The 125917-nt window shown below is 38.4% G+C and overlaps 7 protein-coding genes and 1 long non-coding RNA gene across 14 annotated transcripts; 4 read left to right on the top strand and 4 right to left on the bottom strand.

The window, feature by feature from the left end:
• Positions 1–24894: 24894 nt before the first annotated feature.
• LOC108683035 (hypoxia up-regulated protein 1) lies at positions 24895–31568 on the top strand. 4 transcript variants are annotated; one of them, XM_018172314.2, is made up of 8 exons: positions 24895–25007; positions 26339–26537; positions 27066–27163; positions 27404–27553; positions 27886–28060; positions 28622–28732; positions 28857–28937; positions 30873–31568. In XM_018172314.2, the coding sequence occupies exons 2-8, from the start codon at positions 26421–26423 to the stop codon at positions 31014–31016; spliced, it is 876 nt and encodes a 291-aa protein (XP_018027803.1). In that variant the 5' UTR covers positions 24895–25007; positions 26339–26420; the 3' UTR covers positions 31017–31568. The 4 variants fall into 4 exon arrangements, with proteins under 4 accessions (XP_018027803.1, XP_018027805.1, XP_047740594.1 ...); XM_018172316.2 differs by lacking the exon at positions 30873–31568 and adding an exon at positions 30793–30827; XM_047884638.1 differs by lacking the exon at positions 30873–31568 and having other exon boundaries at positions 28857–30763.
• Positions 31569–32923: 1355 nt separating this feature from the next.
• Positions 32924–43159, bottom strand: LOC108683032 (CAAX prenyl protease 2). The gene is made up of 6 exons (XM_018172309.2): positions 42894–43159; positions 42460–42565; positions 40859–41027; positions 38486–38554; positions 37143–37205; positions 32924–35505 (listed from the first exon to the last, which is right to left on the bottom strand). Exons 1-6 carry the CDS (start codon positions 43109–43111, stop codon positions 35297–35299), a joined length of 834 nt encoding a protein of 277 aa, XP_018027798.2. The 5' UTR covers positions 43112–43159; the 3' UTR covers positions 32924–35296.
• A 9184-nt stretch (positions 43160–52343) lies between these two features.
• Positions 52344–54407, bottom strand: LOC108683030. Its single transcript, XM_018172306.2, has 2 exons — positions 54321–54407; positions 52344–54059 (listed from the first exon to the last, which is right to left on the bottom strand). Exons 1-2 carry the CDS (start codon positions 54321–54323, stop codon positions 52704–52706), a joined length of 1359 nt encoding a protein of 452 aa, XP_018027795.1. The 5' UTR covers positions 54324–54407; the 3' UTR covers positions 52344–52703.
• A 9251-nt stretch (positions 54408–63658) lies between these two features.
• Positions 63659–78134, bottom strand: LOC108683039 (protein fem-1 homolog B). 2 transcript variants are annotated; one of them, XM_047884641.1, is made up of 12 exons: positions 77865–78134; positions 76947–77118; positions 75366–75950; positions 74549–74700; positions 72961–73104; positions 71938–72081; positions 71044–71148; positions 69065–69276; positions 67790–67894; positions 66602–66718; positions 65989–66173; positions 63659–65247 (listed from the first exon to the last, which is right to left on the bottom strand). In XM_047884641.1, the coding sequence occupies exons 1-12, from the start codon at positions 78024–78026 to the stop codon at positions 65141–65143; spliced, it is 2190 nt and encodes a 729-aa protein (XP_047740597.1). In that variant the 5' UTR covers positions 78027–78134; the 3' UTR covers positions 63659–65140. The 2 variants fall into 2 exon arrangements, with proteins under 2 accessions (XP_047740597.1, XP_018027806.1); XM_018172317.2 differs by lacking the exons at positions 67790–67894; positions 69065–69276 and adding an exon at positions 69308–69412 and having other exon boundaries at positions 70820–71148.
• Positions 78135–84011: 5877 nt separating this feature from the next.
• LOC108683033 lies at positions 84012–95431 on the bottom strand. Of its 3 annotated transcripts, none has more exons than XM_018172312.2 (10): positions 94271–95431; positions 90835–90950; positions 90037–90531; positions 89360–89452; positions 87886–88067; positions 87612–87732; positions 87015–87232; positions 85830–85925; positions 84917–85000; positions 84012–84775 (listed from the first exon to the last, which is right to left on the bottom strand). In XM_018172312.2, exons 3-10 carry the CDS (start codon positions 90524–90526, stop codon positions 84527–84529), a joined length of 1533 nt encoding a protein of 510 aa, XP_018027801.1. In that variant the 5' UTR covers positions 90527–90531; positions 90835–90950; positions 94271–95431; the 3' UTR covers positions 84012–84526. The 3 variants fall into 3 exon arrangements, with proteins under 3 accessions (XP_018027801.1, XP_047740596.1, XP_047740595.1); XM_047884640.1 differs by having other exon boundaries at positions 87618–87732; XM_047884639.1 differs by having other exon boundaries at positions 94432–95431.
• Positions 95432–100950: 5519 nt separating this feature from the next.
• LOC108683031 lies at positions 100951–108355 on the top strand. The gene is made up of 8 exons (XM_018172308.2): positions 100951–101007; positions 103982–104033; positions 104746–104792; positions 105293–105463; positions 106174–106306; positions 106790–106917; positions 108067–108119; positions 108341–108355. The coding sequence occupies exons 2-8, from the start codon at positions 103990–103992 to the stop codon at positions 108353–108355; spliced, it is 591 nt and encodes a 196-aa protein (XP_018027797.1). The 5' UTR covers positions 100951–101007; positions 103982–103989.
• A 1151-nt stretch (positions 108356–109506) lies between these two features.
• LOC108683040 (chymotrypsinogen B-like) lies at positions 109507–115633 on the top strand. Its single transcript, XM_018172318.2, has 6 exons — positions 109507–109577; positions 110215–110336; positions 111547–111659; positions 111916–112133; positions 113162–113382; positions 113930–115633. The coding sequence occupies exons 1-6, from the start codon at positions 109559–109561 to the stop codon at positions 114107–114109; spliced, it is 873 nt and encodes a 290-aa protein (XP_018027807.1). The 5' UTR covers positions 109507–109558; the 3' UTR covers positions 114110–115633.
• Positions 115634–122100: 6467 nt separating this feature from the next.
• LOC108683034 lies at positions 122101–125917 on the top strand. The gene is made up of 3 exons (XR_001931591.2): positions 122101–122271; positions 124277–124326; positions 125872–125917. It is a non-coding gene; the product is annotated as an uncharacterized LOC108683034 (long non-coding RNA).

The following is a 125917-nucleotide window of genomic DNA, read 5'->3' as shown; positions in this document are numbered from 1 at the left end:
CGCTTTCTTCCTTTTTCTTTATCGCTACGATTAAATTCGAGGAAGAAACAATCCAAAGATCAAATAGAGCTTTCAAATGTTCAAAGCAAACAGCCTAAAACTCCGAGCTCTAATTAGATTGTTTTCGTTCCTCAAACGAAAATGATATTTATTTAATAAAGAGCAAAAAACTGGCACAAAATTATTGAAGCTTGGAGATAGATTTCGGCCCCGCTCGAATGAGGTCGGTGTCGCACCCGTGCAGTCCGAAGATTCGAAAGCTGGGGGAATACTACAGAGATTTCACTTTTCGTTTCAGTTATGGGTTTAAAGTAATAGTTATAGTTATAGTTATTCAGTTATAGTTATAGTTATGGTTATTCAGTAATAGTTTACCGTTATAGTTATTCAGTAATAGTTATAGTTATCCAGTAATAGTTTTAGTTATAAGGTAACAGTTTACGAGTAGTAATGCGGATGGTAAGTACTTTTAGGATTTATTAGACAGCAGCACGCACCCCCCAATCATGTGCTCTAAACTGTGACAAATCACTCAGCTCACCTCCATGACATAGGGCGCACGCTAGTCCCAGGGCTGGTCCCGTGCAGGCGACAGACGTCAGGCAAGGCGACAGACGTCAGGCCGGAAACCGCTGACGCTTAGATCGCAGTAGCTCAAAGAATGCACGATTGAGTTTATGTGGCTAAGTTGGAACCAGGATGAAGATAAAAGTTTCCCTAATACGTGAACAGGTTGCAGCTGAAAATCAGGTGAGACTATGAAAATGTCACTCAAGCACATGATCAAGGTGCATAGTGCTGCTTCTAACAACTTAACCTAAAAATCACTCACTTATGACTATATATGCATATCAAATCATATAGTTGAATGTAGTCATATTCAGTAGACTTAAGGCTAAAGTTTGCGACCGGAACAGTGGCCGGTCGCACCCGAATCTTCGACACAAATGAGGTAGTTTCATGTGGCCGCCTGAAAACGGCTTTTGTCATGAACGGTCACGTTCTTCTAAACGTATTAGTATCGTTTTAGACACAACGCATTCCAGGAGTTTCGATAAAGTCGACAGGTTGGAGATGGGTCGATAAGATTTGGGATCTGATGCGTCGAGATCTTTTTTTTTCAATAGAGTCATAATGTAAGCTGATTTAACGTTCATCGTAACGACATCGTCAGTGAGGCAGCGATTAAAAAGTTCGACCAGAAAATGTGCTAGTGTTTTATTAAGGGTTCGCTTCGGTCTTGTCACCTCAGTTTAATGCACTCGTACCGTTCAGCGTCAAGAATGTGAGGCTTTGACTTTGGCTTTGACAATACGATTTAAGGTCCTTTACGGTCCTGTTCATCGGCCGACAACAATTTTTATCAGCACTGCGCACGTCGCAGTGTCTGTTCCAAGATGTTCGAAGCCTCATCACTCGTAGCATGAAGGGCTGTACAGGGCCGGGTTGCCCCTCCAGAAACTGTCAAACCTGCTCTTGTAGCTGTTTACAGATGGCGCTGTGACGACCGACTCTGGCAGAATATTCCATGAGTTAATTACTCGCTGTGAAAAAAGTTGCCACGTACGCTGAGTCGACATCTGCCTTTTGCGAGCTCCAGAGAGTGACCTCTAGTATCCCTGTTGCTCGATAATTCGAATTTGGGCTATAACACCCTGTACAGTCCATGTACGTACTTGTACGTATCGATAAGGTCACTCCGCAGGCGCCTTTGCTCGAGGCAGGGGAGACGCAACGCTTCTAGCCTCGCGGAGTATGGCTAATCTATGATCAAAGAGAGGAGCTTGGTGCCCCGTCTCTGAACGTCTTCAATGTCAACACACAGAGTCTTGTGAAACGGCTGCCAGGCAGAATGTCCATATTCAACTATGGGCCTCACAAGGCTCTTGTAAGGCTGAACAAACAAATCTTCGTCGAGGAAGTCGAAACTACGCCGTATCACCCCACCACCTGATTTGCCTTGGTCGTCACTCTTGCCACATGCTCCCCGAAATTCAGACTGCTGTCAACGAAGACCCCCAGGTCCCTTTCTATTTCGCTCTCCTGAAGCTGTACCGTGTATAACTTCCCATTCTTTGTTCCCTTCATGGTGTATTTTGCTTCTGATTTCTTACTTCCTAGTTTCAGAACGTGACATTTCCCCAGATGGAACTTGAGTAACCAATCATCTGACCACTCCTGCATTTTCTTTAGATGATTCTGCAGTGTTTGAACGTAGTCTCTTCTATCACTTCGGGCAAAGACCTTCGCGTCATCGGCGTAGATCTTGACCATGTTAGTGCAGCAACTCGGCAGGTCGTTAATGTAAATGACGAAAAGGAGGGGCCCAAAACTGATCCCCCGAGGAACTCCACTGTTGACTGGTGCCTGAGTTGATCTCTCTCCATTAACAACAACGCCCTGTGTTCTGTCAGATAGGAAGGCCTGGATCCAGCTCAATACTCTGCCTTGGATACCAAGTGATGAAACCTCGGACAGCAGTCTTCGGTGAGGCACAGAGTCAAAGGCTTTCATAAAGTCAGTATAAATCACATCAATTCTGCCTCCCGCGTCTAGGATCTCAGTCCATATGTCTATGACCTCCTAGAGCTGTGTGACACAAGATCTTCTGCTGACAAAGCCATGTTGATGTTGGCTGATCAGACCACTCGTCTCCAAGTGGTCCATGATCTTCCTTCTTACAATGGTCTCCATAACCTTGCACAGGATACAAGTCAAGCTCACAGGCCTGTAGTTCCCTGGTTGCATGCGACTCCTCTTCTTGAAAATTGGAGTCACCATTGCCATCTTCCATTCCCCCGGCACTTGGCCGGAAGCAAGCGAGATATTGAATAAGTGGGCCACCGAAGTTGCTAGAATATCTGCTGCGTGGGCCAGAATAAGCGGATTCAGCTCATCAGGGCCTGCCGCCTTGCTGGTATTAAGGTTTGCCAGGATTTTTTGACATCTTCCTGGTGATTTTAAAATCATCTAGGGCCTCATGGTAAGTATACTCTCGTGTGCCAGGCACAGGCCCATCATCTTCAACAGTGAATACCGTCTGGAATTATTTATTCAGCAGCTCTGCCTTTTCCTTTTAATTTTTTTGTACTGGAGCTATCTTCTCTCTTCAAGTCCGCTCGCCACGCCCAGTCTTGTTGCAGTCTTAAGGCCCGTTCACACTAGGGGCAACACGCGAGAATCAAGTGCCTCAAAGCGCATGCAGAGGCGCTTTGCAGCCTCTGCATNTAGCTATTAAAGAATTGATATCACTTGTGTGCTTAAATCGCAAATTAACTAAGAATTTAAATTAAATCAGGAATTGAAATCAAATCAAAAATCTAAATTAATTAATTAAAGAAATTCAATTCGTTCTGTGGTTTCAATGTATTAATTTGTGGACTTCTGATTTGTGATTCTATATTCAACGAACTGACGATGGAGCTGGTCTCCGAAACGTTTTTTATAAAGATAGGAATTTCTGTGGACTATTCTTTGCTTTTAAATTCTTAGTTAGTAGATAGCTGTCTGTGGTCTAGTAAGGTTGATTGTGTACGCTGGTCCGGCACACCAAGTGTCGACTAACACCACTCACGTTTGGAGTCACTCTCTAGTAGAGCGCCTGATTGATCTTTATAGAGAACACGAATGCCTATGAAGTGTTCGGTCAAAGGAGTAAAAAAATCGAAATGCAAATGATGTAAGTTATTATTACATGACGTGTTTAGTTTATGTGATTTTAGCAACACCTGACAATTTATGCATTACCGTTCAGCGATTTCAAAGGATGATATAATATCGGTACGAATATTGGAACTTTTTATTTAAGAATAGGCTATATTTTTTATAAACTGTATCTTTTTGAATTTGCTAGTTCTCTAATTATGATGCCTATGCTAAATTCTCGTTTACAACTGGCATAGCGCGAAGAATGACGGACCGCAGCACACCCGAGAACAATGGCCCACAGCTCAAATTCGGTTACATCCATCCTCATTGACATCTAGGTGGCAACTAGTGTTCAAAGCGCGCGGTCTCAAACTACCGAGTACAAAAGTAGTGTGAACGGTTGTGCGCGGTGAGGCACTGCAGCAAACGACTTAACGAGCATGTCGTTGCCACTAGTGTAAACGGGCCTTTAGATTTCACGTAAGACCAGAAGGCTCTGGGGGTTTTCTTTGAGCTCTCTGCGATTGACGTCTCTAGTCGTTTTCTTGCCCTGCGGCATTCGTTTGACGCTTTATTCCTGACCCTCAGATATGCAGTATAATCTTCACCTGCTCTGGTCTTAAGCCACCTTCTAAACAGTCTGTGCTCCTTCTAAAACTCTCTAAGGTACCACCATCCATTTACTTCTTACGTTGTGACCTCCTTGAGACTCCTTTTGGCAAAGCCTTATTTACAGCTACTTGTATTCTCTCCCTTAGCACCGTGCCACCGTCCAGCAACCCTCAACGTCCTTCCCCTCGAGTTCTTCTTCCCAGTTCGCTTGGCCTAATTCTTCCTTAAGGATGCCGGGATCGGTTTTAGAGTACCTTAAGCTTCTTCCTTGGGGACGCCTGTCGGTGACCACCACTGCCGTGCTTCGAATGGACTATCATGATCCCTCCCCTGAAGAACGTAGCCTACAACACATCTTGACTGTAACATTATCTGCCGCACGCCACCAGACAGATCACATCCATTGAATTAGATCAATCAGCCCACAGGAAAATAAGCCTGGCGTCGTATGGTCCAGCGTCGTCTGCCAACACGCGAAAAAATTTTACACCACCCGGACGGAGCGCGCCGGAGCCGTCCGTATCTGTCCCGTGTGTCGAATCAGCCCACGGTCGAACGGCCACGCGTCGTACGACGATAAATTTTGGAACAGAACTATGCTACCTGGAACCTAACCCCAGATGTTGTGAGCTAAAAGTTACGTAATTTAGCGAAGCTGCGGAAGTCACTCGCCGGCGAACGATAGAGTTTGGAACAGAACTATGCTTTCTGAAACCTAACCCCGGATGTTGAGGTAAAAATGACGGTCTGGTGGTGCACGGCAGGATGCATGCAGTTCCACTGGCGACCTGGGCCTATACTTTCAAAAAAGTTAAGAGATCGTAAGTTCATCAGCCAATCATTGACGGCCTTTCAAGCAATATCCACCAATCATAGACAAGAAAATAGAGCGTAAGTACTTACGTTCACTTAGCGAGTTTTGAAAGTATGGCCTCAGGGCTGGTTGGTCGCAGTCCGTTGTCCGCAAGTTACAGTTTGAGCTAAAGTTAGGGTATGAAGTGATGATTCGATGCAACGTTCAGTGGTGCATAACCATTACTCTTTGGGCTATTCGCTTCAGAATGTGGTGGCGTAAAGCTCCTAATATTTAAAGCAAGATGATGACACGGGCTGGTTACCGACGGATGACTTAATCCGCGACTGATTGGAGGTCATCCGGAAATATTCTAGGCGTTCCTTTCAAAGCTGATTGGTGCACAAATTTAGTGGTGCACGGCTGCGTACCCCTTCCTTGATAGGTTGGAGGTTCAGGCTAATGACCGGAGAAAAGTGGTCACTCTTCCCTAAGCCCGAGACTGTCTGTATGTCGTCCACCATATATTCTCTGTTTGAGAGCACCAGGTCAAGGAGATTGGCCTTTTGTCCTTGACGAAATCTTATGGGTTCTGTTTGGTGCTGTAGCAGGTATGAGTCCTTTACAGTCTCCAAGAATGCTGTAGGTGGGTGATCTGGCCCTGTGCTAGTTCTGCCCACTTTCCAGTCAATGTCCGGGTAATTAAAATCACCAAGTATAAGAAGATCCCTATCCTTTTGCTCACTGACCTCACGAAGAGTAGGGTTCAGTTCTTTGTCTGAGTGATGAGTTAGGTGTGTATAGTTTTGAGGCATATATGGTCAGGAAACGGTATCATTATAAAATTATGCTAGTTCTCTGATGGTTGGTTTTTTTTCGATTGGTTATTGCTGGTTTCAAAAATTGCTTTTAGAGGGGCCTCCTTCAGCATTGTGATAAGCATTTCGTTTTGATGGAGAGAAGAGTGCTGGGATGGCAGTTTTTTAAATGTCAATGTAGCTATGACACTGTCATGGCCTACAGCACTGTCAGGCATACCAGGCAGTCTCAACAGTAAGGCATTGTGTGGCGCCCTATAACCTTACTGTAGCTGTAGTTGAGGCGTGTAATCCTTAATCTGCACAGTGTCACCTACATCTGCTGTCGGGATCTCTGATACGATGAGCTCCAAGCTTATGCACAATCCTCAATTACTCTCAGTCCATTATCTCTCACGTTTAACCATTGATTGTGCCTTAATGGAAAAAATTAGCTTTGATGAAGGGGTAGTGGTCGAGGCATGAGACCTCCTCAATGTGAATTGCCACGTTCAACGAAGCAGCGCCCATCGCCGCCTCGTCCACCCTGCCCTTTCCCAACACTCCCAGCTATTGGGCAACCCAGCAGATGCTCACCGAATGGACTATCATGATCCCTTCCTTCAAAAACATAGCCTCCAACACTTACGGACTTTAATATTATCAGACGAAGGCCACCAGACAGATCACATTCATTGTTGTAAACCAATCAGCCCACAGGAAAACAGCCTGCAATAGTTTAGCCCAGAATCGCCTGCCAGTTCGCGAAAAATTCTGCACCTCTCGAACACAGAGCACCGGAGCCTTGCAGTAAATTTGAGGACCGCCAAAAAACCCGTCCGAATTCATCCATTGCATCGAATCAGCCCACGGTCGAACGGCACTCTTCGATCGATGGACGATAGATTTTGGAACAAAAAAAACTATGCTATCTGAATCTTAAACCCAGATGCTGTGAGCTAAAAGTTAGGTAATTTAACAAAACTCCGGAAGTCATGTTCGATCCGCGGTCTGGGGGTGCACGGCAGATTTTATGCAGTTCCCCTGACAAGCTAGGCGGGTTTTTGGCCTTCCATTGTACGCTGGTAACAGTTCGAGCTATAGCCAGGGTATGAAGAGATGTTTCGATGTGATGTTCAGCGGTGGATGAGCATTACACTCTAGGCTGTTCGCTCCCGTGTATGGTGTAAAGCCCATAATATTCAAAACAAGATGATGTCATGGGCTGGTTACTGATGGCAGGCTTAATCCGCGCTTGTTGGTGGTCTTACGGTAGTATGCTAGGCGTTCCATTCGGGGCTAATTGGTGCACATGCAAAAGTTGGTGGTCCGAGGCTGCGCTCTCATTTGACATTACTATTATTACGTGACTTGATCCCTCGTGAATCAAGTCACGAAATCAAGTCACGGAATCAAGTGACGAATCAAGTCGTGGGCCTATTTCTTCAGTGCCAACAATTCTATTCTATTCTATCCCGCATCCCGCGTCCCTAATTAGGTTAATTCGTTTGCAAATGAAGTACGTTCATTAAAACTGCTCTCTTTTTGACATTCTTTTGTCTTGAAAACAAACTTAATATAGAAGGAAACCTTTCCATATATTATCCTTATTTTCACTTGCCAAATAAATACCCTGCGACAATTTTTTCATTTACAACAATTATTTTCGCGTACCGGAAGGCTGTTAGATTTCATCATTAAAAATAAAATTCCAGTTCAGGTAATAAATGTTATCACGGGTTATTAGATTTTATTGTTACGTACGAGCTCAAGGGCGAAACAATGAAAGCAAAACAATTTACTAATATTTAACAGGTGTGTTTGCACGAAATTTCTAGAGAAATGTTGAAATTTTTAGATCAAATTTATTACCTCTAATGCGGGATGAAAAAAATGCTATTATTTTCATAATAATTAAATTATTATCTGACTGTTATGTAACTAATTTGGATAATTAATTATCTAGTTGGAATATCAGGAACTGAAACTTAGAAGTGGACCAACTAATAATTTGATTAGTTTACGCACAGGTATTTCATTTATTATAGCAAAAGTTTAAGGGGATAAATACAATAAATGGTTGGAATATTACCCCCCTACTAAGCATTGAAATTAGCATTATCATTCCCAGATTATTTCTACAATTTTAAAGCGTAATATTACTATAGACAGTAAGAAGTGATCTACACGTGACAACCTCCCATGGTTTTTTGGCATTCGTCTATGGGCGTCAAAAGTCCCACGAGATTTCGCGTTCTTCGGGGCATTATTTTTCCTAAACCTAGCTACGTACGGACCTAGCGATGTCGAATGCAGTTCTCAGTTATGGGGTTTAATTGTTATTTAGGCAGCATTACAAGCATTTATTTCCACCGTTTCTCGTTCTGATGCCTGAATGTCTCGTGTAAGCGACCTCCTTCGTTTCTCCGTCGAGAACGGTGCTTCAGCATGGCCTTGGATGGTGTCCAAAGCAAACTCTTGGGGGTTCAGGCATTGAGAAAGGGATTCATCATTCCTCGGCCCATTTTTAGAGATAGAAGTGTTATAATTTCTAAAAAGAACAGAACAAACAATTTATGTCCCTACAGTCAAATTTCTGGGCAAGACGTGAGACAGCAAGATATCACGGAATACCTATTTTCAGGTGTTCAAAGGCAGCTGCCTTTGGATGATGAACCTGAGGATAAAACTTCCCAGACAGACATGAGGATCCGGCCAGCAAACAGATGTATCTCGAAGATCCACTACGAATGCATTGCATATCAATATGCAGAAAATACATCTACTGGACCCTTCCAACACGCTGCCATAAGGATATGACAAAGCATCCCCACCACCAGCTTATATGCAGAGCGGTGCATCTCCACTATATGGACATTTCTGCAGGGCAAGGCTCACGCTTAATGCCTCGTTCTCACACTGCCGGTTAAAGGGCCGGAAGTCCCGGAAACGCCAAGCCGGTTGAAATGCCGGATTCGTAGCCGGTTAAAGAGCCGGAAGTCCCGGAAACGCCAAGCCGGTTGAAATGCCGGATTTATAGCCGGTATATGGGGCAGGGCTTAATATGCTAATGACCTCCAGGTAGCTGTCCCATAAGAGCCGGAAGGTTTCCCGGAAGAGCCGGATATCCGGGAGATCCGGCTTCAGCAGCCGGGAGATCCTGCAATACCGGCTGTCAACGTATTCCCGGTACTCACGGGAGCCTGCCGGAAGTCCCGTATGCCTCCCGGATTTCCAGGTAGATCACCGGAATTCCCGGAAAAAAGGCGGCAAAACAGCAGGTAGAGCCGTTTGAGCAGTAAGAACTGCCGTAAAACCAGGGTAGGCCCTGCTTTTTTCCCGGTATTCCAGGTAAGTTATGCAATTTTAGACCCGCCCCTTCCCCTGTTTCCTATTAAAGTCCACGTGTGTGGATGGTTTCATCATTTCAAGCAGCACAACAGATCGGGCAACATCATGGCAAGCCAGAGACAGAGGATAGCCATATTGACAGAGGCTGGTAAAATAATGGGAGAGTAATATAATCCAGAATTTATCCAGAAAAAATTGATTGCCTTAAATTATTTTCCTCCCTCTTATACACTGTTAACTTGAGGAATATAAAAAATATTAATAATCCATAATCCAGAATTTCCGGCTTTTTTGGATCGATTTCACCCCTCCCGGTATCCCAGGCTGGTCCACCGGCCGTGCCGGTTGAGTTCTCACATAGCATCGGAAGAGCAGGTTGGGTCCCGGATTTTTATGGTTCCTGGCGTACCGGCAAAATTATTAAACATGTTGAATAATTTTTTCGACCAAGGCGGATTATGGCCACACCCTCCAGGAACTCTAGGAACTCCCGGATCTCATTTCCCGGATCTCCAGTTTGATAACCGGTACCCAAGGAATCGATTCCGGGTGTCTTCCGGCCCTTTAACCGGCAGTGTGACAACGAGGCATTAGAGTTTAGACGATTGCCCGCCTCGCGTTATGCTAACCCGTCGCGTTATGCCGAACCTAATTACATGGAACATATCATCACCTAGAGATTGTAAAACACTTTTAGCAGCACAGGTCCATCAGATTACTAGATTATATCAATAACGTTTGGAATTTTGCCAACTGCTGAATCCCCAACCGCACATATCTTCTCGGATCAAAATTTCCCATTGAAGTCCGCATCACAGGCAATCGAGATGACAAACCTTTCATTAAACAATGCAACTACGAATCATGCAGACTTCGACCGACACAACATCATGAAGACGCGTGAACCTCAACTTTTCAATATTTAAACCTCGGAACTGTGAGTTTCTCCTCTGTATTTATCGACTGTGTAGTGTAAGGCAAGCCTTGGGAGTGTAAAAGCAAGCAGGCCATCATTGGAGAAATTTTAGCTGGACCGGTGCGGCGGTGAGCATCTGCTGGGTTGTCCAATAGCTGGGAGAGTGGGAGTGTTGGGAAAGGGCAAGGCGGACGAGCGGCGATGGCGCTGCTTCGTAGAACGGGGCAATTCGCATTGAGCAGGTCCAATGCCTCGACCAATACCCCTTCATCAAAGCTAGTTTTCTCCATTTTGCCACCATCAATGGTTGAAAGTGAGGGAAAATGTTCTGAGAGTAATTGAGGATTGTTCATAAGCTTGGAGCTCATCGTACCAGAGATACCGACAGCAGAATCGGTGGCACTATGAAGATTGAGGCTTACACGTCTCAACTACAGCTACCGTAAGGTTATAGGGCGCCACCCAATGCCTTATTGCTGTTGCGACTGCCTGGTATGCCTGACAGTGCTGCAGATCATGGCAAAGTGTCATAGCTACAGTGACATGTAAAAAACTGCTATCCCAGCACATCTTCTCTCCATCAAAACAAGATGCCTATCACAATGCTGGGTCGCTTGCCGAAGACCACCACTGCCCTGGATGTAATGGACCATCATGATTCCTGCCTTCCGGAACGTAGCCTTCAACACTTCAAGCCGTCCGTATCTAGGCCGTGGGTCGAACCAGCCCTCGGTCGAACGGCCACTTGTCGAAGGAGGATAAATTTTGGAACAGAACTATGCTATCTGAAACCTAACCTCAGATGCGGTGAACGTAAAATTACGTTATTTAACGATGCCCTGAAGTCAGATTCGATCCGCGGCCTGGTGGTGCACGGCAGGTTCTATGCCAGGCCGGAGAAAGACATAGCCGAGTGGTTCACGGCTGATTGGTGGATGTCCAGAGAGATCCATGACGCTCGATTCAGGGCTTATTGGTGCACAAAATTGGTGGTGCACGGCTGCGCTCCCACAATGCTGAAGGTGGCCCCTCTCAAAGCAACGTTTGATACCAATAACCAATCGAAAACAACCAACCATCGGGGAGCTAGCATAATTCCATAATGATACCGTTTCCGGACCATATGCCTCAAAACTATACACACATAACCCATCACTGAGACAAAGCCTCAGCCTCACATCCTTGACGCTGAACGGTACGAGTGCATTAAACTGAGGTGACAAACTTCAGCAAAACCTTACTGTAACCCTAGCATCTTTTCTGGTGAACTCTTCAATCGCTGCCTCACTGAAGATGTTGTTACGATGAACTTCAAATCAGCTTACATTACGCCTCTATTGCACAATTTTACATTGTGACGAGTACAAGATTTTCATAGTCAATTCAGTAAAGATTTCTTGTGGCCAATTATTTTCCCGTCTTCTCTAAATTTCCGTCTTGAGAAGAAAACTGCAAGGCCTGCTCGGTTCCCTTGGGAGCGCAGCCGTGCACCACCAATTTTGGGCACCAATAAGCCCTGATTCGAACGCCTTGGATCTCTCCGGACATCCACCAATCAGCCGTGAACCACTGGGCTTTGTTTTCCTCCGGCCTCGCATAGAACCTGCCGTGCACCACCAGGCCGCGGATCGAATCTGCCTTCCGGGCATCGTTAAATTACGTAATTTTACGTTCACCGCATCTGAGGTTAGGTTTCAGATAGCATAGTTATGTTCCAAAATTTATCGTCCTTCGACAAGTGGCCGTTCGACCGAGGGCTGGTTCGACCCACGGCCTAGATACGGACGGCTTGAAGTGTTAAAGGCTACGTTCCGGAAGGCAGGAATCATGATGGTCCATTGCATCCAGGGCAGTGGTGGTCTTCGGCAGGCGACCCGGTTCCCTTTAGTCTTCCTACAGGGGTGGATAGCTAGAGGTCAGCATAGCCCAAGTCCACAGTGCGATTCATATACCTTCCCGAGCGTAACGCAGCCGGGCATCTTCACGGCTTTTGACATAAAGCGCCCACCACAACAGCGCAGTTCAGCCGCAGGCCGCAGCGCATACAGGCCGGAGCACAACTGGCCGGAGCGCAGCAGGCCCTACCGCAACAGCTACTCCTAACGTAACTTAACCTAACCTAACCTGCGCCGCCTGTTCCGGTAGAGCCTGTTGCGCTCCGGCCAGTTGGGCTCCGGCGCTGTGAAGCAGTGGCTGTGTTGTGCACAGCGGATTTACTGTTGGCCGGAGTTACCCACAGCTCGTTGATCTGAGGCTATGTGTAGATATTGCATGCTGATGGTTGGCGTTAGGCCCAGGGCCTGTTTACGAGTCAATTTTGTTACCTACGGCTGCGCTCCCTTCCTACAGTAGACTATCTACTGACCTGGAGCCGGGTTATCAAAACTTCGTAACTTTTTGTACTTACGACAAAAAAGTTATGTGGTACGTAAGTACACCCTAATTTTGGCATTATCAAAACTTTCGTACGCAAGCCTTAGCTAATAGCGTAAATAAAGCGTAAATGTTTGTCCCGCGCAAAGGTTTCCCGCTCAAATGTTTTGATAATACCACCGCTAGTATTACGTTGTCACTTGTCATAGAAACGCAACTCGTAAGTCGATTTTGCGTACTTACGAAGTTTTGACAATACGGTCCCTGACCCTGAGCACACCTTACGCTGCCGCTCTACTCCACCTGCCACGCGCGCTTACCTGAGACGGTCGACGGTCACGGAGCATTTTACGTGGAGACGGTCCTGGAGTCGACTACTGGAGGCCTTCATTGTACTTCGATCCTACGAACTATTCGAGGTACGGGAAAGGGTTGGCCACTTGATTCCTGGCCTTCAGCCAATACTATTTTGGTGACTCTAAGGAACCTGATTCAGTAATCTCTTATCTAGACTTATTGGCCTCGCCATCCAGTAGTGTAATGAATATAATTGCTCAAATAATAATCTATGCTTTATGTTCCTTTAAATTTATTCAGTTTCTGTTTCTGCAATTTACAGGGAACCTGTGGGGGAGCGATGAGATCGGTCGACTGAGCTCTGGCGTGATTGATTTATTGGCATTCTCTCTCCGAATAATAAATATTGTTAGCCATTCTACTTTGCTTGCCCCACTTCATTCCTGGAAACAGCTGATAATTCACGACAGTTTAGAGGTTAAGATATAGATTCCTCGCGGCATTCCAGAGTTCATTTAGATTCCATATGGCTTTACAACCCATAAGACTTACTGGAATAGCTAGCGCGAAACAGCAACCTTTTTAATTTGATATGGTCCTTCGAACCGGATTTAGTTCTTTCCGTAATGCACTTTGCTCAGTCGGCCGTCTTCCATCTCACCGCTGCCTCAGGTGAGTAGCATTCAAGGTCAGTAGGAGTCTAGGTTAATTATTTTGTAAGAGTGAATTATTCTATTTTCTGTGTTGATATTTTAGATATTGATGATGTCGCTAGATTCAGATTTCATAGCTCGTTCCTCTGAACTTCAATTGACATTAGAGTCGCAAATTTCCAAAAGTAAAGATGCTCAATTAAAAGTCGAGGTCAAACAGAGAAGAGCCAGGCGGCAATCTCTAACTAAAACCATAGCCACCGTTTCGTCGTCTCCTTTAGAAGACGAATGTGAAATCTTGTTTCTAATTGACAAGTTAGAAACGTTGAAAGCATCTTTACTAGAGCTAGACACTGTCATAGATACTAATAAATCTGATATTTTCCATCAGTTCCTGAGCAGCGAGCACATGTCATTGCTGGCGGAATATCTGGAGGCGCTGCACGCGCGCAACTTGCACAGTCCGGACCACTCGTCGCTGCTGCTGAACTGCCACACGCGATACAAGCACGACGATCGCATACGCTCCTTCGCATGCGCATACGCATGCTGACGGGCGAGCAATGGAGTGCTGACGATCATGCTAAGCAGATTGATTTGTGCGATTCTTACGCTGAAAAACTTGGGGCCAATTTGTCTCGCTTGAAGCTCCTACTTAGAGATAAACAGGCTGTGACTTCTGTCTATTCTCATATTGCAACGCGTGTGCCTGGTCAGCTTTCCAGGCTTAAATTGCCCGAAATTGAATTCCCTAAATTTAGCGGTCAGCCTGAGCTTTTTTGAGAAATTTATTGTCTCTATTGAAGACATTCTTGGTAAATTTAATCTCGCTCAATTTGAGAAGTTCTCGTATCTGAAGCTAAGAGTATCTGGTCCGGCATTGCAAATTCTCAACTATGTGCCTATTACTTCTAATGTTTATGATGACGCCCGATAGTTGCTTAGCGATGCCTTTGCAAGCAAGATTAATCAGCAATTTTCCGTTACCGAACAGATGGTTCATTTAAAATTCGATGCCAAAAACCCATTTCAATGGGTGGCAGAGACTCGATCACTCGTTGATCAAGTAAATAGATTGGAAGTAAATTCAGACGTTTGTTGTCAGTACCATCTGTGGAAAAGTTTGCCAGAGGCCGTCAAGTGTTCCTACATCAATATCACTAACTGTTCCAAGCCGGCCCTAGACCAAATACTTAAGCATTCCTTTGAGGTTTTGGAACGTTCAAAGCACATCACCTCGTCCTTAATTGACCGAGCCGCGAGTCTCTCATCCATCTTTGCCGAACAAGGCGTCTATGGCGACCGATGTTCAATATGCCAAGTCCAGTAAAACCAGTCAAGGTAAAGTTTGCTGGCTTTGCGAAAGCGTTAAAGACCCTAGAGCTGCTGACCATAAAATTGCCAATTGTCCCGTATTTAATACACCGGAAACGCTTTTGTCAAAAATTCGTAGTTCAGGCGGTTGCGTGAAATGCAGCTAGCTTACTCATGACGCTTCTTCTTGTAAATTTAATTTCAGAAGCAAATGCCGCACGTGTAACACGAATCATGCCTACTTTTAGTGTACGAAGATTACAAAGCCTTCCTCAGGTGCTGCGGCGCATTCTGCCTCTCAATGCGCGTCGTATTTGGCACCGAAGCCAAAGTCTACGAATGTCGTGGAATTCAATGTTATGGAAACCCAAACTAATGAAAACATTTTCATTCCGACAGTTACTGCCTTATCTAACAAAACTTCCTTACGTTGCATGTACGATCCAGCTTTACTGACTACTTTTCTCACGGAGAAAGCGGCTACACGGCTTAAAGCTAGAGTGGTGAAAAGAAACGTTCGAATTGAAATTGCGGGATTTAATGAGACAAAAGTGCTCACCACTAAATTAGTCGAATTTCTTAAAAAGAAAGTGTCAGTGACAGCGGTAGTGGTACCAGAGATCCGTACTAGAGTAAATACTTGTGGTTTGGAGGAATTAATTACTAAAGCCAATGAGCTGTAAATTCCTCTCGCAGATAAGATGATGCGGCCGGACGACCCTGGTATCGTTGACATGCTGCTTGGCGTAGATTTAGCTCAAGTTTTGCCAGTGCATTCGTGTAGTTTTGGTAATTCCTCTCAGTTGTCGCTGGTGTATTATTGTTCACTGGGAATAATGCTGGCTGGAGACGTTGCCGTATTTAGGCGTAATTTACCACACCTGCACCTGGTGGAAACCTTCATGCGCAAAATTGATTCTATAGTTTGACTAGAGGAGCCCCAGGACATTAGCTCGTGTAGTTGTTATTCGGCTACAGAATTGGAGCAGGCTACGGGAGCGGTCCTGGAGCGTGCTTGCGCTGATTACCTAGATTACACCGATGAGCACAATAATTCTGATTGCAGTGAGCAAAACCGTAAAATTATAGAATATGTAATGAGGAACTATTCTCGGGATTCCGACGGGCGGATCATTGTGCCTGCTTTGTGGAACGATAGCGTCGAGCATTTGCTTCCCAATAATTTCGGACTCGTTGAAAAAACTGTTCGCTCGTTGTACAAAAAATTGAAGAAAGATCCTTCCAAACTTGAACAATATGATCAAATAATTAAAGGCCAGATCGACAGCGGGGTAATAGCACCAGCGGACTATATTGATGATCTACGAAACTCCTCTTCATGTTCCTTTCTAGCGCACAATGCGGTCTTCAGGCAGAACGCGGATTCGACCACGTGTCGTATCGTTTATCTGTCCAATTTGTGCGAAAACAAGGGAGGGAATTCATTATCGCACAATCAAATTTCTCTGCCTGGCCATCAGCTCAATCCTAAAATTACCACTGCGCTTACTTTGCTTCGATTCAATAAGTATCTCCTAATTTTTGATCTTGAAAAAGCCTTTCATCACTTACGATTGCGCGAAGAAGACGCCGAAAAGCTCCATTTTCTTTGGTTCAAATATATTTCCGCTGGAGACCTTTCTTTAGTAGCCTACAAATTTTTAAGAGTTCCATTTGGAATGCGATTTTCGCCCCTCTTGCTTATGATCTCTCTTTACATTATCCTCGTGCATGAAGCACCGAGAAGTCAGGCTGCTAAAAACATATAGGAAATTGTCTATAATCTGGCGTACATGGACAATCTGGCATATAGCTCTAATATTCGTGACGGTCATGCTGTAGCATACGACGCATGCCAACGCTTATTGTCTTGTTACGCTTGCAGCAATGTTATTCAAATGCCTGTGTCCTTGACTCCTCAACCGCAAGTCATGAACCTGTTGATAATAATTCTACTAAATTATTAGGTCTTATTTGGGAGAGAGAGCAGGATAATTTGTGTGCAAAAAATACGAAATTAGATGAAAAGGCGAATACCAATAGGAAAGTGCTTGCTACGCTCCATTCAGTTTACGATCCATTGGGTTTTACTGTCACTTCCTTGAATAGAGCTAGGTTTTTCCTGCACAAATTGCAATGTGACGCGAACCTGACTTGGGATAAAGTCCTCGATGATGATAGACGAAAGGAGATTAATCTTTAATCCCATAAAGACTGATGATATTCGCGTGTTTTCAGATTCAACGATTTCCCTAAATTGGCTGGCCTCTTAGTCGCAAAAATTCGATAAGATAGAGCAAAAAGGGGTTCTGATCAATAACAATTTAGATGAAATTATGAAGCTTTGCGATAACCATCCCATTTACTTTTCTCATGTACAAGGTGAATCAAATCCAGCAGACTTCGTAACGCGCTGTGTGTCACGCAACAGACTGGTTGGCACAAATTTCCTTGTGGGTCCTGAGACTCTTCCTGAGGAGGGTTTCATGGTGCCGTACGCTGTTGGTGATGTGCGCAGCAGTAGATGTTTTCATGTTAATGTTCATCTATCAGAGGCATCAGAGCCTCTAATTCCGTACGACCGATATTCAACTTTCGTTAAATACTGTAAAGTCATCCATCTTGTGCGACTTTTCGCCTACACGTGTATTGAGAGAGTGAAGTCTAGACGTAATGATTTATTCAAAAATTTCCCAGCTGAAAAATCCATGCAAGCGGCACGAAATTTTGTGATTAAAGCGGCTCAGCTCCGTTCCTATCCTAATCTGCTTGCCTATTTTAATGATCCTTCCCAGCAGCCCGAACCTCCGATAGTGTCACAGTTGAATCTTAATCGTGACAGAGAGGGCCTGGTGCGTGTGAGGTGTAAGTTCAGAAACTTGAATGCGCCATTCGATGTGAGGAACCCTGTCCTATTTTCCAAAGATTGTGAACTAAATAGAGGATTAATTTGGTATTTGCGTTTGAAATTAAGGCACGCAGGGGTGTATCGCATGTTAGCGGCGATGCGTAGGGATTTTTGGATGCCCTCTGCTCTCAGGGTAGTTAAAAAATGCATTAGTGCATGTCACGTCTGTAGGAAAGTTAGCGCACGTCCGCTTAAAATTAATCAGAATGATTCTAAGGATTACCGTATTAATCCAGTTGAAATTCCGTTTCGCGAGGTAGCAATGGATCACATTGGTTCCTTCACTATAAAGACACCTTCAGGAAGCGCGAAAATATATATCTTTATATTTACCTGTCTATGGTCACGTGCAATCAATCTGTTGGTATGTAAAAATATTGACACTGAATCATTTCTGCTTGCTTTCCAGTTGCTCATTTTTGATTTCGGCATTCCTCAACGCATTGTGAGCGACAACGGATCCCCAATCACTGCATCTTATAAATTTATAGCAGCTTCTCTAACAGATCCCGACGTGCAAATTTTCCTGGGGGAGCGTCAGATAAAGGTAACGCAATTCTGTCCTTATCCTCCCGGCGCCAGCTACCTGGGCGGTGTTGTGGAATCTTTGGTTAAACAGGTGAAACGTATAATGAATGCTGCTATCGGTAATATAAAATTAACTTACGATCACTTTTTGTGCCTAGTTCTGGAGTGCAAAATGCTCATAAACAAACGGCCCATAGCGTTCAAGTCAATTTTGGTGAACCATAACGTTGATAAATCATTTAACGTAATAACCCCGGAATTACTGGTGAGAGGTTGCGATATATGTCAATTCAGTAAAGATTTCTTGTGGCCAGTTATTTCCCGTCTTCTTTAAATTTTCGTCTTGAGAAGAAAACTGCAAGGCCTGCTCGGCTCCCTTTAGTCTTCCTCCAGTAGACTATCAACTGACCTGACCCTGAGCACACCTTACGCTGCCGCTCTACTCCACCTGCCACACGCGCTTACCTGAGACGGTCGACGGTCACGGAGCATTTTATGTGGAGACGGTCCTGGAGTCGACTACTGGAGGCCTTCATTGTACTTCGATCCTACGAACTATTCGAGGTACGGGAAAGGGTTGGCCACTTGATTCCTGGCCTTCAGCCAATACTATTTTGGTGACTCTAAGGAACCTGATTCAGTAATCTCTTGTCTAGACTTATTGGCCTCGCCATCCAGTAGTATAATGAATATAATTGCTCAAATAATAATCTATGCTTTATGTTCCTTTAAATTTATTCAGTTTCTGTTTCTGCAATTTACAGGGAACCTGTGGGGGAGCGATGAGATCGGTCGACGGTCGACTGAGCTCTGGCGTGGTTGATTTATTTGCCATTCTCTCTCCGGATAATAAATATTGTTAGCCATTCTACTTTGCTTGCCCCACTTCATTCCTGGAAACAGCTGATAATTCACGACAGTTTAGAGGTTAAGATATAGATTCCTCGCGGCATTCCAGAGTTTATTTAGATTCCATATGGCTTTACGACCCATAAGACTTACTGGAATAGCTAGCGCGAAACAGCAACCTTTTTAATTTGATATCTATTGAAAAAAACAAACCTTGACGCTTCCGATCCCAAATCTTATCGACCCCCAACAGCTGAACAACCATCTTCAGCACTCCGGTCTCATGCCTCGCCTCCAGTCCGCATACCGTCATCTCCAATCGACGGAAACAGCTGTGCTGAACCTGAAGGTGCTGTCACACATTATGCGAACAGGAGACCGCGGCGACATTGCGGCACTGGCTTTACTCGACCTGTCGGCCGCGTTTGACACGGTTGATCACGCCACTTTATTGCATCCACATGACGTATCATTCAGCCTGCGCAGCACAGTGCTGCGGTGGTTCGAATCTTATCTCAGCAATAAATTCAAATGCGTTCGATGCGGGAACTCTTCATCTTCGGCTTCATTTTCGTTGGTCACTTGCGGCGTACAGCAGGGATCAGTTCTTGCCCCGATCCTTTTCCTGTTATATACTGTCGATGCATTGCACATAATTGATTCTGTGATTCACAACGTTTGAATCTGCATAAGTTCGCGACGACCCCCAAATTTATGGCTTTTGTGCACCGGCTGATGCTGCCGCGTTGCAGGACCGGATGTGTCTGCTTGGACGCCATCGAAGACTGGATGCGCTCCAACTGGCTCCAGCGCAACTCATCAAAAATCGGTGTTATATGGTTTGCGACTGCTCGGTGCCAGCATCAGCTTTCGGCCAACGAGTTTGTCATGCCTATGTCTTCGGTTCGCAACCTCGGCATTCTTCTGGACTCGGAACTTTCTATGGAAAATCCCATAACCAAAGTCACCACATCTTGTTCATGTGCTCTGCGACGAAGACGTAGGTCAGCCGCTGTCTCTCGAGGCCGATCATCAAGGCCCTCGCGATAGCGCTCGTTCTGACCCGATTGGACTATGGTAATGCCACACTCTATAGACTTCCGACCTCGGCACTAAATAAACTGCAATCCGTAATAAACTCTGCGGCGCAACTCGTGTGCAATAAGCGGAAATTCGACCACGTGACGCCGATATTACGCGATCTTCACTGGCTGAGCATGCAGCAGCGCGCATTGTTCTCTGTTCTGACGTTCCGATGCCTTCACGGTCTGGCGGAACGGAATGTGTCCTTATCTCACGAGAACAGTGCGCGTGAGAACGTGTTTCATAAAGACCAATCTCACTCCTCTCATAACATAACATAGTGATGTCGGCGCTGAAGTGTAGGCCTGATGTGGCCTGTCGCCGATTCTTTTCCTTTTCATGCCTTGTTCATAGAAGATCTAAAATCGTGTCATTTGACCGGATCTTTTTATGAGTGACGATAGTTTGAAGTAGCTACTAGACTTACACCGGGTTCGATAAGGAGCTAGGCATTTCAAATCTGAACATATATTTTTCCATAGCTTTATCTAGTCTGCATCAGCAAATTATTAGAAGCATTAATCAACAAAAGGCTAGGATTCTTTCTTGAGCAGAATGACTCCCTTAGACCTTCCCAGGGATGTTTCAGACGTCGCCTTGCTGGAGTGGACCAGATAGCCAGACTCGAGGCTGCCATTCGCACTGCCCTGACGAATAGATCACCACTGGTTGCGGTATTTTGTGATCTGTCCAATACATTTGATAGGGTCTGGCACACTGGTTTATTATATAAATTGAGCCAATGTGGAGTGCATGGTGCTCTGCTGAGATGGCTGAGAGCTTACCTTGCTAATCGCTCTTTTGTGTGCAATTTGAGGGCCAAACGTCATCCTCAAGGAAAATTAAATCTGGGGTACCACAGGGAACAATACTCTCACCCCTCTTATTTAATGTAATGATGCGAGACCTCCCATCGGTGCTGGGGGTGCGCATACGGCAGACTATGCTGATGATGTTTCTTTCTTTCCTTACGGTCCAGACCTTGTCATTACTACTGATAAAATACAAACACAATTAAATAAATTATTTGAATGGACAAAGATGTGGGGACTATCCATAAATCACCTCAAGACAAAATGCATGTTACTTGCAAAGAAAAGTCACAGCTATTTCATTGTCCATCAATGGCTCTAATCTTGAATACGTGAAGCAACACCGCTACCTTGGGGTCATCATTGATGCTCCTTGTCTCCGATGGGAACCGCAAATTTCTTCACTTAAATTATTATGCATACCCATAAAAAACTTACTTCAATCAATATCTAGCAGACATTGGGGCGCTGATAGAGCACTGCTGCTGAAACTGTGCAGGGTGTTAATTCGCAGTCGTTTGGATTACGCCGCTGCCTTATATGCTTCTGCAGCCCCAACTAATCTACGCAAACTGAATGTAATACAAAATAATTGTCTGAGAATTGCTCTAGGCTGTAGAAGAACCACCCCGATACCTTCAATACCGTTGAAAGTTGAAGCTCACATTCCTCCTCTTTCAGTACACAGGAATGAATTGTTATGTAAATATTGCTTTTGCCTCGTACAATTGTCCCGTTGCCCAATAGTAACTGAATTGTTTCACCAAAATGTTCCTCCATGCCTACCTAACAGAGCACTATGCCAACCAATAAGTTTTATCTCTCATGCCCGAGCCATCATGTCCACCTTACAGATCCCTGTGCCGCATATGCTTGCATCTCCTCTGGTGTCCCCATTGCCTCCTTGGTTCGATGTAGACGAGTACTTTTTGGACCGATTTTCTTCAGCTACAGTGTCAGTTACCTCTTCTGAGGCCGCTGTACAAATTTTTTCTGATAAACTAACTCAAAATTTCTTACTCACACAGCCATCTACAGTTCTACACGGATGGGTCGCAGATCGAAACCCCCACACCCTCCACATCCGCGGCACTGTTCATTCCATCCAAAGGTTTTCTACTGAGCTGGAAGCTCCGTCCGGAGGGGGAGTGCTGCCGTGCACCACCAATTTTGTGCACCAATAAGCCCTGAATCGAATGCCTTGGATATCTCCGGACACCCACCAATCAGCCGTGAACCACTCGGCTTTGTCTTCCTCCGGCCTCGCATAGAACCTGCCGTACACCACCAGGCCGCGGATCGAATCTGACTTCCGGGCATCGTTAAATTACGTAATTTTACGTTCACCGCATCTGAGGTTATGTTTCAGATAGCATAGTTCGGTTCCAAAAATTTTCGTCCTTCGACAAGTGGCCGTTCGACTGAGGGTTGGTTCGACCCACGGCCTAGATACGGACGGCTTGTAGTGTTGAAGGCTTCGTTCCGGAAGGCAGGAATCATGATGGTCCATTACATCCAGGGCAGTGGTGGTCTTCGGCAGGTGACCCGTCCGGAGGTAGAGGTAATAGAGTCGGAGCTTTTTGCCATTCGAGAAGCCTTGCATTGGTCTCAGAATAATCTCACAACAGGAAAAATTGCTATATTCACCGATTCACAAGCATCCATTCATCTCGTAAATAATAGACAGCCCTCATGTTACCTTAGCCTAATCACCGTCATGTCCAGGGAAGAGCTGATAAGACTTGCCCATGATCGGGTCCAGACTAGCTGGAATCAATCCTAGTTAGATAATGTCAAAAACCAGGCAAATGCCACTTTCTTAGACTCATTAAAAACCAGGTAGGCTTCTGGCCCTGGGCCCATGATAATAAACGTACAGTTGAGACCGCCTTAGCCCGGCTACGTACCGGCCATGCAGGTGTTAGGGCCCATTTAGTTCGTTTTAAACTCTGTGATAGTCCTCTCTGCTCCTGTAGATCCCCTGAAACCATAGAACATTTGCTGTTGCACTGCCCTCAGCATGCCCCAGCGCGCTTCCAATTAACTAACACACTGACTCGACTCGATATCCCTGTCACACTGCAGAACTTGCTTGGAGGAGGCCCTTATCCCTGCCCCATCCAGAATCAAATAGATGATGTCCCTAGCCACATTTTTATCTGCTACTAAAACTCTTCATCTATTATAAGCACTGATACAAAATCTCTAGTTCGAACTTAACTAACCAACTAAAACGTGTGGGAAAACTAACTCCCATATCCCATTCAGTTCCATCCAACTTGCACTAAACTAAGTGCCAAATTTGATGTGAGCAGAATCACTCTCTGCAGTCGTTTTGGAAACAGTTCTTTATTTAGTCTTTTGTGTGCAGCTTATTGTGACTGCCTTTGTAAAGATTGTTACTGCTCACCTCAAAATTACTCCCAATGTTTGATCCTTCAGATACATGCCCACAGGAGTTTTGTTTGTTGTGAGGTAGCAACTCACTCTCCCATATTGATAGACCGTTTTGGTCGGAGGAAGCTCCAGGCTGTGCCGCCCAGGCTGTGCCGCCCAGGCTGGACCTTCGGTAGAACATACGATCTCCTGTGAGGCTGAGTGCAGGGCATGTCAGTGGACACTAACCCGGGATGAAATATGAACATATATTTGAACCTTATGCATATAAACCTAAACGCAGCATTTGCCCTTTCCAGTAGCAACATTCTCTTAGCAAGTCTGCACTTTGAAGTGTCTTATCTCTGACTTTTTGTCCACAGTTACGTAACCCCCGTAAATCACCGTCCTGTCGAGGGGCTACCTTGGACGCGTCTCCAGAGCTCCTTCAACCACAAACAGAAGAAGAAGACTGCGTTCGCCATCAACAGCGGTCCTCCATCTACATATCTGTCTACCGTCGGCGACAGAGCGTTCCCGGTCACCTGGAACAGTCTGCCGGCTTCCGTAACATCGGCTCCTTCGTTGTAGGTGTTTCGTAGACGCTTGAAGACTGAACTATTTCGTAGAACCTATGAATCAAATGCTTAGTCATTTATATCCATTCCCATTCTTTTTCTTGTCCATTTATTTTTTGCTTGCTATTAAACTTATGTGTGACGTGCCCTCAAAGTTCGTTTGAACCAGACGCCACGAAAAATGATTCGTAGAATTCTGATAATACTCAACACGAGAACAAAGAATTTGACACGAGCCTTAGCGCATAAGCGATCAAGTCAAAATGTTTTTTTAATAGATCAGACTGGAAGCTTGGGACCACCGTGCAGATGACGCGAAATTCTCTCTCGAAATACTCGAAATTAAAAAATATATAAAAGTTTCTTGGATATACTGAAACTTTCCATTTTTTACGAAAATCGTGTAGATGTGGTTCGGTGGTAAAAAATCTCGACTAAAGACAAATTGCTAACGTATCAATCTAAAATCCTGTCTTGGTATAAAAGTTCGCCAATAATTGTAGAGCTTTGGTAGATCGTTTCCGCTGATGATAAGCATAGTTCAGTAAGTAAGAAATTAATAATACACGAGCAGAATTATGTCGAGAAACATCAATCGATTAGACAACATTTGCGACCGTGTCATCGTCACAACCGCACAATTGGTCATCGAAATCGCTATATGGCCGATTCCCGTAATTAAGAGCTAACAAATAACTAATATTTTAAATTATTTGTGTTTTAAAGCAGATATGGCTTGCTTTATAGTTGACTAAGTAGTTCACAACTATGTTCAATTTTGTCCCAATTGTTACTACACTAAATGAGTACTTGGGGTTTTTATTCAATTATGGAGTATCCACCGTATTATTATGAAAAAAAATACTTCATTACCACTGATGCTTGAGGTAAAAATTTTCGCGCTAATTGTTTGAAAACGTTACCCTCTAGAACGAATTTCAACGAAAAGTGAGACATTAGTGAGTACGAAATTTCGCAGTAGAACCAACTACCAAGTTAGGGAAAACGGACGCGATTGATAAGTTGCCTAATTATTTGTTATAATTTGTGCCCACCAGAATAATCGCTATTTGCTAAATATATATCATAAATACTTTTTAGGTGTGTGAGGAGCAGAAGGTGAGCTTCAAAACTAAACTTTCTAATTATGATACGGCGCAAGGGTACGAGTGCCACCCGACTGTGACTCTTAAAAATATACTTGCACGGTTGCAAGGGTTGGTTGGAGGCTTGGAGCTGGAGATGTAGGCTACCCATCATCATGGGCGGATGGGCCCATCCCTGCTTAACCCAGGATCTAATGCCTAATTGATGGAGTAGGTGCATTTTTGATTGAAATAGCCTATAGGTCTTTTGCACGCCTTATGAAATAGGAATCATGATTCCTATTTCCTGAATTCCTGATATCAATCCTTTTTCCACATATCTCAAAAGTAGAACTAACCATATCTAAATTTTAAATTAGGATAGGTACCATTACCAACACTCTCCAGTCTCCAGCTTACCCTAATTTAGATATGGCATGATGACAAAGCCATTCACATTTCTTTAGTTTAGACACACATAATAGTGATGATATTCATATTGCAATTGCACTAGCAGTCTAGCATATTCACTTTTTTATCAGCATTATTATAAATGCTCACTTTGAGTTTGAGATAAGCAGTACCACTGTGACTGTACAGCAGTACAGCTTAATTCAGCTTGTTACTTCCAGTATGTTAGTTGTTAGGTATTAGCATCACTTCATCCTCACAAAATTTCTAAATATATTTGAACAAGATGATTTTTCATTTGGGATTAAAAAAAAATTCAAACATTTTATTTCTATTCACTGCATTTAATTATTTTATAAATAGTTTTATAATTGTTCACATATTTAAGGATTGAAATCAAATATTTTAATTAGAATTACTAGTATTAGGCTGGAAAATCTTTCTAATTGCCTAAAAGGTCAATACAATCTCAACCAACCCTTCTTATATAAGCTAGCAAATACATGTAAATTGTATAGTGTGATTAATACGTATATAATAGTCAAATAGGTAAAGACTACTTATAGCCTTATAAGAATTAGCTAGGCTGCTAGCTATGTTATATGTACAATGTATTGCAACACTTGATACCTGTATACCAAAAACATACAATTCATTGGAATATAATACACACTAAGACTGAAGGCAATAGGTTTATATTCCAATTTTTCATAGTACATTTATACTGTACCATGAATAACAATACCTCAAAATAAATTGAAGACTGTCACTCAATATATTTAAATATATAAAAAAAATTGAAAAAAAAATTTAAAAATCATAATTTTTTTATAAAAAATCTAGTGATTTAATCACATGATTTAATCATTTTGATTTAATCATTGCCAACCCTGATTNACCCCCTTTATGGTATATTATCTGTACTATTCTTCTAATTTATCTTCATTCCAACAGGCTCTCAGTCTAAGCCCCTATTATCAGCCCCTAACTGTTCACTAAGTAGTACATCCCATTTGCTTCTAGTTCATTTATCAGGATGCCTATCAGTTCCAGAGAGTTGGTCTGTTATTTGGCCATGTATGGCATTGTTTTAGCTCTTTTATTCAGACCTGGCTGCCATCCTACTGACTACCAGAAAGTGGCTGTTGTAGTAGTAAGTGAATAGATTAATTATATGTATTTTATCTTAGTTCAGTATTTTCCTACTAGTAGGTATGCAATTGTCTAATTGTGACCAAGGTCTAATGACTTACGGAAAAGTTGCATTTTATTTTTAAGTTTCAACTTTTTTAAATGAATTACACTCAATTAGTTTTTGAAATTACAAAGTTTTATTATGTTGTTTTTATTGTACATTTCTATTTTTTATCATTTTACTTTCCTGCATTATTTGTATTGAATATGAGCAATAATGTTGTCTGAATATGAATTTCATGTATGATTTTAAAAATTTTTCAATTGCTGTGGCAAAACATTTCAAAATAGATGACAATTTCAGCCACTGTTTGGTCCATATTATTGTAATTTTGTTCTAACGATTTGTTTTTGTTCTATTGTTCTAAATAACTTTTTGTCCTTGAATCTCTAGGTTTCTGCTAGACAAACAATTGAATGATTACAATGATTCCTTGTCTAGGAATATCAACAATCTTTGAGACATACCGTATGCTTTATTGTGCAGCCGAAGATGCCAATGGAGATGGACCGCAATGGAGATGGACCTGTGGCTATTGGCACCCTAGATGGCAAGAGGATTGGGACCATCACTGCTGGCATGAGGTGAGTTATCAACATATAAAACAAGCAGCAAAGTGGCTTGATAAAAATCTTGTTGAAATAAATATTGTTTTTGTTATGTGGCGCAATGAAAATGATTATTTTGCATCTTTACCTCGAGAGCAAATTTTGAGCTTTAATAATTTTCGTCATTCTTATAGTGTTAAAGTTAGCTTTGAACCATTAAACAGATGTAAAATTCAACAACTTCAAGTTACTCTGAACATTGTGTTTTTGCCACAGGTTGCTATCGAGTGCTCTGGACGGCAACATCCTGCAGCTGCTAGGCAAGCCAGTGGATCACCCCACCGTGAAGGCCTACATGAAGGCCCACCCCTTCTACAACATCCTCCCCCACCCTGAACGAGAGACTGTCATTTTCAGGACCTCAGAGTGAGCAATTTGTCAAATAAATACATCAGATGATGCATCCAGACTAGCATCCTTTGGTCCCTCATGTCCCTTATTCTTTTCCTCGTATATATATACTTGATACGACCACCTCCAGTGCAGAGAGATAAGCCTGATAGTTGAGGTCCTGGCGGTGCAACTGCTGGACGCATATCATGTCCTTCACATCCCTCATGTCCTTCACATCCCTCATGTCCTTCACATCCCTCATGTCCTTCACATCCCTCATGTCCACATAGCTTAGAAACGCCATAGGCGACTACCGCGGCTGACCGCCTTGATGTTCACTCTTAAAATGGTCACTTCCTGTGCAGCGAGCGAAGCTTGAACGTTGAGGAACTGGTGGCATATGTGCTGCAGGAGGTGAAGAAACAAGTGTCGGCCCTCACCGGGCAGCAGGTTCAGGAGGTCATCTTCCCAGTGCCTGCCTCCTTCAACCAACCTGAGCGGCGCGCCCTTCTAGAAGCAGTGGAAATTGCAGGAGTGAAGGTGCTGGCATTATTGTTTATATATGTTAAGTGATGATACGTAGTCCATTTTGGTAGTTCACTGAAAATTTAATAGCTTAGAACAAGAATAGAATAGCTCTGTACTGCTGATGCTAATCTTAACATGTTGACTACGATTGCTTCATCTTGTACTATTATTTCATTTTTTGTAAATTTTTTAGGCAGGGTTGCCAGACGGTCATTTTTTCCGGATAAATTCCGTGATTTAGTTTTTCTCAATTGCGTTGGCTGGCTAAAATTTATGATAGGGGTACTTCCTAATTAAATTTTAAATACTGCAAAAAGAAAATAAATGGAATTTTTATAGCGGAAGCTACAAATAAACTAGTATACATTGAAATTTTGGCCTTTTTTGTTTTCGGATTTGGCCGATTTTAGGCAACCTGAATTATGTACCACTACCTCCTGGAGAAATACATTTCGTGGTACGCATATGTACCAATACGTTTCCTGTCCATCATCATATTTAATCATTTCTGTCCTCCGTGCTGCTGACTGTCCGCCGTGCAGAACAATATGCTGAACATGTGCTATGTTTCAGGCCCGGAATATGTCGGAATTAATGATGGCTACGCGCAGGTTACCCGAGTCACCATCATGGTTCTCTGACGACCACTTGGAAAACATGGACCACCTCTTAGTCTGCACCCAGGTGAGTGGTGCGCAACATGTTTACTATGAATATCTTTAATTAAAAGATATTTATAGTGTTATGAACGATAATGTCAGTACTATTAATATAATAGATAATAATATGATACAATATCTGCCGTCAGATGATGCTCGTCGTGCCGGACGTGACAGAGCCGGACGACTGCCCCGCTGATGTTCAGTGCGTTGTGACTGTGGTCGCTGAGGTTGGTTATTGGCCTGTTGGGAATTTATTGTTTGAGGAAAGTATGCGTTTTGTTTTCCTGGTGCTTGTGTTTGTCTGGTGGTGGACTATAGGTAGACGTCTTCCCGCGACGGTTCAAAATGGCTTCTGGATGAAAGTGTTTCTGGCGGTGGCGGTGGCACCGCTAACCTTGTTGGTGTTGGCGGTGGCCATCCCTAAGTTAGTGAACACTGTCCTTTTGTGCGTGCGAGGTTGGTGATGGGTTGGTGGTCTAATGGTATTGGTCTAACGGCCTTGTGGTCTAATGGTGGTCTAATGGTATTTGTCTAATGGCCTTGTGGTCTAATGGTATTTGTCTAATGGCCTTGTGGTCTAATGGTGGTCTAATGGCCTTGTATCATGATTTTTGCCATTAACAACATGGCCGTGCTAAATATTACGAACTTGTCTCATTTTGATTTATATCAGTTAATACGTTTCATGAACTAAATAAATGCGTCACAGCCTGAGAACACCGTATAAACTGGAGCTAATATTGACATAATTTTTATGTGTATTTTCAAGTTGCTATGTAGTTTTCAATCTCTGATTATGAAATGATAATATGATTTTATCATATTTCTTTATGAATCAGCGTTCTGGCATGGTGAATCAGTATTTTATAACGATGAATCAGCATTTTATAACGATGAATCAGCATTTTGTCATCGTGATAAATCAGCATGTTATATCAAATGCTGATTCATCACGATGAATCAGCATTTGGAGACGAATCTGTACCATGTTTCATCTACAATTTTTTTGTAGATGAAGCATTCACGATGTAGATGAATCAGCATTTTGTCACCGACAAACGGCCGTGTTATTTCAGGATTTTTGCCATCTTTAAAAAGTGTCAGTAAAATATGTAAATTTTGAAGTACTCGTACAAACTGAATATAGTATTTAATTTCAGTTTAATTAGTTTACATGTTGGCATTCACTGAATGGTAGTTTAATTTCAGTTTAATTAGTTTACATGTCGGCATTCACTGAATGGTAGTTTGTGAATCATATTGTACTAACTACTGTATTGGAATATGACGTAGATTATCTGACGTACTGATAGGTTGATGAAATCTGCTCTTATGCCGTGAACACAGCTTACGATTCGTGACTGTCTTTGGTTTTCGCCGAGACTGTTTTTGGTACTGTGGAGCTGTGTATCTATGGTGTATGTGTATCAGTATCTATGGTACTCGCCGACGGTTTACACTTTACACCCTTAAATCCAGCATTGATTTTACCGACGTGTTGAGTTTCAATATCGATCTCTCAGCCAAGGCTTTTTTCACTTTAGTTGCCACGTGTTGGGTAGTGCGGAGATACTCGTGTTTAAACGCGGAATTTTCGTGTAAGAGTTCCAGTAAAAAAAAAGAACGGTTTTGAATTTCTGTGTTTTTCTCTCACTACATTTAAAGGCCTGTCACTTAGGATGTAAAAATTATAGGGCACAAATTGATTTACGAGACGAGTTGATTTTGAAAGTCGTATATTGTATGTTATGTTAGTCGTTTTGCATATGTTAGTCGTATTGCAACAAAATTGAACTTGTGGACTCGTTATTCTTCATTTAGGAAATATTGATATAGGAATCTAAAATCGTCATCAAATGTGGCCTTTTCATCACGATAGGCCACGACAAGAATTTCAATGTTTTCGTCGGCCATAATAACGGTTTGTTGTCATCGTAATTGTACAGAGAAAAGCAGGGGGAGAAAAAAAAGCAACCGCAAGTTAGCGTTAAATTATTGCTGCTCGTCATTGATGCACACATACTCTGGTTGGTTATGCTTCATCTATGCATTTTACTATGCATTTAAACGATTTCTAATTAGGACCGCGACTAACGAGCCGTGCTTCGTGTTGGAATAAAGCACATGTGAGGTACACGTCTCTTGTACAATCGCGTCTCCAGAGCGACGCCAACACCCCCTTGGAAGGCCAGCTCCCCGCCCCTCTGCCGGACATTCCAGGCTGGAGCACAAGGGTCCAGGTGCCCAATTCCAGGGCACGGCGCTCAGTGTGTGGCAAGACGCCCGGACCGGGGGTGTGGTCTTGATGCGCTACTCATACCCTTCTGGCAAAACCAATTCTCCTTTATTTTGAATAAAAATAAAGCTTGTGATAGTAATACTGGTTATTAATTCAATCGTTTATTGGTGATGGTTTATTAGGTATGTGTCACCAGCGATCAAGCAAGGAAGTAAGACAATGTATTGCTGTCCTGCTTGATAGTTCGATGCATCGTAAATACGTGCAAATCGTCCGTGACAAAGAGTGTGAGAACAAATGAGCGTAAAGGCATTGTGACTGCACTGTTTCGTGGAATCAACGGAAACATAAAATAGAAGCAAACATGCTGATTTCGTTGGTGGTTATATTTTTTTGTTAATACAACTAGAGTAACATACACTTGTATAATCAAATAAATAAATATTATAGTCAAGCGATAAAATGGAAAACCAAAAAGCTCGTATTTCCGGTCTGCTTGTCTGTCTTCAAGTTCTATAATTTCTAGAGACCGACGTATATCGAAAAATTTTTGTTCTCTATCAGATAACGGTTAAAATTGAACCCTTGTTGAAGAATGGCTGACCTTGTACACATACAAAAAGCGCAATGCGTAAATCATTACACTTACAAAACGTGCAATGCGTAAATCATTACACTTACAAAACGCGCAATGCGTAAATCATTACACTTAACAAAACGCGCAATGCGTAAATCATTACACATACAAAAAGCGCAATGCGTAAATCATTACACTTACAAAACGCGCAATGCGTAAATCATTACACTTACAAAACGCGCAATGCGTAAATCATCACACATACAAAACGCGCAATGCGTAAATCATTACACATACAAAACACGCACTGCGTAAATCATTACACATACAAAACACGCAATGTGTAAATCATCACACATACAAAATGCGCACTGCGTAAATCATCACACATACAAAACGCGCAATGCGTAAATCATCACACATACGAAACGCGCAATGCGTAAATCATCACACATACAAAATGTGCAATGCGTAAATCATTAAACATACAAAACGCGCAATGCGTAAATCATTACACTTACAAAACGCGCACTGCGTTAATCATCACAGATAATCAAAAAGAAATGCAATAAATTAATCATTACTTTTATCGACACAGAAAATCTTTGTCATGAGATTCCACATCACCGAAAACTACGACGGCAACGCGCAGCGGCGTAACTGGGTTCCGTGAGCTGAACGTCTCCAGGAATCACCCATAATTCCAGTTAGAAAATAACTCATCAATTAAAATTGATTCATTAATAGACACCTTATAAAAAATTAGACACATTAATAACTGACCATTTATAATTACTTGGACGCAATAAAGACAAGTCTAGCGGCACCTGTCTCACTAGTAGAGTTATAATGGCTGGTGCTGATGATGTCACTGACGCGAAGTACAAGATGTGTTTATATAAATTAATAAGTACAGTTAATGAATAAAAAATATCAATGGCTATTTTATCGAAATAGTTACGAGTTCCTCATTCCGTAAGCCAATCACTGACAGTATTTCAAACATAGCACGCTACGCTAAGTGTACTAAAGCAAGTTTTTATAGTACAGCTCCTGATAATATATGCAATAAAGAACAATTATATTAACCGTTAATTAAAAATTAATCGTTAATTAAAAATTAATCGTTAATTAAAAATGTACCCGTTAATTTAAAACGGTACAATCTAGCGTTTTTTTAAAAAACGGTAGATTTTCTTTTGCGCCTTTAGTGACAAGTTGATCAACATCTATATACACCTACACTACTTGACTACTTGTATAAAAATGGCGGCTTGAACAACTTTATGATGAATGTAACTAAGAATCAGCGAACACTTGAGCAAAAACAAGAGAACTCGTGAAATTGGAAGCCCAGACGATTGCAAGGGAACGGAAAGGATCAAGCAAACAAATTGCAACAGAGTTTCGGACTAGAGATCACAGCTAGAAATTAAAATAATGTAAAATATCAGACATTCTTATTCAATACGAATGGCAGCGAATAACAGACGGTATCTAACAGAACAGAATTTGAAACAAACAGAATTGAGAATATCTAATTTGTAATTTATGAAGATATTTCATGTGAATAATAAAATATTTTGGAGAAAAGATACGCTCGCCGTGCAGAGGAAGATGGTACAATTTAGAGTAACAATATACAAAATTACTGCAAATTACTAATTCTTCTTAATTGTACAGCTTGGAAGCCCGAGCAATATCAGTAATCTCTCATTCTCGTCATAAATGCACGAAGTTGAGAGTATGGCGATGTCTAGTATTGCAAAATATTTAGACATAGGCAGGAGGCTGAAGTGCGGGGAGTAGTTCAAACGATATCTTTCTTCAGCAACAGAGTAAATCATCATAAAAATGTTCATGTTGACGTCAGCAATGAAGACAAAATAAATTTCCATGAAGAGTTACGTTCATGCTTAAGAAGGGAACAACAGACGAGTGCGCTATACAAGGAGATTCACAGACCGATTAATGTTTCCTCATAAACTAGTAATTTTACAAAGGAAATGCAAGACGTTACTATTGAACACAACTTAGTACGTAACACTTGAATGTTTTATCCCAGCAAATTATCACCAGCAAGACTGCGACGACGAGCGATGAAGCTATTGGCTTGGTGTCTATTGCTTTAGCTGCACTCGCCTGCTCAAGACTTCAGCTACAAAAGCTACTTCTGTCAACATCAACGGGACAGCTTGAGGCAATGTTAACTGGTTAAGCCTGTGCCAACATAAACTGGTTGACTTATGTCAACATAAACTGCTAAACTTGTGTCAGCGAAAACTGGTGTCAATGTAAACTGATATCAACATAAACTTGTGCCGATATAAATTTCTGACGACATAAACTGGTGTCGAGATAAACTGGTATCAACATTAACTTGTGCCTACATGAACTGGCTTCAACATAAACTTCTGCCTACATAAACTGGTTTCAACATAAACTGCTGTCAACGTTAACTGGTATCAATGTTAACTTGTATAAAAACATTCCGTCTCGAGGCTTGAGCCGCGACGGGCAACTTCAGCGCCTCCTCCTGCGCTCACAACAACTGAGTTATCGCGCTACCAAGCCCCGACACCATTGGCTGCTCTTCAATAATACTCGGTGCACATAATTTTTAAGATAAAAAAATCTATTGAATAATGATGGGCTTAGTTCACCGGTGAGTTTAAATTATTTGTTTTGCTTCAGTTCATTTTTAAGTGAGCTAACATTGTGTGAAAGGCAGAAGTTGAACACTTAAATATTGAACACGACGCTCGATAACTTATGGTAGTGGTTATTTATTCAATACTTAATAATACTTCTTAATTAAAAATAACAATCGGATGCAAGCCGAAAGTAGGTCTAGCTTTCTTTCAAACATGTACAGCAAACAATCCATAAAAAACAGAGTCTAGCCGAGTGGCAAACTAGAACTTGGACCCTTTTTTTCTGCAAGACATCGATTAGTTCAAAACTAGAATTTGTAGCAAAGGAAGAGTAATTAAAAGGTCTAGCCGAACTTCAAAACTAAAGGTTATCATAGTATACATAAATTAATAGCAACCTTATTGAGTGCAGCTATTAATAGTATTAATGAATTATGTAAAGCAATGAACCAAACGCTCGACGTCTTGTAAGCATTTAAAGGATTTTTTTGCCAGGGTTGCTGATGGAGTCGTGTTCCATGTAACAACTTCAACGGAAAATGCAGTCGAGAAACTTTCCAGAGACTAAACATAAAGGGTAATATGCAATAAAGGGTAATATGCAATAAAGGGTAATATGCAATAAATTGTAATATGGTATGGCTACGTTAGACGAAATTTGGCACAGGAACTTAAGTATAGGAGTGAAGGATAAAGTTATCCTGCGATATCTAACACAAAATTTGAGTAAAAAATTAGAGGAAGCCACAGAGGCAAGAGAGGCAAGCAGAAGCTTGAAGCTCAATACTGCGTCGATTTTATTTAGAATTTTTGCCAAGTTTTATTATTTGTGCTTAAAACCGAGTTTATTTTTTTGGATCTCAGGTTAAATTCTTATGTTCGAAACCGAATACTTTTACAGTGGGCCTGATTCAAATACTAACTTTTCCTTCAAGCTATCATTAATCTACAACAGGGTTTTCAGGTTGCCGTAGTCTCACAAATATCGACAAAATTCATTCAAGTTTACAAGAATCTCCGCCATAAAATTTGATCGTTGTTGCGAAGTCACAAGTAGCGTTTAACATCCCTTCAGTGTAGACAAATCTACTACGATGCTTGATGGTAGTCATGGTCTCACAAGTCAGGTAGGTAATTAATGACGGTCTGGAACCTGCAGGAGGCTGTGAGTGATGGTAGCAGCAGGTACCACATGACCACACCTAACAGGTGCAGGCACAGGTGCAGGTAGCGTTGTCGTGCAGGTAGTTGTAAGATCTCGATGACGTCAGGGAGGCCCATCAGGTTACAGAAAGCGTGCGTCACGAACGCAGATACGAAGTGACCTGCACATTAAAAGTTATTGTTAACGATTGACTGCAATGAAGAATATAAATCTTTGAAAGAATTTATAATTAAGGGAACTCAGTCTGTAGATAGTAAAGATTGAGGCACAACAATGGTTAGTTTATTGATTAGTGATGATTATTAGTTAATTAGTTGACACAGAACAATGATTAGTTAATTCAACAAATCGTCATTGAAAACGTTTTGAAGGCAAACTAAATCATCAGTTTAAAAAACTGTATAAAATACAATGGTATTTTCCGGAAGGTTTTCAATAATGAAATGGTTAATGTACTTGGCGTTTTCCTTGCCTTTAAATTCTTGGTGAACTTGCGCTTTAAGTAAAATAATGACATATGTAAATAATGACAGAAGTAAATAATGACAGAAGTAAATAATGACATAAGTAAAAATTACATAAGAAGTTAAAATTGGATGCGAGAGAAAATTTTGCCTATTTTACTTGCCACGAGTCGCGTGATTTTTACAAATTTTGCCTCGTTTGGAAGAAAATTTATTAGGTTATGAGCCGACATTAAGGCCAATTGAGAGTGCCAGAATAAGCGTAAGTAAATCGTCACAGCAGAAAAGACCCGAAGCAACTGATGCGTAATTTGACCACAAGCCAATATAACCGGAACAGAGATATCAAATAAAGGGAGTTACAACAAGTCAAGAAGCGCCAACGGAGGCTGCCGAGTTTTGGACAATATGATGTATTGAGTTATCTGAGTGCGACATCAGGTAGACATGATCTTATTGTCAACACAATTCATTCATTATTTTTTATTGTATTTATGTTAATATGTTTGTTATGAAAACATTTTGTAAGATTTTGTTGTGAATGTATTTTGACTGAACGCTTACATCCACTTATGCAGATGGAAGCAAACTATAATGACCCGTAATTGACAGTTTAAGTTTAAAGTTTAATAAAAAAGTAAGTTTAATCAGAAAATATGAACACATAAATTTAGCATTTGTTCATATTAAAAAAAATGCACTGAAAATTAGCTAAAAGTAACGCAAACAAAGCGGTAGGTATTAAGGTTAACTATAAAATTAATAAGTATTGCTTTGCCGGTTATCAAGGAAAGTGCCGTTAAATGTATTCATGACATCAAACGATGAAAAAATATACAACAAATATTTTGTAAAATATGCATAAATGCATAAAATGATGTTCTGACACAAAACTAATAAAGTGGAATCTTAAAATTGAAATAAAAAAACTAACTTTTGCGCTAAGAACGGAAACAAATTTGGTTACCAGAAGAAACTCTGAACGCAAGGCCCGCAAAACTTAAAAAACTTTAAAGGAAGGTGAGGCGTAAAAAACTTTTAAGGAAGGTGAGGTGTAAAAAACTTTTAAGAAAGGTGAGGCATAAAAAACTTGTAAGGAAGGTGAGGCGTAAAAAACTTTTAAGGAAGGTGAGGCGTAAAAAACTTTTAGGGAAGGTGAGGTGTAAAAAACTTTTAAGGAAGGTGAGGCGTAAAAAACTTTCAAGGAAGGTGAGGCGTAAAAAACTTTCAAGGAAGGTGAGGCGTAAAAAACTTTTAAGGAAGGTGAGGCATTAAAAAACTTTTAAGGAAGGTGAGGCATAAAAAACTTTATATGTAAGGCAGACACACGGACCTGTTTTCATGAACAAGAAGGCGCTGTACATGCCGAACACCGACGTGAAGATGCACTGGAATACTGCAAGATAAAATACAAGTTTTAATAGCAATTCAAAATACTTAAATAATACATTAACTTTAGAGCAAGTTGCCTTAAGCTAAAATATAAAGACTTATTCATCATCAAGAAATATCACTCATGGATATGTATGGGTTATATTATCCAAATAGTGGCAAACTTGCTCTGTGATGCACTGATAAGTTTTTTTATCAGGTCAAACTGGGTCAAGACGACCCATGTAAGGGCAAAAGAGCATCGTTATTTGGACAAAGTATCATGAATTTCTCTGAGAGAAATAGTGGATGGAACTTTAGAGTAGCAAACGCTCGTACGCTGGCAAGAGATTAGTGATTATGTAAATGTAATAATATTATGTATAATAATATATGTAGAATAAATATAATAATAATAATATTATAAGTACTTTATAATTATATTATTATTAATATTAAGTAAGAGAAACCAATGTCACCAAATCGTTATTGGAAGCGTTTTAATCACAAACTAAATCATCAGTTCAAAAAACTATTTAGAATACAATGGCATTTTCCAAGACGGTTTCAATGATTAAATGGTTAATTTACTTGGAGTTTGTGCACAGCAATGAGAACCATAGCACTTGCATTCATCAGACTACATGAGATAAATTCCATTCATGAGGATACTTAACCAAGCGGCCATCACTCATCACCAACACTGTATACACTCAGAGAAACAAGTGTTTCATAATCCAAATAGCTTAGCACTTCATGCCCTCGAGTGGGTTATCTCGACACAGTTTGGCCCGGCAAAAGAGGGTATCAGTGCTACATATGGCCGTTCTCTGCTAGAATAGTGCATCATTATTTGGACAAAATGACCAATACATTTTCTTGGTGTTGATTACTAACTAATAACTCTTATGAGGCTGCGCTGAAATAACAGATTAGTGTGAATAATTTTTTTTCTATACTTAGTGTTAGCGGAACTAAATTTTTATTTTTATAACTAAACTAAAAAATGTTACAACACGTTACCTCGCTTTCAGATGCAAGCCTTTGACTCGTCAGCCAAGCATTGAGAACTGAGATTTTTTTAAAGATTTTTTTTCCTATTTTCATACTTGCGAGGCACATTACAGAAAAACTTGACCGTTGTTTCCCAGTAAAGACAAATTTAATCCTTTAACTGGAAACATAAATGAAGTAAAAACAAATAAACAATAAAATGTAAAAGAAAACGTAGATTTATATTGCACTAGGAACATCAAAGGACTAAACAAGAGCTAGAAGAACAAAGGTAATTATATAGAGACTGACTTGTGCCGAGGGCGACAGCCGACACCGGAATGCCAATGCGCACTCTCTCGATGGCGTGGTGGATGTGTGCTGCACAGCAAACAAGTGTCAGTAGAATTGATACAACAGCAACAAAATGGAAGCTTCAATCATCAATAAAATATTATGTAAGAAATTGTTCTAGATGAAAGTATTCATTATAAGAGACATGCGAAAAATCTCGTCTATTTCCAGGTGTGAAAATAGACAAGAGAGAGGCGGCGACAGACGAATAATGAAAATGTGGTGTGTGAACAGCGCTAGAAATAGAGAAAGAACAGGAGATCAGCAACAGAAAGTGAGAAAGAACAGGAGATCAGCAACAGAAAGTGAGAAGGAACAGGAGAACAGCAACAGAAAGTAAGAAGGAACAGGAGAACAGCAACAGAAAGTAAGAAGGAACAGGAGAACAGCAACAGAGAGTAAGAAAGAACAGGAGAACAGCAACAAAAATTAAGAAGGAACAGGAGAACAGCAACAGAAAGTAAGAAGGAACAGGAGAACAGCAACAGAAAGTAAGAAGGAATTTTCTATGCTCAAGTTTCAAAGATTAAGTTCGTTATTTCCAAGGCACTTGGGATTAAAAAATGTCTCGGCCTCCATTCATCCAATGAAAAATGTGATGCCTAAAAATAAATAATTTTATCAAAATTTAGAGCTACTTGCAACCGAAAGTGGTTTTCATCTCTCAAGGTTTCAAAATTACTAGATTATTGATATTTCAATTGCGATAAAAGATTTCAATGAATTTTTGATCCATCAAAACTGTTCGTATCAAACTGTATTCTATCTAAAAGCAAAAACAACTAATATAAGCTTAACTACATTTTTTAGTCATATCTTGAAAGTTTCATCATATTAGTGAGTAGTGACCCATAACAAAAAAAAACTTTAAAATAAATTTAACTGTTAAAATTCCCCTTTTAACAAAAACAATTGTAGTAGTAAAACAGATGAAGTGACCATGAAACATCTTACAATCTTAGTGTTTTTCACCGGACAGCTTGCAGCAAATAAAAAATACTTTACTGACCTACACCAAAGAGGCTTAAATTTCCTTGTGAACAAAAACATCAGCAGTAGAAACAGATCACGTGAACATTAAAATATACGAATACTTTAATGAAATGAAATAAAAATAAAATAAAAATAAAATTTCATTATGNCCTAATAGCATGTAGTGTTGCTTTGGTATAAAACTGGACTGGTGGCAGCGCAGGTTAGTGAGCTAGGGCAAATAAATAGCCTAATAGAATGTAGTGTTGCTTTGGTACAAAACTGGACTGGTAGCAGCTCATCTTAGTAACCTAGGGCATAAAAGAGGCCTAATAGAATGTAGTGTCGCTATGGTACAAAACTGGACGGGTGGCAGCTAATGTTAGTGAGCTAGGGCAAAAAAGTGGGCTACTAGAATGTAGTGTTGCTTTGTTTGTCCATGGAAAAAGGAATCAGGGACGATCACTCCTGGCAATATGACGAGATGGTTTGCAAGACTATAATAATAAAGGCGTCAAGTCACAAGTGTAGCATGATTGGCTTACATTTCTGCATCAACATGTATTGGCCCAACATCTTACATGTACTGGTAGATAATTTGAACACAAGTGCAGAAATACTTTTTCTTCATTCAGTCAAGATAGGACGCAAGATTGATTAGTGTTCTTGTGGCTTTTCATCAGGAATATTCTTCCGGAATCGTCTGGGTTTTTTAAATCAGCTGCTTCAACCCAAGAATGCATGAAGGTTTTATGTCATTAATTGACAGGGAAATACGCTATAACAGTGGCCTTTTGATTAATGATTTTGATTTCCATGGTTAACGACAAATGAACTTACTTGGCAAACAAAAATGAAAACAAAATATCAAGGCTCTGCAGGTTTCTCACCCAACGTAACTTCAGGAATAAGAAATAGCCAACTAAGAGTAAGTCAAAGCAACTTCCGACGTGCGCCGCGTCTAAGACGTTTAAGCATCAATGGCCTGAAATGCCGCATGAATTTTTAACCAAAATTGCAGGTCGGGTCGAATGAGAGAGGCCCTACCGCTGACTCAATGTGCTCCCTCTTTATGGATGCTTCATTATCCATTGAGGGGCCATTTTTTTAATCATTTTAATCATTTCTTAAATTTCAACTGGAGGCGAGATGACAACCCCAACAACAGAAATATAATTGGATCCCTTCCAATCGCTTTCTTGCCTCTTTTTTTCATAAATTTCTCCTACCCCAACCACCATTTCATGTTCACCACTAGAGCCGCCCTCTGAGCGCGTATGGATGCGCGTATGCAACAATAACAATAAAACAAAGCCTACTAACTTAACAATAACAATAAAATGAACCCTAGATACTAACTTAAGTAGAAGACGTTGTTGGCATGCATGACGCAGTAGATGATGGGGCCTGAGAAGAAGGTGGCAGTGAGCAGCAGAGGCAACAACACAGCAAAGCCCAGGCCTGCGTACCGAAGCCCCATAACTTCATGCAGTCTGAACAAGGCTTCAGGACTTGCAGGGTACTCGTACTGCAATAAAAGTTGATATTAATGTAAAATAATTCAACATTACATTGGAATTACATTAATGTTTTAATTATTATTAATGTAATGGAAACGTCTAAGTTAGTACAATTTGAAAGTCGTCATTCTTCTCACAGCAAAGTTCCCTGTACATAAGTGACCTAAAATGCAAGATCTAAAAATTTATACTATACACTTGGAGAAATTTATAATTGAAGGACAATATTGCAATCTTCCATTTTTATAGACCAAAATTAATATGGTAATGAACATATTGAAGATGACAAGAATGTGGGAATATTTTTTGATTTGTGGGAAGAAATACTAAACTAATGATATTAATAGGATGAACCAAATAGAAACCCCAACAACAGAAATATAATTATTCTTGACAAATTAGAAGTTATTTAATTTAAGTACATAATTCATTTGTCTATTTCAATAAATGAATTCTACTGAACATTTAGGAACATTGGAAATCATCAGGTATAAGTATTATGAAAGATGAAACAAATTGTCTAATTGTGAAGCATCCATAAAAGTCCATTACTGCTGTAGATTTTGGCAGGGATAAGTTGACTGAAGGTCCAGAAGGAAATAGATGTTTAATGCTGTTAAATAGATAAAAGTTTGTGTGAGAGAAGAATGGAATTCTACTGAGTATTTCACAGCAACAACTAAAAAATACATAAAAAAATTATAAAATCAATTGCTGCAGGCTTAAAATTTTATATTTTACAATGAAAATACACCTAGTACTTGGACAAAGGCAAATAAGAGGAGAAGGGTGGACATAACCTAAGGTTTCCAGTTTTGACCATAGTAAAGATGTACCTACATCAAAATTGCAAAGAATTCTGAAAAAAATTTCACATGCTATAATGCCAGAAGCAGAACTGGAGTTCAGAGAAGCTCACCTATATGTGCCACATAACTCATGCAAAATATTACCTAAACTACCAGTGCTAAACAGGATCGACTGATCTTCATGGTCAATGTACAGTGAAACAAAAACTAAGGTATCAATACCTCCTACGTATGGGGTATCACAGCATCATGTTATTTTCAATTTCTACTTCATATTTTGTATAAATAATTGATGAATAATATTAGAATTGCATGGTAAGCTGTGGACTGAACTTAATCTAAGTGTCACAGAAAAGCTTGAGGGTACTGTTACAATGCAGTGAGATTAGTAAATCAATATGTATCTATTATATAAAAGAATATGTTTTCAAGATGCAGTAAACATTTAACAATGATAATAATTTTCAACTTAGAAAATTTGAGGCTTATATTCTATATTTTATTTTCATTTGCCAGTTTTTATCAACACCTAAAAGGCACACAAATTTTATGATAAAAAATACTTTGGACTTGCCTCCAACTTGCCACTTCATGTAAATCATATGGTTTAGTCTCCTCAATTTGTATGTACCTGTAAAAAGGCATCAGGGTTGATGGTGAACTTGACAAAGAGTGGAGACAAGATTGTCATGACAGCAACACTGATGCAGCGCTTCTTGATGGTACTTGGGTGATCCCTGCAGGAATTTGAGTCTTGGTTAATATGATTTGTAACTAAATGAATATAATAGCATTCCCTTGAACTTGAAAGATGTAACATCAAACATTAATAACTAGAACAATAATATATATAATACGGTATATATGATAACTAGAACACAATATGCATTTATTCTTGTAACTAAAGGTATAAAAAGGCCAAATGTAGGAAATAGATTTTGTGCAAGTTTCAAACATTAATTGAGGTCTTTCTTTAATAAAATACTTTTGCAATTTTTTAGGAGGAAATAGTTTCCAATTTACTTGAATTTATTTTCTCACAGAGCTTTGAATGGGAACACTCACCTGCCTTTGCTGACATCCCAGATATAGAGACTTGCAACATAGAGCACTGAGAGAAGCACACAGAGCAGCACAATGCCCCAGCAAGGAACCATCTCTCTCACTTTATAGCTAAAATAACACCAAACATAGAAGAACCAAATTATTGCCCAATTTAAACTAATTTCATAACCTTTGAAACTGTGAAAGATAATTGAGAAAGTAATGAAATGATGGAGCATTAAAGAATAAGCATATCTTTAATCCTAATCTAAAAGTTAACAATAAGCATCTGGTAGATATAACATGCCCTTAAATAACCATTATTGGTACCTGGGTTTGCCAATAACCACCAAACATAGAAATCTCAAAACTACATTCAAACCCAAACAGACTTAACAACAAGCCAGAAACTAACACAAACCATTAAACTTTGAGTTAGTATGCAGGATCTACCTGACCACAGTTTGCAAGATTTCCTGAATTGTTGGCAACTTGGCAGCAAAGTTAAACACTTCTGCTTGACATGAATTCAAGAATTAGTCAGTCGTCATGGTCAAGGATACGAAACTTATATACACAATTATTTCCTTTATTTTATTCAAATCTTCAAACTCCCCAAAATTTGACCATCAAATTAAATTAATTATTTATTGTTGCTTTCAATGTTAAATTTTGCCATCATTAAAATTTATTTTAAATAGAAAGAAAAGATACGGGTGGTTAACTAGGGTAAACGCGGTATATTCCGTCATCGTGGGTAATTCCGTCACCTCTTTAGTTTTTCCTTTATATTAAGCTTTGTTTTAGTTCCATGCGTTCGTTGATGGTTGAAATGGTGACGTCATACATTTGCGCGTTGAACTAATGCCAAAACACTAGGTCTTGGCCATCTAGTGGGAAAATATTGAGATCCAAAGAGAGTACACAGATCGTTCCAAGCTGTGTACAAAAATTAAAATTTGCTTAATTAAAAGCTTAATAGTTGTTAATTAAAAGCGTAATTAAGCAGTGTTCAATATTCATTCGTGTTCTAATTCAGAGCCGTGTTGTATTCCAATACAGCTCACACAGCAAACGGAATTCGAACACGTGGATGACGGCATTACGAATCAGTAGAACTTGAAGCGCGGATGTAATACGCCTCACCACGTGCTGAATATTGCCACACACAGTGACGGATGTTGCTGGCATGTAGTACAGTGTTTTGCGAGTCAAATAAAGCAAACAGAACTTGAGTAATGCATACGGTTATTTTTTTATAGTTTTTCATTTCTTGATGCGTCCTTAATGTGATGGAATATACCGCGTTTACCCTAGCTACAAAAACACATTGCAGAATGCAGTGATTGCACTAAAAAAATTTGGTGCTCAGTTCTCATAGATCAATTCATGAACTACTGAAATATCTGACATAAAATAGAGTTTATGTATAAACTCCACCTGTCCACCATAACAAAAAAAATTAAATGTTACACAACCATTTCATGGTTTCAGCATCTACCTACTAGGCTACTACAAGTACAAGAATCAAATGACCAGGAGTTATTCAGTTATAAAGCAGATGAAAGGATCTTTGAAACTCATCTTTCAATTCATTGTTCACATTTCACAACAACATTGACATTGAGACTGATTGAGTCATTGATGATTTGATGGGATGCATCATGCAGTGATGCAGCTATGCAGTTGCAGGCAAACGCACAAGGCCACAACTTATATTAAAATTAAACTACTTATTGATTATTAAAACAAGAAAATACAGAATATTGTTATGAATAATAACCCCTATGCCCTGTAAAAAAAGGATATCTCCACAAGAGACAAGACATGAATAGGGTCAATAGGCTAATAGCTAGTTTATTATGTATTACTTTTAGTTTTCCAGGTTTCCTATAATAAAGAAGGTTGTAGACACTAGACTAAGACTTCACTGGTCATTAGTCACTCTAATATGGAGTAAATATTCTACGTCCCAGCTCCGGACTCACAACTGCAACATTAAGCAGATCACATGCCCATGGCACTGTATTGGCACATTGGCGGACGGCGGCGGCCATCGCATGATCGCACATTTGCACTGTCACGTCACACATGGCACATGCCACCATCAGCTTTTTGATTACGTCACATTTACGTGCAGAATGCTTAGCTACCGGTTGTCCAGGAGGTAAACAGTATGACCGTATGAGCTCCGTCTAGGTACTCCGAGGCGACGTTCTCAGATTCATATTCAGAGCCCAGAGCCAGAGGTGTGGGAAGATCAGGAAAGATTGCCTTTTTTATCTGATTCTTGCCAGTTTATAGTAATCCCAATTATCCCATGACGTGATGACGAAAGCAGTTGAATGATTGAATCAACGACTAAAATTCAATCGCGATTCCAAAATTAGATATAAATTCCCAATAACTTGGAGCTTAGTTCGGTCGTTTTTCTCGTTTACACATCCGATCACCCGTCACCGTCGCGTCCACTCGACCTGTCCTAAAGTAAAAGTAAAGTTAATTTCGGAACAGTGAAAATTCCGACTGCGCCCCTACAATAACACTAAAAGCACCACTTCTTCTTTTCCGGGTGTCCATGCTGGGTGGACTTAAAGCCGCATGACAACCGCAAGGATGACCGTTGGGCCTGAGAGCTTCTGCAGAAAAAAAGCACCACCCCACCCCAACTTCAGCCTCGAAAATCTCAGGGCTTCCGTTCTGGCAGAAATATTCAAAAAATCCAATTTTAATTCCTCAAATTATAGATATTTCATTGCATCAAAATTATTCTTCACTGATTTAATTAATTGTTTGTATCACAGAAAGAAAAAAGTATGTTTTATAAATTATACAGCAAAATTAGGCGTATATATTACGAATTATTTTGCGATTAAAAGTTAAGGTTGTTAGAAACATGTTTGAATTAATATGTATTAATTCAACCATGGTTAGAACCGCACTTGGGCAACTGCAAGCACCGGCTCACACATCAGATTAAAGATAAAATGCAGGTGTGTTTCATAGTTATTGTGTGCTACACCGTGAAACCTTAGCACCCACACATATTCTTCGCTTTCCCAACTCATGTTAATCCTCGACTTTTTGTTTCTTTCTCTGATGAGTGTATTCTGCACGCTTTGCTTTATCCTGCTGCATGTTAATCGCCTTCCATAGCTTCTATATCACTAAAAGATCTACTGCCGTCTGTACTTCAGCCCGGTGTTGTCTAGCCCCCTCTAGCTGTCTAGCATAAAAATATTATTTCCTTCCATGATGGAGGGAAAGGACTCTCTATGACTGTATTAGCTGAAAGCGATGCCAAAATATGAGTACATGTATAATGATAGTAGAGGTGGGGACCTTCTATTTTGTGTCAGGGCAGTGGCGCTTGGTGTGAATGGACGTGCATACAGGTGGAATTAGAGGAGGGAATGTAAATTTAATGTGTGATGGGGATGAGAAGAAAACTGTGGAGCACTTTGTGATGAAATGTTGGGCGTGTGAGAGGGAGCTTCAGTATATGATGGTCCTTGATGGAGGTGATTCTGAATCAGGGAGGCGAGATTAACGACGTGTGGTATGAGAGAACTAGCGAAGAGTGGATGGAAATTATTGTGGGTCTGTCTGAGGGAGCAACTGCGGCTATGTTTGAGAGTGTTAAAGGATATTTGGAGAACGTGTGGATGTTGAGAGAGAGGAGGAGGATGACAAGAGTGGAGTCTTGTGAAGTGGAGGGTTGAGAGAGGCCCAGTGGGGAGGGCGGGAAGGCACAGGTGACCGTGCCCAATGTTTTTAGTACATTGTTTCTGTATTTTTTTAGGATGTTGACATGCATAACGGAATGTTTACGTCTTTTAGAATTGTTGTGAATATACATTAATTGAACTTTTTGTTAACTTACGAGTGTGACATGCAATTTAAATTTTTTTATGGCAGTAAAAGAGGTTTTATGCGGCGTGAACGACCGATTTAAATGTCCTGAAAAGAATACACGATCTTTCCTAAGGGCAATGTGATTCGATGGGAATGAGCTACTTTGCAAGTTACCCATGATTCCTAGTCTTTCATTTCATTAAGTACTATGAGACATGCACTCATTCGAAGTTTAATAAAACAATTTGTTTAGTCTATGAGTGAGTAAGTGATTGACGTCTGCCATCCCCTTGGCTTAGTTATTACTGCTGCCCTGGGAGAAGAAGTGTTTTAATTCGTGGATTGGACATGTTTTGGAAGTAACAGCCTCCTAAGGGCAATGTGATTCGATGGGAATGAGCTACTTTGCAAGTTACCCATGATTCCTAGTCTTTCATTTCATTAAGTACTATGAGACATGCACTCATTCGAAGTTTAATAAAACAATTTGTTTAGTCTATGAGTGAGTAAGTGATTGACGTCTGCCATCCCCTTGGCTTAATTATTACTGCTGCCCTGGGAGAAGAAGTGTTTTAATTCGTGGATTGGACATGTTTTGGAAGTAACAGCCTCTTTGCTCTCATTGAATTAGACCCGCGTTTGGGATATGTCATGGATTATTTAAAGTTCTATCCAAATCTTTGTGGAGGTGTTTATAGTCTTTTCATTTCCCACAGTAAAAAAAAATCTAGAGTAAATATAGTCCACTCCGCCAGTAAACAGAGGACCCCTGAATAACGACTGACTGCGGAGCTATATTAGAAGTAAAGAGATTAGTTGTGCGATAGCAGTGGTGGGCACAGTTCCGCTAATCCGCTAACCGTTAAAATTTTTTAAAAAATCTCTTCTGATAGAAAATTCAGGTGTTAATATTTAATGCTGAATGATATTATGATTAATTAATTAATTAATCATAATATCATTAATTAGATTAATGCTGATATTTAATGCGTGTGCCACACTGATGGCTGACTACGTCAACATATGTACGTCAATCAATCACGTCTTGTGTTACTGCTACATATTGTAGTAGAAAAAACGTGATTGGTTGACGCAGCGTTGAGTAATTCTGCAGTTCAGTGTTCACTTTGGACGTTAGTCACGTAACTAATTACAGTCTTGCAGTGTCAAAGACGACAAGGTACGTTTTCATAAACGTGCCAGTTTCTTATTAGTTTAATGAACTTTCTTATTCATTTAATAAATTGTATATTGAATGTCAACTATTGCTTAATTTCATTTGTTCATTTAATTATTTATGTACATCTTTATCATCATCTGATCTTGGCATGCTATACCTTTTTGGAAAGCTCCTTGTCAATGCTACAACATATTAAAAATTCAGCTCTCTATATAGGTCTGTTTTTCAGAGTTTTAGAGCCTCCCCAAAAAATAGAGCCAAAGCTAAATTGATTTACTAAAAGTTGGCGGTTAGCGGTAAATTCAGCTAAATATTTCGGACATTTATCGGTTTAGCGTTATAAAAGCTAACTTTTTAGTTAGAGTATTATCGGTTATCGAAGCTAACCTTTCGGTTAGCTGTGCCCACCACTGTGCGATAGGAATGCTACAAATTAGTTCGCAAAACCGCACGGTTAACAGCGGTGACTGTTAGGTTAACAGCGTTCAGAGGTCGTGACTGTTAAACTATCAGCGATCGTGACTATGGAACATTCAACTCTCGTGACTGTTTAACTTTCAGCGATCGTGACTGTTGAACATTCAGCTATCGTAACTGGGTAACTTTCAGCGATCGTGACTGTGGAACATTCAGCAACCGTGATTGTGGAGCGTTCAGCGATCTTGACTGTGGAACATTCAGTAATCGTGATTGTGGTACGTTCAGTAATCGTGATTGTGGTACGTTCAGCAATCGTGATTGTGGCACCTGGTGTTGGTTCTTGTTTCAAATTCTAGTAATCCTTCTGGGACCTTGTATAAGCCATGAGTATACTTGTATACTTCAATGAGGTCCCCACGCAGACGTCGATAACTGAGGCTTGGAAGAATCATAAGCTTACTTGTAAATAGTGCAAATTGATGGTCATTTCAAACGCACTATTTTGTATTCTGTATTTGTACTTCATATAGCACCATTGATAGCTTATGCGAAAATACAAATCAGTCATGCAAGGTTAATTTGTTAATGCCCGTTAACGAAGTTTGTTCTGATGAAGATGCTTGCTAAATTACAATGAGCTGAAGAATAGTAGGTGTTAACTAGGCCTATGAATTATACACACACACAGCGGGAAAATGCTATGAATTATTCATGTTGTCTGTGTTGTCACGGAATAAGTCTTCCTATAGGCTGAGGCTCAAATGGCGCTCCAGTTAATGGTTTTCTTAATCAGGCAGCTTGCAACCTGCAATTAACCATTTAGTTCGATGTCTCTTCGCTGATGATCTGATGCTTGGTCAGTGGACGTCACTTGCTTCTTCATTGTGCGTTGAGAATGGAAATGTGTCATCTGCGTTTCTGAACGCACCGCTAAGCAAGAAAGAATTTTGTAATAATTGGTTTTGTCTGTGGAACCAGGATACACAAGTCAGTCGACGCTCATGCTATCGATATGCTTAAAATAAAAATGACATCACTTGTCACAAGCGATAACGCTTCATTTTCTGCCAAGATTTACTGATAACCTGATCATATAATGTATGATTGATTTGAGAAAACTTTTTTGCTACCTGCTATCAGTCATGTAATGTTAATGTTTCTACGCTGGTGATCCGATGCATGGTCAGAAGAATTAGTTTGCTTCTTTATTGTGCTTTTATAATTGAAAAGTGTTGACTGCGTTTCTAAACGCCCTTCATAGTTTGAACTAATGCTTGGAATGATAAATTTTGTTTGTGCAACCACGATACACAAGTCTGCCGATGCAGAGTGCTAAGCCGGCGCTGAGTGTGAACAGCGTAGTTATCGCTCAAACTTTGCGTGATATGGTCAGTACGAGCCATACAGAAGCCAATTATCCTTTATCTATAGTAGATAAAAAATATTTGCTCTTCTATATAAATATTTGTAATGTTACATTTGAGGTGATAGTAAAAGGGATTAAGGTATTTAATTCTCCAGGTCGGGAATTGAGCTCGTTGTCCACCTTGGGTAAATGCTTGTAGAAATTTCAAAACTTGCGGGCCTTCGATTTTGCTTGCTTTTTTTACCTAGCAATAAATAGAAATCTGTGATTAGTTCAGAAGGCTTTGAATCTTTATGGTTACCACGCTGATTTATCTTGGACGTGCTCTTGGACTCGTTTTTTCAGTCATGTTTATTTACGTTCAAATGCACGTTTGTTCATGCTTTAATTAGGAGGCTGACTCTGAATTGCTCTTGGGTTTGGCTTTTTGTTCTACAGTGACCACCTTGGCCCCTGGCCTTGAACTTCCAATGAACCCTTAAAATTTGCACCTTCCGTCATAAGGATAACTTATTTTTCTTTCAAGTTCAATTCGTAATTCGCATTGGTCTGCTCTTCCTTCTACTTCAATGGCCACTTGCTTGCCTGCCAAAAGTGCAGCTGGTCGCAAAAGATTTTAAAGTATTCAATAGGTTGGTATGAAAGTATTAAAGCCGGATTCAAGTAACTTATCTTACTTAATTTTAATGCTCAAATAATTAGTGAATTAAGTAAATGCTCTCCTTGAAATTGAGAGCGCGCTGCAGGAAGTAGGTGGATGGCATCTGACTACGGGTACAAATAGTTGCCAGTTATCGCCAGATTAGTATCATACTATTATTTCCAACCCATATCATGCTATTCATTGTTATTGGCATATCCCGTACGGGTTTGCGTACCAGCGGTAATAGTTGTTTAAAGATTCACATTTATTTTAACGCTGGAAGTGATAAGATAAACATTCAGATGAAGGAAACGTAGTAAAAAGCGGCAGAAAGTCAAGACATAAGGTAATTTGATTGGAAATTTGCTTGTTGAATACTGCCCGTTGAAATTTTTGAAAAATTCTTAGGGGTTCAAGAAAATGTTGACATTGAACTCGTACTTCAGTCGATAAGTATAGCTTTATTATTATTTGTCAGATTTTAAGTGAAGACATAAGGCCTGTGATTCAATTCCAACTGCCTCTCCCCAACGACCGATTCTCGACATCGATATACATATGTCCGACTTTTCATAAATACTTTACAAAACACGTATAATAATACACAATATAGTAGACTAATTTATTACAAACTATATTAATTCTACTGAACAACTGTGGGCCATTCCAACTGAACAAATTCCAACTGTGGTCCATGACAACCCGGATAGGCGAACGGTTGGCAGATACTGAGTTTGAAAAACCTGTGCGAACTGATTATTTGCTCGAATGTGAAATTTGTTATGCCAGACTTGTACCTTTATATTATCATTCATTGAATTTATTATCATTCTACTATTGACAACTTATTTGCAAATATCAGTCATTCTTACAAGATTAATTTAGCCATACCGGTAATTTGGAATTTGCTCAAAAGCCGCTTATTACGATGCGCTGATCGGAGATAGGGGTTCACTGGTCTCCATCGATAAATGTTTGTTGTAACTTATATTGTCAGCGTTGTCATGAAGTCGGCCTGCCTAAGCGAGGTTCTCCTAATTAGTGAAAACTTATTTCCTACTTGCTATCGATCATACAGGCTCAATGTATTATGCAGCTAATCCTATGAATGGTCGATGGAAGTCACTTGCTTTATTCTTGTGCGTTGATAATTCAATAGTATTAAATGCGTTTCTGAATGCACTGCTCAGCAAGAATTAATGTTTGAATCATTTTGACTGTGCAGCCTTGATAGTCTGCCGTCGCTTGGTGCTCAGCGTGTGCAGAGTGTGAATAGCGTAGTTACCGGTCGCAATTGGTGTCATGTGTATTGATAGAATCGTGTCGAAACTTGGGATTCTATCAATACTCAATGGCTGGTACAACAGCTCCGTGATACCGCCCGCACTATTTTGTAATGATTGCGAATTTATAATTTTACTATTTAGTATTTATTTAGAGGTATTGCAAGGCAATTATGTATGATTAGTTGTATCAATTTTTTCTGTATAGATGGTATGTTCTTGGTTTCGGTTCTCAGAAAGCTTACGGTGCTTGGCAGTCAAGGAAGAGAACACGAGCGGCGATAACTGATTAGCTGGCGTAGACTTCGTCTTTGCAAACATTTTTAATGCCAAGAAAATTATTCCCGTTTATTCTCATTAACTTAGCATCAGGTGCCACTGACATTGTTTAGTGTAACAGAAACCGTTGATAAAGGGGGGCTACTTCCCATGAAACAAACCGAGGTCATTTTCGCGCTTAACGCGCCCTAATTGGCTAAGAATATATGGAATGTTTTAGTTTGCTCATAATTTATTTATTTTTATCATGATTCTCGCACATTTATTCAACGTTATTGAGTCAAAATTATCATTACTAATTTGTCGTTGAGTTTTAACTCTGGTCTCATTTGTGAAACCCTTCATCATGCATCGTTATGGACGCCCATTGGCGTTGTTTGAATGATTTCTGTTATATTTTTCATTTCTTCTTATGCGTTGAGCTCGGTGAAATTAAACAAGGAAATGCTGTGCAGTGATTTACATTTAACTATAATTAACTTCAATCAATGACTTGACATGATATCTTTGTAGGTGAAAGAAGGAAATGTGCAATAAATTTTCAGCCTTTTGAAAAAATCAGGAATGCAGTACATCGATATTTTTCGTGCACAAGAGTGAGATTAAATGCAACGATTTTCCCCTTCAATATTCAGGGCATACATAAGAAACAGACCGAACGCTTTTATATTTTTTAACACAACCAAGTGAAACGAAAATCCTCATCTTATAGTCATTATTGACACAAACGTGTAAAATTTCATAGTGTTGAACATCCTTATAGTTTGAGCGATATCATCCGAAATTCCAAGAAGTTGGCAAGGTTCTAGTTGGAAACACATTGGAGCCCGTCTTGAAACTTTTTGAGTTTTGTGGCAAGGTTTCGCCAGAATTGAAGTCGTTGTAGTAAGCGTTGTTGCCGCAAGTTTTCACTCTGAATCTGTTCAATTAGTGTCTGATAACCAACGGTGGACTCCTGATTGCTAATTTTTTCCAAAAAGCTCTGCCATTGACCCTGAGGAGAATCTTTTTGCACTGCAACATAGCGAATGAGAGGCTGTAGAAGTCGGATTATTGAAACGCGTTGAACAGAAGCAGAATTTGCCTGGCTACCAATTTCAGAGAGTTGACTGAAGTCCTGTTTTTCACCCAACTTAACCACAGACCCAGTCAACGACAATGGTTGTCCTCCATTCAAACTATAATAAGACGATCCGCTGGACGTACTTATCGGGCTAACGGATTGAGATGTTGCAGATGAGCCACTTCCTTGGGTTCCAAACTTAGAGAGCAATCCCAGTACATAGAGAACCTTCGCAGCGTCGGTTCTGGAAGAAGTACCTTGGGCAAGTCCAACCTGAGAATTGGTATTCGTGTAAGCTGGATTAAGAGTACTTGAAATCTGCTGGAGTTCTTGCTGAGATGGAGAGTACTCAGTAGATTCTTGATTATTGTTACCGCTCACGACCGCTTGAAGCCTGTATCCGAGCTGGCTGGTTTCGGTAGAGATGGGTCCTCGTTCTAGCTGTTGCCTGACAATTATTTTTGGTTGAGACAGCAAAACTCCGCCACTTTGAAGGTCTTGTAATCGATGGTGTTGTAATTTATGACGATACGAGGATTGTTGTTGGTGGCTTAGCGCGGCTGCAGAACCTAATTTTAGACCCGTAGTTTGCTGTTGACCAGATGTCTGAACAGAAGTTCCGCCTTGCAATGGTTGCCCACTCACAACCGGCACCGAGTGTCGTTTCTTGCGTTCATCCTGAGCCTTGGTACTTGCCTCTGAACCTTCAGCCACATTTTCTGGAACCTCTTGAGTGTCGTACAAGGGATACTCATAATTATAGAAAAAATCATCTGTACTGCCGTTAACTGAAGCCTCGTTTACAGTTGAACCATTATCTTCGTTTGGGTTTTGGCTGTCTTCGACCAATCGGATGGCTCGTAACACAGTCTTGACTTTGACGTCATCGTCATCACTAGCAGATTTAGCGCTAGTTTTGTCGTCATCTTCCTGTTGTTTAGCACCCGACTCGCCGACGAGCGTCTCATCGAGAGTTGTGATCGGATGCCACACATCGTCGACTTTTTCAACCGTGGTCTCGCTAGCAGGCAAGGCGAGCCCGGATGCGATGAGCGCCAGAAAAGCGCTCAAGGACAGCAGACATCGGAAAAAAGCAATCTGGAAAGTAAATGATTCCAATTAATAGTTTGCTATGACAAAATAAAAAATTTACCAGTGAATCAATAATGTATTAAGTAGTTACTGGCTAAAACCGAGAGCAATGGTTTCGGATAAAATGTAAGATTAACTTATATAGATTTATCGGTACTGAAATTATATATTTCCTTCAGCTGGAGTAATAAAATTGATGAAAAATATTGCAGCAGTTTAAAAAAAGATAATGCTCTTCATTTGACGAGCACTGTAAGGTCTTTTTACCATGTCGGAGAAGTTGAAGAGATCGCACCCAGAGGACCAAGTCGGTCGAACCCGAAAGAAACGTCTGTGGCCATCACAGTCGGCCCCTCCATTTTTATAGCCATCCTATGATAGCTGTTTGGAATTGATGTGATTGCGTTTGGCAGTTATTTGGTACACTATCAGTCTCACCTCATCTGACCTCAACGCAAAACAACTCAGCTGCTTGGAGGTCTTCTTTCTTTCTTTCTTATTTATTCTTATAGCTTATAGGAGCAGTGGAAACTAGTCCATAAAGCCCCTTGCCTAAACTGGGTTTGATTTGTACCTAACAGTCTCACAGCTCTGAAAGTGCTGCTTGGAGGTCCGCCATAATCACGTGCGTTTAAAAGGATTTCTTCTCATTTCCTTACAGGATTTGGACGATTAACTGGATCGTGGATCAAAAAATTTAGTTTATACAGAAATTCCTGTACTACGGAGGCATGCGAATAACATCTAATCGCACGAGTAAATAATTATCAGAGGCAAAATTATACAGCAAGATTCTGAGATTTTTTCCAGCATGAAAGAACACTTCCAGATTTTTTTATGCAGTGCCTGGGCGTCAGACAGAACTACAAAATTTTGTTGAGTAAAAATATAACTCATGCTTTTGATATTTGGAATAGTACGGAGAATAATTGAAAACTAAATTTGAATCTTTGGAATGGATTACCTTTGTGAGTTTAAGGTTGTATCTCTATGAACTGATTAAGAAAAATAGTTTGTAACATGATAAAAAAATTCTGAAGTCTTGACCGCGATATTTAAAATGGTTAATGAATGGTAATTGGGACTAAATTTAAATATATCGAACGAAGATAACCTAAAATCTGATAGCCTCATATAGCTGAACACAAACACGATACAAATATCTCTTGTATTAAAACAAATTATCCTCAGCAAATTCAAGCAATTATTATTTATTATCATTTCAAATATTTTAATGACAACATTATGTTATTATGTTGAAGTGAAAAGAATGAAAGTGAAAAATATTTGTAGAAGAACATGGAATCAAAACAGAGGAATATGAAATACCTCAGATATGAGCTTTATCTAAATAATAATTATAAAATTTAAATTCCACAAATCAACTCATATTAACGCTATATACAGTATTTATCTAGTTAAAGCCACACGCCCCCAAATTTTGTAACTGAACTAACTTTAATAATTACTGACTCAGTACTCACTGAGTACTGAGTGAGTACTGACTTATAACTCAGTACTCACTGCAGTGAGTGACAGAGCGCGCATTTTCTCGTCGACGAAAACGTGAAGTCACTGACGGACAGACATCTGGGGCCATACTTTCAAAACTCGCTAAGTGAACGTAAGTGCTTACGCTCTATTTTCTTATCTATGATTGGTGGATTTTGCTTGAAAGGCCGGCAACGATTGGCTGATGAACTTATGATCACTTAACTTTTTTTGAAAGTATAGGCCCAGAGCAATAGCGCCTTTTTTTAATTAATGAGAAAATGCGCTAACAAGAGTGACTTTTTTGTCACTCTTTTCGATTTTCTCAAGTATGCAATTCCAGACGAATTTTTTAGCACCGTTCAGCTGCAGCAATAGTCATGAACTTCATTATTCATATGAATTTGAGTTTTGTCTTACCGTACGTGCTGCAACCTAGAAATCTGCAATTTTTGCCCAATAGACGACATGAAGAAGCCTTGCACGCTTGTGTCTTGCAAACGTGACTGCAAACATTTTTACCTTTTAACCTAACAAACTTTTTAGCGCATTTTCTCATTTATGGAAAAAATGCACTATTGTGCTCGCCATGTCCGTCTGTCCGTGACCTCAAGTTTTCGTCGACGAGAAAATGCGCTCTCTGTCACTCATTGCAGTGAGTACCTAACTAACTTTTTTTAATATATAGTCCACTCCGCCAGTAAACAGAGGACCTCTGAATAACGACTGACTGCGGAGCTACATTAGAAGTAAAGAGATTTGTTGTGCGATAGAAGTGGTGGGCACAGTTCCGCTAATCCGCTAACCGATAAAAAAAATTTTAAAATCTCTTCTGATAGAAAATTCAGGTGTTAATATTTAATGCTGCGTTTAGCCGTGTGCCACACTGACGGCTGACTACGTCAACATATGTACATCAACCAATCACGTTTTGTGTTACTGCTACATATTGTAGTAGCAAAAGACGTGATTGGTTGACGCAGCATTGAGTAATTCTGCAGTTCAGTTCACTTTGGACGTTAGTCACGTAACAGTCTTACAGTGTCAAAGACGACAAGGTACGTTATCATAAACATGTCAGTTTCTTATTCGTTCAATAAACTGTCACTTTCTTATTCGTCGGTTTAAACATGTCAGTTTCTTATTAGTTTAATAAACTTTCTTATTCGTTTAATAAACTGTATGTTGATTGTCAATTACTGCTTAATTTAATTTGTTCATTTAATTATTTATGTACATCTTTATCATCATCTAATCTTGGCATGCTACACCTTTTTGGAAAGCTCCTTGTCAATGCTACAACATATTAAAAGTTCAGCTCTCTAGGTCTGTTTTCCAGAGTTTTAGAGCCCCCCCTCAAAAAAAATTAGGCCAAAGCTAAATTAATTTACTAAAAGTTAGCGGTTAGCGAGAAATTCAGCCAAATATTTCGGAAATTTATCGGTTTAGCGTTATAAAAGTTAACTTTTTAGTTAGCAGATTATCGGTTATCGAAGCTAACTTTTCGGTTAGCTGTGCCCACCGCTGTGCGATTGGAACGATACGAATTAGTTCGCAAAACCGCAGGGTTAACAGCGGTGACTGTGGAACGTTCAGCGATCGTGACTGTGGAACATTCAGCAATCGTGATTGTGGAGCGTTCAGCGATCGTGACTGTGGAACATTCAGCTGTCGTGACTGTGTAACTTTCAGCGATCGTGACTGTGGAACATTCAGCAATCGTCACTGTGGAGCGTTCAGCTGTCGTGACTGTGGAGCGTTCAGCAATCGTGATTGTGGAGCGTTCAGCTGTCGTGACTGTGTAACTTTCTGCGATCGTGACTGTGGAACGTTCAGCTATCGTGACGATATTTGGTCTTGCATTATGAAAGGTTTTGACGGAAACCTCAAATCTAAAACGACTGGACGTATTGAAGAAATAGGTAGTACTACTTCACAGTCGAGATGTAAACGAATTTCTCAAGTCAGGTGAGTATAGATGCTGAATCATGAAAGTTGTTCCCAAAGAACCCAATTTCGAAATGGCGTAAATGAAATTTATGAAACCCCGAGGATGAGTGAACGAATTTATTGAATTGATGTATTTCATATGTGTTCTAAGGGAAAGTAAGGAAGTACCAAACATTAGATTATTTATTTTATCACTCAGGTTTTTAGTCACCAATGACGTGACTTCGCATTGGATCGTGGATGTAGCCTAGTGATCATCCGATATATATCATATACATGCTTAGTGACTAAGTGTCAAGAAGTAAATAGTCATACCCGTGTTGTCCAGTGGTGTTTCAAGTGATTGTGAATGTTGGCATAGCGATCATGCATCCGATATGCTAAATGACTAGGCATCCAGGGCAGAGATTAACGAAACTTCGCCAAGTTCACGTAACTTTTCGTACTTACGTTCAAAAAGTTACGTATGGCGTAAGTCAGTCAAAATTTGGCATTAACAAAACTGTCTTACGCATGACTCTGTTATGCACAAATTTTTGTACGTAGCTTCCCGCGCAAATGTTTCGATAATAACACTCAGTAGAGTCACGTCTACTTAGCTGTACTTACGCTAAACGTTAGCGGCTACGTATACTTAGCATGTTTTGATAATCCGGCCCCAGAAGAAGATACAGTAGACATATACTCGAGTTTTTCAATGGCGTTTTAAGTGATTGTGAATGTTGCATGGCGACCATCCGATACGCTTTAAATGACTCGACTGATCGACTTGGTATCAGTGATTAGAACATTTCGCAAGTTATGATGCTGTGCCCATCGTTCTTATTGTTCACTACTATCTTCTCAGCAAAGTGTCTTTCATACTGCAGAGTTCTTCCAAACTTACTCGTATGAAACTTTAAACGTAACCTTAAATATTCTCAATTATATTTTTTCTTCACTTATTTCATGCAATCCTTGATTCCTTGTGATATCCTGTGCTTATTAGTTTATTTATGACGTAAGTTCAAATTTTTTTGTTTGGGTTTGCTGAAAGGATCTGGGCAGAGATTCATGGACTCGAATTGCTTCTCGTCTGAAAGTTTTATAAGCGATAGTTTAGCCGAAAGTTTAGCCGTTGGTTTAAATTCTAGTAATTTTGTCCTTGGAATTAGGTTGATCCAATGATCATTTTTGGTCTTTTATTCAGCTCTATTTATCAATAATTTTGACAGCATCGAATATTCATTATAAGATAATAATATCTGAGGATAAGATAATAATGTCTGAGGACACCGACGGCTTTATTTTGCATATATTTTTTGAATGGACTCCGACAGCTTCTCTTCAGAAGTTGACACTGTGGACGAAGTTGTGACAGAAGTCTTCCGGTAATAACTTCTCTACTACAATGCAGAATAACCCCTTGCTCGATGCATCTATTCAATTTTTTATGCGCATCGGCTGTGCGAAACTCGTATGTCGTTCAGTTCTGTAATTTCAGAATGTTATTTTCCTGTTATAACTTCCTTGATTCATTACTGTATTTATACCTACAACTTGTGTATGCATCATAATGGAAAATTTATTCCGTACAAATATTGCATAATTTTATGGGTGTCACTCATATTTTAACTTGTGTTTAGTAATTCTATTGTTATATAGAAGTTGAAGTAGAGGCGCAGTGATGTTACAGCTGTTGTGCTCACATGCACAGTAGAGGCCCGGTGATGTTCCAGTGGTTGTGCTCATATGTACAGTAGAGGCATAAAGATGTTCCATTACTTGTGCTCATATGTACCGAGCAGCAGCACATACGCAATTAAGCAACTGCAGGCATCGCGCAAGTTCCATCTTCGGTCAGCGACTTCCAGAATTCTTCGGTAGAAAGTAATATTATCTAATGTAAATTCGCTATTTGAATTGTGATATGTTCTGCATCACTGTGGGATATTTTATGTATGTCCAGCAAGTTCAATAGCGGACAGGAAATGTTGAAGTCGATGATATATAGTAAATTTTTTGGTTGAGGTTTTTGAATTTTTGTTGTAGATCTTTCACTCGTTGTCGCGCGCGGTGCAGCTAAAACGCCTAACGAGGCCACTTGCTGTGGAATAGCAACATAATTTTTTCTTTCGATTACAACAGACAACGGCATTTGGAAAAATCATAAAATTGCTTAATAATTAATCAACATGATCAGTTCAAATTGATCAATTTAACTTGAACAGTTCTACTTAATCAGTTCAACTTGATCAGTTCAACTTGATCAATTCAACTTGATCAGTTCAAGTTGATCAGTTAACTTGATCAAGCAAAAAGTGGGACACATGGTCGATGTTGCGCGGTGATAAGCAGCCCGTATCACCGCGTCTTGATACGCAGTGGACTGGACAGTTGAAAAAAGAAGTGTGTGGATTATAATTATAAACTGCCACCTATGAAAATTCAATATCCATTGCGCAATATTGTAGTGAATAAAATCTTTGAGATATGAGACATTTGGCGCTGAATCTTGAAAGTTATTCAGTGAAAGTCCAATTCTGAAACGGCTAAGCTGACAATTATGAAATGGTTACATCATGGTTTCATATATTTTGGATTATGGAACAATTTTTAATTGAATTATCATAATTCAGAAATGACTGGACTGACACTCGAAAAATTCAGAAAGCATTTATACCATTGTCAAGTTGACGAATTTCTTGGGTTTAGGGAAATTTCGAGTTCAATTAGCACACGAATTTTGGAATTAAATTGACTTCAGAAACGTGTGAACTGACACTCGATTAATTCCTGCAGCACCAAAATTCCTGCAGCGTCATCTAAATAAATATAATCTAGCTTAATATCGACCTTAGCCAGTGCTAACCCGCTCAAAAATTCCACCATTTTGAATCGATCCCCATGAAATTTGGAACATACGCCATTCGCGTTAATGCCTACCTTATAGTAACACTTTATTTATATTGCATCTTTTCGTCAATATGTGAGGAATTTTGTGAAAATGTACCAACTTTGAAGCATGTTCTAAACAACGCACGACTCCCTCAATTGAAATTTATTCACTTTTAAACGGCTAAAATACTGTTCGAATTTCACGTGTGTCAGTTCAGCCGTTTTTGCAATGGAATCAGTATCAACAACTTTTTAAATCCAAGTTGAAAATTTCTCCAAACCTAGAAATTTATTCACTTGAAACAGCAAAAATTTTGTTTAAATTTGTCGGGCGCCAGTTCTGCCCTTTCTGAAATGGAATTAGTATGAAAAACTTTCTAGACTCAGTTGGGAAATTACCCACACAAAACCTAGCAATTTATTCACTTTAAAAAGGCAAATTGTCTCTTCTAATTTACGGGTACGATCAGCCGTTTCTGCAATAGAATTAGTATATAAAATTTTTTGGGTTACAGTTTAAATCTCCCAAAACCGAAAAATTTATTCATTTGAAATCGGTAAAAATGCTGTTCAAATTCAACGAGGGTCTCTCCAGCGTTGTTGAAATATTACAATTGCAATATATTTTAAAATTCTACTTGAAAATTCTCACAATCCTATAGAAACGTATTCGTTTTTAAAAGACCGATAGTCTGTAATAATTTTTCGAGCGTCAATTCAGCCGATTCTAAATTAGGATTTGTATAAGTAACTTTAAATTCAACTTGAAAATTCTCCCTAACCTAGAATTTCATTCACTTCAAAACGGCAAAAATGCTGTCCAAATTTAATGAGTCACTTCAGCCGTTATTGAAATATAATTGCTAGTGTTAACTCTTCAAATTCTACCTTAAAATTCTCCCAAAACTTGAAATTTATTAGTTTCGAAGAGGCAAAAAGTTTGTTATAATTTCACGAGCGTCTGTCCAGCCGTTTCTGAAATAGAATTAGTATTAAGAACTTTTCAAATTCTTCTAAAGAAATTCTGCCAAACCTAGAAATGTATTCGTTTTAAGGAGACAAAAATTCTCATAATTTCACGAGTGTCAGGTCAGCTGTTTCTTAAATAGAATTAGTATTAATAATTTTTTAAGTTCAACTTGAAAATTATCCAAGCCTTGAAATTTATTAAGGTTAGCATTGTTAACTTTTTAAATTTACCTTGAAATTTCTCCAAACCCAGAAATTTATTCATTTTTCTCAATTATGGAATAGAAATATCGAATAAAAATGGCCAAAGTCATATATTCGTGTCGCCTGCCGAAGACCACAACTGCCCTGGGTGTAATGGACCACCATGATTCCTGCCTTCCGGAACGATCCTTCAACACTTCAAGCCGTCCGTATCTAGGCCGTTGGTCGAACCAGCCCTCGGTCGAACGGCCACTTGTCGACGGACGTTAAATTTTGGAACAGAACTATGCTATTTGAAACCTAACCTCAGATGCGGTGAACGTAAAATTGCGGCCTGGTGGTGCACGGCAGGTGGTGGTCAAGGCCGGAGGAGGACAAAGCCGAGTGGTGCACGGCTGATTGGTGGATATCCGGAGAGATCCAAAGCGATCGATTCAGGTCTTATTGGTGCACAAAATTGGTGGTGCACGGCTGCGCTCCCATATATTCGACTGCACGAAAGGATTCCGTTGCTTACTGTGTCATGCAAGCACATTAGTTATTTAGTTGCTTCTGCGGCCGATGTTTGAGACGCTACTTGATGATTAAGTAGCGTCTTGTGTATTATATATTGTCAATGCCATTATTACATAATTCTTTAAATAATTCTCGGTGTGGTCTAACAGCTTAATAACTGTTGTTTTGCTTCACATCATGGGTACGATTCAACCAAAACATCAGGGTGATAGAAAAGAGATTAAAAATGAAGCATTACACTGAAGATGTAGACGTAGACGGGCGCGCAGCCGTGCACCACCAATTTTGTGCACCAATAAGCCTCAATCGAGCACATGTCATTGTCAAAACGAAAAACCCTGAGATTAATTTTGAATTTGTTTATGACAACTTATCTATCTTTACTTGCTCAACCTAACACACAACTGCCCTGCCTCCACAACCTAACCCCACAACAGAAAGCCTCAGTCAAAAATAATATGTGTGATAGGCAAGTGATAATGCCTATTTAATAGGCATTTTTTTTTAAATGCCTATTTAGACGTAGAATTCGCTATGACGAGCTCAGTCATGCGTTGGAAATTCTACATCGAGGTGAAAATCAAAACCCACCAGCTTAAAAATTATTAAAAGAACGAATTGAATTAAATTTTTATTCCGATTCAAACATAATATATCGACCTGGATGTATGCACACAGTAATATGGACAAATTTATGCGTAAAATAAGAAAAAATATTATCGTAGTCCACCAAAAATCTTTATCTTTGAAAAAACGTGATATTTTGTCCTTCATGAATAAATTACACACCGTGAATATTGATGAACAAATAAAACAAATCAAACATGAATTAATATGACTGAACTTGTGGCGAGACAAGTTCCGAATAAGAGAGAAACTTGGGCTAATTAACGTCGATTGCCGAGAAGGGGAACTAAAACAAAACTTATACAAGATACCAGACCGTGTAGAAGAAATAATATCTCGTATTGGATGAAACTCCCGTCTGTTCTCATAAAAAAATTAATCATATCACAAAATAGCCTTAACGGCGATGTTTTTTTTTTTTTTTTTTTGCATCCGTACAATGGAATTACATTGAAACAATAATAAAATGCGATTAAATCGATAGAAATTCATCGGTGTAAGCGCCGATTATTTTCTCCACCCAAAAAAATATTAATATATCATAATTTAACATACCAACCCACAAAAACCAAGACCTGTGAAATTTGAACGATCGCGCTCAGTAACAATAAATATTCAGAATACTGGAAGCGAAAAAAGGCAGCTCATTAGTTCCTTATGTACAACAAACGAAACTTCGGGTAGGTACGAAAAGCAATAAAACAACAACGAGTTAAACCAAGAGGATGCAACCAAGAAATGTTGACAACCTGAACCATAACATAAATAATAGAAGTGCAAGCAAGGAATATAAACAGATTGATAATAGAAGTGTAAGCAACGTGACGTGTAAGTGACAGTAACGCAAGTCTAGAAAGTATAAGGAGCTGCCAGGGTCTAAGTAAAAAGAACGCGAACGAATTTAAATAGAAAATAAGATAATAATACGATAATAAATACTTGAACAAGTGTAGGTTTCTCAGATAAAAACATATCACTGATAAATTTATTTAATAACGACCGCAAAAAGGCAACATAACTTACTAAAGAAGGAAATATATAGTAACTCAAAATACAAAAGTAGCAGCAGAGAAATGTAAGAAGCGACGTTCAACTCAAAACAAGTTTCAACAAAATGCAATAATGTACACGCAGAAAATAATTAACGTTCACTCGTGTAAGCATATTTTTGTTTTATTTGCAGGCAAAAGAAATTAAATTGAAAATAAGGCACGAATGCAAGTCAAGCAGGCGATATACTAAGAGCCAAGCTCAAATAAACAAGCTATTGTAATAAACAAATTAATTCGTGATTCATACTTGCTAGGCATTCTATTCCCAGAAATTCCTGGAGCGAAGACAAGTAAAATCATTTCGAAAATCTAATCCTTCGTACAGTTAGATCCTCGTAACAGACAAATTCTTTCGACAATAGAATCCTTTGTACAGTTAAATCCTCTAGCTAGATAAATCTGCTTGACAGTTTAATCCTTCGTACAGTTAAATCCTATCTCTAGATAAATCCGCTCGACAGTTGAATCCTTCGTACAGTTAAATCCTATCTCTAAATAAATCCGCTTGACAGTTGAATCCTTTGTACAGTTAAATCATCTAGCCAGATGAATCTCTTCGACAGTTGAATCCTTCGTAGTTATATCCTCTCGCTAGATAAATCTGCTTGACAGTTGAATCCTTTGTACAGTTAAATTCTCTAGCTAGATAAATCCACTTGACAGTTGCACCCTACTTCAATAAATAACATAACACACATTCCTCGGAATTTCTCATGCCATATGATGTTTAAGCAACACATCTAACTATGAGCCTTCACATGTGCAAGTACGTCTTATTTCATCCATGACCCACTTTGTCACCATGACCCACATATGTGGCCACGAATATGAATAACAAATGTCACTCAGTGTACCGTGCTTGATGTTAATCAAGAAGATTATTCTTGATAATCTTGATATTCATCAAAGATTAGAAGAGTGCATGGTCCAGGATAAGGTTTCTGTAATCCAAGTTCAAGTTTCCGAAATTCATTACCCAAATTAGATATTCGAGATTATGTATTCCAGGCTTCAAATATTAGATCCCCAAATTAGATATCCAGGTTTAAATTTCCGTGATTCATTCCCCAAATAAGATATCCAGGTTCAAGTTTCCGAGATTCATTACCAAAATTAGATATTCGAGATTAAATATTCCAGCTTCAAATATAAGATATTCACGACTAGCCATTTAGGAATAAATTTCAGCATTCAGTTTTCCACAATTGGCTATACAGATTCACGCAATTAGCTAGAGATTCGGGCTTAATTATCTAGGATCAGTTATCGAAGATAAGAAGATACGGGTTTAGTTATCGAAGATTAGAACTTCGCGATTAGCAATCCAGGATTACTAATGAATTCTTAGTTCTCTATAATAGATAAGCGAGATGAGGTGCCCTGGAGAGGTGCCTGAGGCCCTCACTGCTGCATGGGGGAGTGAGGGGTCGTCCTGAGGGGCTTGGAGGGGCCGTGCAGCTCAACGAACGCCTCCAGAGCCCTCGGCACACGCCCCTTGAACGGCACACCTGTGATGATAACGAGCACATCATCGCCTGCATCATGTACACATCATCACCTGCATCATGTACACATCATCGCCTGCATCATGTACACATCATCGCCTGCATCATGTACACATCATCGCCTGCATCATGTACACTTTCGACCATGTAATAAATTCGTCTGCCTTATACAATAACAATTCCTTTTAAAAATAAAATAAACTGAAATAAAAAAAAATTATGTCTCGGATGAAACTAACCTTTTTATTCCAGTTGTAATGAATTTTTTTTTTATACTGATTTTTTCAGTATCAAAACCCTTCATTTTTTAATGGCTATAATAATTTAATGGCAATTTCATCAAAGAATATTGTAAACCTTGATACTTAAACAATAAAAATGTTTAGACAATGCTGAAATTCAGATGGTAATGAGCCATATGAATGAATCAATAGAAATTTGAAGTACTGACTGCACAATAAAAAATTGTGATGAGTTTATAAAAATTGCGATCAGTTCATAAAAATTGTGATAAGTTTATAAAAAGTGTGATAAGTTTATAAAAATTTTGATGATTTCATAAAAATTGTGCTGAGTTTATAGTCATTAATTAGTAATAATATTGACCTGCGTTGACGAGCGCCCGGACGCTCATTATTGTAATTAATATAATAATTAATTAATAATAATAATTACCAGCGTTGACGAGCGCCCGGACGCTCATTAATGTAATTAATATAATAATTAATTAATAATAATATTTACCTGCGTTGACGAGGGCCCGGGCAGCGAGGCACTGCAGACTGAGGCGCTGCTGGAGGCGCAGGATCATCTCGGCCACGGCAGTAGAGGCGCAGTCCATGGGCGTGAGGCCCGCGCTGTTAACGATGTCCATGTGGGCCCCGGCCTCCACCAGCCCTTGTATGATGTTGTATATCGTCAGGAAGTCACTGCAATAAATATATAGTGTTACAAAAAATATTTCATCGATGTTTGATAGATGTAGAAATATAATCAAAGATAATAATAGAAAAGTAATAGCGATTCAAAGGATCATGATATCAGGAGGTCAGTGCAATAAATACCCTAGATAACAAAAAATACTTCATCAATGTAGAAGTAGAAAAGAGAAAACGAAACGTACTATAGTTATTGAAAAAAATGTTTCATCGATGTAGAAATAGAATAGAAGATATCAAAATTTCATTGTCAAAATTTCATTTAAATTTGGCAGAAAAAATAAACACAGCAGATGATAAAGACTTCATATAAAAAATATACGTTTCCTAAATTTTATAGAGAAATTAACCTGATAGGCTTCTGATAAGGCACGATAAGGTGCAGGGGGGAGTTAACTTAATTAATAATTTAAATTAACCTGATAGGCTTCTGATAAGGCACGATAAGGTGCAGGGGGGAGTTACGCGCGTTGTCCAAGGCGTTCACGTTAGCGCCGCACGAGATGAGCAGCCGTGCGGTGCTGGCACAGGGGAATCTGGAATAATAATTGAAATAATAATAAAATGATAATAAATAATGTTGATAGTGTATATATTATGGCATTATTATTAAGTTTTACTTCACTCGCAGTGCTCCAGTAATTTTAAGTATTTTAAGTAAGTATACAGTAACTTTATTCTTGAATGCCACATGGAGCTAATAAAAAAACACATTAATTATTTTATTATTAAATAGGTATTATTATTACAAGATAGGCGTTGTAGGATGGTTTTCCAGGACAGAGTTTAATAAAAAATAAAAGTATGAAGTTTAAAGTTTAACATAATAAAGTTTTAATTGAAGCAAAAGAAGTCTGCATGGAAATGAACACATAAACAAGAACAAGGAAAAAATGTCACTGAACCTCGAACTTTTATTCAAGTACCAAACAGGAGAGAAATATCTATAAAAAAACAGTGATGAAGGCAAATATTCTGAACAACTTAAACACAATAAAACTCACTTCTCAACAGCAGCACGTAAAATCATGGTAACAGAGAAAAAATTTTACATAAGAAAGGAAGAAAAACCCCTTGCTCCTCAGGTGGCAATGAGAATGTATTTTGACTCTAAAAAGCATCATATAACTAATAAACACTAAATTAACTGATTACCATTTATGAAATATATTAATTTAGTAGCTTGAGAGACATAATTGAAGAAATCACCATTTTCAAACCATAATTTAAGGGAAAAATTATTCACGTTCCCACAATGATATATATTAAATATACGGACATATATTAAAAAGAAAATCCGTAAGAAATTTGTACATCATTTTTAACTAAAAGGATCACTAGCATTTTGATAGCAATCACGACACTTTCCTAAGCAAAACAGAACAGGATATTCACGACAATTTTCTAATTGAGCTCCTATCCTATAATCAACAATGTCAAATTATATAAAAATAGTTTGAGTTTCCATCATGGAAAACTGGACAGGATATTCACGACACTTTTCTAAGCAAAACTGGACAGGATATTCACGACACTTTTCTAAGCAAAACAGAACAGGATATTCACGACACTTTTCCAAGCAAAACAGAACATTATACAAGACTAACTTGCACACGAGGTTGGTGTAGAAGTCATCGACGTGCGTCTCAGGGCTGACGGCGAGATGAAGCAACGTCTGCCCGCGACACGTCAACGAGTTCGTCCGCAGCAGTCTGTGCTTCATGAAACATGAGGATATATAACTACTGTAACAACTTATTACTTTAACATAACAGGATATTTAACTACTGTAACTGTTACTTTAACGAAATAGGATATATAACTGCTGTAACTATTACTTTAACGAAACAGTATATATGACTACTGTAACGATATTACTTTAACGAAACAGGATATACGACAATGTAACAACTATTTATCGAAACAGGATATTAACTACTGTTACTGTTACTTTAACGTAAAAATATAAGTACAACAACTATAATGCAAAAGGATTGTATAAATGCTATAACATATATAATTGTAACTAAATAGGAGAATATGTACTATGTTACAACTTGGTACTGTAAATCCAACGTAACGTAATAGAAGAATATGAATGCTCCAACTAACAAATTAATAACGTGACTGGAGATAAAAGCTCGTTCATTAAATAATGTTGCTGGAACGATAACAGAAATTAGACAATAAGGATTCATCTCATTAAGTATAAATGCAGTTGTAAATCGAGAAATTAAGAACTTTTGCACAGTAAAAAGGTGGCAATATTTATCCACAAGTTCAGTGGTATTCAACACATTTATCATGGTAAAACATTAGTCGCACTCAGGCCATGTATTAGATGCACTAATGTAGGTAGGTATATTTCTGAATAAAAACTATCGAATGGCCCGTACCGTGAATAGGATGCATATATATCGGTATATAATTTAGAAATACCTACTCTCTGGTCTTCAAAAACGTCTATTAATAAACCTATACATTTTGGATGAAAATAGAGCATTTATACCAGAATATCGTCCGATTTTCTGAATGAGCAACAAAATGCTGATTCTACAGATGAGGCAAACTGGCTGCCGATTCCACAGAATCGGCAATTACGCAATTTCGGCACGATATGTACCTATAAGAGGAATTAATATAGCTTCACTTTGTACCTATAAGATGAATTAACATAGCTTCACTTCATAATAAACAAACATCTGCCCCTAGCCCCAGATGGCGACCTGTAGATTGCGGTGTATACACACTTCAGAATAAAAAAACATCTGCCCTAGCTCCAGATCGCGACCTGTACATTGCGGTGTATACACTTCATAATAAAAAGATCTGCTTCTACACTTCATAATAAAAAACATCTGCCCCTAGCCCCAGTTGGCGACCTGTATATAGCGGTGTAGAGCCTCATTTCCTTCTCGCTGACGCTGGCTCGGTGGCTCTCGTCCTCGTCTTTCTCCTCTCGCTCGTGTCTGAGTCTCAGCAAATGAGTTTCAGCGGCACGCAATGGGAAGTTTTCCAGCACCACGCCCTCGCCGTTACCCACGAGGTCTCCCCACGCGAGACCGGCATTATTGTTGTTATTATTGTTGTTGTTTAAGCAAAACAGAACATTATACAAGACTAACTTGCACACGAGGTTGGTGTAGAAGTCATCGACGTGCGTCTCAGGGCTGACGGCGAGATGAAGCAACGTCTGCCCGCGACACGTCAACGAATTCGTCCGCAGCAGTCTGCTCAACGAAACAGGATATTTACCTAATGTAGGAGATATATAACTACCGTACTGTACCAACTATTAATTTAACGAAACACGACATATAACTACTGTAACAGTAATTACTTTAATGTAACGGGATATATAACTACCTACCGTAACTATTAATTTAATCAAACAGGATATATAACTACTGTAACAACTATTACTTTAACCAAACAGGATATATGACTACTGTCACTATTACTTTAACGTAACAGGATATTAACTACTGTTACTTGAATGAAACAGGATATTAACTACTGTTACCGTTACTTCAATATAAAAATATAACTACAACAACTATAATGCAATAGGATTGCATAAATGCTATAACATGTATAAATGTAACTAAATAGGAAAATATGTACTATGTTACAACTACTGTAAATGTAGCGTAATAGAAGAATATGAATGCTCCAACTAACAAATTAATAACGTGACTGGAGATAAAAGCTCGTTCATTAAATAATGTTGCTGGAACGATAACAGAAATTAGACAATAAGGATTCATCTCATTAAGTATAAATGCAGTTGTAAATCGAGAAATTAAGAACTTTTGCACAGTAAAAAGGTGGCAATATTTATAGGAAAGTCCAGAATTCAACACATTTTTCGTGGTAAAATATTAGTCGCACTCAGGCCATGTATTAGATGCACTATATTTATTAAGAAATAAATATTTCTTAATAAAAACTTTCGAAGACCCCGTACCGTGAATAGGATGCATAAACATCGGTATATAATTTAGAAATACCTACTCTGTGGTCTTTAAAAAACCTTTATTAATAAACCTATACATTTTGGATAAAAATAGAGCATTAATACCAGAATTTCGTCCGATTTTCTGAATGAGCAAGAAAATGCGGATTCTAGAGATTCGGCAAACTGGCTGCCGATTCCACTGAATCGGCAATTCCGCGATTTCGGCACGATATATATAGGATGCATTAATATAGCTTCACTTCAGAATAAAAAAAAAAACATCTGCCCCTAGCCCCAGATCGCGACCTGTAGATTGCAGTGTATACGCTTCATAATAAAAAACCGGCTTCTACACTTCATAATAAAAAAAAAAACATCTGCCCCTAGCCTCAGATCGCAACCTGTAGATTGCGGTGTATACACTTCATAAAAAAATCTGCTTCTACACTTCATAATAAAAAACATCTGCCCTAGCCCCAGATCGCGACCTGTAGATTGCGGTGTATATACACTTCATATTAAAAAAATCTGCTTCTACACTTCATAATAAAAAAAAAACATCTGCCTGTAGCCCCAGATCGCGACCTGTATATTGCAGTGTATACGCTTCATAATAAAAAAATCTGCTTCTACACTTCATAATAAAAAAAAACATCTGCCTCTAGCCCCAGATGGCGACCTGTATATCGCGGTGTAGAGCCTCATTTCCTTCTCGCTGACGCTGGCTCGGTGGCTCTCGTCCTCATCTTTCTCCTCTCGCTCGTTTCTGAGTCTCAATAAATGAGTTTCAGCGGCACGCAAAGGGAAGTTTTCCAGCACCACGCCCTCGCCGTTACCCACGAGGTCTCCCCACGCGAGACCGGCATTATTGTTGTTATTATTGTTGTTGTTTTTGTTGTTGTTCTTGGTGTCGTTATGAGATTGTGATGAACTTGCTGAAGACTTGATGATTCTTTGCGCTATCATGATCAAGTACAGCGAGGATATCATGTTTTGCTCCAACTCCTCCTGTAGCAGACATTATTTATTACATTCTAATATAGGTACACTAGAACATTACAGACATCATCCATACAGTTAATTACATTCTAATATACACTAGAACATTAACATCAAATAGAGAAATTTTGAATAGTTACTAGGATATTACAACCTGTGAGCTCTAAAGAGGCACAGTAATAAAATAAAATTAAGATTTTCAGCGAAATTTTTTTAATAGGCGTAAAGCCTATTTAATAAATACAATGGCGCAAAGGAAAGTTAAATGCGATATTGATTCCAATTACATAATTGAGAAAAAATTACTAAGGCTGACGTTATTGACTGACTTGTGAACTGAAACGATCGCATGTTGCAATTCAACAATTTTCTTTGCACTGGTACATAACTCGCTATTGAAGGATCAGAGGCCGTACTTACTAAAGTAGTTACAACTTTGTAACTCCGTCAGCCAATCACTGACGTTAGCCGATCATGTACAGACGTGAAATCAGGCAATACGTATACTTAGGCCACAACACGTACAAGAGAATTCAATCCTCATCCTTTATCAACTACATAATTAGCATCGCAAGTCTCACCTTGATAGCTTATCAGCATCACCAGTCTTACCTTGATAGCTTATCAGCATCGCAAGTCTTACCTTGATAGCTTATCAGCATCGCAAGTCTCACCTTGATAGCTTATCAGCATCGCAAGTCTTACCTTGATAGCTTATCAGCATCGCAAGTCTTACCTTGATAGCTTATCAGCATTGCCAGTCTTACCTTGATAGCTTATCAGCATTGCCAGTCTTACCTTGATAGCCTCTACATCGTCCTTAGGTCCCGGGTTAGTTATTTTTGAATGGTTACATTTGAGTTCCAGGACAGCAGAGTCCAGCACCTCCAACACAACTCTGTAGTCGAGGTCTGCGCCGATGTGTACCATCTGGGAGAATACCTGGAAAAAATTCTGCCATCAGTGATTTTGAAAGAGATTTCTCAATGTGACTTTGAAAAAGATTTTTCGATGTGACTTTGAAAAAGATATTTCAATGTGACTTTGAAAAAGATTTTTCAATGTGACTTCGAAAAAAGATTTTTCAATGTGACTTTGAAAAAGATTCTTCAATGCGACCATAAAAAATATTTCTCAATGTGACTTTGAAAAAAGATCAAGTTAGAGCTGTTATGATAATATATGAATCACGAGCTTACCAAACGGATGGGTTCAGTATCTGTTTGAAGAGCAGCAATATGATCAACTTTCAGGTAAAAATGTAGATGCCAGAGAGAGCGGAAAAAGAAATCCCGGAAACAGCATAAAGTAAATATGAAAAATTAATTAGAAAAATGTGGATGATGAAATTCTATTACAAGGCAGAGTATTTAAATTTTGATGAAAATTATGCATTAAATCTTTGATTATGGTACCGGTATAAAATCTTTGAAAATATATTTTCTATGATAAAAGGCAGTTGAGTGCGTCAAAATAATCTTTCTGTTTTGACATGGAATGACACCTATGCCATAATTTAGAAAACACAACTCCAGACAGCATAAATAATAATGGTTCGAATCTTTTAAAGGAATGATGGCAGTGGAAGAATAATTATTGTCGAAAACCGCAATAGTTAACTAAGATTGTTGGTTCAAATTTTTTCAAAACTCTGGTTATCTGGCATTTTTATGCTCATATTATTGACAACAGTGAATTACTCCATAGACGACGAGTTAACCCTTCGTCTCGTTATCAGTTATTTTGATACATATACCATTGATGACTATCAATTCACCTCAATTAATTAATCAACACATGGATTAATGAGGAGAAACGCACCTGTGAGAACCTGAGCAGATCTTTGACGACACACACGTTGATGTCGAGCTTAAGCTTCATGGCGTGCATCCAGAGCTGCAGGCAGCGGTCGAAGCGAGAGCTGTCAGCGAACACAGCCCCTCGGAATATGATGGCTGGTGGAACCTGTAAAATGATACATTCTTTCAATGTATCAATATCTAGTGACACAATTTCTCATAGAATATTGCCCGATTTCTCATAGAATATTGCCCGGAATATCAAATATTGTTTCAATGTACCAATATCTAGGGACGCAATTTCTCCTAGAATATTGCCTGGAAAATGACATAGTGTTTCAATGTAGCAATATCTAGTGACACAGTTTCTCATAGAATATTGCCTAGAAGATGAAATATTGTTTCAATATACCAATATCTAGTGACACAATTTCTCGTAGAAAATTGCCTGAATATGAAATATTGTTTCAATGTAGCAATATCTAGTGAACCAATATCTCTTATAATATTGCCTGGAAAATGAAATATTGTTTCAATGTACCAATATCTAGGGACACAATTTCTCGTACAATATTGCCTGGAATATGAAATATTGTTTCAATGTACCAATATCTAGTGAACCAATTTCTCATAGAAAATTGCCTGGAATATGAAATAATGTTTCAATGTACCAATATCTCATAGAATATTGCCTGGGATATGAAATATTCTTTCAATGTATTAGTATCTAGGGACACAATATCTCATAGAATATTGCCTGGGNAATGTATACTGTGTAATATTGTGCAATGCCACAATGTATATTACGTATGTCTAATATGGTTTAGTGTCCTACTAAAAATCACACACAGTCCCATTAAATACTGCGCGAATTTTTCCTTATCGATAGCGCATCGACCAAATGCTGAACTGTCAATGACATTAGTCTGCGGTAGAGCCGTAGAGGTAATCAATTTCCTTGGAACTCTCAGATTAGGTCAAGATAATAATTCCATAATAACATCACCTTGAAAGAGATAGTAGGTATTTTATGGTACAGAAATAAAAAGCAGAAAAATATGAGCATAAATCCGGACATTCCCCTCTAATGTCACTTAGCAAAAGAAATACTTCAGCTTAAAGAAATATGAAGATGAACAACATCACAGAATAACCCATAATCCCGTGAAGAAAAAATTATAATAATAGGAGATAAACAAAATAATAACGCAAAGATTGCTAGGATGTGGCAGATATATTATTCTTCTTCACAGTACTATGGATTATTCTGTAATGTTGTCCATCTTCATATTTATTTAACGTGAAGTATCGTTGTTTGCTAAGGAATGTCCGGATAAAGGGGAATAAAAGGGAATGTCCGGATTTCTGCTAATATTTTTTTCAGGGGATACAACACCTCAGGACTTATGCTCAAATTTTTTTGGGAATACAACACCTCGGGATTTATGCTCATATTTTTTTCTCGGGATTTCTGCTCATATTTTTTTCTGGGGATACAACACCTCGGGATTTATGCTTATATTTTTTTCTCGGGATTTCTGCTCATATTTTTCTGGGGATACCTACAACACCTCGGCATTTATGCTCATATTTTTCTGGGGACACAAGACCTCGGGATTGTGAGGCCCTAGGATGCGTTCCCTGATGGCGAGGGCCTCCATGTGTAGACTGGCGGGCGAGAGCAGCACGGCACGCAGCTCCTGCAGCGAGGTGCTCTCCTGATGGTTGTTGTAGGGGGCCTGGGGCGGCTGTAGCTCCTTCACTGCAAGCATTCAATGTTGCAAGTATAGAAGCAATGTTATGTTTATATGAAATTGTGCAAACTTTATGAATCAGATATGAGCATTATAGCAAAATCTTTTATTAGTATAGGGGGCCTGGGGCGGCTGTAGCTCCTTCACTGCAAGCATTCAATGTTGCAAGTATAGAAGCAATGTTATATATTATATGAATTTGTGCGAATTTTATGAATCAGATATAAGTATTATAGCAAAAAATCAGTTAGTATAGGATGGCAGAATTTGCTCTTTTAAACAAGTTTGATTGCAAATGAAATAATTATTAGATATGAATCCTGTGTGAATCATATATTACAATATAGGTAAATAATATAATTATTATGAGTATATATAATGCTGAAACTGAGGACAGCATTGAAATAAAATTTATTGTGAATGAAGAATTAATAACATAAAAATTCTGAGAACAGCATTAGAAACAAATTAATTGTGAACAACAAATTTAAAACAAAACAATTAAAGGTTTAGCCATTCTTTTGTGAAAGTGAAGTGGTAGCTTGGTTAGATGTGAATCCAAACTACTAGAGTTAGAAAAACAAAATCAATAGAATTAAATATATTCTAGTGTTACAAGAGTAACTAAAATACATCTGAAAAGTATAAACTATCTGACTACTAATATGCTTACTTATGATGTTGTCAGGATCAGCATATCTGCGCAGCATGGCTCGCTCAAGATACTCAGCAGCTTTCACTAAGTTGTAGTTATCTTTGTCACTAGCGTGAGATGCACCGAGCAATTCAAGGGCATCAATTTTCTCTCTTTCAGTTACTTCATTTATTGTTAAAAAATATTCTACTACTTTTGAACATCCTCTTTCAGCTGCTGCTATAAGAGGAGTCATACCGTGCTCATTTCTAACAATCGCTGCACCATGTTGCAAAAGAGTGATGACAATTTCATCATGGCCACACTCCGCTGCAAAATGTAAAGCCGTGGCACCACAATGAGCTTTTTCATTAGGATTTGCTTTTAGCTCGAGAAGAAAATTGACAACATCCAAATGTCCTTTATAGGCAGCTATCATGAGACACGTGTTGTTGTATTTGTTAGTAATGTGGATATCAGCGTCGTGGTCTGTAAGATATTTAACAATGTCAAGACGTCCATCAAAGCAAGCAGCGCGCACTGGCGTGGAGTTGGTCCGAGTCGTGTGGTTCACTTTGGCTCCAGCTCGTACTAGTATCTTCACCACTGTCAAGTTGCCAGCACCTGAACATGGGAATACAAATGTAAAAGAACATTGATGAGAATAAATATAAAAAAATAAAAATCATGTTTGATATCTAAGATTATAACGGCATTTTACACTTTGTTGAGAGCCCCTGCACATGAGCTAGTTTAGTATATAATACATTATATATTATAAAATGTAGTTTATTATATAAATGCCAGCCCCTGCACATGGGAGTACAAATATAAAAAACACTGATGAGAATAATTATAAGAAAATAAAAATCATGTTTGATATCTAAGATTATAACGGCATTTTACACTTTGTTGAGAGCATGTACATTTATATAATAAAACTATAAGCATACAAAGAAAAAACAGCCTCATTTCAAGAATGACAACATTATAATGCATTATAATAAATAGCAGTTGTGGAATGTTACTGGTGGTGGCGCAATTTAGAGAAAATAATTTACTACTATGAATTTTATTACACCATTTTGGAGAAGCTCTATAAAGATAAGAGAGTGCTGGTGGAATGACAAGGAATTGATATTAATTCAAATTATAAAATATTCTTTAGTGCTTGAAGAATGAAATCAAATTCAATTTATTCTTAGATAATGGACATATCATGGACTGGTGTGAATTCAAGTCCAACTAGGAAAACAGTGGAGAAGAAATCTAATAAATGTGAAACTTGCATTCATTCATTAAAACTTATTACTGAAAAATCTAATAATCATGTGCCAACACTGAAGAAAAGTATTCTATGGCAAGCATGGAATAGATATAATGTTTGGGAACTATAGGTACTTGATTTTGAAGAAATATAACAATAAAATTATTGTATCAGTTTGCCACAAGACACAGAATGAAACTAACCAGCATCATGTGCCAACACTGAGGAAAAAAGTTCTATGGCAAGTATGGTACCAGTATAGATATAATGTTTGGCAACTACACATGAATTTGAAGAAATACAATAATAAAATTATTGTATCAGTTTGCCACAAGGCACAGAATGGAACTGACCTGCAGCACACCACAAGGCACTGGCCCCCTCAATGGCATAGCCATCAAACTTGACGGTTCCCTCCTGCTCGAGGTCAGGGTTGAACTGCAGTAGCACCCTCACTGCCTTGTCGTGTCCATTGCGTGCAGCTATTATGAGCGGAGTGCATTTCTGACCATCTTCTTCAACAAGCTGCAATAGGATTTTTCTTCTTAGAACTGATATTTTTGATATTGTAAATATTATTCTTGAAAAAGCTAATAATGAAATGTAGTATTCGTTGAACATTTTTAAAGATGGTTTTAACCACTGCTTATCTTGAACACTGGATTGCTGTAGGATTTGATCCATGGAGAAAAGTAATAGACTTCAGAGTAGTAAATGCATCAAAATATGCTGCATCTCAGAATCAACAATAAATTTAAAAATATACCTATAGATACAACTTTTGTTAAAGAATAATTCAAATTGTGCAGCCTCATCATTGGGACTCTAAGTGCTGCCAGTTGTTCTCTTTAAGCAACCCTTTCATTCCAGCAGGCTGTGCCTTAACTTCTCATCTCATTTTTTTTCATTTTCTGCTCCTTTTCTTCACATGACCGAGACTCAACCCTAGTCTAGATCCAAGACCGAATCTGGTTTTTGTTTATCCTGTTCTTCCTGTACCGTAACCATCCACTTATTCTTATATTGTACAGTCTTACATTGCACAGATAAGTTAAATGCAATTAAATGTACCTCTCACAGTTAAACTGTCCATGTTCTTTGCTAGCAAAAATGTATTAAGTGATCCACTGGAAGAAATAAAATTGTCATTTTTAACCAGTCAACAGGGTGAAAAAAATTTGAGGTTCAAGATATACATAAAAACAATTATTTAGGAATCCCATTATAATTATCAAAACCTTATTAGAATTAAAATGAAGTACAAATATTACCTGGGAGAGAACATCCTTGATGGTACTGGCATCAAGTGAACTGTCCGTCAACAGCTCTTTGAGAGCAACAGACATGCCAGAACGAGCATCATAATATATTTTCTTCTTGATGCTCTCCAGGTTTGGCACAGTCATGACACTAGCACTATTGGCACTTGCCATCTTGAATAGAAGGCTCCTTACTAAAAATTACAGTTATAGTTAATGTGTATATATATTTATATATAATAAATCACTTGCAATATGTTACATTTGAGTAAAAGTTGGAGACCATTCTAGATGGGAGTAAAAATTTTAGTCCATTAGAAGGAAAAGTTGTGGACATCAGACATCTATAACTATAACTTCAATACCCCAGGTATTGCAGTGAACAATTGCATCACAACCAAAATTAGCAAATTGTGGATCTTGCTTTGCAGCCTCAACTGACCAACTGGAAATCAGAAATTATAAAACCAATGTGGCCAATTGTCACAGACTGGTGTACCTCCTGTTCCACAGTTAGCAATGCCCAAGATTTTCAAATTTCCAAAATGCAATAATTTCAATCCAAATGTTTTGGCAAGATCTTCTTATGAGGTAAATTTTGCCGCTGATGCCTTGTTGAATATCATCAGATATTCACCCACTTCCTGCAACCTGGTATGTGGCAACCATCCATAACTCCACTCTGCAGTGAATGCAGTCCATATCTAAGTTCCAAATATTTCAAAAGTAATGGATGATTGGATCGTACTTTATTTTTCATACTTTAGGAACACAACATGGAAAAGATTAAAATATGGATAAAATGACAACATAAATTACAAACTGGACGAGAGTACGACTACTGGGTTGATCTTTAATATATAACCCTTCTTTCAGTGTTCAGTCTCTTCAGAAGTTCAGTCTTAAATGAGTACTGAAAATAGCATTTCCTCCCTGAACTCAAATATATGAGCCCCAAAACCAATCAGCCCATGACATTTATATTATGATTGAATCCCTAACATTTATAGCACTGCCAAGGCTTACTCACAAAGGCTTTTACCTTGAAGTGTTGGTAACCAAGATCAGGCATGGAATATATCTACTTGGCAAGCAACAACTGAATTTTTTGAGCTGTGGTTTTATGGGTTTGCCAGCTGTCATTCACTTTCTTTGAGCCATGATTCCATTTTCTCAAGCCGTGAATTCCATATCTTTGCCATGAAAAGCCATTTACAAGGCACGAATTTATTTACAAAGTCCATGCATGTGTTACCCAAATATCTAATTTTACCCTAAAACAGTCAAATAGCAACAATAACATTTGTCTTTAGTCACTCTTTACTGTGAGCTGAACACATGTTAATGCAGTCTGACGGCTTTGATGTGACCGCATCTATGGGCAATCTTCAACGAAACGTTAGGTTGACTTGTTTACATTACAATGAATGATTACTCATATCATATGTTCTGCATGATATTTTGGCAAGGACGGTAAAGTAATGCAGATTGCGAAAGTTGAAAATTTTATAAAATGACATGTTTGCAAAGCTTGAACTGCAATTTTTTCAATCAAACAAAAATTTATGACATTTGAGCTGCAAGATTTCATATCTACTGAAATTATATGATATTAAAGCTGCAATATTTCAGAAAAAATAGGGCTTTTCCAGCCCTGACCAGGATAAAGGAAGGAGGGTAGATGATCTGATGCAAAAAGTACCTTAAACTTAAAGCCTTTACCTTATCCTTTGTAAATTCTAACAGCTGTGGCACCATTGTTTGTATCCAGCCAGGGCCCAGGTGTAACTCTAGGCCTCTGGGTGAGCTCTTCCTCCAAGGTCTCATCACCAAAAGGTCCTATTACTTCTGCCGACGCAGTGGTCAGTGGTCACTCACTGGTACTGGTAGTCTGTTCAGTGTGATTAAGTGGGTGTGGGAGTCAGCATTAGACCTTCAAAGATCCTATTTGACAAGTAGCGAGGAGTTTAGTAATAGTAAGACATTTCGAATCTTGGAGTTGGTAGTCCATTGTTAGTTTGTTACTATCAAAAGATTTTTACTAACATTTTTCTGAACTCCCTTGAGTCAAGTTGAGTGGCTAGAAATATGATGTGGCACAGAGGCTAGAGCTTTGCTAAAAGCTAAATCATTTGCAAGAAATTTGGTGATAGAACATTCATCAGGCAGGTTTCTGGTACAGGTTCAATAATCACAACTAAGGGGTTGCCTGGGTTGGCAGGTATGATTTGCTCAGGTACTTCAGCAGTGAGAGCAGAAGTTTGCCACAGCCCAGGGTGCAGAGGGTGGATGCAGCAGCGTTGCCAATATATGGGTTTTTAGCCCTAAGCGTCGCCGGGTAATTTTAAGATGCGTTGCCTGGTAATTTTAAATGAAAAGCCATTTACGCTGAGTAATGAAAAACTATTTACAAGCCACAAACTTATTTACAAGGTTGCATGCACGTGTCACCCCAATTAACTAATTTTACCCTAAAAACAGTCCGATTGTACAGCAAGTGTCAACTGAACATGTGATAATGCAGTCTGACCACACTAATCATGTGACCACAACTAGGTACCTAATTGTAAACTTGATGTTGACATTTTTTTGGAGGGAACTCATCGCAACTGATTTCCGGACAAACTTTACTGCATCCTGATCCATCCAACATACCGGAAATCTTACTTTTTTTCTAAATAGTTGGCCAAAGACTGACAAATATATTAAATGCAAGAATTTCAATCTAAATCTGTTGGCAAGATCTTCTGAAGGCGTAAATTTTGCTACTGAAGTGTCGCCAAAGATCTTGCAATATTCATCCACTCTCTGCTGACTCTGCACAGTGGCCCACAGCCCACACTCAGCATAGTGACAAAGCAGAGAGTTTTTCAGACTCTCCCTCACGCCTCAAGTTCATTTTTGAGTCCTATAAGTAGACCAGTAAAGTAGGGTAAACGCGGTATATTCCGAAATCGTAGGTAATTCCGTCCCTTTTCTAGTTTTTCCTTTATATTAAGCTTTGTTTTAGTTCCATGCGTTCATTGATGGTTGAAATGGTGACGTCATACATTTGCGTGTCGAAATACTGCAAAAACACTAGGTCTTGGTTATCTAGTGGGAAAATATTGAGATCCAAAGAGAGACAATGCATGCCACCTGGTGAGATCATCGAAAAATGTGTCAAATTTGACAGTTGACTATAATTTAAGGGAAAAATTATTCACGTTCCCACAATGATATATATTAAATATACGGACATATATTAAAAAGAAAATCCGTAAGAAATTTGTACATCATTTTTAACTAAAAGGATCACTAGCATTTTGATAGCAATCACGACACTTTCCTAAGCAAAACAGAACAGGATATTCACGACAATTTTCTAATTGAGCTCCTATCCTATAATCAACAATGTCAAATTATATAAAAATAGTTTGAGTTTCCATCATGGAAAACTGGACAGGATATTCACGACACTTTTCTAAGCAAAACTGGACAGGATATTCACGACACTTTTCTAAGCAAAACTGGACAGGATATTCACGACACTTTTCTAAGCAAAACAGAACAGGATATTCACGACACTTTTCCAAGCAAAACAGAACATTATACAAGACTAACTTGCACACGAGGTTGGTGTAGAAGTCATCGACGTGCGTCTCAGGGCTGACGGCGAGATGAAGCAATAGGTGAGAGCACTGAGCAGTATCAGAGTCAGATAAGTCTCCCAGTCCTAGTGAATCAGAATAAGACGGAAACCCTTCAAAGTTTGCATTTCCAGCCTTTCTTTGTAGTTTAACTGCTCCTTATTTGCTGTTCTGTCAACAGCAAACTGCCGTCTCCGGTCTCTCGTCTGTCTAGATGCTTGCATCTCATATCTTACTAGGCTTGGGAACGGGAAGTCATCAGGTTCGTTGATGTTCGAGAGTCCCCAAGTATATTTGCGTTGCTTCCAAGTCCTAGCTGCCCTGTCATCGGTACAGGCTCCGAAACGGGAGTTTCAATCTCCGCCTCGGGGTTACTACTCACTGGTCTGGTCAGACGTCCCACATGAAAGTCTAGGTGTTCTTGCTTTTCCCTACGTCTACTCCCACCCTTTCTTATCTTCCTAAATTGAATGAAATAATCGTCTAAAGCTTGTACAAGTTTCGAGAGCGTTACTCACGTTTACCTACCTCTTCACAGAACTAACCTTCAACGAACGAGCATGAATTGCATCGTAATAAAAGTCCCAATATTTGGACGGAAAGTTCATGTTGTAAATAATATCCGGATTTGCAATATTGTGATTTTTTTTAACGTAGTTGTAGTTTATCAAAAAATACGTTAGGCAAAAATTTAAAAGCGTTCAAAAGTCTTATTTAGATCAATATTCGCACCTACAATAGAATGTAATTTAATTTTGTGACAAGCCTGAAACGTACATAAGCGTTCGCAATTTCCAACCGAGCTCAAGGTCCTTCAATAATAATAATAATAGCGGTTTCAGCGTTATTAGGCCGTAGGCGGTAGGCCTGTCGCCGATTCTTAACATCGCAGAACATTCACAGCATTTTGCGGTCTCGAACTCGCAACTCACTGCTACAACTCTGCTATGCTTAACCGCCCGGCCTCCTTGCCGATTCTGACCAGAAACTGTCGCACAGAGCTGGGATCGAACCCGCGCCTCTCTGCGCCAATCTTGGTACTCTGAACTTTAACACAGAAAGGATGGGTTAATTCCTAGTTTCGTACTTGGTTCTTTTACCAAATTTGACCACATGCCAAGCCAGCTTGATATTTACAAAGCATCTATTCCTTGTAGTCTGTAACGCCGCATGTAAACACTAGTCTTGAATATTGGGTATTAATGGTCATGGTGATTTCGTGTTATTTTCGATTTTTATCTATTCCACTGCACCAAGAACAACGTAAATATAGCGACTTCAGTAACTATGCATATTTAAATACGAAGCGCTGTCAGTGGCTGACCATTTAAAGAACTGAGTCGCAAAACCATTTAAGATTAATCCATTGAGCGAGAGTAATAATTCGGCGAGCTGGTGTCGTGTTGAATGCTCCTTAAAGCAACTCGTTAGAGAACAAAGGCAGTAGCTGGCAGAAGTGCAACTTGGCAAAAAAAACACAGCGTTACCATCTCACACAAACTATAGAATATGGAAAGACAGGTGAACAAAAACAAATACATACGTACACAGAGTCGCTTACACGAGATGTCGGCCACCCGCACCTCACGAGCGAAACAAGAGAAATGCAATTAAGCCAGGCTAAATTAGGATTAGCCTGTAAAAAATCAGGTTTTACGAAGCAACGCAAAATTGGAGCAGTGAGTTGCGTGTTCTGTTGTGCGTGCTCTGCGATGGTAAGAATCGACGACATTTTTACGGCCTAATAAACGCTGAATAATAATATTAATCCTTTTGTCCAGCCGTCACAAATCGCGACCTCTGTGGTCAACATACTAGACACAATACCACCACCCCAAGGCAACACCAGCACAAAAAAAACACACACAATTATGACACTTAGAACGCTGGAGCTGGCCGGCAACAACAAAGTCCTTGGACAAAACACTTACACACAATTATGACACTTAGAACGCTGGAGCTGGCCGGCAACAACAAAGTCCTTGGACACCCACCACCTGACATGAGCAGCACAGAAACACAGCTCTCTAGACTGGAGAGAGTACACCTAGCCAGGCTTCGCTGCGGCCACCACCCCTCACTCCAAACATACGCAAACAGAATAGGCCAAGCAGACACAGACACCTGCCCATCCTGCCAGAGAGCTCCCCACACAATCACTCACATTCTCCTGGAATGTCCGCTCTGGCAGGACCTCAGACAACACCACCACATAACCTCGACCCTACAGCTCTGGAGCGACCCCCTGTCGGTGGTGTCGTACTTGCGCGAGGGGGGTCTCTTGTAAAATTGAGACCGGGGAACCACAACAACAACAACAACCTCTGTGGTGGCGCTCACTGGGGCAATGCCATAGGAACTTTAAATCCCGCGAAACTTCTAACGAGTAAAGACACACTTGAGAAGACCGCCTTAAAGGAGCATGCTGTCAGTACACTGACTTAGGAGACAATGCTGTTCAGGTTAGCTTGACCAAACTCTCAACGCAGCCTGACGTCAAAAAACACCTTTGGGGTTAACTAAAAATGTATGCAAATTTGCAGTTTAATGTGCGATGAAGAACATCCATAAACACGGTAAAGTACAAGATAAATAATAGGCTCAGTGGTCACAAATGAATCTACATAATTACCGGTATGACATGCATATACTAGGCAAAATCTACCTGCATACAAGGCACGATCACTGAGCTAGACCGGATTTGTTAAGTACACTGAAACAAAGATACTGAAAATTTATTCCCTTTTACTGCAAAAAAGCCTTAGCAGCGAAAAAAATACATCTCAGTAAATTATCTGAGATTACAACCATGACGTCTGAAATAATCCATAAACCAACAAAAGATAGTAACCAAGACAAATAATATTACCATCCGTGAGGTATAACGCACAAATATTTGAAACTTTTAACGCAAATAAAAATGATCTTGTTTCCGTGAGGACTTCTGCGCTAAGAACTTGGCTTCTGTCCTAGCGGGAGACGCTCACTGGTGGCAGGCTGACAGCATGGAGCTAACGTCAGCCACAGACGGTGGCAGCGAGGTGCTCATTCGTCGGTCGCAAACAATATCGTTGGATCTTCATTGCAATCCGCAATGAATTTTCGGCAAGAAGGCTCATAATGGCCCTCTTGATGACAATATGAGCACTGCCGAAGCGCCATATTCAACATCGGGACCTCAGACGACGGCTCGGACTCAGACGGCGGCAGAGAGGTACCTTCATCAGCCGCAGACGGCTGCAGAGAGGTACCTTCATCAGCCGCAGACGGTGCGTGAGCCCCAACAACATCCGCCTGCAATTTCCGATTGTAGGAAGTTACGATCTTCACAACAGAATTCTTTTCCTGAAACTAAAATCAAGACGTAAATATCACTTAGTAACGAATTTTAATCCGATAAATTTGAGCAGAAAACGTAATAACTTGCCATCTTACCTTAAGTATTTTCGACTTGGCTGTGGACTCGACGGCAGCGAAGCGAAGGAGAGCTTTGTTGATGAGCGTGCCGTCTTTGAACAGCTGAAATAGATTAGTGATGTGAAACATTATTTCTGATTCATACTCTAGCTAAAAAATTTAGCAGCGGAAACAATGTAAACAAACTTTTTGCACAAAACTTGCGTTCCAAAAGTAATTTTCATGACGCCTCATTCGCTTTCACTAGGTTTATTGAAACAAGTGTGAAAGCTCAAGATTTACGGCAAAATGTGCGGTTTGAGACCCGTTTAGCTGTTAAAATTCTGCAATGTCTAAAAATCAGAGATAGGCCAGATGTGATAAAATCTCTTTCGATTACTCCACTTTTAATATTGCTATATTATAGCAACGATAATCAAAACGTGATTAAATCGAGACCATTAGACTGAGTTCACACCATACTGCCGAGCACGATGTAGGCATATGCCAGTCATGGTCCAGTCCAATATTCTTTAACGCATTTCCATAGAAGCATTCACACCATGGGTAGGGCAGGTGCCTTGCGCGGCTGGAGTGAATGCATCTATGGAAACGCATTAAATTTTTACCGCCTGGCATGAGTAACCGAAGCAATATTATCACACAAGCCTACCTAAAAAGAATACGTTCTGGTGAGCGCAAAATGACTTGCACTGATGGTTGCCGCCACGTACGACAACTTACAACTTTATAATGTTCTCTGTTGCGTGCAAACTTCCTCAGTTTGCTGCACTCAATAGTTGGCGTGTAATTATATGTTCCCGGAGAGTGGCATACGGCGGTAGAGGGTTAAAGAATATTAGACTGGCATATGCCTGACACGTGTCCGGCAGAATGGTGTGAACCCGGCCTTATAAGAGTATTATTCTACAGCATGAAATCTAAGTCTCACATCTAGAGAGGGAGGAGACCACTGGTTGCGCGTCTGCTTGTAAACGTCGCCTTCGATGACGCCCGACGACAGCTCTTGCTCCAGCCACGCGCGGCTCTGAACACCAGAAACTCAAAATAATGTTTGATATAATCAAAAAAATATAACTTGGTACTCACTGCAGTGAGTGACAGAGAGCGCATTTTCTCGTCCACAAAACGTGAAGTCACGGACAGACGGACGGACGGACGGACGGACATGACGAGCACAATAGCGCCATTTTTCTATAAATGAAAAAATGCGCTAAAAAGGCAAGGAAGCTCAACTCAAGTGGCTAGAAAAGACAGAAAATTAAATAGTATAACCCCCCCCCCCGAGTCGACAGTATCGGAACTCTGCATAATATGAATTAGCGTAAATTTTGGGAAATCGGCACTGAGAAGTAGACGTAGCCCAAGGGACTGTTGTAAACAGACGCCTCTCTGTTTCACTAATGAGACAATATTTGGCGCTAGTCTGCTGCGCCATTAGTTGATCAAAAGATATTTTCAGAATCCAATGCACTTTTCCGCTTATTTTACGCAATTCTTGGAGCTTCAAAAGCATTCTAATTAGGAAGTGTACTATTCCAGTGTTTGAAGCTCTACCCGAAACGTCGATTTGCGGTGCATTAAGTGACCACTGAATGACACTGGACAAATAAACATGTCGAATCAATGAATGCGACACGATGATGAAAATAATGTCGCATGAACTGCGAATGAGGCAGCATGGCAACGAACCACGTACGAGATGACGAAAACTGACTAACACCCAGTATTTTATTCAAAAATTTGTAGTGTAAGCGAAATTTCAAGATGAAGCATCGCAGTAGCGCGACTGGTGTCAAATTCTCCGTGGCAGTTTTTATCGACTTTTCATGATTACTAATGTCAGAAAAGCATAATTGCAAAATTACAAAGTCTTTTCAGTATTTAAGCGAATCAGAGGCGTTGAACATTGAATACAAATAATAGACGATGATTAACTACGTATCGAAATGGACAAAATCAAGATATGGTGGAATATAAGTCCTTATCATGAGTGCGTCAACGGTATATTAGTAAATTAGAGACTCTTTAGACTTCTATTGCACTAAATTTTTGAGCTCGATCACGCATATGAAAATTAACTAGTTTATAAAAAATCTCTTGTTTTACCACGGACCTCTTCAATCTGAGCCTCCGTAGCACCTCGGGCCACCCTGAGCTCATTGAGAGAGAACATCGCGGCCAGGGGCTTGAGGTCGGAGAGACCTGACAGGAGGAAGTTGAAGTCGTCCTCCAGCGCCTCACACCAGCTGCCACGATCCATGAGCTGCACGCGCCACTTCAGGGAAGTGCCTCCACCTGGCGACGACGGGGCGGCTTTTGGGGCTTCCTTATCTGTGGAAAACACAAATTATGGGGAGATCAGTCGGACCATCTGAGATATTTACGACTCAAGGAGAACCGTGGGTACGAAAATATGCTATTTTTCAGTATATAACATATTATTTAGGACTCAAAATTTTTGTGTTTGCAGCCGTTTGACTTCGGTAGACTGAAAATTCTGATCTGCGTCTCGAGAACACAGACCACTGCCACCACGAAACAACAATAGTCGCCATTGCTAAACACGAGCTTGAATTAGCTGAAGATAAAATTGCATCCATCAGGATGAGAACAATTTAGACCAACTAAAAATGAAAAAATTTTATCCATAAATACGAATGCGTAAAATCTGTATTATTTATCAGGAAAAAAATTATTAAGTGTAACTGACCTATACCTTCTGCTGTCAGGTTGACCGTTGCAGTGCCGTGATCAAGAGTCGCCTTCACGCCCGGCACCGTTCGTACAGTACGCACGCGCTCGTAGCCTCCGTCGCACTTCATGCCCAGCACCTGACAACATATTCCCAGCACGGTAATGTATTCGTACAAGATACTCTAGAAAAATTCATGCCCAGCACTGACAACATATTCCCAGCACGGTAATGTATTCGTACAAGATACTCTGGAAAAATTCATGCCCAGCACTTAGGCAGCGTTTATTACCATGTTAGGGACGATTCTGGATGGTCGGTAGGCAGCGTTGGCGTACATCTCAGCCATACGGCTGCGGACGCGTGCGTAGTCGCGCTGCTGCTGGGGCGTCTGGACGTACAGACTAACTGGTGAGCACACGTGGGTCACCACCAGCCCCGACACGCGCGCCTTCCGAGAATATCGGGCCTCAGCTGATGGCAAAATCAACTGTGAGGTCAACATAATAAGGGGAAAAGAATCAAATCAACAATTTACAGACCAACAAGCTGTAGACCAACAATCTACAGACCAACAAGCTATAGACCAACAAGCTATAGACTAACAATCTACAGACCAACAAGCTATATACCAGCAAGCTATAGACCAGCAATCTACAGACCAACAATCTATATACCAACAATCTACAGATCAACAAGCTATAGACCAACAATCAATACATAACCTAGAAATGAATCGAGTTCATATTAAGCGACTCACGAACTAGTAAATGCCAACTTTATTGTTTTGTGAACGAGACACACAAGTGCAACAATGAGCTTCGTTCCTCTTCCACAAATGTTATTTAAAATGAAACAAACAGCTAAATAATACCATTAGATAAGTGCCATACATCAATTATATTCCCCGAAAATTGATATATTACACCAGTTTTGTATGCCACTGTCCTATACAAAAACACACAATTATCCAGACGTTACCGTATACTTAGAGAATTTAGTGAGACTTAGTTCTGGTGTGGGTCATCCTAACCCAGTCAAGCCCAGCAAAAGGGCGTATCAGAGTTCGTGCAGTGTGCCAGTATTTGGACAGAATAGCACATATTTTTTTGAGAATAGGGGTGACCGATCATGTGATTTCCGCGTCATGATTGAACATCAGGCGTGGCTTTATGACGACCAAACAGCTTATGACGGCCCTTACGATAACGAAACCTTAGGCGTGGCTTTATGATGACCAAACAGCTTATGATGGCCCTTGTGATAACGAAACCTTAGGCGTGGTTTTTATGACGCTCAAACAGCTTATGATGGTCCTTATGATAACTAAACCTTAGTCGTGGCTTTATGATGACCGAACAGCTTATGATGGCCCTTATGATAACTAAACCTTAGTCGTGGTTTTATGATGACCAAACAGCTTATGATGGCCCTTATGATAACTAAACCTTAGTCGTGGCTTTATGATGAAGCAATCAAAGATGGCGGCGCTATACAGGAATTTTTTGACACATGTACATTCACGTTAATTACACTCAGTAGAAGTCAAGATAGCTAACTTGATGATACTCATATGGCTATAGATTAACCCCTTCCAATAAATACGGGGATGAAAGATCGACCTGTTGCATGTACGGTTGCTTTTATTACACTTTCATGGAGAACGCAGAACTAGCTAAATATATGATAATACTCGGTAATAAGGCTCTAGATCCCCCTTCTCCCACCTTCGAAAAACGATAGAAATCCAGTTCGTAGCCACGCACCTCTGAAGCTCTGGATTAGACCACACTTGGTGCAGGTGGCGTCCTCGGAAGAGTTGCGTTTGCGGCACCCAGTGTCAGGACACACCCAACCATCTGGGGGATAACGAAGATAATATAATTGATTGGGACACACGCAACCTTCTGTGAATTAACGAAGATGACTGATAATATGTGCACTCTGAAAAACGTTTAATCAATGTTATTTCAACGTCAGATACCTGGTAGCCAGTTCCCAGCTAAGAGTCAACCGTTCACAGAGAAGTCCTTTAACATAGGAGTATATGCATGTAGTCAACCTTTGCTCTGTACCCGTTTTAGTATTAGTATACTTCTTGTAATCCCATCACTTCAGTAACAGTACTTACAAACCACATCCTCTCGTAGTATTCATTATATAACACAATAAAATTTATTATGACGAGAACCCAAATGCTAACGAGCGCAAGATTTTGTACATGTATTTTAATTTTCAGTTTGAGGCATGAAAGTATATCGTATTTGTGACTAAGAAACTTTGGAGTGTTTCAGCTACCTTGTTCTTTTACATATAAATAAAGCAAATATCCATAAAACGAGAAACAACACCTAAAATATAAGCCCATTTTTGTAGAAATACTGACGTCAATTTCATTCATAAACAAATTCAATATTTTTACCTGGATTCCAGACACACTAACCTTTGCTCTTTTTGGTATCCTTCTTCTTTGCGTTGCTCGTCTTCATGCTAGCGTCTTTCTTCTTGACAGCTTGGTCAGCATTACACGACTTATGGCTGTCTTCACGAGACTTTTCTTTACCGACGTAAGCTCCGTCAATTGCAGAGGAATCATCCCGAATAACCTCGACGTCTTGGCCGGCAGGTTGCGTTGCACAGGTCTTTTCCTCTCCGCAGCCACCTGCCTCGTCATGTAAAGAGGGGATATCACGCGTTAATTCAACGTCTTGACCAGCGTTGTGCGTCGAGTCCTTGTCTTCCTGAGACCCATCTTCAAACTTCACAGCTGCTTTATCATCTACGGTGGTATTATTGCCAAACATCTTGACGTCTAAACGGGCTGGGCATGACGGCTTACTCTCATCACAGGACTTTTTTTCACCACCATCACCTCCAGCTAAATTTACAGGTAAATCATTACCATCTGGCACATCACCCTCAGTAGTTGCCATTATTCCTGAAGAATAATGCATTGAAAATAGTTGGATTCCAAAGTGTCAAGTACTTATATAATTAACATCTCATTTATTTTAGCCTAAAATTGTTCATAATTAGAGCAAGGTTTTAAATGCTGCAATTCAGATTTAAGCTGCCTGCCACAAATTACTGAAAAAATATCTTACAAAGGGATGCTGAATCATTATAGAAGACAAACAAAAATTGCTTTCACTAATTTGAGGAAGCAAAAAAAATATATAATAATAAATTTATAAATCAATAATTAAATTTTGCAAATTTCACAAGCTGAATTAGCACTGACCAGTTCCTTCCGGAGGGAAGAGCAGATGTTTTGCAATGACTTGATCCCAACACAAAATGACCAAATAAAGTATTTTAATAATCAACACCACTTGCACTTGAATTTACTACTGAAAGCTTCAGAGAGAAGAAAAAATTAGTCCAGAATCATTTACTATTCTCTTCCCTAAAAACTCAATTTCCATTTCAAATCAAGCAAAAAAATATGAAATATATCCATGATTTATTCTTTTAATTATGCTACATATACTCAAATTCCATAAAATTAAAATAGAAATCATTTAAAATTGCTTTAATAACTTTCTATGTTACAAATTGCAGTTGTAATCTCAGGGAAAATAGTTTAGAAGCACTTAATTCATGCAATATTAACTGGAAGTTTGCCAAAAAATATTCCTAAAACTATGGTTAAGCTGACACTATCAGACAAAACATCAGTTCTGAAAACTTATCTTCCTATGGAAGAAATCATCATTGACCCTCTCAACTATAGTATTTTTTTCTGTTTACTAGCAATGGACCTGCATAACCTCCACATGGATATAGATTGTTGAGTAATTATATAAATTCTGGATCAAGCAAATTAAGAGATAGCCCTATGAAAGATAAATGGAGATGCCCATCTCATAAAAGTAGAAATTTAGCATAGGAAGATGTTTAGTGCAGACATTGGTCCTGGCATAGACTAGACTGTGACCAGCTGTACAAACCATTAAGCTAAAAGTCCAATGCACCAAGTGCACTTTATTCTTGAGCACAATTTTTATACTTGATTTTCTGTAAAGTGCACAATTTTTATTCTTGATTTTCTGTAAATTGAAACTTTCTGAGGGTGCATCATAGTCGGGTTTTGAACGTAGTTGAGGCTAAGGTTTTCCATGCTGAGTAAAATTTTAATTAGCCAGTAAAATCAACAGAGAAGAATTGAAAACATATACCCAGGATGGTTGATGGAACTTCTCCTTCATTCGTAATAAAAGTTCACCTCCAAGATTCATTTTGGTGAGAAAAAAAATAGTTCTTTATTACCAATTAATTATCTACGTGGTTCAATGATATCAGAAGTTCAGAACTAGGATTTGTAGTTGAACTAGCACCATGTGTCATGTTGAACTAGCACCAAGGAATAGCATGTGTTGAATCAAAACCTCAAGAGCATTTGAGTCAGCGACAAGATTTCCAGTCACTTTGTCAGTCTAGACATACCCACATCGCCACATGTAAGATTTAAACTCTATATATCAGGTATAAATGTTTAGCAGCATTTTACATTAATATTGAGCTGTATTATCTTGGCGTGTCATTTCAAAACTAATATGATATGCTGGCCAATAGTTGCATTAAATTTGAAGTGAACATTTTGATAAGAGTAATCAATCATACACTCAGTTTTGTCCCCCTTTTCAGTTTAAATTTGAATTTGCCGGCTTAAATTATTTAACTTACTTAAATTTATTGATCTAGTATTTTTATTATTAAATAGGAGTTTCCAAGTTTGTCATTCAAAGAAATGAGAATATTAATTTTTGGCAATTTTCCATATTATAAATTTGTTACCAGAGAGAATGAATGCTTTTAGTGCCCTCAACCCTTTGTCTTCAGCTACAATAACTACGGTACCGTAAAATGGGGTTACTTTGACCGGCGGGGTAACTTTGACCATGTCAATGTTACCCCGTCACGGCTGCCATTAGATGGTCTCATTTCGCCCATTTGGGGGCGGCACCCCCCATTTGCAAACTATGACACTTTCCTAAAATTTGTCTTTTGCATATGTAACTAAAAGAGTTCTACTACAATGCACCCACACTCAGGATGATGTATGTTTTCGGTGAATTTTCCCGTGCATTTTCACTTTTTTTAAGCTATTGCTGTGCACAGTTGGCGCAATGTAATGAAAATTGATTATCTTCGCGCACATGTTCACGCAATCCCGGCCATCTTTATTTTAGAAGAAATTTTCTCCAAAGTCATATGGCAACACTGAACACCGTCTGTTTACATTTCGTATGTATAACAGCCGCAGTTTATGATTACCGTACGTTCCGTATCCGACAAGGCGGACAACCGGAAGAGTCAGAAGTAACCCGGACATGTCTTACATTTTATTATTGTCACTTCGACTCGCGTAGTCAATATACTCGCTGCAACTCGCATATATTGTTGACTAAAATAGTAGAACTATTTTAGCTTTCTAAAGTACGGCACACGGCACATTTTTTTACCAACGTAGTACGGCGCACCGCGCAGGTCGGTAAAATGACAAAATAAATTCCCGCGCACCTGGCACATCTTCCTGACCATGGCAATGCGCCACAACCTGGAGTTATTTTACCAAAAAATAAAATTGATTTTACCACCCGGTCAAAGAAACCCCAAGAGCCAAGAGCTGGGGTAACAAAGACCATCACTTTTTTTTAAATTAGCCTAGGTACATCAAAACAGTGACAAAACTATGAGAGGCAGGAGCCAGCAATTAATGCCATGGTGAGTAAAGCTAGAGTATAGACCTGTATTTTGCATGTTTCAATTTAAGTTTAACTTATCTAGTAAAAAAATGGCATCATTTTGAAAAAAAAGTGGTCGAAGTTACCCCATTTTACAGTATTGTCAATGATATTTGTACCCAAAGGCCTGGATGCATCATGCAAGAGCCCTGTCAGTGTCAGTACAAAAAGGGTTAAGTTAGTACTAATAATTCTCATGCATGCTCAACTTAGAAGCTTTAGTATACAATAAATTTGATTCTGTTGTCTCAAACTCTCAATTATCCATCCCCCTAAGGCCTGAGCCCTGAGAACATGAGAAGTCAGAAGTGTAGGTATGTAACAATTTAACAAAGAGTATAAATATATATATGCTTGACTAAGTATTCATTTATATTTCTATAAAATTGTAAAACTACCAAAAAATCCATAATAATTTTCAACTTTCAATAATAGGTCTGGACCGTCTGGTTCTAATTTGAAGAAAATATGTTTGAAAGAAGACAATAAGCTCCTATCAGTAGAATCAGAATGGGTAGGTATAAGGTATCATTAGGATTAGCCGATTAGGCATTGGCTAAAGCAGCCTATTTAATTTAATATAGCTCCAGGATTCAGTCCCAAAAATAATTTTATATTCATTTATTAATAATAATTTTTTTAAATAATCATAATAAATTCAATAAAATAATAACAATATATATGGCCTTACAGACTGGCCTGAATATAAGTTTGAATAAATAATCACAGTGATCACACAACCAGTCATTACTAACTTGAATCAAGTTGAATGTAATACCTAAAAAATATAATAATATGCTTAGGAGGAGCTTAGGGCTTTATACACATAAATTTTGCAACGTTAATTTTTAAAATTGCTTCAAACTTCAAAGCATCAACGAATAATGAAAATATAAATAGCTAAGCCACCATAAATGGCATAGGCCTAACCTCTTTCGTTCAATAGACCACTGACTGATTGAACACTGTTATTGTTGGAACCAAGAAATCGCTGTCGTGTCCACTGGTTCAGCAGCCTTTCAGGAGATCTTTAATTTTCCTAAATTTGTTTTCGAGCCAGCCCTGTTTTTACTTCAAATCATTCATCTCACCGTTAAAGCAATCGATTTTATGTTGCTTTAGTTCCAATTTCTTCGTCAGTTTTTCAGCAGTCACTTGCGCTTCGTTGTTTCGGCGTGTAAGGTCCAGCTTGCACGTCGTCTTCTCGAGTATCTGAAAGTCAACTTCCTGCACTTCACTTCCCGCCATGAACATCGCGTCGAAGGCTTGCTGCCTTTCTTCCTCCGCAAGCTTCAAATTTTTCTGTACTTGCAAAGGAAGATTCAACTCGCATTCATGGCACCATGATTAATTCAACAATGCATGGTTCAAACTAGCTTGGTCGCTTTTCATCTAGTCGAGATCGTCCTTGAGCTCTGAAAGTGTTCGCTGTGTGGAAGTCAGCTCTTTATTGCATGTAGCTATACGTTCCATCAATTTTTTGTTCTCCTCTTTCATATTGCGGCACTCATTTTAAAGCTTTTCCACATTTTCCTCAAGCTTGCAGATTTGTTTCAATTGTTTTTGTAGTTCAATTTCTTCAAACTACCGCTACTTTTCGTCGATTTACTTTGCATTTCTTTCCTCACACCTGCAAATAGACTAACGAAGCGACTCAATTTTCTCTTTTTACTCTCCTAAACGTTGCCTCAAATGATCCTCAGTTTGGCAATACATGTTAACTTGGGTTTGGAGCTATAGTGAATTTTCATTGCAATGCTTGTTCTGTCTTTCAATAGTTTTCATCTCTTCCAAGACATCCATATTCTTCTGAGACGCATCCCTTGCCTTCCTTGTCTTTCTGAGACGCATCCATTGTCTAGCATCCCTTCTCAGGGCGCTGATTTGAAGTTACAGAACCTTCGTTTCCAGTTGCTGCAAGTAGTCGGTGAGAACGTCGTGCTACCCTACCAGAATTCTTTACTCATCAATCAATTCGTTGGCACATTTCGTTTGCTCGTCTTGAACCTCCTGGCAGCGCCCTGTGCTTGACGTTTCCAGAGACATTTTTGGTGGGGAATAAATTATTCGGTGCAATTAATCGCGAAAATCTTTGAGCTTCTTCAAAGTTATTCGAAATTTTGTTTTGGTCCGGCTTTATATGCGCGCGAGTCGCCAGTATCGTGTATACGATTGCTTATTAAATTTCTTGAGCGTATTTTTCCCGGAATCAGTTTCCAAAGAAATAACTTGGGTGTTTTCTTGTAATGAACTTTGGCTTCAACGAAGGTTGAGTGAATTCTTTGTGGCCGAAGGCCCTGCGCCATTATTTTTCACAGCGCTCACGCTGTCCATGTTGCCACTGACTGCACGCATGTTCACATGACCAATTGACAATGTTCACTAGATCTTTGTTTCATTTGCTGTGCCTTCGTTATGCGCTCGCAATGCGCTCCCTGTTCCAGGAGCTTACGGCATCCAACAGAAAAATAATAGTAGGAATAAATATATCATGAAGCGATCAAGAGGCCAATGAACATTATCAGAATAGACGATTTCTCCTACATCGAAACATTATTACATATACCTATTGATTGTAGACAGAATAACGTTGCATCAAAGGCCTCATTAAATTAAGTTATTCTATTTATTCGCAAAAATTTTAAGTTTATTTTATTTATTTAAGTTTAATAAAACCCAAACGTACCTTCACTTGTAACATTAGACTCTTCAGCTCATGGCTATTTTTCTAAGCCGCGCACAGAAGGAGTCATAACCTGTAAGGATTTCTACCATTACGCTCGAAAACGATGAAGAAAACTATTGTCTTCTGACAAATCCTTAGTATTACTATTATTATCTTACATACAGGGAATACTATAACATATTTTCCAATGAGTAATTGTTATTAAATGATCTAGGACTTCCATATGATGGAAGTTTGAATCTAACCTTAATTTTGTTAGGTTTCCTCATCACTTCTTTCTTTAGAGCTACTGCAGCTAGTGGAAGTGAATATAAGCATCACAATATATGGAATTATATTAAACGATGAACATAATTTTCCAAAAACATTTAATCCTTCTCGTCCGTAGCTTCCATAAATTTTTGGTCATTACCCGCCTTGGTGGCGTGCTAATTCCAGCGCCCACGCTCCATGCAGGTCAATCACTCTCTCCGCGCTCTGTCCAGTGAGACCAAAATAAATACGTGCTTTCAATCATGTAGTTATTATGTATCTCATAATTTTCAGAGGCTATCATACGATAACTTCCGTTTACAGAGGCTTTACTCGAATACCTGTGTTCTCGTATGAACAACATATGTAAATAGTAGTTCGATGAGTCAGTTAGAACGAAACAGTTAGCAGTGTAAAAATTTTGAGTTAACTAAAATTACTGGCAAAGCTGGTGACGTATGATAACCTAGATGGTGATAGAAGTAATACGGAAAACGCCTTCAAGAACAGACAAGACGAAGCTATGCAGGAGCATATGTTCAGTCTTAAATGCCTAGCAAATTACGGACCAGGCAATAAGTCCAGCAGCTATCTCCAACAATCGTCAGTTAAAGATCGGGTTCCAAAGGCCGGATCCCTTGTGAATCAAATCACGAAAAATTCAAGAATCGGCGACAGGCCATGGGCATATTTCTTTAGTGCCGACACTTCTATTCTATTCTTCTATTCTATAAAAAAAATCTAAATAAGTTGAAAATATATTGCTTGGCATTATTTCAAATTCCTTCTTTACTGGAAAAACTTTGATCGGCTTCGCGACCGATGCTTGCGAGTTGTTTATGCTCTTGAGACGGAGTCCCGTCGAAGGATCAAAGTTTCTCCAGGCCGTCAATCAAGATACTTTAATGAGTGCGAAACTAACAGGTAAATTATTCAGGTCATGTCAAGCATCATTGCATTTGTAAGTCAACTTCCATTTAAGCCCTGGATTATTCGGTCCATGCTCTTTTCTGCTAAAGTCTCAGTGGAAAGGGGCGTAAATAAAAACATATTTTGTCCTCACAGACGGATCTGAGTCTTCGGAATAATTTCGAACAAGATTATGGAACAATTGTTGTACAATATTTTAATTGAGATTGTTTTTTTGCCTTAATACCCTGTTTATCTTCAAACGCTGTTTTTCATGGATTAGAAATATGCAATATGTTGGCACTTGGCATAAATGAATGTGTTGATATATTCAATAATGGTGAAAATACCCTTAAAATATTAACTTGTTTGTCTCATGCGATCACTATTTTAATGATGTTGACGCTGAAAAGAAAAGGCTGTACGAAAAGAAAAGGCTGTACGATGTAAAAGGCTGAAAAGGCTGTATCGATCAAAGGCTGTACGAAAACAGCTAAGCAGCCTGAGTAGCATCATATCGAAACCTCGGTTGTGAGCGCGCTTGATGTTAGCCGGTAAGTTTATGATACCACGTTCACAAAAAAATATCTAATCAACCTGAACGTACTCAGCTGAATGGATTAGTGGCCATGGAATATTATGCAGTGAACTATAAGACAAAGAAAGTTCCACTTACAATGCGGAGTTGGATCTTCATTTACGATACGTCCCTATTATACACAGACCTCTCTTTGATGCCAGACAGACTTGGTAATACGGAAAATTTTCCGCAATATAAAATATCTCTACCTTACAGAGACGGAATATAAAATATCTCTGCCTTACAGAGACGGCTCTATGCTACAGCTAACCCGATCGATAGTAGGAACATGGTTGTTGGACAGCGATTAGAAAGCTATTCATTAGCGATGAAGAGTTGCGCCACAAAAATTCAATGAAAAATCCCCAGTGCCAGTGATCCTGTGCAGAAAAAACTAAAGTTCAGAAAGGAACAAGACTCGGGATCGAGAAAGTGATACGGAGAAAAGCTTAAACTTTTTTCGATTACTAAACCATTTTAAATCTAAACTTTAAGCTAAAGTAAAATCTACTTCAAAACTATTTTACATTATTTAATTTTTTTCTATTGCATCCTATGTTTCTTGCCAAATATTCATATCCGCTTAAAAGTAATGTTCGATTGTTCTATGTAGTTAAGATTCGTCCTGAAGTTGCCCGTTTTATTATAAAGTTTATTATAAAGTTTGTTGTGTTATAAAACATAATCCATAGATTTTACGAACTTCATGTTTATTTCTGCTTGAATCATATTTTTATTACGACAATTATTACAATCATATTTGCATCTCTAATATTTCTTTTAGCCTAATTGAATAAATTGAACTATAGTTTATTATATTATTTGTTTGTTTTTTATGCCATGATGAGAAAATTGCAGCCATTTATTACGCATATTAATCAATGAAATACAAGACATTAAAATGTGTTGTACTTACGATTAAAGATGAAGAACATAGACTGCACACATGTTAAAATTGAAAACTGACTGCACGCATAGAAAACTTAGCTAACTTAATAAAAAATAAGTAATAAAAATCCAGCGATTGCGCATAATATTCAAGCTGACCCTATAAACTGTCTTAGGTTTCTGCTGTGCAAGCTTTACTTTAATAATTAATGGAGATCATTTGTTTAGATTTGACGATAGAAGCAGTGTTTATAATTAAGAATTTACTTTTTTCTATCAAATCATAGTTAAAATCGACCTAATGATGCCATTTTTTTTTTGGTTTGGCTAAAAATTTTGAGCATAAAAAAATTATTTGCTCGTCTCGGTCACATAGAAAAGGACAAATAGCTATTATTTTATTTATAATTATTTTTATTCATAATAAAGTTTCGGATAAGCGTGAGTTATTTAAAATTATTTAACAAGTCACTGCTGATGATCATGTCATCTTATACTTTCATATATTGAGACTTATATACCACCTATGTCGCATGCAGTTTATATAAGCTTTCACTGTATAAGAAGCATTTCGTCTTTTAAATTTGTTTTAATTTCTGATGTTCTCTTCTTTTGTTTTTGTGTGCTTCTGCGTGAATAAAAATTGAAGAATAAATAAACTTATATTATTAGTCTGCTTATATCGCAAGTTCACAAGGAATTTAAAAGCAAAGAAAACGCCAAGAAAATTCACCATATCCATCATTCACCATATCATAATTCACCATATCATTATCCAATATCGATATGGTGAATTTTCTTGGCGTTTTCTTTGCTTTTAAATTCCTTATAAATAAACTTGTACCCAAAGTATCAGTCGCTATGCTTTCACTCCCACACGTCTAAAATTTAAATTTATATACCTATGTTATATTGATGATTCCATCATCATTTGTCTGCATATGAAGTGGTTTCTCCAGTAGGGCTTGCAGACTGTGAAGAAATCGGTTGACCTCGATCGTCCTGCATAGGACAAAACATTCCAGGTCCAGGACAGGTTTCTGCTCCAACCCTGGAGCCGAACCCGGGATAAGCGGGGTAAAAAAATACATAAGCGTTGCTTCAGGTCCAGAAAACTTTGATAACCGAGAAAAAAAATACATAACCGTTGCTTCAGATCCAGAAAATTTTTTAATTATTTCATTATCCTTGGCAGGGAAGTTCCGGATCGCTTCTCATGATACCGGTTGCTCGTGGGAGGCTATGTGCTTAAGAAAAGAAATTTAAAACGTGCATTTTAGTCGAGGAAATCAAAGCTGTGATGCTATATAATATGTACCGTAAATATTAAATGAACAATGCGTTCAAGAATAACATATTTCATATTGCAGCTGAATTATAACTTTTTCAATTTTTACCCAATATAAATAGAAGGCGGTGTACAATAATTTTAGTATTATCATAAAAAAATTCATAAAAAGTTTATGAATTCCTTACGTTTTTCTGAAGAAGTGTTTGAGATGCATGAAGAGAACGAATGTTTTTAGCGCATTTTCTCATTTAAGGAAAAAATGCACTATTGTGCTCGCCATGTCAGTCCGTCCGTCCGTCCGTCTGTCCGTCCGTGACCTCAAGTTTTCGTCGACGAGAAAATGCACTTTCTGTCACTCATTGCAGTGAGTACTGAGTTATATTTTTTGTTAATACCGCGTTTACCAATCCGCGTTCACCCATGTTAATACACATCTTGACCTTAAAATACTCCGTGCAATTTGCAATTGATAGGATGCAATGTACAGTTACGAATAGTTGAAGCAGAATAGAGACTACATACTCAAGTGTGAACGATATTTAAGTAGAATTCAACACCATCTATTTGTATATTATAAAAAAAATTAAGTTAAAAGTCACATAAATGACGTACATTTATTTCATCATTAAAGTTCTGCGTCAAATCCTGTAACTTTATGTCTGTAACATTGCTATAAACAAATTAGATTTCATTCAAGAGAATTGATCGCACCTCGTATTAATCTTACCCAATTACCTTAATAGTTTTCAGAAAATGAAACTACTGCTTCGAACATAAAAGATTTATTTTGCTCCATATATTAAAATTCCATTAATGGACCGAGATTAGCAATTGCTTCGTGCATTATTCCTCCTTATGCAGCTAACATCCACTTATACCGACCATCAATAAGCAAATTAGGAGAAATTATTCCATGGAGAATGACTTCCAACAGCGCATCTGTTTTTAGCGGAAAAAAGTACACAGGAGGAGTGCGCCCGCATAGCATGTGTGGGCAGCACAACTGCACACCCCGCGCGCCCTGAACTGCAGTGCTACCACGACGACCTCCACGGCAAGAGGTGAGTGCGCTCACTGCAGCGCGTAACTTTACCATTAGAATGTTGATAGTAACTGTAGTTACGAGCCTCCGAATTATCAATATCATTGACGAATATAGACAAAGGATTCATTCATATGTATACAAAGAATTAAGATTTCGGATTTATTCAAGGATTAAACTCAATTCATCTGTTGATAAAGGATTTAACTTATGTCAATTGGGGGTAAATGTAGTTACTAGGCCTTTATATATACATTTAACATATTAATGAATGATATTTACGAATGAATGATATAATGAATGGTTTACGCTTTGTAAACTTGAGGTACGAATTGCATTGCCATCTGTTAATGTTTCTGTTGACGAATTTACGAAATACGATTAACGTTATATGTATTTGCAAAGACTTGACGAACGAAAACATTGATGGCGGTTGATGATGCATTTGGTAGAGTTAGAATGCGCTTCTTTGCATTACATGCACAGGAGCGGCTAAACGAATGTTATAGGAATCGAGGATCGGGAAATATTTCATCAATGATTAAAATTTCTTTATCACGGTTTAATGTAACCATAATATAATACCCCATATCAGTGATCTAATCAGTGGCATATCTAATTGTCAGTGTATCGAAAATTAAAGTTATTTATATTAAAAGTTTCGTATTACATTTCATAAAGTCGAAGTTGTTGAAAAAAAAATCGAAAAATGTGATGTTTCGCTCGTGGTGTAACAGTATAGCATTTATTATCCGTCATAAAAACCTTAATTTAGAAATTACAAGGTAGAAGCGATAGAACCGTAGTAATTCATTGATTTTGGGTAATTTTTTCAGATCACACTCCGAAAAACGTGACTTAATACTTATTTTATGGCTACTAACACGAGAGCATGCCGCCTTTTCAGACAATTTAATTTGTGATTTAGTTTTAATTTAGTCATTTGTGCACGATTACATAATTTTACAATTTTTGAGATCATTTAATTTTCAAATTCTAAATTATGCTCTCACAAGATGAAATTTATTTCAACTTATAAAACTTAAGATAAAGAATTTCGTTTGAGTGAAAACTTTCATGCTTTTTTGCTATAAGAAATTTCGTTCCAACCAAATTGGCATTCACGGAAATACACGCAAATTTTATTCCAGTGATAAAGGTATTCGCTATAGCATTGTTATTTAAATATTACTGGATATCTGAGCAAGGGGTGCCGTGCTCTGAACCGAACAATTAACGGGACGTCTGAGCAAAGGGGCCATGCTCTGAACCGAACAATTAACGGGACGTCTGAGCAAGGGGGTCGTGCTCTGAACCGTACAATTAACGGGACGTCAGAGCAAGGGATGCCGTGCTCTGAACCGAAAAATTAACTGGACGTCTGAGCAAGGGGGTCGTGCTCTGAACCGAACAATTAACGGGACGTCTGAGCAAGGGGGTCGTGCTCTGAACCGAACAATTAACGGGACGTTCTGAGCAAGGGGTGCCGTGCTCTGAATCGAACAATTAACGGGACGTCAGAGTCAGGTATGCTCCAAGTGAACTATGATCAAGTTCAGTGAATTTGTTTAGCACATTAAATAGGATGAGACTCAGAGTTTCGACACAACTAAATTAGCGGCTTTCACTACTAGCAATTTAAAAGAAAAGATCATAATATGAATGTCTTCAGATCTAATCATGAGTGTGCCACGGCGATTTCGTATCGCGTTGTTATTTTTTGAAGTTATAAATTATGTTGCATAAATATTAAATTATATTTCGTTGTATAAATTATAAATTGAATTAGATTGTATAGACTATAAATTAAATTACGTTGTATAAATTGTAAATTAAATTATGTTCTATAAATAATTCTTATTCTATTATACCGGAATTTTTCATTAGAGTCTAATTCGAACAGATTCACTGATAGCTAAATATTATTAGCAAGCGATCTTATGAGTTAATTAGCCGCTATATATTGAGAAGATAATAGGAGTAACTGAACTAAAATAAGCTCTGAGGTCAACCTCTCCTTGAATTACTGATCCGCATGACAATCGTGGAACTTTCTGCAAAGAAGACGCGCCGCAGTTCTGTAATACTGACATTATGATGCTTCTTACCAATTTTTATTCGTTCAATTGCAATTTATAGATGAATTAAGAATATAAAATGATGACTTTTTCTCTATATGGTGTCATTTTGAAGATGATTTGTAGAGAAAAATTAAAAAGAGAAATTGGATCGATGTAAGAGTCACTTCATTGAACTAAACATTCTTCTTTATCTACGAGTGCTATCCAAATTTTATTAAAAAGCGGATATATGAAATAAAAAAGATTGGGATTTACTGTCCCATATAGCGTTGAAGCTATATTCCCTATCCCAAGGTTGAGTCGGGGATTGCCATTACAAATTAATGAGTACAAACCGTTTGAATGACCTGCCATGATGACCGCTTAGTTGCATGGAACAGTAACATTAATATTAATCGAATTGTAATTATAAATTGGAGCAATGTCGCATGGAAGGATAAATCGGTGAAAGAATTGCATCTCGAATGCTACTAAGATCCGCTAGAATTATGTATATAAGAGCTCAGATTTTCTAACCTCGATGAGCACGATTTGATGAAAAATATATATTTAAAGTTTTATTTTCGTAATATTCTGATAACAAAAAGCTTTTCTAACAAATTTAAATCAAATATTTGGGTCCACATACATCTAATTAAGAAAATAATTATTTCAAGACGTAATGCTCTATTTCAGGCGAAATTCAAAATTTATGTTTGTAGATAAATAAATAAATATTTTTGTAAATATATACCTATAAAATTTATTGATTTATGCTTTCTCGAAACGATTGTACTGAAACAATAACGAACGGGAAGTTCGATTGATATTTAAAATTATTTATAACGCGTATGAGGTAGCGTGCTTCTGAACATATTATCGTTAAAATGAATGTAGATATTATTTGATATAATTATCTTTTTATTTGTGCAGGTTCATTGATGGCTGCGGTTATGAGGATTATCCTTGCTGTATCCTTCGCCGGGTGAGGGAGTCATTGACGCGAACACTCAATAAACTTTAACTTTAATTTAATTTTAGCAATTCATAATAATTAATGCATGGGAAATGTTATTTTGAAATACTCGGAAAACAGTGAAATGTTAAAAAAAATACGTCTGAATCTATGAATTTGAAAGCAAAGAATATGCCACTGACATTTTGTATGCCTTAAAATCATGAAGCATATCATATTTTTCTAATTACTTACATTTTTATTTGATGATTTACGGTTGCACAATAAATTCAATCTTCTACTTAATGGAATTAAAAATAAGTAAAAATGTTAACTAAAATAAAATAATAGTAAAATTTTAACTTAAGAATTAGGACAATTATTGTCAGAGCTCATACATTAAGCTCTACCTGAGGATCGGGTTACGTGACTAAGGTTGTAAAGGGTAGGTAAGACTCGTGTGTCTGAAAACATATCTTATATACGGGTTGGTTATACAGGAGTACGATACAGAGGTATAAGCTATGATGTCGACCGTAAGGTCGGAGAACTCAACCGCGACAAGTTACATCGCGGGCACTTATCAACTATACTGGGGAGGGCTTTACTTAAGGTTGCTAGCGTAAATTACAATAAAAATTTTCGATGTACAAAGGTGCTTTATTGGTACATTAATTTCAGTCAGACATGAATGAAATTGAATTTCTCATCTACGTTGAACTTATTGATGAATCATGAACAGGTTCTGCCTGCTGGCTGGTGGTGCTCTGGCAGAAAGACAACCAAGACGTGAGTTAGACTTAATTCTAATAAATTTCTATCGTTTCTTGATTCGTGTGACTGATTTTCTCATACTAATTTAGATTTGGGAAAGGTTTTTCAGACATTCGTATTCCAAGTAATGAGCTGAAAAATCAAAAATAAGGGGCAAAACATTCTTTTTGGTTTTTATATTGATGCTATTAAAGCTGTAAGTTTTCAAGCTGTAACTGATGCTTTTTCTGATGCGTTCTCTAATGTAAAAGCTGTAACTTTTTAAAGCTGTAACTTTTCAAAGCTGTAACTGATGCTTTCCCTGATTTGTTCTCTAATGTAAAAGCTATAACTTTTCCAAGCAATAACTGATGCGTTGTGTCACGCAAAAGCTGTAACTTTTCCAAGCTGTAACTGATGGTCTCCCTGATGCATTCTCTACTGTAAAAACTGTAACTGATGCTCTCCCTGATGTGTTTTCTACTGTAGAAGCTATAACTTTGAAAATCAATAACTGATGCCTGATACGTCACCAGACATGTTGGACCGCCCTAAATTGGTTCACAACGCCCTGGACGCGCCAGTGTATCCCGTATGCAGCGTGGGCGGACGACAGGCCGCGTGTCTTCGCAGCGAGGCCTGCACCTCGCAGGGGGGCAGGTTCACAGGCTTCTGTGCTGGCGATCCTACTCTCGTCTGTTGTGTGGGTGAGGAATTAAATGTGTTTAGTGGAGGATTGTTAAGTAATGGTTAATACTGTGTTGAAGCGAGGCCTGCACCTCGCAGGGGGGCAGGTTCACAGGCTTCTGTGCTGGCGATCCTACTCTCGTCTGTTGTGTGGGTGAGGAATTAAATGTGTGTTTAGTGGAGGATTATTAAGTAATGGTTAACACTGTGGTAGGTAAAGGTTAATACTGTTAATACTACTGATGGATCGTAAACTGAAGGTTAACCCTTTGCTTAGTGGTGGAATGTGAACTAAAGGTTAACCCTGACTGGTAGATCCCAGAAAATAATAATAATAATAATAGGATAATAGGATAATAATTACCTACCAATACTGTGGTAGGTAAAGGTTAATACTGTTAATACTACTGGTGGATCGTAAACTGAAGGTTAACCCTTTGCTTAGTGGTGGATTGTGAACTAAAGGTTAACCCTGACTGGTGGATTCCAGAAAATAATAGGATTAAAGTATACCAAAATGTTTAACGTATTCTTTGATGAATTTAATTCAAATGTTATAAACTTTATGTATGTCATACTCCATAATAATGATACATACAGGTATTATTCCCCAACAATGAACAAGAGAACGAGAGTTATCATCAATCAATCAAAACTTATGCAATTTATACTTCGATTTAGAGTGAAATTATATTGCTGACATTCCTGGTAAAATGTCCTTGTATTTCAGTGGAAAAGACGTGCGACGATGAGACATCCGCACATTCAGTGACTTTCCGCAATCCTTCGTTTCCGCTGGAGAACTTGAGACCGAGGCTCTGCCCCCTGATGATCAAAGTCGGTCGAGATATTTGCTCCATGCGGTGAGTTCGTATATTCATCATTAAGAGTTATATCGGCTTGAAGTGAATGTATTATTGTGTATTCCAGAGTGCTTTTCAGATGGATTGCTAGGGTAAATCTTCTGAATGATTTCCATTTTAGTGGCAGTTGCTTAAAGCTGACAATCATATTAATCGTGGATTTCCTTTTTGTGTTAAGTCAGTCCCAGTTGCTTTAACGATACACACTTCAGTGATTGTCATTTGGATGAGGCAATGCTAATTACCTTTACGAAGTACACTTTAGTGATGGTCGCTTAAATCGGACATTCCTAATTCGTTTCGTGAATCCCCTTTCTGTGACGGTCGCTCAGTTAAAGTAATCATAATTACTTTAACGATTTACACTCCAGCGAGCGTTGCTGATATAAGGTACTACTAATTACTTCAACGATGTAAATTTCAGTGACTGTCGCTTATATAAAATCTATAATTATTGAGATGCAACATCTCTTCCTGCCTCAGAGTGGACATGAACGTGTTTGAGCTGGAGCCTGCGACAAAGAGCGGCTGTATTTTCGACATGTTCGTGATCCTGGGCACGGTTGAGGGGCCTACAGCTTCCCTGTGTGGCAACATGACCGGCTTTGCAAGTGCGTATACATATTAGATACAATTATAATCAAGGATTTAGTTATTGGATAGGGATGTTGATTTCAGGGTCATTGGGCCATTACATCCGAAGCACACCACATCGTCAAAATTGAGTCAATATTACATTACATCGTCAACATTGAACTCGAGCACTAGAATAATGTTCATGTATCTGTATGCGCTCGATCAAATAAAACGTCTTTTTAATGCATCCTAGCATTAAAATAGAAATATCAACAAACATTCTTTTCGTGAATTTATGATGGAGAAATTGTGTTTCTGTACTTGGTGGTCATGGTCGTCATAGAGGCCAAACAACGTCTCCCCGTTTGGGACAAAAATAGTACATATATACATTGAAAAATTTTGGAGGTAGAATCTTCCAAAATGTTTTTGGATTTTCGTAACGCAAGCATCATTCTAGTCTCTTCTATTTTCTTATCACGATGAGTTATTTGAATGGAGGAAAGTCTCAAAGGGTTGAAGATGAATTACGAAATGGTAGATCCGACGATGAGTTTTCATGGGTCGCCTCTGATATGCGCTGCATAGCCATAGACCACGTACCGTATAGATTGATGCAGGCCTATATACTAGATGATAGATTTTACGTCCAAGCTTTTTTTCTGAAAATCCGCAATGCCGAAGGTCCTATGGTGACCCTCCCTCCCCTGGATTACTACAAAGTAAGTTAAGAAAGGGATCCGCATAACTATTGTCGTGCGTATAGTGGCAGGTTCTGGTGGTGAAACCAACAATCATTAAAATAATTTATTGCACATCAATCATCATTACAGTCTTTCTGCATAAAATAGGATACGTAGCACATGTTCACGTGACACACAGGTAATTAATTTATCAATTTATCTTCGTTCGAACAGCTACCTTCCACAACACGTGACGATGTCTTCCTCATCAAGTCCACGTTCTTACTGCTCGTTCTTAATCCGCAATTTCTATTCTCGATTCCAACTGTCTCTAAAACATTCTTACAATACTAATCTAATCAATTATAAATTTACCATACCTATATATTTAATAGAAGCTTTATATTCAAACAGTAAAATACAATTTACAACAAGCCTTATACACTACACTTGAATTACTATCATTTCGTTCATATAATAAATTTTACCTAAAAATTTCAGCGACATTCGCAGTGAAGGAGCTGAGCGACGTGACGCTGTCGTTGGTAGCTCAGGTTCTACCGCCGTATGTCACTCTCCGGGAACATAACTATCAACTTAAATTATACGTAAACTATTGAGTGTAGCAACCTGAGGACGTTTGTATGCAACAGAGAACATTTTAAAGTTGTCGTACGTGGCGGCAACCATCAGTGCAAGTCATTTTGCGCTCACTAGAACGCACCCTTTTTGGGAAGTAGGCGCGTGACAATATTGCTCCTGTTACTCATGTCAGGCGATGGAGGGTTAAGAACTTAAGCCTAACCTGCAAGGTGTGAAGTCTAAATTATAGCTTGGCGGATACTCAAAGATTTTAGAAATTATTCACTTTATCAGAATCTAATAATTTATTATCACTGAACATTTGAACGAAGTAAAGCTTCGTACAACATATTGACACCCGTTCACGAGTTAAAAATAAAGCATCAAAAATGAAATCATTTTTCTCACAGCGACGGGAAATTCAGTAAGGCCCAATATACTTAGGCATCGATGAATTGCTTACTTCCATTGCTTTCATAACAATTATGCTGATGGTTTCAATTTTATTGCGATCTGCAATGGGTTTTAATAAAATCTACTAAGAGGACCTGTACCACAGATTGAAAACTTTACTGGAATCAATGGTTAAATTTTCCAAAATTATTGGGACCAATATGACAAGTAGATATTTTAAAATTTACAGAGGCTAGCTTTTTTTTAAATCCATAGAGAAAAAAGTTAATATTTTCAATTTAATTAATTTCACTCTTTTTATGGATGATTGAGAACTAACTACATTGATGTAATACAGATAATTTTATTCAAACTACACGATGAAAATGATTTATGATCTAAATGAGCAATAGAAGTGCGATCAAAATTCAATGAAATGAGTGATACTTTGCCTAAATAAAGACGGACTTTTTATTACCACACTTCTATTTAACTTCACTTCTTGTTTGTTTGTCTGCTACAAATCTTATAATTGATAATTAATACACTTCAAAACCCAATCGATCTGAAATTTTGCACGCTTGCGTAAAGTCGGAGACAATGCACGGATCAATTAACAAAATAAAAAGAAAATAATTAAAAAATGTAATTTATTTTATATATAAATATTTAAAGACAAAATAAGATATTCATTGTATCTATGTAACATCGGAGATATTGGCCTCTTTAGAAGTGTGTACTTGTTAAACGCATATTTTTTACCTTATGTTGGGTCATCCAAACTCAGTTCGGCCCGTCACAAACGACGGCGTATCACGGTATCAGTGCTACTACGTCCATTCTCTGCTCGTGGTATGAGCAAGAAATTGTGTCTCCATTAGGAAAATATGACCTATTAATTTCTCTGAAATCTGTAACTAATTTTATCATAGTTAAGAAAGTTAATATTTCGATCCTGCAGGGTAGTACATTTACCGGGGATTCCGAAGCGCCGTATGACACGGTTGACGTCACTCCCATGTCACAATTCTTCCAAGGTTTGCTTAAACCTATTTAGTTTAAATTCTATTATATTTTAGGCATTTGTCTTAAATGAATATCCGTGCAATTTTTTATGTAGTTTTAGCCATAGTGTCCACAAGTTCTAATTTCGCGTTTTTTCAAGTTTGCCGCAAAGTCAGTATAAGGTTCCAGCAAAATTTTGTTTTTAATTGATGTTGAAATTAGTATTAATCAGAAAAATTCCTCCGATTCCACAAGTAAAGAAGCGCGTAATATTAAATGTGATAACAATCAGACTCATTTTTACCTATTAATTTTTATTATTGTTTCGTCAATTTGGTCTTAGATTGCCATCGATTCTATAGGATTTGCATTGTCAAATCTCTCTTCGAAGTTTACTAGTTTTATTTCAGATATTTTTGCGTCTGTTCAGCGTTTTCACGCCCAAAATTCAAGCATGTTTCATATCATTAATTTGGTGATTCGTCGAGACGATGATGGTTGTCTACCGGTTATCATTTTTCGGTGCAGAAATGCTGCTTATCAAATTTCGAGCTGAACTCTCAACCCAGGCCACACACACAACAGGATTAAAATAAAAATAAAAATGTTTTCCCAGTAAGATATTTAATTTTTAGCACCATTGGCTGCTCAAAAATTTTCGTTTTGCAGGTTTTTATGCCCGCGAGAAAGCCATGCCGGCAACGCGATGCGCAGATCAGGAAGAAAACATTTCATTTGTGCCGAGGATCGTGGATGGAGTCTATGCCAATATCCACGAGTATCCATGGCAGGCGAGTGGCATCTCACTTGAACATTTTCGCTTCTTTCATATAAATCTCCCCCAAAAATTATAAATTTTCTTATTTTTGGGGAATTTTGGGGAAATTTTTCACCGTCGATACTAATTACCGTAGTTTTTGGTATGAATAAATCTGTGAATTAGTGAGAAACTCGAGAAATTGCATAAAAATAAATAAATATCGGTCTTTATTATCTCCTCTGTCCAAAATTAATTTTAAGAAATTGAACTGGAGTAAAGAACGGAAACTTGATCTACGAACGTGAAACCTGACCCAAAAAAATGGTGAAATTACTTTCAAATCTGTGTATATACAATTATAATTTCTCACAAGAGATTTTTAAAATTGTTTTTCACTTCGGGAGAATTTAATGACGCATATATTTTAATTTCGGGTGAGTTTAAATGAAGCAATTATTTTAACTTCGGGTAAACTCTATGAGGCAGTTATTTTAACATCTGTTAAATTCAATAACGCAGTTATTTTAACATCTGTTAAATTTAATGATGCAGTTATTTTAACATCTGTTAAATTCAATAACGCAGTTATTTTAACATCTGTTAAATTTAATGATGCAGTTATTTTAATATCGGGTGAATTTAATGACAGTTATTTTACGTGTGGGTAAATTCGATGACGCAGTTATTTTAACTTCTGGTGAATTTAATGACACAGTTATTTCAATTTCGGGTAAATTCAATGGCGCTGTTATTTTAATATCTGGTGAATTTAATGCAGCAGTTATTTTAACTTCAGGTAAACTCAACGACGCTGTTTTTTCAAGTTCGGGTAAATTCAATACCGCAGTTATTTTAACTTCGGGCGAATTTAATGACGCAGTTAATTCAAGTTCTGGCAGATTTTAAATTCGGGTGAATTTTATGATACAAGTATACTAATCTTCTTAGAATATGACGAAGCTTGGGTGCATTTGATGCTTCAAGTCAACTTGTGCATATAATTTCCATTATTTGTCCTGCTTATGCCTAAAATTTAGTCGCGATATGTCAATATGATTTCACCAGCGAGTCTTAATTTTGCATGTTAGTATTAATACATGCGCCATGTGAAGTGATTCTTGAACTTGATTAGTATCATCAAAATCGGCCCTTAACCTAGGGCAAAAATTATCGCTTTTACTTCACTTTCACTTTACAATTTTACATCAGAATTTGAAGCATAAGTTAACTGTTCATTTTAGGTCGCACTCTTCTACATAACACCTGGAAAAAATAAATCCAAGTCTGCCTTTTTCTGCGGAGCCTCACTCATCAGTGACAGCTTCGTGTTGACAGCAGCGCACTGCGTCCTCGGGTAAGAACTATTGTTATATACTAATCAATTTGTGATATGAGAATGAAATACGAACTAAAATTAAGATTTTTGCTCAATAGATTTAATTTCATGGTCAATTTCAAATCTTTCGAGTTCAAATAATTACTTTTCGTTCAAGCTTGCGACTTCAGATATACGAAATCATTGATACTTCCTACGAACCCACAAACATGGGACACGAAATAAATATTATTTCAAAATTGTAAATTCCTCATTTTTATTTCGTTTTCGTTAGATCGTCCAAGAGAGCGGACAGAATCAGAGCAATTCTTGGAGATCACGATCTCTCCACCAGGAAAGAGACCGATAGCACATACCGTGACATACGCAGGATAATTTTCAACGTTCACTATCGTGCTGACACCGTCCGGAATGATATCGCACTTCTGCAGCTCGAAAAACCTGTCATGTTTTCCTCGTCCATCAACCCAGTCCTCTTGCCGTGGGCACTCGGTCAGTGTCGGGCGTTTGATGTTGCTATTAGATTTTTAGATTTCAGTTCAGTAGAAGAGTTTGGCGTATTAGAGCTCAGTTATGTAGTGGAGTTCAACGTATTAGAGCTCAGTTATGTAGTAGAGTTTTACGTATTAGAGTTCAGTTATGTAATAGAGTTTGACGCAGTATATGTAAATGTTCGTTCAGTTCTGTTCGTAATATATGCATATGTTCAGTTCTGTAGTAGAATGTTCTTATTATAGTTCAGTTATGTGATAGAGTTGGACGTAGAAGAGTTCAGTAATGTGGTAGAGTTTGACGTATTGGAGTTCAGTTATGTAATAGAATTTGACGTAGTAAAGTTCAGTTATGTTGTATAGTTTGACGTATTGGAGTTCAGTTATGTAATAGAATTTGACGTAGTTGAGTTCATTTATGTAATAGAGTTTGACGTAGTAGAGTTCAGTTATGTAATAGAGTTTGACGTAGCAGAGTTCAGTTATGTAATAGAATTTGACGTAGTAGAGTTCAGTTACATAATAGAATTTGACGTAGTAGAGTTCAGTTATGTGGTAGAGTTTGACGTATTGGAGTTCAGTTATGTAATAGAGTTGGACGTAGTAGAGTTCAGTTATGCAATAGAGTTTGACGTAGTAGAATTCCGTTATGTAATATAGTTTGACGTAGTAGAGTTCATTTATGTAATAGAGTTTTACGTATAAAGTTCAGTTATGTAATAGAGTTTGACGTAGTAGAGTTCCGTTATGTAATAGAGTTTGACGTAGTAGAGTTCAGTTATGTAGTAGAGTTTTACGTTTATGGGAATCATTCAATGATGCTGAATCCCAATTTAATAATTGAAAATCACGGTAACTGGAAAAACTTTAAATATTCCAGATTTCAATATTGCTTGACCGTTATGCTAACGATTGAGACCCTTGGTTTAAAATATACTGCAGTTTGTGTAAGTAATTTCAGATATCCAACGCAGTTAAAAGCGTCACCAAAATTAAGTGCATAATTTAGAGCCATATTTTTGTACTCAGATGACACGTTTGAAGGACTGAACGCAACTGTGACGGGCTGGGGCCGCGATAAAATTGGAAAGCGAATCTCGTCCTACGTTCTCAAGGAATACTCTTCATCGCTGCTCACTGAGGCTACCTGCGACCGGCAGTGGTCCACGAAATCTACCCTCAAGCCGCAGCTCTCTACCGACCCGAAGAAACAAATATGCCTCGATGTTAGCAAAGGTTCTCCGTGTCATGTAAGGCTTTATGCAGTCTTGCATCTACGAATGTCCCCTATATTTTGTTTCTTTTGAAAAACGTTTCTCTGAAAATGTTGCCGGAAATTTTATTTATTTGAAAATGTTAGCTTTATTAGCGTGAGGGCTCTGATAAATTTTATCTGAAAATCATGCAGTTTTACAGTTATTAATTAAACCGTCTATTATATGAAAATAAGCTGATTTCCTTAGAAAGTTTGAGGGTCCTGATGAATCTTATAAAAATTGCACAGTTTTCAGTACTCCATTTAGAAGTCTAATGTATGATAAAGTGAAGATTTCTGTCGTATCAAAGCTGACGCAAGATTTTCTCTGAAATCTGTACCGTGGTTCTTCGGCACATATAATCTTACGCATTCGATGGTCTATAGGACTCTACCCAGTGAAAATTTACAGTCGCGGCAGCTTTTGATTTGGATTACCAGAAGCTGGGGCGACTCTATATTTTGTTAGGGTAGGTCATTTGAATATCAGAGAAGATTATTCGCTTCATCAGTAACGTGTAATCTATCTTTTGTGTTATCAGGGAGATTCCGGTGGCCCTCTCGTAGTGTGCAGCGGCGAAGTGTGCACTCAGGTGGGTGTGGTGAGTTTCGGGTTCCCGCTCTGCAAGAACGTTGGCCTCCCGGCAGTGTTCACTCGTCTCACCTACTACCGCCCCTGGCTTGACATCAACATGGCTTCCGCCAACGCCATGCCGGTGTGATGAACAGATTAAAGTTTCACTTTAATTTGAACTTCTTCTATTGTGAGCCTTTAACAGATTTCAATTATACGCTAGCAACCACACTAGAGAAAATAATTGGCCCCTCTGGTTTACGGTAATCTGGCCTCCTCCCGTAAGATGAAACTATTTCCCTTCATTTTGTACTCTGCGCCTACCCTTGTGTGTGTTATCATTTATTTTTTGATAATATAATCGCTGTTAGTTTGCATCATTTATATTTTACAATAAATAATGGGGAAGTAGTACGGCAGACAACTGTGAACCATACATTGGAGACTTTACCTACTAAACTTACATCAATAACAGGTCAGACATGACACGGGGAAGTTTTCAAAGCCTTTATAGTAATACAACTAGGGAAAGTGAAACGTTCGTTCGCGTCGAAGGCCATTGTATTGTGTTAATTTCTTTTGTTTTTATTTCAGAATACCAGTGAATACAGATGATAATCATAATATTTTTATTCAGCTCACAGTTATCACTTCATAATACGATGCCTAACAATAGAAAATAAGTAGATAAGTGAATACTTAACGCTCAATTTGTACGAAATTATTTGAATTATTTATCCATATAATTTTTCGAAGAGCACAATTCCATTATTTATTACATTGGTTTGCTCAAGTAGCAAATTTACAAAACAATTTAAAGGCGAATAAACTATCAAGTAAATTCATTGTTGTTTTTAACATAAACTTTTCGGAGACTTCATCATCAGTTCAAAAATTTCAAGGATAGAGTTTAGTCAATAGAGCAACCAAATTTACACGGTAGTGATTAAAACATAATTGATAAATAAATCGAAAAATCTAATTATGGAAACTAATTATTCCCTCGAAATTACGTGTAGTATTCGATAGGTTTTATCGCTTCTGCGCATGTTTATCTGCCTATTTTTGTTGTAATCTAACCTTGAAAATTTTGTTGATCTATTGATTAAGCTTGTTATGTGGAAGAAATTTTAATTTTCTTTCTGTTAAATTCTTGTTTAATTCAAACATGTAGTAGTTTGTTACTCCAGTACAAAGGAATTTCAAAACATTGCGTTTAATTAAAAAAGAATGATCAACAGCAGTGAACAGTGGAAGAGCTCATGAATTTAAGAGAAATGAAACGACAGCGGACATGGCGATTAGGATGTAGCAGACCGCGCTAAATCTTGCTTATAGCCTCGTTGGTCGGTCTGACCAATGTTATAGCCTCGCTGTTCGGTCTGACCAATCTTGTAGCCTCGTGGTCGGTCTGACCAATCTTATAGCCTCGCTGTTCGGTCTGACCAATCTTGTAGCCTCGCTGTTCGGTCTGACCAATCTTATAGCCTCTCTGTTCGGTCTGACCAATCTTATAGCCTCGCTGTTCGGTCTGACCAATCTTATAGCCTCGCTGGTCGGTCTGACCAATCTCATAGCCTCGCTGGTCGGTCCTACCCAGTATCTTGTTCGCATCTATTACGTTCATTGAATATTTTTCCTGAATTTCCGGCACTATAAAAAAAGAGGTTATTGCGACATATTTGCATTTATTTCACATATATAATATTAACTTTGATGTCCATAGTTGCGTGACATGGCGGTCGCATTAGCGAGAGTTGGTTCTCAGACTTAAGTCACCGGTAATTCACTTCTGCAAATTGGGTGAACGAACTCCAGTATTTGTAACTTGTAAGGTTTTTAATTATCTGATAACGAGAATAATACATCATATTTCCATTTTTTGTGCCTCTTTTCGTTAAACACAAAGTCTGTTAAATCCTTTGCTGGAATATTTGCTTTACATAAGAATTCTTATCCAAGTAGACGAGAAAATTCTTGTCCAAGCAGACAAGAAGAAAAATTCTTGTCCAAGTAGACAAATAAATCCAAGAGTAGAGTCGCGTGTTCGCAGTGTATTTCAGAGCGTTGGTGTGTTTTTGGTTAGTTTCAAGCCTGACGCTGTATATATTTAATTTTCTATTAATTCAAGCACGTATACATAATGTTTACGTGTTGCCACATTACCAGGATATAAGGCGTTATCACATTACATTAAAATCTGCACTTTTGAAATTATTTATTTCTTGGCAACGTTTTTCGTTCAATTCAAAATGTGGATTTTACGTCAAATTTGCAAAGGGGATTGAATTGTTTTCGTTGTGAAAAGTTAGTTAGAACGAACGTTTATTTAATTTACGAGAATTTCGTTTATAAATTATAATGATAAAATGAGGTGTAGTTGCTCATTGCCTTACGAAGACTTAATCGGTAATGAGTTGATGAACGGGTTATTTGTTAAGTCGCAGTAATTATTATCCATCCCGGGCAACTCCGGTTTTAAATAATATATAATCATATACTATGTAATCATATAATATATGATCATATATTATATAATCATATAATATACAACCACATAATAGCAAAAACCGACTTAAGACACGGCGATAATCGGCGAGAGTCTAAACACCGGAAATTTCAAAATGGAAAAGGTTAAATATTTTTTTAGATCAGAAACGCAGTGACAAATTCTTTATATATCAGTAAGCCGCAGACAAGTAGGGTTAACTTATGTTATTTTTTAGGTGTCCTCTATCGTAAGCCAACAAGTATTGAAGCATTCGCAGCAAATTTTAAATTTTATAACTTCTAGAGGCCTTAAAAAGGATAATTACATTTATTGTGAATGTTTAAAATTAATTTTATGCGTCTTTTAATCGTGTTTGACATTAGCAATGCATGCCTTTAATTTAGAAAAGTAATCAATCCGTAAACAGGGTGAGTTCATGCGCATTGTTTTGTTATTATTCCTTCCTATTTTGTAAGTATTTACATGGGATTAGAATTAATATCAAGTTAAATTCTAGCGTAGGAACGAACTCGAAGCTGTCCGGTCACTGTGGCTGAGGTCACACCACAACAGGTCCAGCGGGCCTGTGAGTCTCAACAGGTCCAGCGGGCCTGTCAGTCTCAACAGGTCCAGCGGGCCTGTGAGTCTCAACAGGTCCAGCGGGCCTGTGAGTCTCAACAGGTCCAGCGGGCCTGTGAGTCTCAACAGGTCCAGCGGGCCTGTGAGTCTCAACAGGTCCTGTCTCTTATACACATCTAGATGTGTATAAGAGACANTAGCAATTTGTGATACATTATTAGAAGACTGATATAGATTCGTCAAACGAATCACACTCAATGCAAGATTGCGACTAAACTTTAATTGTCTCATACCGCGACTCCACGAGATTAAATTTAAATTTTCTAACTTATCGGAAATCAAACTAATCAAAAAATGATTGCCGTGACATGTTCGAAATATTACAATTATGAAAATATTGAAACACATATATATTTCCTTGGCTCGTATGCTGGACGAGCTCCACTGGACACGAATTGAATCCATTTCATGAAATATTAAATGCCTCTTGAGCAAAATACAACACTTACGAGATGCACATAACCTTTTCGGACAACAAGAACAGAAGCTGAAGCGCTTGTGTCGTCACAATTGCTGAAGAATTTATTCACATATTTGAAAATTGCAAGACCTTGGATGCGGATCCAAGCAGTTGATAATTTCCTTTTATTTTAGCAATTTCTCTAACTCAATGTAACAATAATTTGAAATAATCTCAGCGAATGCATCGAGTAAAATTAAAAGTCTGTTAAACCTGCAAACAATGGCTTGGGATTCCACTGGTGTATCGGTGAGTTCGGCAACAGTAATTTAAAAATCATTGTTAAACATATGAAAGCAATCGTCGAAGGATAAACACATAATTTTTATAGGCAAACACAGCATAATTCAGCCATATAGGCTGCTCTTTTTATTTAACATAACGCAACCAACTGAGTTAATACATGAACCACCCGGTTGAGCGGTAAAAATTTTTTAACCAAGTGGCTATAGCCACTCAGTACTTAAACTTTTCTTCCCTGATTTAATGCCTAAAAAAGAAGGGGGATCGACGTTGCTTCTCCTTTTTTCTAAAAAAGGCAATAAGTTGCTGATTTATGCTACCAGTGACCCGAGGGAGTCAGTGTGTGTGAAGCAGAACGGGTTTAGCTCGAGTCCTGTCGTGACCGGAGGGCGGCGCTGCATATATTGGGACTCCAGCTCATCTCCTAGCCTCGGGCGGGTGGTAGGTGGCAAAGCAGAGAGTTTTTTAGACTCTCCTTCAAGTTCAATTTTAAGTCCTATAAATAGACCAGCAAAGTATCATGGATACCAGCATCATCATACATAAGATATTGGTTTGAATCTTGAGCAAATGAGAAAATTAAATATGAACTGATTCTAAAAAATCACTGGTTTACCACTATGCACGGGGCGTGCACCCGCGGGTGGTGGGTGAGTACAACCAAACCAGGGCCGAGTGAGCAATTTGCTCCATTTGGTCATGTTGGGCATAGAAAATATTCTCCCTTACTCACTAGAATGAAAATATTTTACTCCCGTATCGAAACAATTGCAGAAAAAAATAGGTTTAACTTTTTCCAATTAAATACCGAAATTGTAATTAGTTTGTCGGCAGTTTCGGCTAAGTTATAAAAATACATCTGTTTTTTTACATGTTCCATTGTAAAGTATAGCAGAAAATTAAACGAAAATTCCGTTTTCCTGTAGGTAATGAAGAACTAGTTGGTGTAAAGATATGAATTTTCTTGTAGCTTTGTTCACTTACCGATTGATTAAATTTCATATGAAAATCCGTATAGATTATAGGTTTCGTATCGAAACAATTGCTGGAAAAAAATGTTTAACTTTTTTCCCAATTATATATCAAAATTGTAATTAGTTTGTACGGTAATTTTGGGTAAGTTATAAATATGCATGTTTTTCATGTTCTATTGAAAATAATAGCATAAAATATAATGGAAATTAGAGATTTTCCTGTGCGTATTGATGAAGTTGTTGAAGGATATGAATTTACATGTAGCTCTGTTCACTTACCGGATGATCAAATTTCATATGAAAATCCGGATATTATAGGTTGACTCATCACCAGCCATAAAAAATATAACTCAATAATCACTGCAGTGAGTGACAGAGAGCGCATTTTCTCAAAATCGACGGAAACGTGAAGTCACGGACAGACGGATGGACAGACGGACACAGACGGACGGACATGACGAGCACAATAGGGCATTTTTTCCATAAATGAGAAAATGTGCTAACAATGCAGACCTCATAATAATTGATTGATGTCATATGGTACTTAATATTAACAGGGATTTAATTCATAGCTGCACATGTGGGTAGTTATTTTACCCATTCTGACGATTGACTTGACATGAAATTTTGAGTATCGTTTCAACAATTTTTCAGTTTCGTCAAACACAAATTCATAACCCATGACCCTCCTGTAGAATTTTATCTCAAATCAAATTATGTGGGATATGTCTGAAATGATTGTTTTTCCCATATTTTTAAAATAAGTTTAGATATGATAAAAAAGTTTTGCTTAACTTAAATTAGAGCTATTCTTGTTTTGCAGGTCTTCATGAACATATATTTGCGCATGGAGCAAAATTTCAAACGAAATTTTCAAGCAACCTCTCATGGTCGAGTGCACGATATACTTTAATTTTTTTTTTAAATCAGTGCTCAACCTGGTCTGCCATTAACTGTCTGAAATTTGTCTAACCTTTCCTTTTAACCTTTGAGAAATGAATTTTATTTGAATGTACAGTCGTTTCTCACTATACATCATCCAACAGTGTCATTATCCCGCGCAAAATCATTCTCTGCACCGTCATCTCAGCTCGATCATGACAATGTGCCATCATATTCCTACATACCATCTTCCTCTCTTTCTCCTGACAAACCATCTTACAATATCTCATCGTCAACATTATTCAAGCATTGAAGAGGATAAAAAATGTCCTAAAAGGAAGAATCAAAATCTGCTATAAATGCAGAAGCTAACACTCGACTCAGCCAGTCAGGTGAGATCTTGCACGGTGAGAGGTGGCAGTCCGTGAGTTGTGAACCGGCGCTACAGAGACTGCAAATTGTTCAGGGTGTAAAGCTTTTTAAACGATTATTATGAAACAGAAAAATATGATGGAACGTTTGAAGTCAACTAAGTGACTGAAATTATAGGCATTGATAATGTTTGTATCTACCATTTAGCCTTTATTTATAACTTAGTGTATAAGTCTCACTCAACGCACGGAGTCAGAGAATGTATTAAGCTCAAAGAAAATAACTTTTAATATAATATTTTTGACAATAAAGTACTAGTTATTATATTTTCACACTTCTTGATATTAACTTCGTGAAGGCTTTCTTAAGTTTCGTCACTTCTTTAAAGCCAAACCACAAAAAATCATAACTTAGAGACTTAATGATTCGCAGCCGAACATTAATAACCTTTCCAACGTGACTGAAATTAAACAAAATCACCTGAGTCACAATAATTTTAAGGAAGCTAGAGAAAAATTTTTGACCCTTTGTCTATGGATAAATTAACAGAAGTCAATGCAATTCACACTTGAATGACTGGTAATGGGAGTTGTCGTAATTAAAAATAATAGATTATCTCTGAAGATGCTTCGATATGGGGTTCTCGACAAAAGCCATATGCTTGGCTGCATCACCTCAGGAGATGCGGAGGCTTGGCCATCGTGCACAAGCACCGCGGTGATGTCAATGCTCCTGACGAGCCCTATAGGCCATCTTGCTGGACCGGTTTAGCGGATATTTGATCCTTCAAGACTCTCAGCAGAGATTCCTGAGCGAGGGACTCTTTGAAGAAGGCAAGATTTGCCGTACTTGGGGGCTCTTGGAGTGCGTTACTCCGCTGCTCAAAGTTCAGTCTCGCACCGCCACTCGTAGCACTCGACGTGCAGGCTGAGAAGATAAACTAATATTACGTAACTTGGCCCAAAGCTTGCACCGCAGAATGTACATTACTATGGTTGAAGTTATTACACTATCTGAAAGAAATTACATTGCAGTGCCGGAATCGCATGTTTTGAATTCACACCAAACTCACCGCACCAAACAATGGATTCTATTCCGCCCAGCCGAACTATTATTCACAATCATAATTTATTCACACCCACCAGCAATTTAAGTTTGTTGCTTATTATTTCAAGATTGTAAATCGCCGTTCGTGTTTTTCAGTTGTCTCAATTCTGTTGCTGCCATAACAAAAAATTTGCCTCATTGAAATATTTCCCACATTTATCTCCTATCTATATTTTTCCTAATTGTGAGCAGGGCACCACACGACTGATCCTAGATCTTGAATCACAAGTAACGACCTGCGCTGAGACTTGCGCTGGTAGCAGTCAGGGCCAAGGACGGCCGAGCTCCACCATGTCTTACGGAATTCACGGTCAACGGGCCGGTGAGACTTACGCTGGTAGCAGTCAGGGCCAAGGACGGCCGAGCTCCACCATGTCTTACGAACTCATGTCCAACGGGCCGGTGAGACTTACGCTGGTTGCAGTCATGGTCAAGGGCGGATGAACTCCAGCAGGTCCTACGGATTTAATGTCGCTTCTGATGTCGCCTCTGCACAGCTCGGGTGACTAATTCAATATCGGAGGCAGCGTTTCAAAATTTAACAGCCGCAACGCGCACGCAATCTGGCCGAAAACGATTGTTTTATTGATGAAATTGGTTAAATTAAAATCCTAAATATATATTTTTCATACAATTAGCTGCCTAAAATCAATGCGTTATCCCATAAGGATAAATCAAATCCAGTTTGGGAACTGCTCTTCACTGCATTACGTGTATTCTTTCAATTGTGGAAAAATTTTAGGGTATAGTAGCTGACTTAAAAATAGCTAAAAAAATGTTCTCTTTATAAAAAGACTACTACTATCGGAAAATTGCTGGAAGTTGATGATTAGTAGTCCTGCATTATCAGTTTTACTGATTGAAGGATGAACTGCAGACACGCAGTGCCTTTTAATGTGTCTATTATAAATAAAAAAGGCCTAAAACCCATTAAATTCGTTGCTCTGTCGGGCAGCATTTAATTTTTTACAGAACACTTTGCGTATGGAGAGTAATTGATTTGGATATATGCATTTTTTAGTAAACAATTTTTACCTCAACCTCTGTGCTGTAGTCAAAAGTTTATAATTATATGATAAATAGAGGAAGTGGATCTTCAAAAGCATCATCATGCAGCCAAGATTGTTCATCGTCGCCATCATGTGAGTTAAGGATATTTATTTCCTCCTTATACTAGAATTGAAATATTAAAATGAAATGTAATGAAATTATTAAAATGAAAAGTGATTCATGTGATCTAGATATCATAATATAACTTTTCAATATTAAAATAATTATGCCTTAATAACCAATTTAAATTGGCTAATTTAATTAATTTTTTATCAATTAAAGCAAGTAATTAATTAACTTCGAATAATTAATTCATTAAAATAGTAGCTGGTCATTAACACCGAAAACCTCTTTTAAAACAAATTTATACTTTGAATTCTAAATCTTGCGTTTCAGGGAAACTATTAGAATCCCCATAATACTCTATATTAGTTATAAGATGTAGTAAGTTAAGTTAAGATGTAGATAAAAAATTCTCAGACATCATTCACTCGCGCTAAATTGTTACAAACAAATCTGATCGATTATAAACGATTATAATCAGGGTTAGCATCATTTGCATGCGGTGCATTGGCAATCCTTTATCTTTTTTACTCCTACGCTAAAAAGTAATTTAGAACATTTTATGTAGAGTTCCATATCGAATTCTACGAAGGAATGGTTCAGGTAGCGCGCCGTTCTTAATATGTGTTATTCTGTTGTTCTTACGCATAAATTATATTTCTCGGGACCAGTTTTGAGCTCCGGCCTCGTCGCCATCCCGGTCAGGTTAAAAGTCGGTGAACCTTTTGTCAATGCAGTTCTGTTACGAAGTATGGGGAGAGTAGAAATACCATAGAAGTTAAGTAAATTCTATCATAGAAGTAACTATCAGAATACCTTGACTTCTAATACCATAGAAGTCAAGTAAATTCTATCATAGAGATAAATATCGTAATACCTTGACTTCCAATACCATAGAAGTCAAGTAAATTCTATCATATAAGTAAATATCATAAAACCTTTACTTCTAATACCATAGAAATCAAGTAAATTATACCATAGAAGTAAAGTAAATTCTATTATTGAAGTAAATACCACAATACCTTGACTTCTAATACCATAGAAGTCAAGTAAATTCTACCAAACATTTTTTGAGATCTTTTAAAATTAGTTTTGATTTTTCAGGAAGTATTTGAGTTCTATTTCATTTTATACATATTTCATAGTCAGTCTGCTAAAAAAATATGATTTTGTCATCTAAGACTTTGTTAGATAGTATGTATTCGCCGTACGATTTACGCATGAATAAACAAATTCAGATTTTTTCTCATATTAATGGCTCACTAGAAGGTATAATAGAGTCAAGTTATTGATGATAATTTCTTAAGTAATCTAGCATTGTTGCAATGTTTAATCTTAAAGATGACCTCAATGAGCTCATTTCAGTCTGGAGGAGATCGCTGCTAAGCTATAAAATGCTTAGACTTTCGCCGCACGACTTTAAACTGCCTCTCATGATGAAATCCCAGTTTTGCGTTAATATTTCATTAATAATTTGTTAATGATGTAGAATAAGTTCTTTTCAATGACCCTAATTAAATTTAACGGCTCATGTATCATTTTTATCTTTTTATTATAAATTATTCTGTGATGCTTATTCTCAAAAATAAAATGCAAAACAAAATAAGAAGGCCTTATAGAATAACTGACAGGTCTTAAAGCTTATATACGACATTGACCTTCTTATTTCTGCTAATTACCTTTAACCTAATTACCTTTAAGGGCTTCATGTCTCTTTTTTATTTTTTTATTATCAATTATTCCGTGATGCTTTTTCTCAAAAATAAAAATGCAAAAAAAAATTTATGAAACGCCTCATAGAATAACCAGCAGGTCTTGAAGCTTATATACGACATTAAATTTCTTATTTCTGCTAATTACCTTTAACCTAATTACCTTCTATGGATTCATGTATCATTTTTATCATTTTATTGTCAATTATTCCTTGATGCTTATTCTCAAATAAAAATACGAAACAAATTATATGAAACTTCTCATAGAATAACCGGCAGGTGTTAAAGTTTATAAACGTCATTAATTTTCTTATTTGTGCAGGGCTGTGATGGCGGAAGAGGGTCTCTGCAAAGGAGAGAGAAAGGCCAGACGTAAGTCAACATCAAAAACCGAGCAAATTTTGCACCCCAGCGGGTAGTTAAATGCAACGAAAAATAAATTGCTGCTTCATTAAAAAGCATGTGGAGAATCGGTAAAACGATTGGTGTCAATTAAATGTAGAGTAAAATGGCGGTTGATTCCGCCGACTTTCTGCATTGGATATATGGAAGTCTCATTGATTGATGGCTTTTAAATTACGTTATGATCAGTAAATGTTGAAATTTTTTGGCAAAGTCAGGTAAAAATTAACCTAATCGAATATAATCGTATCCATTGGTGACATTATTATTTAATAAAACTCGAATTCAGACTGAAATATATGATCATTTCGTCACCCTCTCAGGCTTCGTTCAATTAATAGTATTCCAAGAAATTGTATCAGAGGAATCTCAGAATTTACGTGTTGTTCTTCTAGGAAGAAAACATCTTTATAACCGCACGCCCGATCGTCAAATCGGAGCCGATCTTTTCAGATTTTATCAGAACAAATTTGTTGCCCAATGGTAAGGATACTTCCAAGATATAAAGTGAAGCGTTGGAAATTCCTGTTCTATAGGGGAAGAAAATGAGAATGAATATTGAATATTCGAAACGTCGTATTCCAGTAAAATGTTATTTGGTATCCTGATTTTCGATCTCCCAACACCAGCGAGAAATTTTGTTCGGCTTATTGGAAAAAAACAATAAAAAATTTTTTAAAATAAAAAGCATGCTCTGGTCTTCAATCAAACGTGCATAAATGAAGAAAAATGCAGGCAGAAAGTAATGTTTCTTACTTTGATAATTTCTTTTTTACCAAATCCTTAAATCCAGCTTACAATGATCTCAGGCATACTAGTTAAATATTTTTTCGATCAAATAAAAATTACATCTACGTATTATTTGTTTTGAATTATTTTTTCGGTGCTTAATCAATATAATTCAGTTAACGTATAAAGGACACACACGGTGAGAGTGAATAAATAAATGTCAGGCGTGAACGTGAGTGCTCCCGTTTACGACTGGACTGCGTGGGTATACCGTTCCACGACTGCACTATACAGTGGCCAATTATAAAACCAACGCGCCTTGAACCAATTCTGTCTCCTCGTATTTATATTGCAGAAATTGTAATGAACATGTGTTGAATAGGACTAAAAACTTGCCCACGTAAACAATTTCTTCGAGAAATTTGGAATCAGGAGAATGTTCCAGTTGAAATACCGTGTGACTCTCGGAAAGATTCGAAATCACCGAAATAATTTTATTTAAATATATTGACTCGCAGAAGTTATCTTGATTAAATATTTCGACTCACGGAAATAAAATTCGCTAAAAGTGGTCATTTTTTCGAAATTGTATCTCTGGAATACTGTTGTCCCGGTCAGACATGGTGGACCGGCCGCTGACGGAGAACCGCCTAGATGCAATTTTACTTAAAATTAATTGACTCGCAGAAGTTATCTTAATAAAATATTTTGGCTCACGGAAATTATTACTCTAAAAATCGAAATCTCTACGAAATCATATCTCTCGAATATTTTTTTCCCGGTCAGACATGATGGACCGGCCGCTGACGGAGAACCGCCTGGACGCTGTGTC

Source organism: Hyalella azteca, unplaced genomic scaffold (assembly GCF_000764305.2).
Source record: "Hyalella azteca isolate HAZT.00-mixed unplaced genomic scaffold, Hazt_2.0.2 contig15773, whole genome shotgun sequence".
Classification (NCBI taxonomy): domain Eukaryota; kingdom Metazoa; phylum Arthropoda; class Malacostraca; order Amphipoda; family Hyalellidae; genus Hyalella; species Hyalella azteca.
The sequence above is the reverse complement of the archived record's forward strand: the minus strand, read 5'-3'. Positions and strand labels throughout refer to the sequence as shown.

Coding starts and splice junctions, on each gene's coding strand:
- LOC108683035 (XM_047884638.1), top strand. CDS start 26,421: ATGCCTATCAGTTCCAGAGAGTTGGTCTGTTATTTGGCCATGTATGGC. Junction 26,538..27,065: donor AGAAAGTGGCTGTTGTAGTA/GTAAGTGAATAG, acceptor TTTATTGTGCAG/CCGAAGATGCCAATGGAGAT. Junction 27,554..27,885: donor GTCATTTTCAGGACCTCAGA/GTGAGCAATTTG, acceptor CTTCCTGTGCAG/CGAGCGAAGCTTGAACGTTG.
- LOC108683032 (XM_018172309.2), bottom strand. CDS start 43,111: ATGCTCCATCATTTCATTACTTTCTCAATTATCTTTCACAGTTTCAAA. Junction 42,566..42,893: donor TGGGATGTCAGCAAAGGCAG/GTGAGTGTTCCC, acceptor AAATTCCTGCAG/GGATCACCCAAGTACCATCA. Junction 41,028..42,459: donor ACCCTGATGCCTTTTTACAG/GTACATACAAAT, acceptor CTTTTATTGCAG/TACGAGTACCCTGCAAGTCC.
- LOC108683039 (XM_018172317.2), bottom strand. CDS start 78,026: ATGGCAAGTGCCAATAGTGCTAGTGTCATGACTGTGCCAAACCTGGAG. Junction 71,149..71,937: donor ACGATGTAGAGGCTATCAAG/GTAAGACTGGCA, acceptor TGTCTGCTACAG/GAGGAGTTGGAGCAAAACAT. Junction 66,174..66,601: donor CCTTATCAGAAGCCTATCAG/GTTAATTTAAAT, acceptor TATTTATTGCAG/TGACTTCCTGACGATATACA.
- LOC108683033 (XM_018172312.2), bottom strand. CDS start 90,526: ATGGCAACTACTGAGGGTGATGTGCCAGATGGTAATGATTTACCTGTA. Junction 88,068..89,359: donor TCTAATCCAGAGCTTCAGAG/GTGCGTGGCTAC, acceptor TTTTGCCATCAG/CTGAGGCCCGATATTCTCGG. Junction 85,926..87,014: donor CGGAGGCTCAGATTGAAGAG/GTCCGTGGTAAA, acceptor TCTGGTGTTCAG/AGCCGCGCGTGGCTGGAGCA.
- LOC108683031 (XM_018172308.2), top strand. CDS start 103,990: ATGGCTGCGGTTATGAGGATTATCCTTGCTGTATCCTTCGCCGG. Junction 105,464..106,173: donor TACTCTCGTCTGTTGTGTGG/GTGAGGAATTAA, acceptor CTTGTATTTCAG/TGGAAAAGACGTGCGACGAT. Junction 106,307..106,789: donor CGAGATATTTGCTCCATGCG/GTGAGTTCGTAT, acceptor TTCCTGCCTCAG/AGTGGACATGAACGTGTTTG.
- LOC108683040 (XM_018172318.2), top strand. Junction 110,337..111,546: donor TCCACGAGTATCCATGGCAG/GCGAGTGGCATC, acceptor TGTTCATTTTAG/GTCGCACTCTTCTACATAAC. Junction 111,660..111,915: donor GCAGCGCACTGCGTCCTCGG/GTAAGAACTATT, acceptor CGTTTTCGTTAG/ATCGTCCAAGAGAGCGGACA.